General features: G+C 45.8%; 1 long non-coding RNA gene across 1 annotated transcript; it reads right to left on the minus strand.

Annotated features, from left to right (window-relative positions):
* Positions 1 to 5,194: 5,194 nt before the first annotated feature.
* Positions 5,195 to 93,498, minus strand: LOC115078897. Its single transcript, XR_003853165.1, has 5 exons — positions 93,393 to 93,498; positions 82,850 to 83,057; positions 12,175 to 12,561; positions 7,163 to 7,245; positions 5,195 to 5,444 (listed from the first exon to the last, which is right to left on the minus strand). It is a non-coding gene; the product is annotated as an uncharacterized LOC115078897 (long non-coding RNA).
* Between the last annotated feature and the right edge of the window lie 15,026 nt (positions 93,499 to 108,524).

The raw sequence follows: 108,524 nt of genomic DNA on the forward strand, positions 1-108,524 counted from the left end.
GAAGGGAGTGCGCGTGCGTATGGGGAGGGGGGTGTGCACAGGAAATGCCCTGCGAGCACAGACTTGGCACAAACACCTCGGCAGGACATCTGCCTGCTCCTCAAATGTGGCCCCTTAGGGCCAAACATCCCACAGCTCCTTCTGCCCGAGTGCTGTACACCCCCCCCCCCTCATTTGTGCCATGGGGGAAAAGGAATTAGGGGCCGTGAGAATCCTGCGTTCCCAGGAAGGACTTCTGCACCCCCCCCCCCCCCCCTCCTCTCCTCCCCATGCACACTTTCCCCATCACGGCTTTTGCACCAACCCCTCCGGTGAGCTCTTAACTCCAGTAATCCCAGAACAAGAGGTTGCTTGGCTTGTTTATGACACCCTGGAAAAGCTTTGGGGCGGGGGTCTATTCTTCTGCCTTGTCCTCCACAGCCAGCCACTGGCCTGAATGGGAGCCTCTTTTTGTGCCTGGCTAATTGAGCTGAAGGACTTACGTCTGGAACGGGCTGAAAGGGGCTTTTGTGGTGGGTTTGCCTTCCTCGGGCTCTGCGGTGAGCTCAGCTTTCTTAAGAACCAAAAGGTTTTACTCTCCAAGACTCAACCCTTGCTGTTGACTTCTAAGCACTCCTAGACGCATTCTCCTCCCTGCCTTTCTCTCCTCTCTCTGGAACTAAAAGAGCCACATTTAGGCTCAAGGTTGCAATAATACGAAGAAAATCCCGCTTTTGGCGCAGTTCTCCCCCCCCCTCCCCTCCATTCAGAAAGTCCCTTCCTTTCGATGAGAAATGGACCCTGTCTCCATAATTAGGGACTGAGAGATAACCGGAGGCCCAGGAATTCGCCCGTCCTCTCGATTGTCTACCGCTTCCCCTATGGGGCGAACCAGGAGAAGGCGGAAGGAATCCACTGTGCAATATTCTGCAGCCAATTCAGAGGCGGTGAAAAGATAAAAGTTCCTTCCCAACCCCCCAAATGACCAGCTTACGATCATCGGATCAGGGCTTTTTTCAGGGCTTGATTTAATGTTAAAAGTTCTAACGCTGCACCATTTGGAGTAAAGAAATTCCGTCCCTGTGAAGGCGGTGAAATCTGTAACCCCTTAATCACAGAGGGAGCTCCCCTTACTTGGCTTGTGAGAAGGATCCACTTGCGAGATCCCTCGAGAGTCATCTGAAATGGCTGTGTATCATCACTGAGTCTTTTCATTCCAATGTGAAAGCTGGACCATCTTTCCGGCTGCCTAAGCCCCTGTGTCCCCCATTATTAGCAGAGTGGCCCTTCGAGATCGTGTCTCCGCTCCGTCTCGGTGAGGGATTAAGGCCTCCACCCCGACGTCCTTCATCTGAGCTTGCCAAAGTTGGCAACTCTGTTTTTCATTATTATTTGCTGTCATCAGCCATCTTGGCCGCATTTGCGCCAACAGAGTTTTAGAATATTCAGAGCTGGTTTAGTTCTTTCTCCTGCTCTTTCTTTTAGCGAAACGGTGAGCGCTTTCTTCCTCCTGAGAAAATTATTTGACCTCCACCCTTCTCCCACCCCTCGCCAAATCAGTGCACTTCAGCAGATGATTAAAACATTTTGTCCTTTTCTCTCACCAAGGGCCTTATTCAAAAAGGATTATTCCTCATTCTGTCTTTATTGACGGAGGGCCTCAACCTCACCCTTAGGAGCTTTCAGTGATTTGGCCTGGATAAACACTTTTAAAGCCTCTCTTTGCTCGTTTGGTTCTGCGTTTCGTATTGAAAGTTGGAACTTAAAATGGCCGCCTCCTGAGCAGGCTGGTTCTGGACCTTGAGGACTGCAGCTTGAACACTTCCCTCCCCCCCCCCCCCACACACACAACACACTCCACACACGCACACTCACACTCACACACAAACCCCTCACCTCTGGGCTGCAGATTTCTCATCAGTCCTTGCATACCTGAGTCCATTGCAAGGAGGAGGCTGGGGTACAGGATGATAGGGGCTGGGGGAGCAGCTGCTGCCCGGAACATTCCAGGAGGCGAGTGGTTTGGGAACAGAGCTCTGGCCATTTTAGGTGATCAATTTTGGGGAGTCTTAAACAGAAAAATGGAAACATAGTTCTATCAGAAGGAAGATGATGAGATCAATGGTACATCCAGAAAACCACACTGGATTTTTTTTTTTTCCCCCTGAATCTAAGGCAATGAGTGGGCTCCCAAGTAATAAACCGTCAAGACTGAGGGAGGAGAAATCCAGGTAACACTTCCTTTCTCTCCGAATGACCTCGTGAAGGTCATGTCATCTCCCTGTCCCTCAGTTTCCCCAGCTGTAGGTGCACAACAATAGAAACATGCCAGGGCAAAATAATTGCAACAGAGGAATATTTTTTTTTTCTCAATATTATTTTGTTTTTTCTAGAAACAGGAAAAAAGGGGAGACCGATTGGGCCTTCTCTGCCAACGTTGTCCATGTTGCCAGGTTTCCCAAGGGCAAAGACGCCCGTGATGCCATTTTCTGGGGCGTGTCTTGTCCCCTTCCAGAAGGTGTGGTGTGGGAAACGAAAACCTCGGGCGAGGGGGCAGGAGATGCTCCGTTTGAAAATTGCGGACTTTCTTCTCTGATCCTAACTCCGGCCTCCTAAGGGTACCTCTTCATTTAGGGCTCTATGTAACGAAGTCGGGGGGGACGGGGGGGGACAGGCTGATTCGGTCCTGGTTTTACCCCTCTCCTCCACCACCACCCCCACACACGCTGCAAGCAGGAACTTAAGAAAATCAGAACTACCAGTTCCAGCATGCAATGGAGCAAAACCAGGACCGGATCTGCCTTTTCCTCAGGATGTGGAGCCAGGTTGCAACCCTTGGGACAGCATTAACAGATCTCAATTAGAATTTGTTAGTCTAAAGAAAATTACAAAACCTCCATGTCACTTAAATCCAATTTTAAGGGAACTCCCCCCTCCATCTTTCAAGCTTCTGAAGGAAAGAACCAGAGGCTCCAGATCATTAGGGCCAGTCTGAGCTGATCCTGGGTTTGCCCCCGGTGCATTCATGGATTTTTACTTCTGATTTTTTTTTTTTGAAGAATGTAGAAGAAAATCGTATCCCCCCCCCCGCCCCTAATATTATCAACTCCATGAACCTCTAAGCGTCGCACGCTCCAAGGACATTTTCCAGCAGCATATTCAGTCATTTCCAGTGTTGAATCTTTTGGCCAGATGAAGTAGTTTCCTGGCATAATCTTCCTTGTCTCTCTTCGCTCTTTCTCGATAGGATCTTTCTCTCCTTTTTATTACTCTCCTGTCCTCTTTCCTTCTGCTGTCTCTCCCCGTCATCCTGCTTCTCTTCTTCTCCCTCTCTCCACTTGTCAATCCATCTCTCCCTTTTCTTTTTCCTTCTATTGTCTCTTGCCCTGCCTGTATACCTCCTCGCTGCCTCTTTCTCCCTCTCCTGTCTCTCTTCCTGTTGATTCCTGCTATTGAGGGCCTCCACTCCATTCCCTAGTGTCTGGTAGATTTTTACTCAGTACCTCCCATTTTATATAGTTTTTCTGTAGGTCAGGAAGAAAACCCATCACTGTAGAAATCCAGTTGTTTTCTTTTGGTTTCTGTGGGTACCATCCTTTGCCTCCAGTTTTTTTTTTCCTTGTGGATATATATATATATATATATATATATATATATATTTGTTTATCCTCATCAAATGTTCTGACATAGTTTCAAAATCGAGATTAGAAAAATGGGGCCTACAAAAATTTAATCATCAAAATTCAAGAGCCTGAATTCTACGTCATGCCAAAGAAAATCCCTTGGGCAGGTGGAATAAGGATGAAGGCCTAGCTCTGCCTGTGCAGTTAATCATGCCTCAGTTCCTGCAGCATCCATGCTGTAGAATAGAATAGTGGATTTTTCTACCTATCCCATCCTAGGAGAAAGCCTCGCCATTTTAGACCATTCGACATGACATTTAGCTCAGTCAAGTTCATTCAGTGAGCTGCCTAAACGGCCAAATATCTGGAGATGTTCAGCCCACCGGCCATGTTCTCCCCCACAGGGGTGGGGAGAAAGTGGGTGCAAGGGCAATATTCATCCCTATTGTCCTTAGAGGTTTGCACCTGTGCGTGATTTTATTCACACCTCTGGATTTTGACGTACATACCGTACTGGGACAGCTATTTTGTGACTGCAAGAAACTATGGATTAGGTGAATCCTAGAAGGATGCACCATGACCTTCTGCTGCCCTAACTTAACAGCACTGCCTGCCCCCAGCTCCCTGGTAGATTTCCTGAAACCTGGGTGGGGGGGTTCTGGAGCTATCTGTGAATCTTTTCCACTTTCCAGTGCCAGGACGAGCCTGCATGGCCACCTGCTGTGTGGCTCTCTGGGGCTCCCGACCTGTGCCTGTATCGCCTGTTTTTTTTCCGCTTGTGTTGAAGATCCAGGGCGCGGGCAGAGGCAATCTCTAATGGTGGAACTTCTGCCAGGCCCATTGTTTGCTGTGGGTGGCAAAAGCAGGGGTGCTCTGATTACCTGGCACCAGTGGCCACCTAATTTTAATTTAAAGCGAGGGGGAAAGAATGTGGGATCATTCATTCCCGTAAGAGATGGGGGAGGGAGGCCATGACGGTGAATCCCTTTTTCACACGGACGGCATTGTCCAATGAACGGAAGGCGCTGCGGACGAAAGAGTTAATCCGTTAGAGACGCAGAGCCCCCCCTCTTCCGATAGTTAAACTTGATTTGCATGCATTTGCATAATGAATGTCATTTGCATTCTTGGAGGTTGACTACTTTCTGTGGGAGAAGTCAAGTGGGGAGGGGGTGAGGTGGTGGGCAAGGGGTTTGCAAAAGATTGGAAAAAAACAAAACCCTGATTAGTATTTTTCTCCCTAAAGAGAGAGATTCAAACACTGGGTCCTTTCATCTGCCTTCCGCCAGGGTTCAGAAGCAATAGCATTCACTGGCTTTTCCTGTCTGAAGTAAACAATTTTGTTGAGGTTTTTTTTTTTGTCTTGCATGGCTTCTTCTCCTCCTCCTCCCCCCCCCCCCCACAGATAATGGGATTCTTTGCCTCTCTTGGCTCCTGGAGGAAGGCTGCGTTCCCAGAGGGCAGGAGCTGGGGCTGCTTCCCACCATCTTGAGCGAGCTCACTCCCTGTCAAAATGCACCGACACGAAAGGTTAACCAAAAAAAAACCACACATGTATGTATCTCTGTCATAAGGTGGCACCTTTTTTTTTTTATTGGACTAACTGAACACATTTCCTATAAAATGCCCGACGACTCAAACAGGTAGTGAAGGATGTGCTTTGGATGCAATCTTCTTTCTGCTTTGCTTCCGCTTGCCAAGACCCAGGGAGGTCCCCCCAAACCCTGGAGGGCCCAGTATCTGAAAATGACGCTGGCTGTGGATATCCTGAACAGCTGAGGGGCTGGTGGCGGGCAGTCCCTGGGCCAGACAGGTTTGGAAATGTAACTCTGCTTTGAAGTGCTTGAAAGGCAAAAGAGAAATTAAATAACTAAACGTCCCTTTCACCTTGGAGGGGGTGCACGTGAACAGGAACAACCCCCCCCCCCCCCCCCGCCAATCAAATGCAAAATTTAATAAACCCTCAGACTAAGTGGCCTACATAGATAATTAAGGGGGGGGGGGGTGTGTGCTGGATCTAAAAGCATAAAAGGTAGAGAAAGCCGGTTTTGCTTTTCACAAGGGATGGATGAGGCAGCGCATCTATTTTTTTTTTTTTGTTAAAAGGCCTTGTTTCCGGCAGCTTCCAGAAAGGGGAAAGCTTTCCACAGGATAAAAGAAAAAAAAAAAAAAGCCCAAACGTGCAAGGAAAGCACCCAGCTTTGGTAAAAAAAAAAAAAAAGCCCAAAGGTCCTCCATTGAAGGAGAGGGACCAAAGTCCCAGAATGCTTTGCAGTCTTTTTTTTTTTTTTTAAATTTCCCTTCCATTAATTATTTTCCCCTCCCAGAAGTTGCAGGGAATGAAACCTCGCACCCTTTCAAAACTGTGCAAAGCGAACCAACTTGCCCTTATTTTAAGCCTCATGTTGCCTGACCCTTATTTTCTGTTCCAAATCTTTGCTGGGTTTTTTTTTTTTTTTGCCCTGATAAACAGAAAACCAGGTTTACCCCCTTCCCCTCAAACAAGCCTTAAGCAGTCCTCAGGGCTTGGAGAAACATTTAATCCAGTCTTGCCTCTAGAGCAAACTCCTTCCTGACAATCCCTTGATTTTGTTCCTCTGAGATACATTCTTAAGCTGCATTTGTTATAGCTGTCAAACTCTGTTATACCAAAGCCCTCTTTATAGGAAAAGAAGTACATGGGTATCTTTATTTTTAGCCTGTTAAACGCCCCCTCTTCTCATCCCAAAAAGGAGATATTTTAACAAGTCCAATGCCCGATTGTGTTATGCATATTAACCTTTTATTGGACGACGTCCAGAATTTTATGGAATTATGAATTAAAAAAAACAAACCAGAGGACCAGTCAAAGTTACCAGAAAGTAAAGCGCCCGTCATTACCTTGACGTTAATTTTGCTTTGTAAAAAAAGGAAACTGTTTAAAACATGTCTTCCTAGCCTGAGAATAAAGAGAATCCACATTCTGTTCAAGTGGCTTTGATTTTCCTATACAAAGACACTAGTAAGAGTATGGTTTGTTATTGGGGAGGGGTGTGTGTGTGTGTGTGTGTGTGTGTGTGTGTGTTAAAATTCAGCATAGATGTGGCTTTGCTTAGTTCACTGGCCATGCCCTGTGTTTAGTGGCCAGCTTTTTCACGCTCTAGAAAAAGTGGAGGAATAACCTAGTGAGACATCAGCTTTAATTGTTAAATTTGTATCTGAGCCTGAATCAGGAATGGGTTATGAAACTGTTTGTTCATTATAAAGATTCTTTGTTTTTGAATTCTAAAATTCGCCTTTTTTTTCTAGATGTGGCTAGGGCCATGAAGAAGCTTCTTCTTTCACGCCCACCTTGGAGCAAGGTTTAGGTTGAATTATTTATTTTATTTGTTTATTCAAAATACTTTTTTTTTTCACCTATATAAACAATGTTATGCTAAGCAAATTAAAACTTTTCATATAAAATACAATTATGAACATAAAACAACATTACAAATAAATACAACTCATTTTGCTTTACAAATTATCCTTGTAAATGTGCGATTAGATATCAAAGTGTAAGATATATTTTGCTTACGAACCCTCCTAGTAAATTCTGTTTTCATGTGGAAAGGTTTTCTTGTTATGTCGGTCAAGGAGGTTCCTTTGAAACCCAATGATGCATCTGAAAAAAGATGAGAGTCCTAAGGAGAAATCAAACAGTGTCCATACAGTAAGCAATGCAAGGCATTCAAGTGGACCTCAGAACCCCGTCTGATCATCTTAAGTTGGATTTTTTTTTCGCAGGGAGGTTAAATTTCAAACAAATGCATGCACCAGCATAAATACGTGTATATGGCTCCATACAGTTTTACCATAGTATTGTATAGCCCACACTTATGACATACGCGCATTTTATAAAATATGTGTATCTTTACCCTTCAACACATACATGCAATGCATTGAAATGCATTGCATGTATGTGTTGAAGGGTAAATGCATTGAGCGCATGTACTTTTCCTACCTATTTTAAAAATATAGGCACACATATTTTACAAATGAAAATAAAGTAGGACTTACATGTCTCGAGATTTACGAGCACAAGTTGGGCCGATTTTAAAACACGGGCACATCAAGGGAATGACCAGTTTTACCAATTAGTCCATCAATCCAAGGTCATTGAGATCCTCCTGGTTTTCTAGCCTGAACTTCATCCAGTTCACTCAGACATCCCACCTGGTCAAAATTCCCTGAGTGTCTTTTAAAATAGTAACTTGCACGCCTAAGTGTCAGCCCCGCCTTTGGAGCGCATATGCTCGTATATGTGCATGGATGTGAAGATGCATGCATTATTTTCTACTTTTATAAAATACAGAATACACAAGCAGAGGCTACTTATGTATAGACTGATTTTTACGCATGCCAATTTTTGAAAATTCGCCTGATTATGGCTTTTTTTTCTTCCCTGTGCCAGATGTTGTTTGATTGGCTGTGGAAAAGCCGGTCCTTCAATTATATGAGACATCCGACTCTTTTTTTAATTTTTTTATTTTGATGGGCTTTTACAGATAGATAAGAAAAGATACTTTCGATTAACTCGATGTAGATTTTAATCCAGCACAGTGCAGAGCTTATTAAAAAAAATATTGCTGTCATTAATAACAGGAAATTGGGTTTAAGATATCCCGAAAATTCCAACACAACAGTAGCTCTCTGCATGGATTATCAATGCAACGAGTAATTCAACAATATCATCTTGCAATGGGGAAGAAGGAAGAAAAAGCTTTTGGCATTCCTTTCATAAATTAGGATATTTTGGATTTTTTCCCTTTTGACTTTTAGGACAAAGCTCTTGGTGGGTCCAGTGAAGATGCATTCCCTCTTCTGACTTATCTCAAATAATGCCAGAATTTGGATGTTGGAGTTCTGCAAGGACCATTCTTTGGTAAGTAAACTTCCTCAGTGAACCCAACCCAAGAGTCTAGTAGCTGTCCCTGCAGTCTTAAGAGTGTTTGTACCTCTGCCTGGAGCGCTTTGTTAAGAAAGTACCACTGCATGCTCTACGCTGGCATTTACTAATGTTTTATAAGCATTCATTTCCAAGAAATTAATTTGCCAGAGATGCGTAAAACTGATCGCCTTCGTTTTTGGAAAATCAGAATTAAGGAGGCCCGCCAGGTCTGAACTTTCTCATGCTTTCCTTTCATGACTATGTCTTAGGCAGAGGTAGATGGCTACCTTGGCCTCCCCCAATTTGTACCCCCCACTGGATGTTCAGAATACAATGTGCAAGGCTGTCTGTTTGCCGCATGCTCAGAGCGGGGTTTATAGGTGCCGAAAGGGGATTTTTTTTTTTTTTTTTTAATTTCAAAACTTAGGTTGTTCCTAAGAGGATAAGCCTAGTGTGGAGGTATCTGGTAGCCCAGCTCCAAACTGCAATACATTACTGTGCTCCAGGACCATTCTCCTGTCCCTTTTATACTTGCAAGCCCTAACTCTTCCCAGCCGAACACAAAGTGAGTGTGTGTTGGTGCAGGGTTCAAAGGGACTGGGATAGAGAAAACGAGGAGCTGGGAGGCAGGGAAAGAGAGCGAAGGGAGGGAGGGGGGGACGGGAAATGATTTAATCTCGCCCCGCTCAATGCTTTTATTAACGAGGTCCAGCTGAGAGAGATTTCGACAGTGGTCTGGCGGATTCACAAGCTGAATTGTTGGGCTTCTGCTAGCCTTTTCCCTTCTATTTCTCTTCCACGCACAAAGATTCCTTTGTGCTGGCGTGGTGTTTGCATGGGCAAAAAAAAATGAGGGGTGGGGAGGAAGAGAGGGGAATAGAAAACAAGTGAAAAAGATTTAAACCAGCTAAGTCCAAACACCAATTCTAAAAAAAAAACAAAACAATTTCACACACAAGAAAGTTAGGTCTCACATTCAGTCCAAGAAAAAAAAGAAGCGATTAAATAAATCTATTTAACATTGTTTTTTCTGCAATCAGCCACTCTTCCTTTCACGAAACGAATCTGTAAATACTGTGGGGATGAGCAAGGCTTGAGCCCTGCGGGCTTCTGGGTTTCGTGAGCTGCGCTCTGTCTTTTGGCCTCTTGGGCTACCTTGGTGTGGGGTCTTGGAAGGAGAAGCCCACTTCGCAACAAGCTTTTGACGTGACTCTAACTGGGTTCGGACATTCATGAGATGGAAACATAAAATCAGAACAGAGACTCTGACAGCCGATGAGCACCGAAACGGAGGGGGGGGGGGGGGGGGGGCCGTCTTGCGTCTGCCCAGTTTTGGTCCTGGTGCAGTGCCGTAGGCCTCGGTTGGCCGCTGGCTTCCTTCCTGCCCTCACCATCGCTTCTTCAAAGAGAGGGCACCCTCCGTGCCTGTCCCAGACTTCCTATAATTCTGACACTGTTTCTGCCTCTGCCATCTCACCTGGGACTGGGAGGCCATTCCAAGCATCCACCACTCTTTCTGTGAAGGAATATCATCCGGTGTTTATCCCCCCCGCCCGAGTTCACCCCTTAGGAGCCTCATGTACAAACCTTTTGATCTGGAACTCCCTGTCCACTGAAAAAAAAAAAAAAAAGGTTTGCTTTCTTTGCATCATTTACATTTTATACCTTTAAATGCTGATGTCATCTCCAAAAGCAACCCATCTCTTCCCTTCTTACAAGGGTGGCAAACTTGGATTATGCTAACAGGACAGAAAGTTAAGATTTGGCCTTTTCACTGCATAAAGGTCCATAGAAAACCTGGTGAATCCTTTTTGAATACGGACTTTTGCAACCCCGTAAAGGTTCCCATAAAACCAGATGCAAACCCAAAGTGAACTTGGGCTCTTTCCAGGCCAAGATGAATCTTCGTGAGCCAGGGGCGAGAAGATAATGCTCAGATTCAATCCAAATTAACATCTTCGTTCCCAATGGATGGTGATTAAGTGTAATAAATCTACAGTTACTATGAACGCAGTTATGGTTCTAGGGTGACCGCTGAACAGACTGCTGAGTTAGTCATGGGCTTAGATAGCATCTGTAGAAACTCTGTAATGGCCCAAGAAAAAATTCTGTCCTACAGAGAAGAGAGAAAGGGTCTATGAAAGGTAGACCGCCATCATCATCATTTATTTATGACACACTCTTCCATAGAGCATCCAAAGTGAGTTACCACTAGTTAACTAACAATCCGGTACATCAGATCAGGAGGTAAGAAAATGAACCTAGCCAGTCCATGTCCCAGAGGCAGGAGGAGATTCTGTTCACTCAGGTAGAGAAGGGCAATTCTAACAGTCCAGAGAGGAACAGATGTCAGGGGTCTCAGCGAAGTTTTTAGAGGCTTGAGAAAAGTGATTTACAGATGTTAATGGCTCATGCCCAAATCTGCCTCAGAGAGTCACATTTTTAATGGTTTTCTGAAAGATAGGTCAGGGGGCCGGCCAGATGAGGCAAAGTGTTGCAAAGGAGGGGGGCGGGGGGGGGGGGGAGAGCCTGCAAAGATTCTATTCCTGGCACTGGCGAGGTGCAGGGTTCTCAGGGGTGGGGCTATGAGGCGACAATGACCGTAGTGGGCAGGAGCTGCTGAGGTAGGGTGGGGGGGGGGGGGGTAAGTCTCTGAGGAATTTATAGCTCAGATCTTGATGTTGGGTGCGGTAAAGCGTTGGTAGCCAAGTGTAAGCTTTTTCAGGGCTAGGGTAAGGTGGTATAATGGATATTGTACCTTCATTATCAAGTGGGCCACGGTGTTGTTCTGCATAATTTGTAGACGGTAGTGTTCGCGAGCTGTAGACGGCAGTTTCGCGAGCTGTATTACAGTAGTCTGGGCGAGAGATGACAGTAGCACGAATAGCTGTTGTGAAGGTGGCACTGTCCAGCAATGGTCAGAACTGGTGAAGGCGGGGAAAAACGCAGCTTTAGTTACTGCAGGATCTTGGCTGGGACTCCAGTATGAATCCAAGACACTGACAATAAGAATTATTTCTCCAAGGACCACTTTCAAGAGGACAGGGTCTTTCTTCTCCAATCCAGAGCATCTCTATCTTTTGGGGGGTTGAGACTTAAGTTTATTTTGGTGTAACCAACTGATGATTTTCTCTAAGGAGCCATTGAGGTGAATAATAATTTGATCCCGATTAGTACCCAAAGAGCATTCTAGATCATAAATGAAATATCTAGATATTCGAGTGCTCTCTCTGAGGTGACTGATTTATAGGAAAAAAAAGTGTCTTAAGAAGATTAACCCAGAATGATTTTAAATTTAAAGCACCCTCGCTCTGTTAAGGTATGTAAAGTAGTCACGAAGTGAAGGCACCAAATCATCTTAAGGACTAAGCCTCGTTAACTTCAGTGGCAGCCCCTTCTCTGATCCTGCATTGGGTTTTGGATGAACTTATTCATCAATGAGGTAGTTAACTTGGCAGAAAAGCCCATGTTTTCATACCTATCTCTAGATTCATTTATCAGCCACTCAGAAACATAGCCTTTGATGGTAGATAAAGACTTCAAGGACCATCCAGCCCACCCATTGTCCCTTTGCAATACTGCAGACAGACCGTACTCGAGCTACCAATGTTTCCCCTCACTTGCCCAACAACTGAGGATCCCCTGTGCTTGCCATCCGAGTACCTGAATTCCATCACCTCCACTGGGAAGTCGTTCCACGCCTCCACCATGCTTTCCATGAAGAAGTATTTTCTTGTGTTACCCTGGAGTCAATTATTTGAACCTCAAATCAACCTTCTGTTGTAGAGTTGTTCCCCTTCTTGTGCCTTATTTAAAGCCTTTTGATAGTTCAGCGTCTCCAGTGTATTCCACCTCTCTCCTCTTTTCTCTAGGGTAAATGCATTCAGGCTCTTAAGTCTCACTTCATGAGGCTTATAGGGCAGACTCTGTTCCACTTTAGTGGTTCTCCTCTGGACTGTCTTGGCTCTCTCAGTGTTGTGCAGTTGGATACAACAGGGCAGAAGGAAGGATCTGCTGGAATGTGGAGCTCTCCCACTGTCTGTAGTCGGTCTACGATTTAACATAGAAAAACGAAATGTTATTGCTTCTTGCTATCGTGATTTGTATAGCAGTGCTGTACAGGCACACATAATGGACAGTCAGTCCTTGCCCCTTGGAGCTTACAATCTAGTCATGGACAGGCAAAACAGACAGAAGAAAGCAACAAGGCCAGGACTGAGAAGCCACGAATGGGATTAAACTGAGGGTACTGAGTATCATGAAATAGGACGTTGGAAATCTGCCAGTATTTAAAAGAAAACTCTAGTGATGTATGTTGTTCCTCAAATCTTGTTTCTTATTTAGTGTAAATTGGCCTCGAATATCTTCCCTAGTTCTATGTAAAAAAAAAAACCACAAAAAAACCAACCTGAGAAAAGGCATTCCAGTCTAGAGCCCAGATTTAATGACTGTTGCATGAGCAGGAATAATTAAGGTTAAATTATTAAACACATAAGAAGCATTATATTATAATAACAGTGATGCCATGATTGGCAGGAGCCAAGTCAGGTGGGTTAGATGTCACTAGGTTCAATGTTGATTATCTGGTAGAGCCAGGGGGAACATTTAAAGCAGTCCGAAAAGGTGTGTCTTACAGATGGTTTATGTTATGTTATTTATTTACGAACGTATGATATTCCGCTTTGTGCCAGGGATGGTCCCAAAGCAGATTTCAAACAGTTACAGTTATCAAATACAACAGCTAGCACGGAGCACTATTATAATGGCATAAGTCCAGGGGTAGGGAAGGTATCTTCTCCGTTAATGATCAATCTGAGAGAAAGCCTGGTTGAACAGCACATGCTTTGCTTTTTTTTTTTTTCTGGAGGGTGAGATAGCAAAGGTTTCAGGTGGAGGGGTAGTGGACGTTTGTCCTTCCTTATCTTGGGGGCACATAGGAGCTGTAGGCCCTTAGTCCAGTGCAGTTTAACTTGGCAGAAGTTAGGGGTGGAAAGGAGAGAGATGCATTTTGTGAAGACTGGAGTTCTCTAGCAGGGATTTTAAAAGCAAGGAAACAAGAAAGATTCTCCGGGGGCCAGTCTGTTCATACATTTGTAGACAAAGCAGAGGGTCTTGAGTGTAATCCTAGTATCAAGCAGTAGCCACTGCAGTTTGTATAGGATGGGCCTTATGTATAGGATGTTTCTGATACTTTGGCTCCTACTAGGATTCTGGCTGCTGGGTTTTTGCACAAGTTGGTAGCCATTTCAGGCAAGTCAGAAGAGAGTTACAGTAATCTAGTCAACAGGTGATAAGAGCATAAATATTTGATGCGAGGTTATTGTGATTGAGGTAATTGTGTAATCTGGCGGAAGTACATAAAGGGGGCTTTCACTGTCTTACGGGCCGATTCAGTAAAGTCCACGGGAGAACGGGCGAACGCCCGCTCTCCCGGCGCGTGCACAGGCCACTCGCCTGTGCGCGTGATTCAGTATTTGAGACCCGGTGGTAGAACCGGGCCAAAAGGAGGCGCTAGGGACACTAGCGCGTCCCTAGCGCCTCCTTTTGGACCGGAGCGGCGGCTGTCAGCGGGTTTGACAGCCGATGCTCAATTTTGCCAGCGTCGGTTCTCAAGCCCGCTGACAGCCACGGGCTTGGAAACTGGACGCCGGCAAAATTGAGCGTCCGGTTTTCGACCCGGCAGCTGCTGGCCCATTTAAAAAAAATTTTTCTTTTCTTTTTTTTACTTTTTTTACCCTTCGGGACCTCCGACTTAATATCACCATGATATTAAGTCGGAGGGTGCACAGAAAAGCAGTTTTCTGTGCACCTTTGGGTAGGCGCTAATTTCTGAAAGTAAAATGTGTGGCTTGGCTGCACATTTTACTTACTGAATCGCGCGGGAATACCTAATAGGGCCATCAACATGCATTTGCATGTTGAGGGCGCTATTAGGTGCCATGGGCTGGACGCACATTTTCGGCCCCTTACTAAATAAGGGGTAAGGGAAAACGCGCGTCCAATGGCAGGAGCGCACTGTACTGTTTCGGCCCATTAGAGATGTGAGATTCAATCAGGAGATTAGGGTCACGATGAACCCCCAGGCTTCATCCAGTTTCTTTGGGCTGGGGGGAGGGGCATCTGGCTAGGAGGTGTAGGGACCGCAAGGGTTGCCCTTGGCGGTTTAGCCAGAGGAGTTCATAGGGTTAAGTTTAAGCTGTGATTCGTGAGCCATTGAGCTACTGGAGACAGACAGTTGTTAAGACTGGTGATGTGAAAAGCTTGGTCGGATCCCATTTTGATGCTAAGTTGGACATCATCTGGTAACAGATGACAAGCACAGTTGAAAGACCGAATCGGGTCACAGATAGGATGGATGTAGATATTGAAGATAATAGGGGAAAGGATGGGACCCTGGAGTACTCCACATATGAGGTTTTTTTTTGAGTGGACTGCTGACTAGCCCACAAGACAGATTGATTTCTATTGGATAGAAAAAATGATAACCATTTAAGGGCAGTTCCTTCAATGCCGATACTCCCTAGGCAACTGAATCAGAAGGCTGTGATTAATTGTGCTACAGAAAGATCCAGAATGACTAGTATGGAGTCACCCTCTTGACCTGAATTTAGATCAGTACGATTGGTGATGTCCAACAGGACAGATTTGGTTCCTTGGTCTTTTATGAAGCTGAACTAGTGAAGGTGGAGAATATTTCCTTCTTTGAGGAAGGCAAGGAATTGGAAGTAGAGAACATTTTCTACTAGTTTGGATAAGAATGGGAGGCTAGACATTGGATGATAGTCATCAATTATTTTGGGGTCAGTGCCTTATTTATTCAGGATAGGTTTGATTACACTTTGTTTTAAAGAGTATCTGGCAGGAAGCCTTGAAATAAGATGCCAATGATTATGTTGGAAAGCCATGGTGCTAGATCTTTTCTTTAGAGTGCGGATGAACCTTGGAGGAATTGGGTCTAATGGGTAAGGATTGGCCAATTCTTTGTAGAATGCCTTTCCCCTTTCGGGGGATGATTGTTCTAAAGTCTGACAATGTGATATTGTCTGGAGAGAGTTGGAGGTTTCTGTGGAATAAGATCATTAAGGGACTGTGTGGAGGGAGGAGAGGCGTCAAAGGAAAGCAACATATTGCCAGGATCTTATCTATGTAAGAACTTTGGCAAAATCCTCAAACTATGTGATCCCCTGTATAGTAGAGGTGATTGAAGATAAAGACGAGCTTCTGTTCAAATAGTTTGGCTCACATGGTTTATAGAGGGATCCATTTGTTTAGAAATTTTAGTTCTTTTTTGCCCTGGCGAATAGCTGCTTTGTATTTTTTTTAAATGCTCCTTGAAATTATGAAGGTTGGTGTCTGATGTTTCTTCCAAGCTCGTTTCAAGTTGGAGAGATTGCTGTTTCAGGAGAAGACCCCTCATGGAACTATGGAGAATTTCTGGAGCATCTAGCAGGGTTCGATTAAGTGGTGCTAGGAAGTTTATTTTTTGAGGTGAATTCATTGTTCCAATGTTGGGACTAAGGCTTCTGGTGGGTTTGGGGATTTAGAGATTCTGGTGTGTTGAGAATTTGTTTATGTTTTCAGTTGTGAGGGAGGAAAGGTTCCTGGAGGGTGTTTTGGATGGAGGGGCAAGATAGGTTTGCCTTGGGATAGGAATGGTGGCTCAAACTAGGTGGTGGTCTGACCATGAGATTCGGTCTACTGTTATCAAATTGGGATCAAGATTAATGTTTGCAAAATGAAAAATTAAGTCTAGGGAGTGGCCATGCTTGTAAGTGGGAACCCTGATTCACCAAGTCCAAGATCATCCATGCTACACTGAAAAGTGGCGGCATTGCCATTGGGAAGATTCTCAGGTGATTTATTCATTTATTCATTCTCATAGAAGGTGATTAGTGAGCTGGGTAGACAAGTGGGTGGCCTGTAAAGGGTATTTACAATAAGATTATCAGCATGACAGCTGAAGTCACCTACGAGTCTGTGAGGCAAAGTGTCGATGCCACAGAGGAATTCAGAAAGTTTGAGAAAGGAGTCAGGGTGAGTGTACAATAGATGGTAGATCAGGACAAGTTTAGGTCCTTCGTTGCCTTGGAATTTTGTGACCGAGCAGTCCGATGTGACTATTTGTTGGGAGGCTGCTATGCTTGTCAGTTGCAGACGGCTGTGACCTCGAGTACTCACTGCCTGCAATGTGTTCCTGCTCTCCCTGGGTCTGCTTGTTGCACAGGCCTGCCTGTATCGCAGTGTTCCTCGGGTCTCCTCGCGGCAACATGGATGCCGCTACTTCCTGCATCGATGTCAGGCCTTCCTAGGCGCACGCGCATCACCGGCCCCGCCTTTGAAGCTTCTTCGGCAGGAACCTCAGGGGCATCCCTAGTTGATGATGTCATCAAACTCCTGTACTTAAGCTCCACCTTCGCTCCCAGCAAGCAGACTTGGCAACAAGTCCCGTATGAGTCCTCAACTCTTGCCTCGTGTTCCTGAGATGCTGCCGTGACTTGCCATGCCCTCGGACCCTGTCTGGCACCTGCTCCTCGGGGGTCAGTGTGCGCTCCTAAGGGGACTCGCTCCCCTGGCCTACCCTGCTCCTCGGGCTGGCCCTGCGCCTCTTGGGTTCTACTCTGCTGCCGGCTTCTACCATCCGGGTCTCCCTTGGAACACCACGACAACCTGTGAGTTCCTCGACTAGCCTTCCCCGCTCCTTGAGGTTCGCTTGTGTTCTACAAAACTGGCTGTGCTCCCCCGCTCCTCGGGGTCGTGCTTGCAATCTTCAAAGACTGGCCAATCTCCCCCCCTCCTCGGGGTTACGCCTGTGTTCTACAAGACTGGCCGTGCTCTCCCGCTCATTGGGTCGCGCTCATCATTCAAGTGACTATCTTGAGCCTCCCCGCTCCATGGGGTTTGCCTTGGGGTACTGGATTACTGTAAGCTGCCCCGCTCCTTGGGCTAGCCTTTCTATCAATCTACCGGTTCACCTTCGATTTCTGGGATGTTGTCTCCTTAAGCAGCTGAGACTTTGCCCGGGCTTCCTGGCCTCGTGGGATGGCCTGTACCTTCTAGTCTACGCCTACTACGCAGTAGCTCCGCCTCCCAGGGCTGTCTTCCCAAAGAACCTACGGTTTGGCTATTCCAGCATCCACCGCTCCATGGTCTGTCTGACACTTTCCTCTCTAAAGGGTCTCACTCCTAGTACTGTCTGCCTCTCACCCTACGAGGGTCGCCTCCTGGTCCCAGGGGATCTCCCCACTACTGTGCCTGGAGCTCCCTGCAGCGTTAATACCTTGCCTCCTGACGGTGTGGACCTGTGGGGCTCTGCCTCACAGGCTGTAACAACTCGCACCTCAGGCCAAGGGTCCACATACCCACAAACCATAACAGAGGCAACTGGATAAGTTCTTGGATGAGAAATCCATTAATGGCTATTAATCAGGTTTACTTAGGAAATTGCCACTGCTATTGATTGCATCAGTGGCATGGGATCTTCTTAGTGTTTGAATGATTGCCAGGTACTTGTGACCTGGTTTGGCCTCTGATGGAAACAGAATGCTGGGCTTGATGGACCCTTGGTCTGACCCAGCATGGCAATTTCTTATGTTCTTACGTTCTTAACCAGCAAGTGCCTGAAGATAATTGTGACACCTCTTCTATAGCCCATGGGATGGGGTATGTGTTATATAAGATAGCCAGATAGGCATAGTTGATTGAGGCTGAAAGTAGCATCCTTTTCTATCCAGGTCTCTGTAAAGCAGAAGATGTGGAGACTGAATTGTTCAGTGAGGTCAGGGATGTGGTAAGATTTTCTGTTTGCTGAGTGGACATTGAGAAGCTCAAGTTGCAGTGAGGTGGGAGAGCTTTGAGAATCCTTGGGTTTGTCGAAGGGCTGTAAAGTCACTGGGATGAGATGGCTTGTGCACCTTTGTTTGAGTGGCTGTGTGGGAAGAGAGATACTGTTGTGATACATTCTGGTGGCATGTGGTGGTTTTGGGGGAAGTCTTATAGGCTTTCAGACCTCTTAAATTAATCCTAGCCTGTGTATTGATGAGGGATAGGTAATTTTGGGGTAAGTTAAAAAAAAAAATGGCACCATCTTTCTTCTCTTGACTAGACCAATGAGTGGGATTCTATTTTGGGTTGTATGAAGGCTGCCAGACTGGAAATACTGCCTAGCATAAGTAGAAGGAGCCTTCAACTGAGAAGATCTTGGTTGGTTGGGAAGGACAAATGGACCTCCTATAGTCATTCCATTAATGGTTGGTTACTCACTGTTGGCTGTTGTAATAGGTTTAGAGGATAGACGACTGTTTCTCTGAATGCTACTGATCCCTGCTAACGTTGCTCACGAAGGGACATACCCTTTAGCACAGCCCTTCATGATGAGGGCCCATCTGTATCGGTCTCTTCCCCAGGACTCCCCCCCCCCACCTTCATCCTCCTGCAGGGGGGGGGGGGCAGAAGCAGGAGGATGAAGGTGGGGGGGGGGGAGTCCTGGGGAAGAGCTATCCTGGTAGTCCTGTCCCAAAGAATCAATAGTGGTAGGAGGAGGGGAGGGAGCCCTGGGTGGCAGTGGTGGGGTCTCCCTCCCTCACCTCCTGAAGACTCTGCCTCCTGTTTCTTTGAGGTGCCGGCTTTACCAAAGGTGCAAGAAGCAGCCAATCCAGGAAAGAAAATCAGGAACTGGGTAGGGTGGAAGGGAGGGAACTAAGACTCACAGATTAATTTTTCAAACAAGTGACTCTCCTTCCCTTCTTCTTGCCCACTCATGTGCATATTCCAGACGCTAACATGGCTTTGATTCTTCCTCATCACTCAGCCCTTTTGCCCTCTCATCCCCACCGCTGTGGTTTTGTAAGCATTTAGGTGACGGCAAGTCTCATCTCCACACTACCGTTTGTGTCTGGAGGGGACACGGCAACTTGTTTTTATTTTTCTATCATCACATGTGACTTCTGTATTTCACTATGAGGGAGAGGGCAGTGGCAAAATGATGTTCTTTTTTTGGGGGACGGGGGACAGACTGCGAGTTACAAGCTCATGGTGCATTTGTGAGGAGTTGGGGGTGGACAGAGGGTCCTCTTTGCTCAGCTAGGTCTTAAACCACAGCGAAGGACCGAGTACAGGCAGCCAGCCAGCATGGGGAAAACGTAGCCCAAGATTTAGTGGCGGTTTTCTGTCTGGGAAGCAGACTGTTGGGGGGCTGGGTATGGAACTGGGGCGGGGGGTGGCGGGGGGGACTGGTTCTCTTTAAAATACTCATGCCACCGATATCCATAGCCCGAGTGTTTTCAATAGTTGGGGGGCGGAAGACGAGGACGGTGCCAACCAGAAGTACTGAATACCTAATAGGAGCCCTTTGTAGTTGCCAAGTAAATTTATGATATGAGAAGCAGGATTGTCTGCTCCATCCTGGTTTGTTTTGTTTTTTTTTTCCCAGACCCATGCTGGGCTTCTGGTACTGTACCGTTGCTATGTGACATGCTCGGCGTGCTGTCACTCTCTTGGGGGGGGGGGGGGGGGGGCGGGGGGGGTGGCGGTTGAGTCCAAGAAAACTGTGGCTGGGCCCATCTGGAGCCTCAGAACTCAGACCTGAGGCCTGTCCCGGGAGACTGAGGTTGAACTCGGGCCCCTTGCGATGCAGGCAGGGCCTGGGAATGGGCCTCCGAGCCTGCTCAGGTTCACGGCCACCGGAGATATTCAGCTAACAAGGGGGGAGGGGGGCTAGGGTGTTTTTACTCAATTCTCCGTCCTACTCAGGCATTCAGATCTGTCACCACTGTCCCTGCATACTGATCTCCTCTCCATTCTCCTCCTGCCATGTGCGCACATAAATAAATCCCCCCACCGTGTGGCTGCGGAACAATGTGTCCCTTAAACTCCATTCATACCCAGACAGGCCTCATTATTCCCTTCTGCGCCCCCCCCCCCCCCCCCCTCAATCCCAATCACTATTAAAGCCGCCGGGGTCGGTTTGCAAAGGGATACTGTTGCTCTAGAAAACTGTAAATAGGACATAAAAAAAAAGAGAGAGTGAGAAAGAATCTAGTCTAATACCCACTGCTACGGAAACCGAATGGGTGCCTAATGACGGCTGTGTACAAACTGGAGATAATGAGAGCTGGGGGGAGGGGGCTAACGAAGCAAGGCTGCCAACATTGTGACTGAAAAATAAGAGATGTTGTCAGGGCTCAGTGCAAACCGGCAGGCGATGTCTTTGTTTTTCAAATCAAAATACAGGACGTCCCTTTCGGAGGACTGGTGTGATGGACAGACGCGCCTGCTCGTCCCTCCCTTACCCCCAGCCCGTTTTCATCTGTCTGCCTGAGGAGGAGTTTCTGAACCAGAACTCATCGGGTTATCGGGCTGAACGGTGTCTCGGGCAGTGTCAAGGAGGAGCCGTGATCCAGTTCTGTCGCCCCCAGCCCGCCCTCGTGGTTCCACTGGTGTCTAAACCGTAGTCGCCGTTCGTATGAGCGGCCCTGGAGGCATTCCCGGAGCGGGGAGACGACTTGAGCAGGCTAGTGTTGATTTTCCGCGCTAGTCTGGACATCCAAAACTAAGGCGCCACAATGGCAGTGCCTAAATCTAGCCGTTCATATTTTGGCCAGTTAGATTTAAGCTCATTCCCAGTCGTAATGCTGGCCAGCTAGGTTTGATTAAAAGGTTGCTTACCTTTGCCAGCCAAAATCTAGTGTTTCCTTGTCACCCCCCCCCCAAGCTGTTTTTCCCCATAGATACAGAATGGGAGATATGTCTTAGAGATCCAGGGCCAAAGTGAGAAAACCTTTTAGTATACCCGATCCCACGTTTTTTGTCGTGTTAGGCAAGGCAGCAGCTACCCAAACCTGCCATCAATCCGAAACGTGATTTAATTGGCAGGATTTTAATGTAAGACTTTGATCAGTATGCCGGGAGACGGTGAGAGACACATCTGATACCCATTCCTATCAGCTCAGCCTTCAAAACAAATGTCAGAATATAACATAACGTCTACCAGCGCCTGTCACGTGTTTATGGTTCAAAGGAGAACCCTTGGCAAGAGGGTGAAATGGTGTTGGGGAGGGGGCGAGGGAAAGGGCTACCAGGTGATTGCATGGACAGTCTGGTCTGGTCCTGGTTTAAACTCCCCTGCACACGCAGAGGCACAGCCACCATCCCTTTGTTTTGCAAATGGAAATCAGAAGCACAACTCCAGGCAGAAAACAAGGATGGCGCTGGCTTGTCTTTGCCGATATGGTCACCTGATAACTCTAGGAAAGCGGGCTCTTAATCGAAGACAGATATAGCGGCCAATAATGCACCACAGTGGGTTAACGCTGTTGCAGCCATTAATGCACAGTAGTCAGGCCGATACAGTACAGTGCGCTCCGGCGAAAACGCGCGTCCAACCCCCCTGAAACTAATAGCGCCCGCAACATGCAAATGCATGTTGATGGCCCTATTAGATATTCCCGCGCGATTCAGAAAGCAAAATGTGCAGCCAAGCCACACATTTTACTTCCAGAAATTAGCGCCTACCCAAAGGTAGGCGTTAATTTCTCTCGGCACCGGTAAGGTGTACAGAAAAGCAGTAAAAACTGCTTTTCTGTGCACCCTCCGACTTAATATCATGGCGATATTAAGTCGGAGGTCCCAAAAGTTACAAATAGTTAAAAATTTTAAAAAAAAATTTTTTAAATGGGCCCGCGGCATGAAAACCGGACGCTCAATTTTGCTGGCGTCCGGTTTCCGAACCCGTGGCTGTCAGCGGGTTTGAGAACAGACGCCGGCAAAATTGAGCGTCGGCTGTCAAACCCGCTGACAGCCGCCGCTCCTGTCCAAAAAGAGGCGCTCGCCCGCTCTCCCGCGATTTTTACTGTATCGGCCCAACTGAAAGTGCTGTTAGCGCCTGCAAGCTGGTTTTACCATAGTTTTAACATGAAATCTATGCTAATGAAATAATGAGATGCAACGTTCTGCAAAACAGCTAATCACCTATTAGCACAGTGAAAAAGTACTCGCTCAAACTACTTTGCAGATGTATCAAAGCATAAAACTTACCTACTCCTCAGGAAGGCAGTTAAGATTTTGCAATCCCATCCATATGGCACGCGTGCGTAATTTACTGTCTGCCTCATTAATGTCAGCTGTTAGGTTAACAGCTGACGTTAGCTCACTTTAGTCAGTGATTTGGCCCTGTGGTGTCTGTTATTGCAGTCAGGCCCATCAACCAATACATAGATTTGGGCTGGTACTGTAGCCTTGAGAGCACTGGACTGCACGTGGGATCCTCCGTTCCAACGCTCCCCGCACGACCCTTGGGCGCATGGCGTCTTTTCCCTCCCCCATATTCAAATATGGCTCACCAGCTCTGCACAGGGATGGGATACAGTGCAGTTGGTCGAATGACCTCCTACAGCACCGTAATCCCTGCGGGAATGATTTCGTCATCAACTGAAAACTACATAAATGCAAGTTACATTCAAGCTAAGATAACCCGCTTCCAAAAATTCCTGTGCTGCCAAGGTTCATCTCTGGAGATGGGCAAAGGGAGGAGGAATCTGGGATACAACTCTTAAAAAAAAAAAAAAAAAAAGGTATCATCTATAACTTTATTGTTGATGTTGACCCTTATTTCTACATAATTAAGTGGACTAAGAAGGCAACTGAAATACTTAACTCTACAACAGCAATGCATTCTGGGCTCAGGCAGGCTAACTGGTAGCACATCAAGAGGCCATATCGGAGAAGGCGTGTCAGGTAGCTACAGCCATAACAATTGCATTTCTTGTTGGTGGGAGCCAGGGCGATAATTAAGTGTTACTAGTTTCTGATGACTTCAAGCTGAGATGACTGGCAGGAAACCAAGTCCTCGTCCTCCCCCCACCTCACACATTTTTGACAAGTAGTGGGATTTCCTCTCCATCGGTGTGATTTGGGCTTCTAATCTCATCACATGCTTTCGCTTTGCGGCCTCAGCTTGTTGGTACCAACCTCTCCCATCTTCCCTCCCCCTTCTGCTAAGACCTCACCAAAGAAGATTTTAGCAAGATCTGACTTGCAGGGAAGTTTAGGATTTTCTTTTTTTTTTTTTTGGGGTAAATAGGCATAATCAACTGGATTGTCAGAATGCCATTACCCCTTTCCCTCTTCTGAACACAGAGGTCTAAGAGTGCATTGATTTTAGGGAAATCTGGAATCTTTGCGGGCTGTCTGACCTTCCATTGGACCAGTGCCGGATCGCTATAAGCAGATCCCGTCCGAAGAAGGGACTTGCATGATCTCAGTCCAGGAAAATGTATCACATACTGCAGATTCCGGCATTGGTTTTAGGAGATGGTCCACTATCTTGGTACTTACCCTGGTTTGTAAGGCACAGGACGGCCTTCAACCGGTGCCCCCCTGGGCTCTGGGTTAACGTTTCCAGAGAGCTATTGGCCCTCCTGAGGAAGGCTGCACAGCCTGGTTATTGTTATCTGTGCATCTGTAGTGTTTTCCTGGGTCTATCAAAACCCAGTAGCGGATATAGCCTAGATTGGCCCAGCAGGGGCCAGCCCTAGTCAGGGGGCTGGGTTCTCTGCTGGTTCATTGATTAGTGGCGATTTCCTATTCCATGGTTGTTCTGCCTGTCTCCTGAATTCCTGGGGCTCTGCATTAGACCTCGTTTGCCATAACCCCATACCTTGTTTCTTGGACCTTGTGATTCTTTTTGGACTCTGTGATTTGTTTTACCAGTTGCCTGCTTTGTTTTTATCTTGGATTGTTCATCATACGGATTCAGCAAAGTATAAACTCAACCTTGTTCAGTTGGTTGGCTGGCTCCTAGTCTGTCTGTGGCGGGTGTACAGCTGTAGGTGAGCCTCAGAGATGCCTTTCCATAGTGGAAAGGGCTCATTTTTGATACCTTTTGGCCCTTGCTGACCCCTGCCTTGCTAAACCACCTCTTCAAACTGACACGAAAAGGAAGCAAATTCTCTGAACGGGGCCCTGAACCTTAGATAATGGGTGAAAGGTTCAAAACTGCTCACATTGCCTCCAGGTCTGTAGGCACTTTTACCTCTGGGCTTCGCACCCATTTTGAAAGTCCGAACAATCCTCCCCCTTTGAAAACTGCCCCAGGAAAAAAAGAACTGGCAGAGATTTCCATCAGCTTTGACCGGGAGGGGGGTGCTTTCTTCCCGAGGGAATAACTCGTGCTGATTTGAAAATGTCAATTTACACATTACTTCCTCTGATTTACACGCACTGCCAGGAAAGGCCAACTGTGAACGTAGGCAAAAGTGCAGGTGCTGCCGATCCCCACACACGTACTCCTGCCATGGTAAGGGCTGGCAAATTTTCAAACCCAGGAACAGAGTAAATGACGGCAGATCAAGACCAAAATGGCCACCCCCATCCAGTCTGCCCAGCAAGGTGTTTATTAGGGGTGTAACTGCCCCTCTGTACAGGACATCAAATTTTCCCAGGCAAATGGCTTTTGAAAACGTCTCTCCGCATGCTCAGTTCTGGAGGTGGTTAGTCTGAACAGATAAGATAGCCGTGCTGCGGTCCAGTGAGAAGCTATCAAGATTTCCTTTCCTTTCATTCATTAAAATGTTTTTATTTATTTATCGAGTTTTATATATCGTCATTCGGTTTCATCATAATAACGCCTTCATAACGGTTTACAAAAATACAAGGTTACAAGGTTAAGGGGGATAAACAGGGTTTCAAAAAGGTTGAAACTGTTGTTAAACATAGGGGTATCATATGCAAGTTAGTTACTGTTCAGTTTTACGTTTCACTTCTTATTTATAATCTATAGTTGTGATAAGTTTCATTTATTCTTCCGGTTGGAGTGGAGGGGGGATGTTGTTGTGTTGTTCATTGGGTGAGTTGGTATGCTTTGTTGAACAGCCATGTTTTTAGATCTTTTTTGAAGGTTTTTAGGTTTTCTTGCGTTCTGAGTTCAGTTGGGAGGGAGTTCCAGAGTTTTGGGCTACCTAGGGAGATTGCTCTCTTTTGGGTTGAGGTGAGTTGATTGGAACGGGTAGGTGGTGTTTTTAGAAGTCCCTTATTTGCTGATCTCAGGTTTCTGTTTGAGGTATGCAGTTTTATAGAGGGGCTTAGCCAATTTTCTTGCTTTTCATATATAATTTTATATATAAATTTTTATCGCTTTTCACTTGAGGCCTAAGCGACATACAAAATAAAACACTTGCATGTTAACTACGAAGAAATACATACAAATTTACAATCATAAACAATACACAATATAGAAAACAAATAAAAAATTAGCTATGGTTTTAACAGCTTCTCAATAGTGCCAAACTCATTAGTAGACTGCACTCACTCAGGATTCTACAGCTTCTTAAGAAAAAGGGAGATTCATTGGAAGATATAACCTGCTGAGCATGGCCAGCAGTGCTGTATGCCTGATGATTCGCCTGCTTAAACAGGAACATCTGAATACAATCACTTATCCTTACTTCCACTGGTAGAGAGAGGTCCAGAAAATGGGAGCTGCACTGGAAAAGGCAGACTCTCTTGCAGTGGTGAGACGAGCGGCCTTGACAGATGGGACGTCAAGCATAGCCCACTGCGAGGATCTTAACTGGCGGCAAGACAGGTAAAGTTTAAGAAGGGCATTGGACCTTTTGTCCAGAGTTTGTCCAGGGTCTGCGCCAAGTGCTATGAATATGAGACGTTAAGGACCTAACTTTGTATGTCCTCGATGCAAGGACTCCTAGGATTCCTGGCTGAATGCCGTATCCCTTTCGACCAGAGACAGTTTATAAAGAGAATGTAGGACTGGCGCAATCCATTTGTAAGAGTGCCCCCATGGGAACTGTGCTAAGAACAATGAAGATCCCCCCCCCCCCCCCCCCCAGAATGCTCCAAAGATTTCAGTGGTAGAAAAGGAAAGGACAGGAAGCAGTTTTTCTCTCTCCCCTTGCCATTTGCTGCTGGGAGAGCTCTGTGATGTGTCCCGGGAGTGGCCACATGCCCAAAGGAAGGGAGCTTTCTCCCTACTTTTCAGAGACCAAGGAGGAGAAAGCACAACTGAAGCTTCCTCATCTTATTTTTCTCTGTCTGAGATCGTGGAAGGAGTGGAGAGGGTCTCCACTCTCTGGGAAGGTAGTTTTCACTCTCAGGATTTTACCCAAAGGTGGAAAACAAATCCTCCTTTTTCTCTGGTTTTCCCTGCTGTAGTTTTGGTGCAGAAAAGGAGTTTTCACTTGCTGTCCCTGCTCCTGCACATGATACCCATCTGGTACTGCAACAAGTCAGAAAGGAGTGTATCCACCTCACATTTAACCCAAGGACACAGTACAGTGTAGCAGAGCATTTGAAAACAGGTAAAAGAAGCCCTAGACTACTTTTCAACACAATAGGAGCTCCTGCCAACGAGGAGCAAGGGAATCCCAAGAGTGAGTGGCTGGCAAATACAAAATGGAGGACACACAGATTCATCCTTGGGGTAAATGTACTTTGTGTCAAATTATTTCTACTGAAGAACTTGATTGAATAAAGTTATTATTGAAACTCCATTTGAGAGCAGAGAGCGATGAAACCCCCAACGACTTTGGAGTATATCTTCCTCCACTTGAGAATGGACCCATAGCTGTTAGAAAACTCCTCCAGCCTAGATCCCCTGATCGGTGAAGACCGAGGAGAGAAGCTGTATAGAGGGGAGAGGAGAGAGGGAGATAGGGGATATGATAGAGACATTCAAATGCCTCAAAGGTATAAATAATAAACAAACAAACCTTTTTTTTTTTTGCTCTAGAACAAAAGATCACACTGTAAGGCTCCAGGGAGGTAGGCTCAGGAGCAATATCAGAAAATCTTTCCATTCTGGGGATCACTGCTTCCCTCTCAGTCTGACCCGCCTTGACGTTTCTTGTCCTACTCAAGCAACGGAACTCAAGGGCCAGCTTTCATTAGGATGAAGGATGGAACCAGGACTGGTCCAAACATTTCCAAGTCTCTTTTAACAACTGCTTTTTTTTTTTTTTAATATATTTCAGGCATCCGGAAAGAAGTTGCCAAGGTGGTCCTTGAGAAACCCCCAAAATGATGAGACAAGGGCAGAAAACAAATAATGGGGAAACCCCTTGAAATCTATAGATCTTGCCTGGGGAAACAATGCTACAAAACCTCTAAACCATGAAGAGTAACATAATAATTTCACCAGATGGTTCTCTGTTCTAAACGTTTTGACCATGGTATTGCATTCACTATAAACCCTGTGGAAAATGGAAAACCTTGTGCTTACAGGGACATATAGTACTCATACAGGCATGGGTGCTACACTTGCCCGTTGCATGATATACTAATTAGATGCAGAAACTTAGTTCTAATGACGGTTTAAAAAAATCACTTTACTAGGATGGCTTGTAGTCTGTCTCTCTGATGATCAAGGTCTGGTTTGTCTCTGGCTCACTTACTGTGTTTTATGACTGTATTTTTATGTTGTGCAAACAAAAGTAGAAATAAAGCCCTAAAAACCTGACACTCTGGTGCAATTTTTTTCATTTGCAATTCTTCAAGTTGATTAATGGAGCATGGGGATGATCAGCTATAAAAAAAATGCAAGCTGGGATCCGATTCAAGAAACCTGAGTGCAGAGCTGGGCTCCAAGAGGTGTTATTTACTGTAATATTGTTTTTCAGTTTTTTGGTTTTTTTTTTTGCTATTTTTAACAAGCTTTCTTTCATTGTTAACTATAGCTTGTCTGAGTACTTTGCTACATTCCACTTTTTGCTTAGGGTTACTGTGACATTCCAGATTTGCTGAAGTGATGGGAGCCTGAAAATCCCAGGACCCTGCTGCATGTTGCCCATGCACAGCTTGGAATCAGTCAGGTGGGTTTTTGACTGGGGGGGGGGGGGGGGGGGAGGGAGAAGAGGGTGAGCCCTCATCCCAGTTCTGGGGACATCTCAGATAGGTGGGCCAGCAGCAGTTTCCTTCAATTGCTGTTTCAAATTTCTTTCAAAGCTCCCAGATTACTTTAAAACCAGAGCTGGAAAAACTAGAACCCTGCCCAGCCATTCCTTATAATCTGGATAAGGAAGGGAGCTTTTCTGCACGTCACACGGATTAGGATACAAGCATAGTTTAAAATGTTTGCTAGGTCACAGTACCAGGCACAGGAAGCTGTTACCCTGCCATGACCCCCCCCCCACTAAATCTAACTGTTAGACTGGTGTGAGTCAGCACTCGCCCCCATGTAACACTAAGAACCCAGGGTCTGCACTTTGCTGTGTGAGCAGAGAATGAGAAGGCTGCTGACAGAAAAAGAGGATAAAACAAAGGGAAAAAAAGTAGTAAAAAAATGAGGTGGGAGGAGGATGGCTATAGTTTTCTTGAAAGGGATTCCAGTCTTTCTATTATATTCACTTCATCTGCTTGGCTCTGCCTCCCAACTCAACTCCATATACTTTAAAATAAGTTCCCCCATGAACCTGTAACTTTTAGCACTCTTCATAGTATAACTTCTTAGGCTCTACTTCCTTGTACCTTCATATTCTAACACTAGAGATGTGCTCCCCAGTCCCTGTAACCTAAACTCTACTCCTCTCTTATCCTATAACTAGAGATGTCCCCTGTCCCTGTAACTTCTTGGGCTCTGCTCGCCGTCATCCCTCTACTGAGACACTAGAGGAGTTCCTTTATGTTCTGTGTCTCTTTGGGTAATCAGAACTACAAGTTCAAGCAGGCAAAGCGACAATACCAGGCCTGGATCAGCGAGGTGACCTTGGAGGGACTTCAAGTCAAAATACCCAGAGAGGTATTACACTTATATCGTTCCCTTCTTTCTTAGTATCCGCCTTGCTCCAGAGTCGCTGTCTGTATGCTCTTCAGACCTGACTCGGGGTTTGTCACTGCTCCACCACCCCTTCGCTTTTAGAAAATGAAAGCTTATTTATTTTATTTATTTATAACTTTTTTTATACCGAAGTTCAGGTAACAGAATTACTTATCACTCCGGTTTACATTATAACAAGTAGAAAACAATGACAACATATGTCTTACAATGAACAAGGGAGTGAACAACTTGGATAATATAACATAACATAACTAGGAACAGTAGCAGTATGCACTATTAGAGCGAAACTAGCGCATGGGGAGGGAGGTTTGCTAATGGGGGGGGGGAGGGGGAAGGAAGGTTAGACTAAGGGCCTGATTTTAAAAGGGTTACGCGCCTAAGTTAAGCGCGTAACCCTTTAAACCCCCCCCTGCGCGCGCCGAGCCTATTTTGCATAGGCTCGGCGGCGCATGCAAGCCCCGGGATGCGCGGAAGTCCCGGGGCTTTGCTAGGGCGGCGTGTCGGGGGGCGGCACGACGTTCGGGGCGTTCCGGGGGGGCGCGTTTACTTGGCCATTAAAGGCTTGCAAAGATAAAATGGTTTCCTGGGTATTGGGTAATACTCTCCAGTGATAAACGTGTAAAGAGATCAATGTTTAAAGGGTTGTGTAAGACTTAAGTATCCCTTTCAAAACCGACTAGGACTGAATGCCTAAATGTAGGACCCGAAAAGATGGGCGACTATAGAAGTGATCGGGCAAAGGAGGAAAAAAATTAGGCCTTCACGACCGATTGTCAGCACTAGGTATTTTACTCAACACCCCAATCTAGGCAAATGAATTGAAGAACTAACTTTGGGGAAAATTTCAGACCCTAACTTAGGGAACCAAATGAAATGCTGTGCATTTATTTGAAAAACTTGAGCCCCTAATCACTGTTTTTTACAAGCGGAGGACCCCACAAGGCCCTGTACTTTATAGTTCCTCCGTTCGAGGCGGGAGACTGCACTGAACTTAAAATTCTTGTGCCTAGAGAAGCCCGACTTCAGACCCACACTCAGCAGTCGGCGCTTCATTATTATCGTTTGCGCTCCTCTCCTTTTTTATTTCATGCTGGCCCTCAGACATCTTCCCTCCTCTCTGGCCAGGAGGCTAGGCCTGGTTTTCCCGCAAACCCACCCGCGGGAGAGAACGCCACCTCTAAGGAGGCAGGAACAGCAGCAAAACCCAAGCACTCTCAAGGACCGCGCAGTGCCACAGAGAAACCCATGCGCATTTCCGGTTTCAAAGCGGAAGTGCGCAGGTGTGCACGCGCGCAGCTGGGAGGAAGAGAAGAAGGTCGGGCCCACCTGCGGGACCGAAAGCATCGCGCATGCTCCTCGTCTCCGCGAGAGCGAGCGAGCGAGCGAGCGAGCTGGGAGCAGTGCGCATGCTCTGGAGTCCCCTGGCTACGCGGGATGAGGAGGAGAGTGGATGGAAAGCAGGGATGGAGAGAGGGGGAAGAAAGAGATGAGAGTGAGGAGAAATGTGAGAAAAGATTGATGGGAATGAATGAGAGGGGAAGGAATAGAGGAAAGCAATGGAAAGGAGGTAGTGATTAGTAGAAGGCGAGGGCAAGAGAAAGATGGGTGAAGAGGGGAAGAAGAGACAGAGGGGAAAGTGTGAAAAGGAAGGGGAAAAGGTGGAAGGGGCACAGGAAAGGAAGGAGGGGAAACATGATGAGAGTGAGGGGGAAAGAGATGAGAGGAATGGGGGGTGATGGTTGCAATGGTGTGGAGAAGGAGGAAGGACAAGAGAGTAAAGGGAATGGTGAATAAAACAGAAAATGTCATAATGCCTCTGTATCGCTCCATGGTGAGACCGCACCTTGAATACTGTGTACAGTTCTGGTCGCTGCATCTCAAAAAAGATATAATTGCACTGGAGAAGGTACAGAGAGAGGCAACCAAAATGATAAAGGGGGTGGAACAACTCCCCTATGAGGAAAGGCTGAAGAGGTTAGGGCTGTTCAGCTTGGAGAAGAGACGGCTGAGGGGGGATATGATAGAGGTGTTTAAGATCATGAGAGGTCTTGAACGAATAGATGTGAATCGGTTATTTACTCTTTTGGATAATAGAAGGACTAGGGGGCACTCCATGAAGTTAGCAAGCAGCACATTTAAAATTAATCGGAGAAAACTCTTTTTCACTCAACGCACAATTAAGCTCTGGAATTTGTTGTCAGGGGATGTGGTTAGTGCAGTTAGTGTAGCTGGGTTTAAGAAAAGTTTGGATAAGTTCTTGGAGGAGAAGTCCATTAACTGCTATTAATCAAGTTTAGCTAGGGAATAGCCACTGCTATTAATTGCATCAGTAACATGGGATCTTCTTAGTGTTTGGGTAATTGCCAGGTTCTTGTGGCCTGGTTTGGCCTCTGTTAGAAACAGGATGCTGGGCTTGATGGACCCTTGGTCTGACCCAGCATGGCAATTTCTTATGTTCTTATGTGAGAGAGATGAGAATTGAACAGTACAGGATAAACTAGGGATAGGAAGCAGTGGATGGGATGAGGCATAATTTGCTTACTTCTCGGACTCTGAGATGGGGTAAACTGGAATTCTTCACTTGAACAATAATGTAAAGCTCAAATAGCCGTACCGGGCCTACCTGGAGAAAACCAGAGTTTGTGTAGATTTTGATAGATCTTTCTGTGGATATTATAAAAGGAAGCACCGCTTAAGCAAGGCTGTGAGAGGTAGGAGAGGGGAGCAGGTATCAGTTGCTTTGAAAAGTTGGCTGTGGTGCAGAAAAGGTGAAAGCATGGGGTGGGGAGAAGGGTGGTGAAAGCCATAACTGATAGGGGGTGGGCATTTGGTTTGGTTTATTATGTGCATATATTTTGTATGGGCATAAAATTGTATTTACGTGTGTAAGTAATGAAATGCCAAAAAATGCAGCAAAAACAGAAAATTAATACAATTCTTCCAGTGCATACCCCTAATAACTGGTGCAGTATTGAGGGACCCTGCATTTCATTATTGCACCAGGCCCCACTTCTGCTCTGCCAGGGACCAATAAAACACTGTGCAGATGTGCTGGTTTGGGGAATTTTGCAGACTTTAATCAATCCAGTCATTACTGAGACACCATGAGGCTGAGGTCAGTAAAAGGGGATGGGGGTGGTGGCCCAAAATATAAACTCGCAGCTGGACCTGCAGCTGGTCTGGCAGCAGGTAGCCTAGCTTAATTCTGGTCTTGTTTTGCTACTGCTCCAGGGAGACTCGGCCCGCATTTCCGCGCACCAAGCGTGCGCCACTAGAACTCGTGAAGTCAGTACGTATTGCTCCGCGCAGTCCAGTGGCTTGGGGGCTGGCCGTGTCCGAGCACAGGGGCGCTCTCAGTCTTGAGCGATCTCTGGGGCTGGAAGGTTTAAATGGAAAGCGATTAACAAGTGAGCTGGAAATGCAGCCGGGCCGCCGCCCCATGGATTGCTTTATATGATACACCTAAAACCTTCGGTGAAGGGCTACCAGAAGGAACGACAGACAGATAAACTAGTGGGGCTGATGTGGGAGTAAAGGCATTCCTTTGAAGGAAAAGGCTCATCTGGACCAAAACGGATACTGCCTGCTGGCTTCCTTGCAGCAGACAGGCGGGTACCAGGCTTGTCAGAAAAGCAACGTGGCCTAGCATTCCCACGCCTGGGATTTTCAGCTTTCAGAGCTCCTCTCGCCGGCAGGCCAGACCGATTTACAGCCTGCGAGCAGAACGCCAGGCAACTGCAAAAGCAGCGCATGCGGGCGGGCTGCACGACACAGATGCCGCATCCTTGCGTTGCTGCAGACGATATAGGAGGGAGATGTTTGCCAGATTAGGCCACATGACAGATGGCTGAAGGCCCGCTGTCAGTTTTTTTTAAATTCATTAAAATTTACCACTTCCCCTCCCCCCCCCTCACTGGGAGATTGAAAGAAGGGCATGACACCCTCTCGGGAACACTTCAGGAGCATATATGATATGCTTTATCAGTTAAACATTTTATCAGTTCTTTTTTTTTTTTTTAAACATTTCCTTTCATTTTAAGGAGATCCCCCATCTGCTTTCCTGAGCCCGTAGAAGGGTTCGTGTTTCGAAGCATCATAAAGGACCTCAGATGGAACAGGATCTGCTTGGCTTCCACAGTAAGAGACTGCGTGATGTCATCTGCCGTGTCATGGCCAGTAAAATTGTGTGAAGCTGATTTGTGACTCTCGGCGGGTCGAAAAAAGACAGGGGGATGCAAGGGGGGAATGCCCCAGGAGGGGTGCAAATAAGGGCTTGGGGTGCCAAACGCTGGAACCCCAGAAGGAACAGAAGCTACCTAATGCAAGTAGGCCTCGGCGATGTGACCTTCCTGCCCCGTGCCACTGGACAGATCTCTGAAGATACTCAGCTCAGCTCAGAGCCCCCTTTTGAAAACATTTATAGAAAGTTATTGAAAACGCATTTGTGTAGTAAAGCTGTTAATCAAATTTGGTCGTAGTAATGGTCATTTGCAGTTTTCAGTCCGGCAGGATGGCGATACACATTTTTGTAAATCTATGTGATTAAGAAGATAGAGCATTTTTGTAGTTTCATCATGTTTGTGGTTTTATGTCTATTGTATTTATGAATGTCAGTTGTAAACTGCTTAGAGTAATTGATAATGCAACATACACATTTTTAAATAAATAAGTATTAAAGCAGTAGTATTTTTCATGGAGCAAAAAAAAAAAGATATTTGTCCTAGCTGGTGAAATTCATGATCATTTTAGTACAGAGGGTGGATGGGAAACTTTGTGACTGATATTTAAGTCATTTCCAGTTGACAACCAATCAGTGAAGGGACTGCAGCGTTTGCTCTCAAAACTACTTTTCTCCCCTGCTGCAGACACATTCTCTCTTAAATGGATAATGAGGTTGAGATCAGCGTGGCAGGGAAACTTCTCACCCAAATTACCGACCTGTTAAAAATAAGGACCTTCACATGGGGGGGAGGAGGAAGAATTTGCATTGCAAAAAAGGTTTTAACGAGCGCTATTAGAGTATTGAAAGAATCCACCCATTTGTTGCCATTCAGTTTTCTTTAAATTTGCAGGTTGCATTGGGGTCCGACTAAGTCATCTCGGCTCTCTTTATGTCCAACAGGGAAATCCATTTTCTCATGGAACTGAGAGAATGGTTGGAAAGTGGGGGTGCCGGGGAAGGAAAGTGTGAGTATGTGTGTGTGTTGGGGGGGGGGGGGGGGGGGGGGTTGGAAGCGCTGTTTCTGTCTTTATTCCCATCAAAGCACTTGACTCGGGTGGGCGTTTGGTGTGTGCCTGGGAGATGTGGGGAAGGGAGGAAGAGGTTTGTCTGCCTCCAGTTGAGCTAAATGGTTAATTAAAACAATGGCATGATATGAACCGACCAAGGCCCGCGAATGAATGGGAGTCTAGACTCCACAGTTCAAGTGAGGTTTCTCTGTCGGAATTTTTAACAGGGTCCGCCGTCTGCTCCTCATTCCCCTACCCACCCCCCATCCCACTCCCTCTCAAATAACATCCCCCCCCCCCCTTTTTCCCAGCTCACTTCCATAAGTTCTTTCCACTTTTGTTTTGGGTTTTGTCCTTAAGCAATCCATCTGGGCTGGATTGACAGCTCCGCCTGTCCCGGGCCTTGTGCTAAGCATAAAGCCACCTTCCCAGAGCCCAATGCATGGTCTGCCCTGCTGCGGCAAAGAAAGGGGCTTTATTGTTGAGTGTTTTTTCTTCTAATGCTATAGAGAGAGAGAGAGAGAGAGAGGAAAAAAAAATAACAAGTCTTTTATTTTTTTTAATTTTAAACCTATGCTAGGGCTTATTTCCCTGAAATGTACCCTTCAGTCAGTCTTTCACTGCCCAGGTAGGAATACATAGACAGACAGCTAGGTAAATATTGGAGAATAATTTGGAAAGTTAGAAGCAGTAGAACAGATACAAAAGAGAGAAAAGAATGAATTAACACTTTGCTACAACATCGGTTGGCTTATAAAGATATCGTGATACACTTGTGATGTTGTTTTTTCCGTCGATAAGTAGGACAGAATTAGCCATTGCATGTGGATGATGTCATTCAGCGGCACCGAATGGTCTTGTCTCGCCTAGCTAACAGAGCTTTGCTCTATTGAGTATGTGCGGGAGTTCCTGTGCCGGCGTTACCTCGAGATCTTCTTCAATCATTTTTTTGTCTCAGCACGGCGCGGATGTCCCTCCAGATTTTTTTTTTTCAAAATCCTTTAAAATTTTTGTTTCGTTTTCATTATTTTCTTCAGTTTTCCTGAAGCTCCAACAACAACACTTTTCAGTGCTACAAACCTCCCCCAAAAAACATTTGCTATTCAAAATGGCCGGCAAGAAGAAAAAAATCAGCAGAACCAGGGGTCACGATTTAAAACTCCAGGGAGGAAGACTCAGAACCAATGTCAGGAAATATTTCTTCATGGAGAGGATGGTGGATGCCTGGAACGCCCTTCCGGAGGAAGTGGTGAAGACCAAAATTGTGAAGAATTTCAAAGGGGCATGGGATAAACACTGTGGATCCATAAAGTCTTGAGGATGTGAATGAAGAGAAGAGGCAAGGGGTGGCTTGCGGGAATGACGGCTAATACCTGGTGATTAATACCCTTATTCAATAGACATACACACGGTTAATGTGACTCCAACATTGCTCTCTGCTTCAACGGCAAGAGGAAATGTGAGAAAAAGGATTTGCATTAACAAATAAGCGTGGGAGTAGCTTGCTTGTTGCGGCGGTTACTACCCCAAACCAAATAAGCCTGATACTTCACTTTCAATGCATATCCAACGTAGCTCTCTGCTTCAATGGCAAGGGGGAATGAAGAAAAGATGATTTATATCCAGAGAACAACCAACAAGGACTAAATTGCACAGGCTGGGTAAACAAATAAACGTGGGAGTAGCTTGCTTATTGCGGCGGTTACTACCCCTAAGCAATTAAGCTAGATACTTCACTTTGATGCAGCTCCAGCACTGCTCTCTACATCATTGGCAGGAGGGGGGGGGGGAAGGAAATTAGAACCAAAAAGTTACCAATAAGGGCCCTGACCTTAGCGGTCAGAGTAAAAGATAAGTATGAGAAAAATAAGTGTGAAAGCTTGCTGGGCAGACTGGATGGGCCGTTTGGTCTTCTTCTGCCGTCATTTCTATGTTTCTATGTATGCATCGACAAAAACATCCTCGCTTTACACTCCATCGAAGCATTGAGCCCCAAACCAGAATCATCAAGTTGCATTACCAACTGTATGTAAGCCACTGTAGGCCTGTTGCTGAAGGGGTCATCTTACCTCTGCCCACTCCAACTACCACAGCCCTCATTCCTTCTGATAGCAGAGGGCTTCTGATTAAAGACTCCAGCTCCAGTATGCTTTATAGTGTCACATCCAAAAAAAAAGAAAAAAAGAGAAAGAAATCCCCTATTGAGGTGCTGGAGCCTATTCTTGTCCCCAGGGAGGATGTTCCACCGCCTACACCAGGTCAAAGGACACATCAGTTGCTCAACTAGATAGCAGGTCTAGTGAGAAATTTCTTTACCTCTTTATCTAAAGAGATAGAAGGAATAATCCAGCCGCTTCTTTCCGGTATTGCTTCAGGGATACAGTATTGCCCATGGGAGTGAACACATCATTGGAACTCTAGATGCAGGGGTCTTCATCTTCCTGCTCAATCAGAAGACTTATGAGGAGAGGCAGAAGGACCTAAATGTGCATACCCTGGAGGAGAGGAGGTGCAAGGGAGATATGATACAGACCTTCAGATACCTGAGTGGTTTTAATGATGCACAATCAACAGCAAACCTTTTCCGTTGGAAAGAAATCAGTAGAACCAGGGGTCACAAAATGAAACTCCAGGGGGGACGACTCAGAACCAACATCAGGAAATATTTCTTCATGGAGAGGGTGGTGAATGCCTGGAAGGCCCTTCTGGAGGAGGTGATGAGGACCAAAACAGTAAACAAATTTAAAAAAGGCATGGGATAAGCACTGTGGATCCCTAAAGGCTATAGCATAGAAATGAAGAAAAAGGTGCATGGGATAACTTGCATAGAGCGGTAGTTACTACCCTTAACCAATTAGCTTTCATGGTTTTGATGCAGTTGCAAGATTGCCTCCACTTCAATGGTGGGGAAGTGGATTCAGATGGCAGCCAACACTGGGCCCTGACCTTTGTGGTCTGGGGCACTGATACACAGACATTAGGGGAAAAGCACAGGACGGCTTCTACAGCCAAGTCCAAAAGCAAAGCACTTTCAAGCAGCGCTGTCTAAATTCTCAAGAAGGCTGCTCACCCTGTAAAAATGTTGCTAGCAGTAGTTTTGTTATGGGTTTGGCAGTTGCTTGTTTTCATTGTAAATATTAGTACCTTTAACATAAGGCTTGGGGGTAACCTACACTGAGCGGCAGTTACTACCATAAGAAACTTGCTGGGCAGACTGCATGGACCATTTGGTCTTTAACTGCTGTCATTACTAGGTCACTATGTTACTATGTCTTTAGCCTTTCCCTAAGAGGAAAGGCTGAAGAGGTTAGGACTGTTCAGCTTGGAAAAGAGACGGCTGAGGGAGGGTGTGATAGAGGTCTATAAAATCATGAGAGGTCTAGAACAGGAAAATATGAATCGGGTAGTTACTCTTTTGGATAATAGAAGGACTAGGGGGCACTCCATGAAGTTAGCAAGTAGCACATTTAAAATTAATAGGAGAAAATTATTTTTCACTCAACGCACAATTAAGCTCTGGAATTTGTTGCCAGAGGATGTGGTTAGTGCAGTTAGTGTAGCTGGGTTCAAAAAAGGTTTGGATAAGTTCTTGGAGGAGAAGTCCATTATCTGCTATTAATCAAGTTGACTTAGGGAATGGCCTCTGCTATTACTGCCATCAGTAGCATGGGATCTTCTTAGTGTTTGGGTAATTGCCAGGTTCAGCCTCTATTGGAATCAGGATGCTGGCCTTGATGGACCCTTGGTCTGACTCAGTGTGGCATGTTCTTATGTTCTAATGGCAATGGAGTCAAGTTGCTCAGGGCTTTTCCCCTCTGAGGCAACTGGAAAAGCCCCCAGGTACACCTTCATTGTTATTAGGGTCCTGGGTTAGTAAACCCTCACATTCAAAGGAGGGGGTCTACAGGTATAACGGTGAATTTTAAAAGCCCGACGCGCATCAATTAGGGGATGCGAGAATGTCGGGCTGGTGCGTGCCAAGCAGATTTTAAAAGCCGCCTGAATAGGCGCATAAACGCTGCTGCGTGCACATCTCGCAACTTCTCAAAAAGGGGCGGAGATGTGACCCAGAAATTTGCACATAAACACTTGCGCAATCTGACGTGCGCCGAGCTTCCCTGCCGCATAACTTTACTTCTGCCGAGGATGGCGTGTAAGTAAAAAAAACAAAAAACCAACAACAACAATGAGCCATTTCGGAGGGGGTGTAAAGGGTCTGGAGTAACTGGGTGGTGTGCAGGCTATCAAATCAGGGGGGTTTGGAGGACCTAGCTGGTAACTGGGAGGACTGGGGGAGGAATTGGTAAAACGGCCATGGCATCGGTGCACGTCCCTTTCAAAATGTCCTCATGCGGTAGAAGCACTTAAAATTGGGCCCACTTCTGCGTGCGGCCAGGCTATTCTGCACGCGTGTATGTTATAAAACAACTGCGTCCCTGGGCATGGGCTGATGAACGGGCGCACCTGGACGCCTGCTCACCGGTTTATAATAACCGTTTTTATTAAGATTTTCAATATAAACAACAAATAACACTTCAATACAATATTTCCAAGACAAATGATACATATACATACCCCTCTCTGCCAAACCCTCCTACCCTTTTCCTTATTCCCCCTTTACAGCATACGGCAATTCTGTGTATAACATTTATATTAGTTATAATTATTATCACAGTTATAACATTTGAATTTATAACAGTGATACTGGTAATAGCAGAAATAGTAGTAATAATAAGTAGAAATAAGTAGAGCATTGTGGTATATCTTGTCTAAGAGGTATACCAAAAATTGCAAAATAATAGAAGTAAATACCAAACTTGAAAACCTGAAAAGCCTTAGGTAGGACCCTCATCCTCCCAAGCAAACAGAGAAGTCACAGGTTATATATTGAGTTCTTGACATCTGGGGCCAAAGTCTTGAGAAAATCCGACCATATTTCCAGCAACAAAATCTAATTTTTTTTCTCCGACAAGTTCTTTGCCGTCATGTATGCGAATGTTAATTATTTCAGCATTTTAGATTTGCTCACGCTCAGGTATGGTCTTCGCTGTATCCAGCCAAAAAAGTAAAATTGTCTTTTCAGATATTAAACAAACCTTGTCCAAAAAAAACCAGCCTTCTTCCTGATTTATGGAATCCTGGAATTGACCATAAATCCCAAACAACCATATCCGAGGTTCCAGCGGAACTGGAACCAGCTCTATGTCGGCGATGTATTCCTGAATTTCAGTCCAAAATTTCTGGATCCATTCGCAAGCCCAGAATCCATGGATATAATCCCCTACATTTAGTACAAACCTCAGTGCTGCATATACCTGCTTTAAAAGCCCACTCTCCTGAGACATGGATGGAGAAGTTTAAACTGCATATCATGTAAATTCACGATTTCTGTAATCTTTATTGATGTAACCAAAGCATTCCTTTAGCTCTGACACCTCTACTTCTGTAACCTTGAAATCGGTGCCATTCACTTGCACGTTTTTCAAACTCTTCATTCCCCCTCCCCGTACCTTTCAGTATTTTATTAAGACCAGCACATGTAATTTTCCTCTTCCCGGGTTTAAATAAGAAACCGTCTTTGAATTCATTATTCCCAAGTTCAGATTTCCGTTCTGACTGTTCTGTCACTTAGTGTCTGTGCTGTAGATAAGCATAAAAAACTTCACGAGGGTTTTGAAAACTGTTGCTGTAATTCCTGAAAACTATATAGTATTTTCGTCCCCCCAATTATAATCTGTTGAACACTACTAAGTCTTTTATCCTTTCAAGTTTTGAAGACAGGGTCTTCAGTCCCTGGTATAAATTGAGGGTTCCCTTGAATAGATAAGGAAGACGTACTTTTGTGTGTTGTACTGTTGTAAATCTGGGCACCCAAGTCGTGTGTCCCCCCCCCCCCCCCCCCCCCACCGTGGTGTAGGCATGGTTATGGTTGTTAGAAACAACCTAGCCCTCTTACCCACCCAAATAAAGCCCCATGTTACCTATTGATATATTTTATGTCTTTTGTAAACAGCCATACAGGGAGCATTTGGAATACATAAAGCCATTCAGGAACCCCCATCATCTTCAGCAGCTGTTAGGGGGTAGATTTTTCCATGCTGATAGAATCTCTTTTTTTTTTTTTTTTTTTGTAGTGGTTTCACATTAGCTTCATACACTTTCCCATCCTCAGGTATTCCAATTCCCAAGTATTTCAGCTCCTTTGCCACCCATTTCAGAGGGAATGAGTCCCCCTCTACACAATCTAAAATATCCAATGCTTCCGATTTGTCATGATTGATTTTCAATCCCGCAAACTCCCCAGGACACTGTTGAAGTTGCAGAACTTCCTCTAATGATTTGACGGGATTTGTCAAGAAGACTAACACATCGGCAGCGGATGCAGCTATTTTAAAAGATTGATTTCTAATGCATATGCCCGAAATAGCCTCTTCCGCATACATTTTCCTAATGAGTGGTTCAAAAAGCAATAGGTACAGAATCAGTACATCCTTGCTGGACACCCCTCCCCCACCATTTTATATTGATTTCAGAGGAGACACATCCATTTGCCTCCACTATATTAGACATGGGGGATTTATAAAGCAATGAGATATACCGCAATATAACTCCCTCCAGCCCAAACTTTCTCAAGGCCGAAAACAAATATGGTCATGAAACCCTGTCAAAGGCTTTTTCTGAATCAAATCCTATAGCCATTACAGGGGTATTTCTATCCTTACAAATTTCCATGGCCATGATCAATTTTATGACATGGGTTCCTGCCACTCTACCTTTCACAAAGCCTACTTGGTTTTCAGATATAATAGATGGGAGAACTGTACTCAGACGGTCTGCCAAAATTTTAGCAAGTATCTTCAAATCACAGTTCAGCAAGAATATAGGCCTATATGAAGCAGGCAATATTGGGTCTTTGCCTGCTTTTGCCAAGACTGTGAAATAGGCTCTGTTAAAACCTCCCGTGAAAGCCCCTTTAAAAATTCATCCTCAAAGCAGGCTTTCATCGGATTGGCAATTCGGGAGCCTAATATCTTATAGTAATTCAGATTAAAACCATCTGGACCAGGAGTCTTGTGTGGCTTGCCTGCCCGATGGGAAACGGTTACTGATATTGGGCAAGAAGAGGCGGTAGGCGGAACTGCTGAAAAGGCTGGAATTGATGCCTGTGAAAGTATGACCATTTGCAAGTGTAGAATGTGCTCGGAGAGTCTCAAGAGAGTTAGACCGCTACATTCTGGTCCTTAATTTGTTACGAAGACCAGGTTGTGGACATCATCTCAGATGTTTCTCGCCCTGAGCCATATCATACACCAAGCTCCAACTGAAGCTGAGGAGGTGTGTGACATGGAGTCAAAAAATTAGTAGACCGAACGAAGAAAGTGACGAATGCACTCCTCCACCTTCAAAGGTGGTTGTGAGAAATAAGACTGTCCTTCCGCAGGTGGTAAAAAAGCCTTCAGATTTAGAATACAGTTGTGAGGATATTGCACCATATAGAACTGATGCGAAGAGATGCAGGCAGAATGCATGGAGCTTTGGAATACTTTCTTGTCAAAATTGTCTAGCAGCCTTTTTCAGGGTGGATTCAAAGATGACGAACTGATGCAGCAGTTGGACAGCTCCAAACGCGGGAGATTTTTGGACTCTGTATTTGAGATCCAGTTTCCTAGCCATAGAAATGCCAGAGATAGGTGTTTCCCACCTTCTCATCTGCAACCAGTTTAGAATGTTATGGATTGAGAGAGTCGCTAGATCTGATGGGGTGTCCAAGAGTTGGAGGTGCCCAAAGACTTCTAAATGGGGGATCTTTGGTGCTAAGAATTGTCCCCATCGTTCCCACAGACTTTGAATTTGATGTGTTCCAGAGTGATGTATGGTCAGGCGTATCCGGAAAAAGTGGATAACTTTTAAACAGGCGTGTATAGGGGGGGTCACGTGATGTGGTGAGCCTGGGAAGACGTTTCTCTCAGTTGTCCGGGTGCCATCCCCCCTCATCAAGGTTTATCCACATTTAATAACCTGCTTCAAAACATTAATTTGCACTGTTTTCCATAGATAGTAGGATGAATTAGCCATGGAATACCCGTCCGCCTCCCTGGAGTCAACTACCTAGCTGGATTTATGATATAGATTAAGGAGGATCATGATGTAATGCCCACACAGGAACTCCCCGCACATGCTCAGTAAAGCTCAAAGCTGTACAAGCTTGGAGTGACAAGTCTGGTACCGCTGAATGATGTCACCCATATGTACTGGCTAATTCATCCTACTATCTACAGAAAACACCATATACAATGAGCAGACTTGCTTTTTAAGTAGTTCTTTTATTGAGCTTCAAAGTGGAAATAGCAAAAGCATCCTGCTACAAAGGTGCAAACACAAAGCATTACATCAGATATAGACCCAAGTAACTAATAATTGCATACAAATCCTATTAAAAAAAAAACTCAAGGAGCTGTGTGAACCTTATATGACACCTTTATTCCTTCTTTGGTCCAGAAATTTGCAAGTGGTTATGACAGTGTTCATTATGGGAGTGAATTTTAAAAGCCCAGCGTGCACCAAAACTGGGCGATACGTGAGTATGTCTGGCCAGTGCGCATCGAGTGGATTTTAAAAGCTTCCCGGTGCGTGCACAAATAAGATCTTGCAAAAAAGGGACGGGGTGTGGGCGTGGTCTGGGCGGGACATGGGCATTCTGGGACTTTAACATGAAATGTGTACACAAGTGCACGCCGGCATCCCCTGCCACGTACATTTACTACTGCTATGGCTGGCATATAAGTAATAAAAAAAAATCTAGCCTGGTCAGCAGGTTTTTAAGGGTTGGTGCTAACGGGGCAAAAGGGAGACTATTTAACTAGGAGGTTAGGAAGTCCTGTCCCTTCCCTGGGCGAACTGGGAACAAACTGGGGATACTGGTAATTGTGTCGGTGCGCATGCCTACTCAAATTCCCCCACTTACGCGGTAGAGGCAGCATTGGCACGCACATGCGTGCGTCCATCTAAAATTGTGCGACATGTATACGCGTACAGCCTATTTTATACCATGTACGCATATATGCGTGTTTGTTATGAAATGGCCGCTTCCTTTGGCATGAGCAGGCAATACACGCATACATGTGCGCACATGCCAGTATCAAAGTTACCGTCTATGTGAATATACTCTGTTCAACAAATATTAGCGATGGTCTTCTCCCCGTATAGAAAAAGAGGCAATATATGCAGTCAGCTGATGACCACAGGCACTAAACCAATGGCAGGGCAGCTTTAAAAATGCTCCATGACATCACAGTGTGCTGTGATTTCATTGAGATTTCAACCGTTCTGAGCTAAATTTCCCCGTAGGAATGAGAACATAGATTCTAAGGGTGTTTGGGGTGGGGGGGGGTAAGCGAGGGCATATGAAAATTTTGAACAAGAGCTCGCCAGACGCTCTACTATCTGTGGCAAAAATTGGGTGAGCCGTTCAAAAATGATTAGGAGGGGATCCAGCCATACGGACACGGCGACCTTTATAAGGCTGGATTAAAAGGCGAGAAGATTTTGAGCTTCTTAAGCCTCTTTCTGTAAGGGAGGGTTTGTACTGTAGCATTTTGGCCGCCCTCTTCTGAGCCGCTTCCTTCCTCCCAGTGTCCACACAAAGGTACGGCCACCAGAACCGAACACGAGCCTCACTTGTGACCTGTTCAAGGGCAATGTGCCCTCTCTGCCTACCCTCCTCCTGGCTGGTATTCAGAGTCACCCGGACCCGCTCTCCTGTACATACACAGGGTAAACAAGTTCAGAAAAAGGATCGCACATGGGTTTATTGTTAACGATGTGCGACAAGATGTAGAGCAAAAGCCAAAGAGGCACTGAGGAAAAAATAGTTCAACTGTTCACCTTTCTGGAAAAATGAGCCATGAAATTTAATGGGAACCTTTTTTTTTTTAATGAAAAAGGCATTAAATGGCGATATTTGTCCATTTCATTGCATTTGAAAGCCCCTGTTTTAAAAATTCTTTAGGAAAATAAAAGAAAAATGAACCCTCGGCTTTGACGTTCTTACCGAGCCGGTATGGGGAGGCCAAAGCGAAATAAAAACCCGGGAAACTTGTTGGGGGGGGGGGGGGAGAAGAGGGGTGGCAACATCTCACTTTAATAATAAAAGCAGAGGGGAGGAGATTATTTTGTCAGCCTCCCTCCCTGCCCCCCCCCCACCCCCCACCTTCTTGTTCGCTCTTCTGCTGTACGCCGTCTGAGGAAACCTCGGGCCTACCCATGTGTTGCCATAGCAACGGTAGCCAGCGGTACCCTGCATGAAGGATGGCACTGACTGGCGTGAGTGTGTGTGAACATGCACGCCAATCTCGTAGAGCTGTGTTCTCTAACAGTCCCATCCCCCCCCCCACACACACTTCCACCCCTGGAGAAATCGCAAGCCTGCCGTACCCTTTCATCGCACCGACACAAGAATTCCATGCCGTCTGTGAGCATTCCTGGCCACATAGGGACCGGCTCTGGATGCCGGCTCCCGTGATAGTTCTCTGAAGTGCCGGACTCCCTGCTTCAAGCCATCTTTTTTTCTTTTTTGGCCTAGCAAATGCCCCAGGGTTCAGACCTGCCCAAATTGCTGGGGGTCCCTAATGTGTTGGCGAAGGGGTGGTGGTGGTGGTGGAGTTTATGATTTTAATCAGATTAAAAGAATGAAAAGCCTGACTTTTACTAGCGTTACGTTCCTCTAAGGTACAGAATGGGAGATGAGCCTGCAGTATCCAGACTGCCCGCTGATTGTTGACAAGAGACTCGGCCGAGGATGCACAGGGCTGCCAGCTCACCCCAGCAGAGCACCCCAAGCAGCCTGACCCAATCAGGAATTTGCCCATTGCATTCATGGAACTGTAGTTCCTGCTTAGGGGACATCAGAAGTACAAATCCAATGTGTGCAGCAGGATTTGTACCAGGACTGGATAGGCCTCATCATGTTGACCTGGGTGAGCTGGCCACCCTAAGGACGTACATGAATTTCTAGCAGTGCCATACTGACACATGAAAACACCTGTGCCTATTAGGGATGCACATGGAAAAAAAAAATTCATTTTCCCTTTATTCTGTTTATTTTGTTTCATTTGCTTGTTTCGTTTTTAGTACACACTTACGTATGACACTCATTTTTGTGAATACCACATAATAAAACGCTTTAGCGCAGGCTAAAATGACAAGGCAAAATATATTTCCTTGGTTTCTGGTGTCTTCTCAGGTGGGAAACAGCACAAACGATATCGCTGATACCATTGATGTTTTTGTGTCCTTTTAAAACAGCAGGTGCGTCCCTAGTGCCTCTCTGCTACAGCACTCCAGAACAAGATCCAACATTGCACAGGCCCATGCTCTCTGAAAGGACGGCATGGGCACTGTTTACAGTGCTTAATAACAAATAATAATGCACGTTGTCATTGATAAACAGTAGATGGCTCCATTATTTTTCTGCACAGGCTGATCCAGTTTTAGCTTTACCCCCACTGTAGACAAGGACATGTAGGTGTTTTAGTAGGGGGAAAAGCCAGGACTGGATCAGCCTATCTGGAAGGGGAAAAATCGGAGCCAGCTGGTCACCTTAATTCCTAATCACTGTTAATGTCTTTATGTAGAATACAATTCTAGGATAAGAGAGGGCATCCAGTGCAAATGGCCCAAGCCCTTGCAACATGAGGTCAGCACCTGATCTGATGCTGAGGTGAAGCCTGGAGGTCCCAGATCCTCGCTGCATTCCCCCACAGTAAGAAAAGATGGCCCTGTGTGTCTACATCAGTGGATTTAATCTGACACGGAAAACTAGCCTTCCCCCCCCCCCCCCCCCCCCCCCGAGTGTTTGCACTGTCATAATTACTAATTCCTTTCTCTAATTTCCGTTTATCGTCATGGAAACTCTGCAGAAATCTACTCCTCCGGCTCCTCGTGTAGCTCAGAGGCTGCTGTTGTAGTCAGGAGCCTTCCACATCAGCTTCACGTTTCCCCTGCCCTAATGGGTGGTGAAGGGCATTACCCTGGTCTCACAGAATGCCAAACAGAGGGATACAGTATCAGAGGTGGTGAGGACTGTTTTCCCAAGGGGATTCTGCACCCACATAAGTTAAAGCAGAAGGTGCCGATGCGCACACACCAGTCAGAACTTGTTACCCAGTAACGATCAATCCCAGCAAATTAATTAAGATCCATTCAGTTTAAAATTAAGGGAAATGTTTGTCATGACAATGGTGATGGGGCTCCGGACTCATCCGCCTATCGTCATCACACAGGATTTTTAAGTAAGTGGCACCAGGACCTCTGTATATGTTTACAGCATACACGGCAGCTGGTAATATGCCTCATGGACTGCTTTACAAGATCGTTATTTTAAGTTGCTTTTTGCAATGCTTGTGTTTATTAAATTAATAAATCACCTATGCACCAGACCCAAGGCGATGAACAAATGTAAACGTACTCAATTCAATGAACCGCTGAGGAGCAGAAGAAAAAAAACAAAAATCTTATCGGTTGCCTTCCACGTGACTGCAGGTAGTCACCGCGAAATCAACAGTGAGCTAATGGGTGAATTTTAAAAGCCCTGTGCGTGCCAAAGCTGGGAGATTCGAGAGTATCTCGGGGCAGCGCACGCTGCACGGGTTTTAAGAAGCATCCGGGTATGCGCACAAATGGGAAAAGCAAAAAAAAAAAGGAGGGAGGAGTATGGGCAGGACACGGGTGGTCCGGGTCCGCAACATGAAATGTGCGCGTTAAGTATTTATGCGCACAAGCGCTCGCCGGGGTCCCCTACCGCGTAAGTTAATTACTTTTGCTATGGATGGCGTGTAAGTAATGAAAAAAAAAAATGAAGCTAGTTAGCGGGGTTTTAAGGATTGGAACTAAAAGGGTAACAGGGAGGCATATTAACTAGTGGGGTTCGGAAGTCCTCTCCTTTACATGGGCGAACTGGGAACGGACTGGGGAAACTGGTAATTGCGTCCTCGCGTGCATCTAATAAAATCCCCCCCACTTACGCGGTAGAGCCGGCATTTGCATGCACCCGCGTCCATATAAAATTGCACAGTACATGTACGTGCGTACAGCCGATTTTATATCATGCGTGCATATATGCGCGTATGTTATAAAATGGCCGTGTCCACTGGTGCGAGCCGGCATATGCGAGTACACGTGTGCCCGCGCGGCAGTTTGAAAATTACAATCTTTGTGAACATTTCTTGATGCTGTGTTTCCTTCTTTAGTACTTCAATTTGCACATGGCTATGGCGACATTCATCGTGTGACTTTCTGTGCAATCAGTGCATCATTAAAACATTGGAGGGTTTTTCCTTATAGGAAGCGAGGCAAGCAATGAAGTTAGCTGGTGAGCAAAAGCATTAACCAGTGGCAGGGCAGCTTTAAAAATGCTCATTGACATCACAATGTGCTGGGACCTCCCCAAGATTTCAGCTAGGGATGAGTTCTCATTTTAAAACAATAAGGAAGGAAAGAAAGCTGTAGAATTAGGGGTCATAATATGAATCTCCAAGAGGGTAGATTCAGAAACAACGTCAGGAAATATTTCTTCACGGAAAGGGTTGTGGCTGCATGGAATGCCCTCCTGGAAGAGATAGTAAAGACGAGAATGATAAAGGAATTCAAAAAAGTTGGGACAAACTCAGAGGATCCCTAGTGGCTAAAGGATGGAAATTAAGATAATAAGTATTCCTTATTGTCCATGAGACCAGTGTAGACCACCTGGGTTTTGCCCTCCTGCCAGCAGATGGAGACAGAGAACGACAGTTTTGTCGATACCACCCTATATAGGGCATTGTGAAGCCTGTAGCACTTCATTATTTCTCTGTCTCCAGCAGATAAAGGAGGTGTAAAGCCTGCAGCTTAGTCATGTGGTGAATTTGGCTCCTAGGAGGTTTGCTGCGGCAGCTCCCTTGTTGACTGAGGATGAGCAATCGGGGTCAGTGGCCCTTTCTGGCTTTGTCCCTTTGGAGGTGCTGGGTTTGAAGTCAGAGGAGTCTGGTTCCCTCTTCCCCTCCTGCTATCCCCATTTCTTCTGCTTCTCGAGTCCTGGACATGATGGAGGGTGAGGAGTGGAGCGCCCCAGTGCTTCTAGTCAAAGCAGTTCTTGTCTTCCTTTTTTGTCTCCTTCTCTGCTTCCCTAAAAGAGCTATTTTGTTTGGGGTTATAAAGCTTAAAAAAATAAAACGCAAGCAATTTTCTCCTTCTCTGGCTCCTGCATTGGCTCGGCTTATCAGATGCAGTCTGGAAGTAGTTTTTTGATTATGTATTGTTTTATTTGCTTGTCTTTGAAGCTTGTGGTGCAGGAGACATTTTGTGGGCCTCATAGCATCTCCTTCAGAGCATGGGAAATGCTGTCCCTCATGTGGAGGCCAGGGTGGCAGTTCTGCTACAAGAATCTGGAGGAAGTGCCCGGGGAGATGTAACTGTAGGTCTGGCATAGCAGTGGAGGAACCCCCTTCATGGAAGGTATAACTGGTGCCTGAGGATAGACCCAAGGGTTCTTTGAAGGTTGGCCCTAGTAGGCCAAAGTTCAGAGAGGTGAGATGTTACCAGCCAGAGAAGGCCATCTCTTTGCAGAAGGGCTGCCTTGAAGGTAAATCTCATTTCTTTTGGGGTGAAAAGTCTTTAAGGATGGAGGCGCAACCAGTATTGGTGGTTCCAAAGGGTCCCAATTAGATGCAAAGGGATTACTCCCCAGTTTTTCATGTTTTGAAGGTTCTTGATTGTCCTTAGCCTGTATAGGAATCAAGCTCCATTAAAAGGTTCATTTTCAATTCCCTTGCTCATGGGGGAGTAAAGTTTAAAATACTCTTTGCTTTGGTACAGAAATACTGAAGTGCTGCAATTGTCATAGTCCTCTCTATAGGGTGGTTCAGCAAAATAATTGTTCTCTGTCTCCATCTTCTGGCAGAAGTGCAAAACCCAGTTTTTCTAGACTGGTCTGGTAGGACTCAAGGAAAGAAAATTAGCAGGTAAGAAAGCAAATTTTTCTACCTGCATGGGTGTAACTTGCACAGACCGGCAATTGCTACCCTTAACAGAAGGCTTGGGGGTAAACCGCACAGAGTAGCAGTTACTATCCATAAAAAAAAAAAAAAAATAACCTTGCTGGGCAAACTGGATGGACCACTTAGGTCTTTTTCTGTTGTCACTTACTGTGTTAATATGACATTTGTTCTTTTGTGTCAAACAACAAAATGCTCATGAAATGAAAGATTTTTCCATGTCCACCCCTAACGTCAACTAAACTGAATTAAATTAAACAGATTTGTTTCCCTGTAGAACATAAAACAGAAGGATTTTCTGCTTTGGATGATTTGGGCCACCCATGATAAAGGTGAGCTGGGAGATTCTAGTGTGCTTGACTATCCATGGCACAGAGAAGGGCAACCAAAATGATAAAGGGGATGGAACAGCTCCCCTATGAGGAAAGGCTGAACAGGTTAGGACTGTTCAGCTTGGAGAAGAGACGGCTGAGGGGGGATATGATAGAGGTCTTTAAGATCATGAGAGGTCTGACTCGGTTATTTACACTTTTGGATAATAGATGGACTAGGGGGCATTACATGAAGTTAGCAAGTAGCACATTTAAGACTAATCATAGAAAATTCTTTTTCACTCAATGCACAATTAAGCTCTGGAATTTGTTGCCAGAGGATGTGGTTAGTGCAGTTAGTGTAGCTGGGTTCAAAATAGGTTTGGATAAGTTCTTGGAGAAGTCCATTACCTGCTATTAATCAAGTTTACTTAGGGAATAGCCACTGCTATTAATTACATCATTAGCATGGGATCTTCTTAGTGTTTGGGTACTTGCCAGATACTTGTGGCCTGGATTGGCTACTGTTGGAAACAGGATTCTGGGCTTGATGGACCCTTCATCTGACCCAGCATGGCAATTTATTATGTTCTTAAATCTGAATGTATAGTTCAAAGGCTGCTGCGGAGGCACAGACAGACATGATGATATCATAAGACCGGTTTTCCTAAGGGAAAATAGGATAAAAAGAAGATATATATGTATATATAGCATGGAAAAAGAATATAAACTAGAAATAATAAAACATTACAAGAAATATGAATATTTCTGTTTGTAATCATTTTCTCTCTATGGGTTATCTGAGTATTGTGATTGGAGCTGTCAACTGAGCTTTGATTTCTCCCACTATCAGTCCATTTACGACCTTGGAAAAGCCACTTTATATCTCCATACCTCAAAGAACAAGAACATTATCAGCTTTTAAAAATCCTTTTTTCAGGCAGAAATAGAAACTTAGAATATGATAGCAAATAAGGACCTTAAGGCCCATCTAGTCTCTGCTTAATTCCTGGTGCAATGCCATCGACCCCCAAATGATCTCTGGCTTTTCCCGTGCTTCTCTGCCATTAGAGAACCTTCTGTGCTTGTCCCGAGCTTTCTTGAGTTCTGTTACGGATTTTGTCTCCACTACTTCCCCAGAGAGGCCTTCCCCGATGCACCCCACCACCCTTTCCGAAAAGGCCGTGAAGCCGGGGAGCCCAGCGAGTTCCCGAGCGTGGCGCAGTATGGCAACGTTGGTCCTCAGCGTGTTCTAGAATCCACGGGACCTCCAACTCTTTGGTGGCTTGCCATTGGTTTCCCCAAGCTGCTGAGCAGAGGGAGGGTTGTTACCAAAATCACTGCAAGTCACACACAGAAAGGGACATTACAATTTAAGTGGGCTTGGTTGCACCAGCACCTTGGACAGGTACAACTGGAAAACCGAATTTAGTGATGATGATAGAGGGGGGGGGGGGGAGTTACTGGGGAGTGTTGCCCTGATTTGTCGTATTAACAAAGGCCTCTTACACAGATATAAAGTGTTTAGAAAGCTCTTAACCCCATACAGTAATATCTCTTATTCAAACGACAGCATTTGGACAATTGGTTTGCTGGATTGACTAATCATTGCCAAGTGCTTTAGCAATTAAACAGTCGGTCCCAGAATCTTCTGTTGGGCTTCCACCATAATAATGAATGTGCAGTCGTCATTCCTGGAGACAGTGATTGTCTGCCTCAACATGGAATAGGAAGGCTCATATCGGGGAAGACCGATGGGCCTATTTCGTTTCATGAATATGCTTTATCAGCAGTAAAAAAAAAAAAAAAAAGAAAGAAATGATTTCATTGTAATTGATGGGCTTTAAATGGCAAAGTTGAAGCTTTGGGCACACTTCTAAGCTAATTAGCATTGGATGGGATTTGTCAAAATCAGTAGAAAAGGCAACCTATCAGAGGAGGAGAAGGGAAGAGGAAGATAAGCAGGCGATGACAGGAGCAGGGAAAGATGAAGTGAAAGATATTCTGCGTGAACCGCAGTGACATTGAGTATAGGGTGAGATGGAGAGAGAGGTGAGCAGCCCTGGCACGGAGCTGGGCACGTGAAAGCATAGCAAACTTTTCCCTGGCACCCAGGGACTTAAAACTGAATGGGAAACTAGGAGATCAGGCATAAGAAGGAGAGCAGAAATGATTTTTTCATTTGCATAATAGAAAGAGTGGATTGTAAAAGACCAGGCCAAGCTCTGGCTATGAGATAAGAAGGGTTTCCCAGCTAAGAGAGCTGGAGGTTCGCTTTTCGTAGAGAAGACGCAACTTCCCTTGTCTGAGTGCTTGGAGAAAGCTGGTGGCAGGAGTCTGCGGGAATAAAGAAAATACAAAAAAAAACAGAGCAGAGGGAAACGAGAGCAGCCATTGGGGGTGGGGGAGACGGAAAGAGGTGCTGGGAAAGTGGGGCAGAGGTGGAAGGAGCGAAATCTTCGGCACTTGGTTTCGGGGGGATTGAGAGTTTATTCACGCACTAATCAAAGTGACATGATGGCTGGTTCTTGACTGCAGCCCATTCACCACCCAAACTAAGAAGGGCATAAGGTCGCCCCAGTTCACAGGCACTGTAGCCTTTGTCATGCAAATGGTAGAAACTAGTCAAGACTGTTTGCAGAGGGTGGTGATGGACGAATAAGGGCGCCCAGAGCCAAAAAATATATATAATTTAAAGAGAGACCAAACCAAAATTGGCCTGCCTCCTCTTCCCCTTGCTCTGCAAGAAGCGAGCGCCAACGAGCGATGGCGCAGACAGGAAGAATGGCAGGGGTTGCACCTTTGATTTAATGGACTTGATGGTTCTTCACGTGTTGTGCCTTGTCCTTGAGGGTAGATTGTGGGGGTCTGGCACAGAGTCACAGTCTGCCATGGCGGGGAGAGGGAAGGGGGAAGATGGGTCAGTGCCGATGGGCAAGACAGACATGGCACGGTGCCCACAGCAGCCATTTTTCCAATCTTGTGAAGACGGCCTCTGCTGCTAAATCTCTCTCTTCTCTCACCAGGGCTCCCCCCCCCCACCTCTTTTATTGTCAGCTTGCATGGGTATAGGTGGCCAGGGTAACCATGGTAACCAAAGCAGCCTACCAAACTTTGATTCCTGCCACTTCATTCAAGTTGGAGGGAGACGGTGGAAAGGGGGGAGGGGAGGGCGGGATAATGGTGTTTTAGGTAAACAAGACTGCAGTCCTTCCATTTAACAAATCTATTCAGTCCCTCACTCCAGAGGTTTCACCCCTGTGCTATTTTGATTAATATTCAGGGCTACATCTTAAGACTTAGGGGTGTGCAGGCCAAAAAACGGCGTTTCATTTTATAGGGGGAGGCTGTCATCCAAATTCCATTTTGTTGGGGGATTTTTTTTGGAGGGGGAAATATAGTGCACTATTTCTGAATTATATCATTGACATTGCCTGTGTGGTATCGAACAAAAACGCATTCCTACTTGTTTCCACACATCCCTCAATAAAGGTGGTATCTGCACACATGGCCCGCCTTCCCTCTGCTTTGCATTCACACTAGCAGGAGAGTGAAGAACGTGCTTCCTGAAGTAATTCCCCTTCCCACCCCTCCAGCCTATAAAAAAGTATTCGTTTCTCTCTGGGAAACTATGTTAAAAGGATCTAGTTGGAGTTTTGAGGTCCACTCCAGGACTACGTCTGACCCCCACCCCCCCATACCGGAACGAATCCACATTTGATCCCGGAGTAGTTTCCTCCATGTGAACAGACCCCCCCCCCGGTTCATTTCATCTAATTTCCTTGCTCGAAATTGAGAGAGAATTTATTTCTTCTGGACATTATGTGAATGGAGTTTGGTGAAACTTCTGGTCGGATTCTGGCTTCCTATATAATTGCAGTAAGGCGCGCACTCAGACCCTGGCGCCCGTATTGAGCGCCTGTCGACCTGATGTGTGCGCGACCACATCCCCTGGGCGCTCGACGCAGTATTTGAATGAGAGGGAAGTCGGAGCAGCGTAAAAAAATAAATAAAGGCGCGCTAAGGGAGAATTGCACGTCTGTAGCGCTCAAAAGTAGTTTATTGCATTGGGCGCCCAACGCACACGTGCAACGGGCGCTCAATACGAGCATCCGTTTTGATCCGGCTTCTTTTCTATTTTGCTGAGGTTGCTGGTGTATTACATTAGGCGCCCATTGTTTGGGGTGTCTAAGTTATCTGGCTATAAGAAAAGTGGATCGAGTCAATGTAATATTTATTTTTCTCCACCGCAAGCAGTAAATTCAAGAGCCACAGTGACACTAAGGGGGAGGACACATTTATCGCAACACAGAGGACCATATTTTCTGATGTTTCTCATGAGCCCTTGACTGCGAGTTAACTTTACTCCACCGCCGGGGGCTGGAGTTAAATTCCCGGCATTGAAAAGTTGCGTTGGGCGCCGTGCCTCATTGGGCGGTAACAGCTGATAGCCTCAGCGACATGGAATTTAAATGCGGAAGGTGCTAGTCGGGGCGCATTTGTTAGGATGCGCCAATCCCCTTATTGCATCAGCCGCTAGTCTAGAACGCCCAAGACGCGCGTTCAACCGCGAGTAAACCTCCTTGCTAGGCTGGGCGCACTTTATTGCATTGGCCCCCGAATGGGGGAAATGACTTTCCGAGTGAGGAATGTACATTTTGTGCGATCTTGTTTTTCTGAAAGTTAGTGGCTCCAGGGGACGCAGGGGTGAGGTCCGTGTTGAATTCATTTGAAAGTTGCCTGGAGTGGACAAGATTTCATAGTGGCTGCAGTGGTCTGTGGAGCCGAGTTCTGTATTCTCTTTCTGCGCTGCAGTCATGAGGTGGGTAGTGAAAAGAAAAGAAAAGCTTCAACCCATGAATTGATTGTATCTGAGCCGGATGCTATAGAGCAGCCTCAGGTTTAAGGCATAAGGTTTGTGGCTGACTCCATCATGTCATCTGGGAGAGACTGAGCCTGTCTTGGGTTTAACTCCAAATAGATCGATGGGCTTGTAGCTTTACTCTCCCTCTATGGGAGATTCTCTCCACCCCACCCCCATCAGTACTAGAGCTAATAAGTGACCCAGTTCCCAGGGGGGGATTTCATGCCAGCCATGGATTTCCGACAAAACTCCATCCTGACGCATTCTGTTACCGATAGTGGCTGATTTCAAATAGGGTAGAAGCAAGGACTACAGATCCCACAATGCACTGAAGGAGTGCAAGTTTAAAAATGTCCATTTTTAGAGCTAGGTCTTGGACCTTTCTCTCATAGAAAAAGGCTTTTCACTCTCTCTGTCCTTAAAATGCTGTCTTTCTCTGTCTCGCAGTCTTTTTTCTCTCTCCCTCCATCAAGACTTATCCGTACCCAGTTACAAGTACCTCACATGATTTTGCAAGGAGAGATTATCTTGAAAAAGATCTTTAAAAAAAACAGTTCTTATTACATAGGCCTGTGGGGGGGGAGGCTGAATCAAGGTGTGTGTGTGGGGGGGGGATAGGGGAGGGCTAATTCTGAAGTTCAGAAGTAAAGATGTAATGCGTGGTTTCTGGGTGATTACATTTTCTCTCCAGTCTGAGCCCTCTTTGAATTGCTTTGGCCTCCTCATGTGCTGAGACCTTGCTCAGACGCTGCTTGGCACCAGTGGGCTACGAAAAGTGATTTTTGTCCTCCAAGGACGGGGCTTCTGGGAACGAGGAGAGCACATCATTTTACGAGCCGCTAATCTTCTGTTAAACCTCCCTACACGTTCTCTCTCCTTTGCCCCCTAACATGCAGGGATCCTTCTCCTTACCCCTTCACATTCAGGTCTCATCAGGCCTCTTCCACTCTGGGCCTTTCTCCTGATCATCTCCCATTCTGTCTTTTGATTTTTTTTTTCTCACACGCATTCACAGAAGGAGTGAGAGCAAGAAAGAGGGAATCTTTCAGGCCACACACTGGGTGCACGTCTATATTATAAAAGCCTTGCAGGGCCTGCTTCCCCGATAGAGAGACATGGTGACAGGCCATGAAATCTAAGTGAATGGGTCGTAAGCAGCCAAGAGAAGGTGGAAGTGCCTGAGAAATAACTAAATTAGGTCCCCAGCTCTCTTACGCTAGGCCACCGATTGAGTGGCCGAGGTAGCAGGTGAAAAGAAGAGAGGGTGATTTAGAAAGGAGCTCTGGCACACTTGTGAGGAGGTGCAAACAGGGACCTGACCTGGACATTTTCCAGCTGTTAATAAGGTTGCCCACTGGTCCCATTTCTGCTGGTCAGGCTGATCCAGTGCTGCTTTTACTCTGCGGCATGCTTGAATCTGTAGATCGTATTTCCCTAAGAAAAGCAGGAAGGCCAAGTCCATGCATGCCATGGGGATAGAGCCAGGACTGGTTTAGCTTGATCAGTAGAAATGGAGCCAACTGGCAGTCCTATACTCAACAAGCTTCAACTATGAGACACTTCCTCCGTACGTTTCAGGCTTTCTCCCCCACCCCCCCGGCACGTTTTCCACTCTAATTACTATCAGGCTGATTCAGTAAAAGTCGCGGGAGAGCGGGCAAGTGCCCGCTCTCCTGTGCGCGCGATTCAGTATTTAAATGAGGGTCCGCGGTAAAAAGAGGCGCTAGGGACACTAGCGCGTCCCTAGCGCCTCTTTTTTGACAGGAGCGGCGGCTGTCAGCGAGTTTGACAGCCGATGCTCAATTTTGCCGCCGTCGGTTCTCAAACCCGCTGACAGCCATGGGTTCGGAAACCGGACGCCGGCAAAATTGAGCGCCCGGTTTTCAACCCACGAGCCGCGGGCTGATTTAAAATTTTTTTTTTAATTATTTAAAATTATTTTTTACTTTTAGGACCTCCAACTTAATATCGCTATAATATTAAGTCGGAGGGTGCACTTTCCCGGTGCTGAGAGAAACTAACGCCTACCTTTGCGTAGGTGCTAGTAATTTCTGAAAGTAAAATGTGCGGCTTGGCTGCACATTTTACTTAGTGAATCGTGCGGGAATACCTAATAGGGTCATCAACATGCATTTGCATGTTGCGGGCGCTATTAGTTTCGGGGGGGGGGGAAGTTGGACACGCGTTTTTGACGCGCTAATACCCCTTACTGAATAAGGGGTAAAGCTAGCACATCGAAAACGCGCGCCCAAACGCGAGTTTGGGTGCGCGTATCAGCCTGTCCGTGATTGTACGAGAGAGGGGTGCCACTCCACCGAAGTCAACCCATACGCCCCCATTGGAGGTGTAGCAACATAGTAGCAGTAAATGATGACAGGAAAAGACAAACTTGCCCCATTCAGTCTGCCCAGGTGAGATTGTTCCTCTTGGGCTAGGTGAGCCTATAAATTCATATATTCGACCCAACACGAAATCCTAACCCCCTCTCTCCACCCATCTGTCTTGTCTTTTCCCCGACTTCTCAAACCTTTTCCCATCACCACCCTCCGTATCTGTCGCGGGCATGCTCGGAATATGTTAAAAGTACTGGCCTTCATTCGTAGGCCTTGTCAGTTCCATCTGTAAGACCAACACTAAACCCAGCACCCAGGAACCCAATCATATCTTACTGTCAAGCTTCCCAAAACAAGCCACTGTCCAAAACATTTGAATATTGAATTGTGGATTTAAACCATACTTACTCTATGCAGGTTTCCACAGTTGCCTCCTTGGAAGCCCGGAGCAGTCATACTACTGCTGGTAGTGATGTAATTGTCACTCCATGCAAGTTACCCCAATGCCTTGGAAGCGCAATGCAGCCATGCTACTGATGTTAGGATCATGATTGCCACTCCATGCTGGTTACCCCAGTGCCTTCTTAGAAATCCAGTGCAGCTATACTACTGTTGTTAGGGTTGTAAATTGCCACTCCGTGGTACCAGTACCTTTTTGGAAATCCAGTGCAGCCGTTTAGGGTCGTACCCGTCACTCTGTGCTGGTTTCTCCGGTTCCTTCTTGGAAACTTGCAGTCCTACCACTGATATTTTCCATTAATAAGCAGGGCTGAATTAGTCATGACATATAGAGTGATGTCATCCAGCAGCACTGAACGGATCCTACTCTCCTAACCAGTAGAGATTTTGCTCTACTGAGCATGTGTGGGAATTCCCGTGTGGACACTGCCTCGTGAACACCCTTCATTCTTTTTTCACCTGTGCACAACACGGATGTGTACCTTCTTTTCTCTCACTTTTTTTCTGTGTTACTTAAAAAAAAAAATGTTGCCTCGTTGCCTTAGCAGGCACCTAACAACACTTTTCAATGCTATTAAAAATATATATATATATATACAGAACAGAAAAGAAGAGACCTTATTTCTTCTCAACACGTCCAGCAAAAAAGAATGCCAGCATCAGCGGCTTCAAGAATTGCATCTGTGGCAAGGTAATGTCCACTATTGACAGACATGAGCTCTGCTAGCGATGCCTGGGTCCGGATCATGACCTGGCTAACTGCTATAACTGGTGGACGGATGACCCAACGTACTCAAGGCGCGAGGGACCATAAAATGGAGGAACTGCATAATTCTCTCAGAAGCCTCATTGCAGAATCATTTGCCTCACCAGGAAGATAATTGAGCAGGAGATCCTCAAAAAACTCCCGTCAGCATAACAGGCCGAGACCTTGGGCCAAGCCATCAAAGCCGCCCTGCCTTGAAGAAGAAGCGATGACACTGCTCCGAAGCGCCGGACAAACCAGCAAAAAAAAAAGGCACCTCATCCACTCCGATGTACAGAACGCGCAGTGTTCCATCGACGCACAGTGCGTGCACATTTCGGCCCACAATTCTCCAGCGCCATCAGCACGCGGTGCAGGAGCACTGCTGTCACATGGGCCCATCGGCGCCGTCAGAGCTTGAAGCAGCGGCACGGTGCACGGTTCATTGGCACGGTCGGCGCACACTCACTCTCGCCTCCCCCTCCTCACAACAGACGAGCATGGCGGAGGAGGTGGAAAATGGGGAGTGCAGTGGGGGGGGGGGAGAGAGAAAGAGAATGTGGCACACATTTTGGCACAGGGGAAGAGAGGGAGGGAGAATGGACAGAAATGGAGGTAGGGTCCTTCCTCCAACTCACACACACACACACACACATACGCTCCACTCACCTTCCTATACCACTCACCCATCCCCCCCCCCCCCCCCCCCACACACACACACATACACACCATTCCCAGACGTGAGGAGAATGGTAGGGGGAGAATAGGAAAAGTGCACACACACCGCTCACACCCCCACACCAACCCAGCAACACACACCACCTACACCACCGCATACGTACACCCCTCCCCATCACCATATACCCTGGCACACACCCTCTGCAAGCCCTCTGACACAGCCTTACCCATGCCTTCCTCTCGGAACGATCCCCATACGGACACCTTCTCACTCAGCAGAGCAAGAACAAGGCACCGATAATGTCCACACATCCACTCTTTGACCTTGCAATGCAATTATCACTTTCTCTTTTTTTGGGGGGGTTCTCTTAACATCCACGCACACTCAGGCAAGGCCGGCGGGGGGGGGGGGGAGAACATTCCCTAGCTCTCTCCTCGCCTTTCCTGTCATTCGAGCCACTCGTCCTTCCTGGCCATTCCTTGCGTTTTCCAGCCAGGCACGAAGACGGAATCTAGAGCTGGGGGAGCCCACCGGCAGGGTTGGCGGGCAGAAACCCTTTCATTTGCTAACCACGTCATCGATAACATGTTTGATCATTTCAGTCCAAAGCCTGCAGTGTTTCATTCTGACGCAGTCTCTTTTCATTACGACTAATACGCAGCAGGCAGCACCTGCGGTTAAGAAGGCGGGATGACTCCCTCGCCGCGCACCCTACCCCGTGTACATTACCAGGGTTCGCACAAATGAAATGACCTTCCTTAGGGGTTCCGTCATGTCCAATCAAATCACGTCAAATGAACAATTCTTTTTTTATTTTTAAATACTAGCATTTACAGCAGAATAAGAGAGGAACATGAAGGAACTTACAAAAGCAATAAATATGATTTAACCCTCCCTCCCCCTTCCATGAACAGATCTGAATAACGGGGGATATCTTCAATCTAAGAGGCCAGATTGGAAAGTAGACTTCATTTTTTTCAAGATGGATTTATCGAAAGCGGCCTTTCCATGAAATGCTGGCTTTTATGCCCCAAGATGGCAATAAACATTCTGTCTTGTGAACATGGCTCACATCATTTCTTAGAGCCAAAAGGTCTCTCAACGTTCAGATTTAGGGAACTTTGTTGGGCCTGATGATTTGTACTTGGAGGTCATTTTCAAAGATCTCTGCGCGGCCCCCATATGTGCGGGTGTATGGGACATAAGAACATAAGAAGAACATAAGAAAATGCCATACTGGGTCAGACCAAGGGTCCATCAAGCCCAGCATCCTGTTTCCAACAGTGGCCAATCCAGGCCATAAGAACCTGGCAAGTACCCAAAAACTAAGTCTATTCCATGTAACCATTGCTAATGGCAGTGGCTATTCTCTAAGTGAACTTAATAGCAGGTAATGGACTTCTCCTCCAAGAACATATCCAATCCTTTTTTAAACACAGCTATACTAACTGCACGAACCACATTCTCTGGCAACAAATTCCAGAGTTTAATTGTGCGTTGAGTAAAAAAGAACTTTCTCCGATTAGTTTTAAATGTGCCCCATGCTAACTTCATGGAGTGTCCCCTAGTCTTTCTACTATCCGAAAGAGTAAATAACCGATTCACATCTACCCGTTCTAGACCTCTCATGATTTTAAACCCCCTCAGTCGTCTCTTCTCCAAGCTGAAAAGTCCTAACCTCTTTAGTCTTTCCTCATAGGGGAGTTGTTCCATTCCCCTTATCATTTTGGTAGCCCTTCTCTGTACCTTCTCCATCGCAATTATATCTTTTTTGAGATGCGGCGACCAGAATTGTACACAGTATTCAAGGTGCGGTCTCACCATGGAGCGATACAGAGGCATTATGACATTTTCCGTTTTATTCATCATTCCTTTTCTAATAATTCCCAACATTCTGTTTGCTTTTTTGACTGCCGCTGCACACTGAACCGACGATTTCAATGTGTTATCCACTATGACACCTAGATCTCTTTCTTGGGTTGTAGCACCTAATGTGGAACCCAACATCGTGTAATTATAGCATGGGTTATTTTTCCCTATATGCATCACCTTGCACTTATCCACATTAAATTTCATCTGCCATTTGGATGCCCAATTTTCCAGTCTCACAAGGTCTTCCTGCAATTTATCACAATCTGCTTGTGATTTAACTACTCTGAACAATTTTGTGTCATCTGCAAATTTGATTATCTCACTCGTCTTATTTCTTTCCAGATCACTTATAAATATATTGAACAGTAAGGACGCGCAGAGATCTCCCACAGTATTTTATAGCCTGCGTCTATCAGGTACATGCAAATTATAAAATACGCGTTATGTCTACCCCCCAACATGTGCATAGGTTTGATTATGCGCGAATACCTGCAATGCACTGAAAGTGCAAACCTTTCCTCACCTGTTTTACAAATGTACACGCACATATTTTACGTGTGACAAAAAAATATAAGCCCATCACGTAAAATCCCTGGTTTATAGGCGGAAGTCGGTATATTTTAAAAGGCGCGGGCGTATTTGAACTCACCAGTTTGCCAATCCCTCCACCAGCTCGCCTGGTCTGTCTCCAGTTCACCAAGACCCTCCTGGTTCTTCTCCCTGAACTCCCCCCGCCCCCCCCCCCAGTTCGCCCGGACCTCCCACCCAACAGTGGCAGACGGCAGAAGCGTCCGATGGCTTTTGCGCGAGATTCGTAGCAGCTGTAAACTTGGGCGAAAAAAATTGTTCAGCATATTTTGTGTAAGTCTCTTATAAAATAGCAATTTACGCGCGTCTCTCCTGGTCCTGCCCTGCAACACCCTTAGACCGCTGCCTTTTCCGCGCAGGCAAATGTGTGCGCAAAACCGAAAACACACATGGATTTTTTGATGTTTCTAAAATAGCAGGCAGCCGAATACAAAATACATACACGTATAGCTGCTAATTTTACGTGCATTGACGCCTTTGAAAATTCACCCCAGGGAGTCTAACTTTCAAAACCTATCTGCGGTTACAGCATTTGTGTGTGTAAGTGGATCTGTAGAAATATATACTAGCATTTTGTAAACTGTGTGGCAGGAAATGCAGTTTATAAAATACCACATAGTCCGGCTTCAGAAACACACGCCTAATTTCAGTGCACGCAAAGATTTCCAGTGCAAGGAAATGCATACTTTCTCTACCTATTGTAGAAACAAAGGTGCAGCTATTTTAGGGGTGTAGAAAAGTACAGCATGCATGTGTAATAACCCCGACTCACACATGAAGGCAGGCATTTTTTAAAGTATGCCTGTATACCGTTTTGAAAACACTTGCCCCTGCACTTTAAATCACCAGGCCACAATTTATCTTGTACAAAATAGAATTTACCGTGCATGCTCCTAGCCAGTCCGTGGTAACCATCCTCGGGCTCTCAACGCTTATAAAATAGCATCTACATGCGTACATGCTACTTACGCACGCCTGTGCTATTTTTATGCATGAAACTCCTTTGAAAATTTGCTCCGGTATGGTGAAAAATTAAAAAAAAAAAAAAACGAAAATAGCAGTAAAATAAAATTACCCAAGGACAGCTCCGGGATTCTGCTGTTCAGTTTTGTCTCCGGTCAGGATTACGTTTCCGGCCTTCTTTCTGACTTGAAACATATCCTAGGAAGCTGTGGGGAACGGTGGGGAGGCGGGGGGGGGGGGGGGGGGGAGAACAAAACATCCCTGTCATTTTCCAGGTAAATATAATTTTTTGTTCTTGTTGTAATAAACACCTACAGATTCCCAGGAAAAATATAATGAAAACTGAAAACAAAAGTCCCTCGTTTTATCTGCCCCGTATTTGCTGGCCTTGGAGATGTTGAGATCAGGGTGGGGCTATTTCCCCCCCCCCCCCCCCCAAGCTCCGAGTTTAATTGATCTTGCTAATCCACACCCGTCTGGATGGGGAACGCAGGACAGCCTTGTTCTCACCTCTGCTCCCCTTCCCAAATTGCCAGATTCGGTCCAAGATACATACAATTTTTTTCTCTCTGTTCATTGTTCCCTTAAGCCTTATTTCCCAATAAAACATTCTTTTCCTTTCGCGTTATTTCTCCTCCTGCAGCTCTGCCACGAAATTGGGAGGCATCCATGCAACATGTGTGCAGGTGAATATGTTATAACGGCAGCATAATTGGAATACGATGTCAAAGCAGATTGTCTATGGAAATTTACTACTGCAGGCGTACATTGCATACGGCGCTTGGTACCCTATCGAAGCATGGGATTTCTGAATGTATAACCTCAGTTTATTAAATAAATTAATATTACTTTTAGGCTGTTATATAATTTCATTAGCATTCTGTTGAAAATAAAAAAAAGGGCAATTCATTAATCCAATTAATATCATTTTTATTACATCTCCTATAGACATCTAAAAGCCCATGCTGAAAACACAAAGACAAAAGATTTTGCTGTTTCAAATCCTGCAGTGCAGAACGTTCTTGCAAAGTCAGGTCTGTGCAAAGGAAATAGCACTCATCTTCTCAGCTAGAGGTTAAATTATTGGCATATATGACTTCAAATACAGTCATGCAGTGGCCCTGTAAGTCCACCGGGGTACTAGAAATAAAGATCAACAAGCAAGTTATAAGTGAGATGTTTTTACTGGATGTTTAACATAATACATGTGTGATGAGTTTTTAAAAGCTCTGCTCCCTTCATCAGGTCAGCACAGAAAGGCATATAACCGGAACCTGACATTGGAAATTTGTTTTTTATTTTAATGTTCCATTTTTTTTCTCTTTATTGAAAGCATAAAGAAAGGATGTATATTTTCCTTCTGGGAAGATCCCAGTATTTCAAGAAACTGAATAAAAATTGCACCTAAAATTATGTTAACATCACAGCCGATCTCTAGGATGCTTTCAGTGCTGTGGTAACATTTTCACTTTATTACTGAATTTGTCAAAATAACTGGGATGTAAGAACCGGTGGGGGCACCTTTGTGTATTTTGAAAACTGATAGTAGTGCCCCCTTAAAATCTGTAAATTGGAATTACATTCTGACATTTATCCAGCTCCCATTTTAAGTAGTGACAAAAGGCTACCTAAAGACAGCTTGAACTGGAGAAAAAGAGGGAGAAATCTTTTTAACTGACCAGTACGCTCTTTTAAAGCTCGGGTGGCGAATTTCTCCACCTTTACTAATTCTGAATAAAACTGCACCAATGCACATGCCTGCACACACCTCCAACACTTGCAGAACAGCGTTATCCTTCTGAAGTGAGGGCTGCTTTAAAAAAAAGAACCCCCTCTGACATATTCATTGTCCTTCTGCCCAGATCTTAGTCGGGGTATATTTGCTAAATTGCACTTCCTCCAGTTTTACCTCCTTTCTCCCTAAAACCTTTTCTTTTCAGACTCAGCAAGGTCTGGAACGGTGTCTAGCTTGTCAAAGCAATTTAATTAATCTGATGTTTCATTAGAAAAATACAAGTGCACTATTTATGTGTAGTAGGTTGTGGTAGTATATTGGGGTTTTAGAAAAACAAAATCCCTCAGACCTGCTTCTGAGTGTTATGTTTTTTAATTGCTTATAAACTGGCATAGCATTTCAGATCATAAACAAGAGTTACCCGCAAACCCAGCAGAAATAAAATTGTATTTGAAAAAACTGTAGTTTTATGCCACAGAATAAGCAACAGAATATAGAAAGCGCAACAGGCAGAGATGAAACGGAGGGTGAGGAAGGGGTGTGCAATTGGATTTCTTTATTTTAAATCTGCAATTTAAGAAAATAAAATGAAAAACTGATATATATATATATATATATATTTATTTATTTATTTTTTTTTTTAAATATTTAAAAAATGACTATTTCACACACATCTGCAGAGCTAGCGTGACAACCTGAGTTCTTCTGGCTGAGATTTCATTTAGCTTCATGTGTTACTGGGGACTCACAAAATTATTTAGTTTGCTGACTTATAGTACTGGCTTTCTCTGTATGCCACATACGATTGTTGGTCAGTTGTTGTCCTGTGGAATTTTCGAAACGACAAAAAAACAAGAAACCTGTGTTTTCCCATAAAATTAACAGCAGTATTAATGCTGTTCTTACTGACTCATAATTGTTTTGCTAGCTTAGGAGGCAATTTTTAAAAGGAGTTACACGTGTAAATGTAGCATACTAACATGGCAATTTTAAAAAGGCATTTAGGCACGGAAATTACACTTAACACATGAATATCCTAGGGAGAATTCGATGGCAGATATTGTAGCAATCTTCAAAAGCTCACTTGCACGGGTAAAGCACATTTACACGTGCAAAACCCAGTTTTAAGTGTGCAAATGATCTTAAAAACCAGGCCCTTTGTACTTCTGTCTATTTTAGGTACGTTTTCGGGATCAGGTGGCATGCCTGACTGACATCCTGCTCACTTGAACGGTGTCGAAACTTTGCTGCCGGTGAATACGGCTACCAGGACTGGGTGGCTGAAGGGGCCGCTGCGGTTTTCGGCTTCGCTTCAGCTGGCTCTGTCCCCCTCCCTGGCCCATACTGATTAGGTCACGTTTCTCCCTATCTCACCACCATGGATCGGAAAGGCACCAATATCCCTGATCCTTCCCCCTCCGAGGGCAGCTGTTCCATTCTCTGCCCTGCCTCAGGGCCTCTGTTTCCTTTCCTCTCCGGCATCTCTGCTCACCTCCCAATAAAAGGATTGTCTTGGATGGCAGTTAGCAAACAGAAAGCAGGTTAAGGCCTAACCATTTGATCTTCGGTCAAGTACTTCCGGCCTATCCTCCGAATGCATAGCGACTGACCTTCGGCAAGCGAGATTGTTTTGTACAACTTCTATAACCTTTTCTGGTTATTGTATATTTTCAGACAAAAAAAAAAGAAAATTCAAAGTATACTGTATCCGTCTCTCTCTATTTATAAATACGAATTAATTGCTAGAACATTTTTCCGTTCTCCTAAGTGCTTTGGTTCTCTCCTGGCTACAGAGACAACAGTTTGATTTGTGAAATCATGCACCACAGTAAGAAGAACCAAAACTGGAACTAAGGGCCTTTATTAAATAGAGAATTTTGGTTTTCCATAGGCACAGATTGGGGGGAAAATCCTTTCTGAGTTAGGGCCTACCTGCACAGAAAGTGTAAGAACGAAAACACGTGTTTCTCATGAGAAGGGCAGAGGGAGCAACATGAATACATATTCAACGCTGGCTGGTTTTACGGATTCTCTTCGTGTTCACAATAGCCTGGGGTCTGTCCCTCTGTTCTGGGCGGACAGTGAGGGGAGCGTGGTTTGCTTGTGTTTTGTAAAGCATTCCTGTCGTTGTTAAGCAGCATATTAGTTCGCCGACGGGATAAACCTCTCCTAATCCCCTCCCATCCACTGTGTCCAAATTCTTACGCCGTTCAGGATTTTTGCTTTCCAGTCGTGTATTTCAGTGATTAAAAAAAAAAAAACCCAAACTAAAGTGAGACAACTAAATCAAAACAAACAAAAAAAAAAAATCAGAAGCACAATTATTTTGTAAATCCAAGAACTACTCCCTGTTCCTACTGCTTGAAAATTTCTGTAGGGCTACTAGGCGTACACAGCACTGTACAGATGATGGACAGTACCTACTCCCTGGAGCTTACAGTTTACTCAAGAAACATAGGACAGATAAGAGACTTGGAGAAAATGATTTATTATAGGAAAATGTTTGATCACAAATATTTTCTTTCTGAAGTTGCTATCTGATTAATAATTTAAATCAGCTTTTTGACTTGGAATCTAAATCCAAAAGGATTCCTCCGTCGTCTCGCAGAATCAGCGGTAAGAGCCATTTTTGTGTGTGTTTTCCTGTTCCATAATAGATTTTGAATTAATTGATCAGCGCTAAACTCTGGTGGCATGGGCAGAGCTTTCAAATTGCAGAAAAGGGCCCCCTGTCTGCTCTGGGGCAGCTTACGTTTGCAACTGACTGGTGTTTTCCCAGACGTATCCACGATCCAAAGCTATCGGACTGTCCTATGAGGCCAGAACGACTCACGCCAACCCCGGTAAAATTAAGAGCTCAGTTTCGTAAACTGCACAAGGCCAATGGAAGCAGCTATAATGACCGCCTAAGTTTCACTTAAAAACAATCAGTAATCACTGAAACCCTCTGGGAACCTGGGCATGTCACTTAATCTCCCCTTGCCTCAGGTACCCACTTAAAAGATAACTTTCAAAAGGCTCGGCGCACAAGGAGATCTACAATAACATTTTATAATCTGGGTGGCTCTGGTCCGCGCTGATTATAAAACACGCATATATTCACCTCCAAAACATACGTGCGTAAGTCTCAGCATGCGTGAATATTTGCAACGCACTGGAAGCCCGTACTTTCCTCTAGCTATTTTATAAACATGTGCGTGCATTCACGTAAAATCCTGATTCGGTATATTTCAAAAGATCTGCACGTGCCTGAAATCACCTGTTTGCCGATACCTCCACCGGTTCACCCAGTCCCAGTCCCGTTCATCGAGACCCTCCTAGCATTTCACCCTGAACTCCCCTCCCCCCCCAAGTTCACCCGGACCTCCCACCCAAAATACCGCAGGCTGCAGAGGAGTCTGATATCAATAGTGCGAGATAATTAGCAGGAGTAAAAAATTGCCTGAAGTAGTTGCCAAACGTATTTGGGCAAATCTCATATAAAATAGCAACTTCTGCGCGTACCTCATGGCTCCAGAATACCCTAACCACCATTTTCTTTTTTTTTTTGCGCAGTTTATGTGAAGGCAAAACAAAAAATATGCATGTACTTTTGATGATTGTAAAATAGCATGTACATGACTACAAGCTACTTACGTGCGTATATGCTAAGTTTCAGTGCGTAAAATTGACTCATTAGATTGGAAGCTCTTTGGGACAGGGATTGATACCTGAATATTTACCTACATTGTGCAGTGTTGTGTACATCCAGTAGCACTATACAAATATGTCTTATTACGAGTAGTAGTAGCATATTCCAGTGGAAAAATAATTTGAACAAGCCATTGATGCAACTAATCTGCATCTCGAGCATCAGGGATTGACGTCAGATGTGTCCATGGTAATGCAGAAGGACAGGTATTTAATAGTAATTCCTTCAAACCATGCAATATATGTTCCTGTATCGTTTGAGGCATTCAGTCTGCAAAAAAGATGTTGAACATTTATGAAGCAACTTGACTTTCCAACCACCGAAGTCCCCTGGAATAAGACAGAACCAGGACAACTCTGTAATAATAATAATTATCATATTATTGTTACGACTCTGTTATGTCAATTAACCAACACTAAGAAAGTTCCATTATATTTTGCAACTTGTCATTTAGTTTACATTTTTTTTTGCAATGCCCATGTTTAATACCAAATTTTAATGAAGTATATGATAAACCTTTTCACCAAACAGCGCAAAAAGGCAAAAAAAAAAAAAAAAAGCCACACACATTTGCTCTACACAGTCTGTAAGGAAGTATAATAGAATCTGTTTAAAAAAAACAAAAAACTAATTATAGAAATTTGAAAAAAAAAGCCTTTCTATAGAAAGATATTTGAAAGGGAGTGTTTTATATATATGTTTGTTCTTTTGGATTTTTTTTTTTTTTACAATGAAGGGTTAGAGAGCATGACAAAAAGAGAGCAGGACATGGGATAGAGAGTTGACCATGAAAGATGTCCAAAAATATCCAAACCCAACAGCCTTCCTGATTGGCCAAGGAGAACAGGACCTCATTGTACGAGGCTGCTCGAACAGGCCAGCTTCTGTATCCATCTCAACTTCCTCTGCAAAGCCAAGGAGACAGCTGGGTCGGGTTTCGACAACAACCCAAAGAAAAATCCCAGGACACTGGGGGAAAAGATCGTAGTTTAAGAGTAAGCACGACCCTTTGTGTGCGAGAAGGACACAGCTTTCCTTGTTCCCAGTAGTGTTTGATTATCATTACATTAGATACTATAGACATGCACACCTCTGGACTGCTCATAAGTTGTTCTGTCATCTGCATTCATGGTGAAGAGACTTTCTCTAGCCTCATTCAAAGGCCCAGCCCTCGTCTCACATTTGGCTTGTTCCGTGCCAACTTGGACTGGACTCAAGTCAACATGGAAAACTTTGGCGTTTTGATCTGCCAGGTTTGGTTTTGCATAGACGAACGTCTCATGTGTCCAGGCGAGTCACCCGTGGGAGAAGGAAATCGTCAGAAAGACCTGGGAACCTGAGCAGCTTCCACCACCTCACTTACAGCTTTCAACAAGCTATGAAGCGAGCGATGCGAGTATCCAGACTGCAAGGCACTTGGCTGAATTTCATCTTTCAGGTCAGGGGCTGGCTCTCATTTTTGTGGCGAGCTTGGATTTACACGCAGTCACCTCGGGCCGGAAGGCAGGTAACTGGGATAGTCTCCAGTCCTGATGGTCACCGACTTCCCATGGCCCCAGTGATACTCTTTGGCACCCAGGCGACCTGAAGGGCCAGCATGAGATCCATCAGAAGATGCTTAACACAGCGCTGTGTATTATAATCTACCTCTGAAGCACAGATCTAACGTTGGATATTTTTTTTTTCCAATAAAATCTTCGGACCTTGTGGGAAAAAAAAAACACCCCTTGGAGGGGTTACCCGGCGTTTTTGCAACTGGACTGAATTCGGCATGGAGAGCGTTTAGCCAGAAGCATGGCGAGGCTAGGGAGACCCAGCAGCAGCCTGGCAGACAGCGTCCAGAGTGGAGACTGCCGCCATACTGTTCGAGCCAACAGGCTTACGCAGCAGGGTGGATGGTGGGCAGGGGGGGGGGGCATGCATTTTAGAAGGAGGGCTCGCCCCCATCCCTTCAAACTCCATACTCGATACAGTTGCCAGTTCTGGTACAAAAGAGAAGACTTTATATTTCTTTTTTTCTTTTTTTAATTATCCCTTTCACCCTCCCCCTCCCCTCGCCTACAAGAGGGTGGTCCATTCAGGAACGAGGGGGCGAGCTGCATTAATAAAGCATTGGGGGGGGGGGGAAGAGGGCAGACGGTAAAAGTGCCCTACCGGACTATGAATGAAGGCCTCAGGCTCCCAAAGCCTTAACTAAAAACCCTCAACTTAAAACAAAGCTGGCCAGCTCTTCTGTGCGCCTCCCCCTCCTTGTCCACCCCCCCCCCCAAACCAAGATTGGGCAAGGGAAGAAAACCTCCTGCACCGGGGACAGAGCATCCCCTTCCAGTTCAGGCCCATCCCCTTGGCCCATTCATGAAGACCTCATTTAAAGGGACGTTGGGTAGCTTGGGCCCTCTCGACTTTGTTTCTCCTCCCCCCCCCCAACGCCTTTCTCCTTTGCAAGAAACTGGCACCGAATCGTGGGAAATGCACCAGCAGCTGTCCATCATAATACCGTCTGATACCTCTGCCCGCTCCCACCCCCTCCCAGGCGCCCTCCCCCCCCCCACCATCCCTTTCTTTTTCAGCGCTACCCACCCAAATGCCAAGCTATGCCGGGCAGCTGGAAGAGCCTGGGACGGGCCGCGCCCCCCCCCCCCTTTAGACAAAAAAACCCAAAACAAAACCAAACCGAAGAAAAGAATAAAAAAAAACAAAACAAAAAACCATCGTTAGCACTAATTATTAGGCACAGGGACTGACAATTAATTTGCAAGTCAATTAGTCTCAGATAGGTTTGCGTTCCCTGTTCTCATCCACTGAGGGGGAAAAACAGAGCCAGGGTTTATTTTGCGATGCTCTGGGAAGATTTTGTCTCTGGCCGCATCCTTGTCAGCGATGGGGGGGGGGAATGAGCTTATGAGTGGGACCATGAATCAATGGGAAAAGGTTGGCGTGGCGAGGTGGGGGCTCTCCCCATACCTTCTCCCGTCCACTTTCCGCACACACACAGCATTCCCGAAGGAGCCGTCAGATCCCGGTGGCGACCCCTGATGTCAACCTCCCTCCTTCGCCCGTTACAGCAGTCTGGCTTCTAATAATCATTTATTGCTCATGCATGTGCACACTGCCCCCTCCCTCCCCTCCACCGCCAGGCTGCGTGGGATGAGATTTTCTGGAGGGGGGGGGTGTGTGTGCGTGTGGTGGGGAGGGGGGGGGCCTAGTGGTAATGCCATCGTGGTACCACGTCTGGAAGTTTCACGGTAAAAGGTGGTGGATGCATGGAACAGACTCACGGGGGGGGGGTGGGAGAGGCCACTGGAATTTAAGAAAGCACGAAAGGATACTTGGTGATAGGAGGGGTAAAGCCAGAGATCAAATAGGACACCGTAGACCTAAGCTGTGCTCAGTAAGCGGAGATGCCTTTTTACAACAGAGATGGTTTTTCCCATCAATAAATAGGAAAACGCCCTCTTTGAATAAGCTGGTCTGGGAGCAGTTTTCGGGCTCGCCATGATAAGCTGGCAGCAGATGCACTGTTGTGCATCACAAAAACAGTGGCGCAGCTAGGGCAGGGCGAGCAAGGGCAGTTGCCCCGGTTGGCAGCCCAAAAGAGGGGTCAGCAACGCAGCGCTCGCAGACAGAGGCAGTAATGCTTTAGCAAGAGCAGTGCCCCGAGCTAGCGCGCGCTCACAGGTCCACCCTCTCCCTCGTGCACGGGTCATCTTTCCAGTAAGGGGAGCCGTGCACGAGGGAGTGGCGGCAGCCGGTTCGGGCCCCACACCAAACCGGCTGCCGCCACCACTGGGCCCTGGACCGGCCCTGACAGCTTCTCCCACTTCCAGCGCTACGAGGTGAGGGGAGCTAGCGAGCAGGAGGAAGGGAGGAGAGTCTGAAGGCACATGGGGAGTGGGGGGGGGAGGGATATGGAGGGAGGAGAGAAAGGATGCAAACCCATGGGAGGGGTAGGGAGCGAGTGAGCGGGGTCCTGGGTGCAAAAACATCATTATGCCTCCAGTTGGAGACCCAGGATATTGCAATGCCCGGCGGGCATAGTCATTGTGGATATCCTGAAGACCAAACGAGTGACGATCCAGGAACGGAGCTGGGGAATCATCTGTAAGTGGGCCTGCAATCATCCCATCGCATGGGGGAAGCTCAAAGAAGCAGATTAATCGTGATTTTTATCAGGGCACCGAGTTGTAATAGAAAAGTCAGAGCTCTGCTTACCAGCCCATCCTCCCAGGTTCACTGACCCATGATTAATAACGTGCAATTTTTATGAATTGTGTTCGCATTTAATAGCTGCCGCTGTGAAGTCCATTATAAGCCCTAAACATCTCCCACTGTTCACATAAACCACCCATCCACTTTTGGAGCGGCGGGTGGCCCTCGCCTGCTCACAACCTTCTCCGGCATCTTCATTAGTGTTTAATAACATTATTGTTATCTTCGCTATGATTGTCATTAATATATATTTTTAAGGCAGGCGCAGCAAATGGCTTGGTGAGACAAAACGCATGTGGTGAATGATTTCCACCTCTTTCCCAGTATCACGGCTGAGGAAAATGCAATATATGAAGCGATCTCAAATCTGGAGTTGGATTTTGGTGACGGGGAAGGACCATAACAAGACCAGTACTGGCTTTGCCTGTTCATTATGACATGGAGCCCTCTGGTTGCCTTCATTTAAAGGGGATCTCTTATAACAGGTCTGCCGTCATCACCCTCATTCCTGTCCAGTGCAGCGTTCCCACCTCTTCGCCTTTAGGATGGGCTCTTTTGTGGTCAAAACGCCACCACTTTTTTCACCACCTGCTTCCTAAAGTTCCCCCCCCACCCCGGGGCTCTCACACATGGCAGCAGGAGATTAAGATGTCTTCTTTTAGACTGTGGGATGTATTGCCAGTCCTGAAACAGTTTTGCCTTGTACCTGGCCCCCCTGTGCTTCGTCCGCAGCATTTGTTTTCCTGTAGGCGTTTCGTGAGTTTGGCTCCCCACTGTCCGCTGAGGCCTGGCAATGGAGGGAAGATGGTGGCAGCCGCTGTGGTAGCTCCTGTCAATCGACAAGTCACATGATGTTGGAGGAGGTGCCACGGCAACCTTCAGACCATCAAGGTTTGCTCGAGTCTCTCGGGCACGCTCTCTGGGGGTGGGGTCGAGGGAGGGCTGCAAAGGCCACTGAGAGAGGAAAAAAGGGGGAAGAGGGAGGGAGCAATCATTTTAAGGGGGAGAGAAGGGTCCAGGAGAACGTTTTTACCAGGGTTTGTGATGCTTGGTTCACTAAAGAAGGAATCCATGGCACTGTCCAATACGATCCCCCGCTTGAAAGAGAGTTTGGTTTAACATCCTGTTCAGAGAGACTAACAAGAAAGAGGGTCTTGATTGCAGAAGAATGCAGGTTAAGAGGAACGGTGGGTAACTTTGTGGAGGTAATGAAGGCTTTATAAAAGATTAGTGTGAAGATAATGCAGTGCAAATGGAAGTGGTTGAAACATGGGGCCAAGGTGAAATTAATCAAGGGCAAATTTGCTTCAGAATCAAGAGAAACATATTTTGCAGTGCAAGCGATAAATGTCTCTGGAATAATCTACTGTAGGGATTTAATTAAGGTAGTTAAAAATACGTTGACCATAGCTTTGAAAGCTAATGGCATATATGGGTGGAGGGATCTCTGAAGAACAGCATCAACAAGAAAAGAACTGTATGACCATATATTGACATCCAAAGATTATGTAAGAATAAAATGTGTTACAAGAGATAAAAAAAAGGAATTTCATTCCATTTCAGGAATCAGGAGGAACTTCAATCTGCATTCCAACAGGAAGGGTCAAGGTTAATAACATCACAGTAGAATGGCTTTCTTGAAATGATGCTATTATGGTGGAAGGGAGAGAAATCCTTTCAAATGTCGAACCCTCTATGTGGTAGTGGTGGTCTTTGGTGTCCCACCTAAGAAGTAGGACCTAACCTTCCAGATGTCTTCGGAACACTAATGATGCCTCAGCAAGGCTTAGAAGTCGCTCTTGTAGACTTTCTGACAACACCTACATTTACAAACCCGCAGGGAAGTTCTTGCAGAGGTTCAGTGGATCTCCCACGTAACCTACGGCTTTCAGCAATGACCTAACGGATTAGATATCACATGGGTCTCCACCTCAGGATTAATCCTTCTCCCGGCTCAATGAGAGGGCATGAGAATGGGCACCAGAGCCCAGCTGGCCATTATTTGATTCTGACAAGTTAAAACCAAATGTCATAAACACTAGAATGCTTGGAAAATATTTGGGGATTATTTAAAAAACCTAGGTGGAGAGATGGAAAAACCTAAAAGGTTAAAAGCTTTTGATATCTTGCTTGAGTGAAAGAGCATGAATGAACATGTGATACTTGGAAATGTATTTGGATAAGGATGCATAAATTTGTTTAAATTAATGCAAAGTTGATCTGTGTATTTTTCATTGAGATTTCTGCACAAACTGACATACTGTAACATTTGTATGGTGGCCATCTTTATCTTTATTACTCCTCTATGAACTATGGAATATGCAGAATATAAAAGTTTTTAATAAATCAAATAAATAAATATTAAATACATTAGGATTTTTTAATTGCTTACCCCATATGGGATTCAGCGAGTTACAGCATAAAACATATATATCCATATATACATGTCTCTTTGCAAATATTAAAAGGTGCTTTAAAAAAAGAAAATTTAGAAAACCATCAGGTGCCAGAATCAGGAATAGATTGAAAAAATTTCCACATTGCTGTTATAAATTTAGCTAATAGTTCACTGTTTATTGTAAAGCCTGTTGCTACATTCTGTTTTAATGTAAACCGATTAGATGTTCACAACGATGGTCGGTATATACAAGACTTAAATAAATAAATAAAATAAATAAAAAATATGAACTCCCAACAGGGATCCGGTTTATATTAATGCTGGTCCAGTTGCCTCTAAATCACTTCAGCTTCTTTTTCTTGTGCCCTGCAACCATGTTTAGACGGTTTTCCAGAACAGGCCACATAAGATGCCAGCAATCTCTTCCATGATGCATGCTTTATCAGCAGATCAGCAGCACACAACCTGATCTGGGTTTCAATACATTCATGTGTGCCTGGCTCACTGGCATATATCATCACCACTGCAATATGTCTTAACAATACGTCTTAACGGGGAATTGTCATTTTTAAATGACTTGAAAACATCAGCAATATGGTAACATAGTAATGACTGCAGAAAAAGATCAAAAGGTCCAACCAGTCTGCCCAGCAAGCTTCTTATGGCAGTATCTGCCGTGCCGTGCAGGTTATATCATTTTGTGCTGTTTCCTGTCCACAACAAAAGTAAAAACAAACAAAATCATGTTTCATGTCATTTCAGCACACGCTAAAGCTTTTTAACGCGTGCAAGTAGTAAAGTACTTGGGCTGCAAAAATATAGTATGGGCTAAAAGTAAACAAGCAAACAAAAACGAGAAACACAGGAAAACGAAATAATAGAAACAAATCTGAAACAACATAATGGCACCAAACAAAAATGTTTTCCAGGCATAACCCTAGATAAGAACATGCGGCTAAACACTTCCAGGAAATGTGTACACACGGCCTTGCAATTCATCTGCAGGGCAAAGCTAATGCTGAAATCTTGTAAGCTAACGTGCCCTCTGGAAAATCAACGTCAAAAACCCCTCAATTTCGTTTTGCAAGGAGATTGATAAGCATCATCAGTGCTTAGCTTAAGAGACTAGATGTTGGCTGAAGATTAAATGTGAACCATTATGGTTGCTCCCCCCTCCTTATGATTAACGCCAACCATTCTTACTTATCACTGATTACCGACATACAAATCGGAGCTCCTCGTGTTCTCTTTTCTATTCATTGGTGGTGGAAAACAAAAAATAAGGATGCAGAGTTTTAGCCTTTCCTGGATTCAGGTTGACATGTCCAGCTTAGCAGTCAGTTACATTCTATTTGCTAAAGTCCTTGTCGAGTTGGTTTTAATGCCTGCTCCTGCCCATGCTTGGGAGCAGTTCATAAGACAAGCTCATGAACTGCTATCTGTTTAGTCTGACCGGAGTTAATTGGGCATGGAACCCCAGGGCTCGGCAAACAGGCCCTTTGTCTAGGAAAGAATCACTTGACCTCTGGCAACTTGTGGTCACGACCTCTTTGCCCTTGAGTCATGCTTCTGACAAGGCAAGCGTGTCAGTGCAGTCCTATTGCCTCCCATCACGACAGTGGGGATTTTCAACTTGAGATGGCTGTTAGGTTGAGCAGGGCCCAGAGAGGAAGTTACAACTTGTTAGAGGCTTTCGGACTAGGATCAAGAGCTCGACAAATGAGTAATAAAATCATTACCAGCCTTCCAGGATGGTAATGAACATACAACATAAGAACATAAGATGTGTCCTGCCGGGTCAGATCCAAAGGTCCATCAAGCCCAGCATCCTTACAGTGACCAGTCTGGGTGACAAGTGCCCGGTAGATCCTATAGAGTAGGGTCCAATTCCTCACCACTCATTCCTAGTAATAAGCTCCGGTTTTCCCCAAGTCCTCAAGGCTAGCAGTTGCTTATGGTCTTTTCCTCCAGGAACTTGTCCAATTGCCTTTCAAGCCTTACTATGTTAGATCCCGGGACGATATTCTCTGGCAACAAATTCCACAGCTTAATTGTGCAGTGAGTGAAAAAAATTCCTTTCTCCAATTTGTTTTAAATCTGGTACCTGCTGGTTTCATGGAATGCCCCCTAGTCCTAGTACTATTTGAAAGGATAAATAACCGTTCCCTATTTGCCTGTTCCACCCCACTCATGATTTTATAAACCTCTAGCATATCCCCTCTCAGCCATCTGTTCTCCAAGCTGAAGAGCCCTAACCTCTTTAACCTTTCTTCGTAAGGAAGCCGTTCCATCCCCTTTACCATTTTGTACCTCCTCTAGTTCTGTTGTGTATCTTTCTCGAGAAGAGGTGACCAGAACTGCACACGATACTCAAGGTGCAGTTGCATTATCTATACAGGGGCATTATGATATTCACAGTTTTATTTTCCATTCCTTTCCAAATAATTCCTAATGCTTGCTTTTTATTTTATTTTTTTGACCACTGTCACACACTGAGCCGAGGATTCCAACATATTGTCCACAATGATTCCAAGATCCTTTTCCTGGGAGGTGATGCCTAACACAGAACTCAGCACTGTGTACCTACAGTTAAGATTAGTTTTCCCTAAGTGCATCACTTTGCACTTGTCTACATTACATTTCATCTGGCCCAGTTCCCTAGTCTCGCAAGGTCCTTCTGCAGTTCCTCAGTCTACTTTGTGTTTTAACTATTTTGAATATTTTTGTGCAAATATGATCACTCATTACACCCTTTTCTAGGTTGTTAATGAATATGTTAAAAAAAAAACCAAAACCCAACACACCAGTCCCTGTACAGACCCCTGGGGCACTCAACGTTTTCCTTTTCTCCATTGTGAAACCTAACCATGTCATCATCCGCTTGCTATCTTTTAACCAGTTACTAATCCACAATAATCTATCGCCTCTTATCCCAGGATGTTAAGTTTTCCGAGGATTCTCTCCTGAGGCGCTTTCTGAAATTCCAAATGCACCATGTCGATCCGAAGGTAGCAAAGCAGGGTTTCAAGGCCCAAAGGATTCTGGGCTGCACAGAGAGAAGCATAACCTGCAAGAAAAAGGAGGTGATAATGCCCCTGTGCAGCTCACTGCTGACGCCTCACCTGGAGTACCTGCCTTAGACTCTGAAGGACGCATCTCAGAAAAGATAGAGATGGGAATCGCTAGGGGCAATTTATCAAAATCTGTAAAGTGATTACCAAATAGTTTTTTTTTTTAAATAAAATAAATAAACAAATAGAAGCAGTCCAGAGAAAGGCAACCAAAATGGTGTGGGATCTGCATCAAGAGACCTATGAGATGAGACTTGAGAACTTAAATGTGCATACACTAGACAGGGGATTTGATACAGACTTTTAACTTCCTGAATGGTATTAAAAATGCACAACAAGCAAACTTTCTCCGGTGGAAAAAAAGCTGTAGAGCTAGAGGTCATAACATGAAGCTCAGAGGGTAGACCAGAGGCAGAATGTCAAAACTCGTATTTCATGGTTAGGGTGGTGGATACACGGAATGCCCTCCCGGAGGAGGTGATGAAAACAGGAACAGGAATGGGATTCAAAATGGCATGAGATGAACACAGAGGAAAGGAAGCCTTTTGGGTAATCTGTGTTACTTTTTCTCTACAGGCAAGAGAAATCTGCATGGAGCGGCCGTTCCAATCTTAAAAAGAAGGTGAGAGGGTAATCTGAACAAAGTGGCAACTAGAATCCTAAACACCTTGCCGGGCAGACTGGATGAGCCATTTTGGTCTTTATCTGTCATTATTTACTATTTTACTATGCATGGCTCACCTTTATCCACATGCTTATTCACACCTTAAAATAATTGTAATAGGTTAGTAAGGCAAGATCTCCCTTTGCTAAATCCATGCTGGCTGTTTTCCATTAAGCCTTGTTTATCCATGTGACCAGTAATTGTGTTCTTAATGATAGCTTCCATCATTTTACTTGGCTCACAAGTCAGAAGCTCTTATTGAAAATTGGCGTTATATTTGCTACCCTCCACTCTTCATGAATAAAGGCAGATTTGAATGAGAGGTTACAGATTACCAGTAGCAGGTCTGAAATTTCATATTTGAGACCCTTTAGAACTCTGAGGTAAATACCATCAGGTCCCTGTGATTTGCTACTATTTGGTTTGTCACTTTAGCACCTCTTCAAAATTCACACTGATTTGATTCAGTTCCTCTGAAACATCACCCACAAAAATAGTTCAGGCATGGAAAACTCCACAACACGCTGTTCAGTAAAGACCGAAGCAAAGAATGCATTTAGTTTTCCTGCTATGGTGTTATCCTCCTTGTTCTTTTGTACCCTAATCATCTAATAGCCCAACTGACTCCCCTGGCAGGTTTCTTGTTTTTAATGTGCTTGAAAAAGTTGTTATTAGCTTTTGCCTGTTTGGCAAGTCTCTCCTCAAATTCTCTCTTAGCTTGGTTTATTAATGTTTTACATCTACTGTGGCAGTGGTTATGTGCCTTCCTATTTTCCTCATTAGGTCCTCTTTTCCATTTTTTAAAAGATAATTTTTTGGCTTTCTATGCCTCTTTTGCAGCATCATTTAGCTATGATAGTAGATGCTTCTTCTTCATTTGACCTTTTATAATTTATGGAATACATTTTATCTGGGCTTCCAAGATGGTGTTTTAAAACAGGGTCCATGCCTCCTGAAGACTTTTAACCTTTGCCTCTGAAGCGGTAGTGCCCAGATTGCACCCCCATAAAGCCAGCCTTGCCCTTACTTCTTCACAATAGAAGTCACTCCTGAAGGTCACTGGACAATGCTTGGCCCCTATTTTTTTGGCCAAATAAATTCCAGGGTGGTACTTACAACTACTGATCCAGCTGCTCTGTTTGTTGGTTCTTAAACCAGTGATTAAGGATGACTGTCAAGGCCAAGGGTAGTAAAATATTATGGGGCCAATTTTCACTTTCCCACTTAAGTGGAAGCTCAGCCCTTCTATACCTCCATACTTTCTAGCTAATTTTCAAAAGGAAATAACCTACTTGCTTCTACAATATCTGCGGAGCAAGTACATGCAGGAAAATATGAATCGGTGTGTATTTTGCCTCCCATCCATCACAACTCCACTTTCTCTGGATACCCCATTTATTTGCTTAGCTGCAACTGGAGGAAGAGCCTAGTGTTTAGAGAGACAGGCTGAGAGCTAGGAAAGCCAGACCCTGAGCAAGTCACATCCACCCTCCATTGCTTCAGGTACAAACCTAAGGGCTCGTTCACTAAGCCGTGATACTTTCCCCTCAGCTCATTGAAATATTCACAGTACTGGGGCTAAAAGAGCAGGAGGTATTTTAAATGCATTGCGTTATCCCCCCCTGTGTTAGGCCGATTATCCTGCTGTAAATGGCCTAACGCGGCTTAGTGAATGAGCCCCTTGGACTGATATCCCTTTGGGGGACAAGGAGATACCTGTAGTATTTATTTGTTGATTTTTATATACCAACATTCATCGGAAGATCATGCCGGTTTACATTGTAACAAAATAACAAGAGAGAGAAATACAATAAACAGGGAAGGGAAGGGGGAGCAGTAATGAAAGAGGAGAGAGGACAGCAGTAGGAAGGATAGGGAAAGAGAGAAATCTGATAGGAACATTTGAAGAAAATAAAATTAACAATAGACACTATGTACAGGTGGGCTGTAGGTACCAGACCAGTGATGGCAGTGACAGGGAGAGGTGGGGGGAATGGTAGGGTAGGCTTAAAGGAGGGTGAGGGGAAACTAATAACAGAATTTATTTTTTGTATTGAGTTTGTATTTGAAAAGGCGAGTAATTGAATCTAAATGCAATCCCATTTTCCCCACCACAGATCTAACCAAATATCTCCTTAGTTACTCAGCTAGATCCCTTCGAAGATTGTCTCTCCCCCCCCCCCCCCCCCCCCCCCAATCAGTTTCTTACCGAACACAGGAATATCCTCCTCACCCATGCTTTTTATATTTATCCAACCCGAATAAGAAAAGAAAATTCCAGGACATTCGTTCAATTGTATTACTCAAAGAGTCAATCATTTTCCTGTGGCTAAAGTAATGATCTCCTTTCACACCCCCCCCCCACCAAGTTTAAAGAAGAATAATCTGGAAAACTTCCTGTGCCTGGAGCAGCTGAGAGATGTGCTGTATTTTTATAAGGCAGCAGCCATGACAGTGTTGGTCAGAGGCGCTCTTTTTATTAACGGAGGGGAGGGAGGGAGGACACTGCCCCCAATATAACGAGGCTCGGTCCTACTCAGACTTTGTCTGGCTGACAGGCAGGGGCAGTATTTTCAGCCCCATTTTAAAAAACAACTCACACCAGTTGACTTTGAAGGGTCGGGGGAGAGGGGGAGTCGCCAAGGGGCAAACCGTTGCACATGTAACTTTACCCATGGCCAGAGAGGGTGCAGGGTTCTGCGTATAATTAACAGGCTGCTTACGCTTGTAACTTTAGGAAAATACTTTTTTAAGGGTAGAAATATTTACCATGCTCCTGCTCCCCCCCCCCATCCAAACACCCCCCTTTTTTTTTTTGTGCAGGGTAAACGTATGCTTGTAATAAATTTACATGCGTGATATAAAGCAGCCGGAAGTCCGGAGTGCACAGGTACAGCTGGCTTACGAGCGCAGCACCTCAGCCTTCACTTGAAAGCTGCAGCTTAAGCTTTTAAAAATGTTCCCTGATGCCTTAAGAACATAAGAACATGCCATACTGGGTCAGACCAAGGGTCCATCAAGCCCAGCATCCTGTTTCCAACAGTGGCCAATCCAGGCCATAAGAACCTGGCAATTACCCAAAAACTAAGTCTATCCCATGCTACTGATGCTAGTAATAGCAGTGGTTATTTTCTAAGCCAACTTAATTAATAGCAGGTAATGGACTTCTCCTCCAAGAACTTATCCAAACCTTTTTTAAACCCAGCTACACTAACTGCACTAACCACATCCTCTGGCAACAAATTCCAGAGTTTAATTGTGCGTTGAGTGAAAAAGAACTTTCTCCGATTAGTTTTAAATGTGCCCCATGCTAACTTCATGGAGTGCCCCCTAGTCTTTCTATTATCCGAAAGAGTAAATAACTGATTCACATTAACCCATTCTAGACCTCTTAAATTCTTAAATGCAATACTAAGGTCTTCGAACCACATATCCTATCATGGACTCCGCAAATTCTCTTAGCACACAATTCTGCCCTGCAGGAAACTGAGTTCTTTGCAGGTTGTGATACATCTTACAGATGGCTGAAGAAGGGATCTCTATGGTCTCGAAAGCTCATCTTTGGTTTAATTCTCACGTTAGTCTAATAAATGGTGTCGCAGCGTCAGGGATAAAAGGACCACTGTCTTCTTCCGTTATGTCCATGTGCCATTTCAAAGATGGATTAGGATATGTTTCTCTTTCCATTTGCCCGGGTCTCCTGCACTCTCCCAGCAGCAAAGACCGAGGGTCTCCCCCCACCCAAGCACCCCCACCCCGGGCTACAGCGCCATCTCCCGTCAGAAGAGTTTCTCACTCACGCCGGTCTGCGCCCTGCCACTGCGCTGCATTCTGGGAGTCATCCGGCACACTCTCTTCCGCAGCACCGGGCCACCCCTCCCTCCGAGACCAGCCACGCAGGCAATAACATGCCGGCATTGTCCCCCCTTTTGGCCTCCCCCCCAAAAAATTCCACAGCCTGGCGTCCCCCACCCAGAAGATGAGAATGTAATCCGCTTTGAAATGTCTGAATGGCAGAAAATAAATCAAATAAATAAATAGAAATAAAATACAGACAGAGGAGACTGGTGGTGTTGGAGGAAGGGAGGGAGGGATGGAAGGGGGGAGTTTGGGGTTTTTTTTTCCCTTGATAACATTTCATCAGATTCCCAAGTAGACAGCCTTAAACAAAGGCGTTCTCTCAGCGGTGCCTATACAAGATGAGGGCCTTACAGTTTCATCTCATCCATATGCAAAATGCAAGCCCGGAGCCCACTATGGCAACCGAGGTGCAGGGAGAGACAGGGGGGATTCTCAGGGGCTGGGGCGATGGGAAATGTCTCCATACCGTGGGCTCATTTGCATAATGCAACTTTCCTTAATCCAGACACTGAGGTGCATTGTTTAAAGAGACCAGGGGGAAGAGTCTAGGAGAGGTGGGAGGGCGGGGGAGGGGGGGCTTCAGAGTATGGGATGGGTGTCCACATGCCACAGAGGAATGCATACATTAAAAGTGTTGACAAGCAATGGGAATGATAAACTGCAAACTTCTGAGAAATTAATACGTGCTTTGCACCTACAAATCTCTTGCACTCCCCACAAGTGTAGAATTTGGCTAAGTAAAACTAATTTTAAACTGTTCAATTTTTGTACAAAGCGGTCACCAGTGCAGTCTTGTAGATCACTAATCAGGTTTCCCTGTGTGTTATTTGTAAAGTAATACCATTCATAACCTACCTTTGGCTGGCTTTCGTTAAACGCTGCCTTAAGGGTCAAGCTTCTTTTCTTTCTTCATTCCACTGGCACTTTCCTTCTGTTCCTTTGGCGGCTTCCAGCTCACCCTGGGTCAATCAAATATTCCTGATCTAGTCCTGTTTTTCGCCTGCTGTGCATGCAGAGAGCTGTAGTTGGTGCATCCTGCCCCATCTCTGGCTGTATTCAAGTCCTGCTTAAAAACACATCATTCTGAGACAGTCTTCCTCTCCCTGACCATAGCCTTGCTGATTTTAATCATGTTCTCTCCAATAAATACATTTTCCAAAGCCTCTTATTGTCTTGTCTTTGAATCATGGCTAGATGGTAGCTCCAGGGATTGTTAGTTATGTGTGGACTCTGTACATCACAGCATACCTCTGGTCTATAGAAAGGATTAAGTAGGCGTTATAGTTTGATTTTTCTAAGAGAAATCAATGGGAAGATCAGAACTACAGGTCCATGCAAGCAACGGGGCAACAACCAGGACTGCATTAGCCTGGATGGTTGACCTGGGATGAGGAGGCAACCCTAGTAGACACTCTGCCCAGACATGCAAGTTAGAAAATCAAGTTCGAGATGGGTCACCAACCGTTCTACTGTGTCAGGACAGGCTGGGCCTGACTTTACTACTACTGCTACTACTGTTTACCATTTCTAAAGCGCTACTAGACATACGCAGTGCTGTAGATACATACAAGAGACAGTCCCTGATCCATGGAGCTTACACAGTAATCAAGACAAATATGCAAATAAGCAAGAGGCTACATTTAGGATTTATGAGCAGATTCAGAAGGTGAGCTTTCAGACTGGCGAGTGAGCGAGCATGATGCATTAACTCAGGGAATCTATTCCATGCGTACGGGACAGCAAGGAGTCTGGAGTTGGTGATGAAAGAGAAGAGCACAGAAAAGAGCAACTTGCCGGATGAACGGCATTCACGAGGAAGGTTGTAGGGAGAGAGAAGAGAAGGAACAAAAAATAAACGCATTTGCATGTGAGTAAGAGAAACCTGGAGTGGAGAATGGAGTGGGGAGCCAATGTAGTAACTTCACCCAGGCCTGATTTTGCCCCCATTGCGTCTCTGGACTTGTAGTTGTAGGATAAGCAGAAAGCAAGCCCAGTGAGGCATTGGGAGAACCAGGATTGTCTAATCCTAAGCAATTATTGGAAAGTCAATTAAAATCATCATATGCATATCTCACTCTATTTAGTTGTGATTTATAAAAGTGGGGGAGGATTCTCTACCAATTTATTAAGTTTTGGGGAATACCTGAGAGTAACGCCTTCTCTCTTTTACACCTGAGAGCAGTGTCCACGCACAGGCCCAGCCTTGCTTCCTGAAATTTTGAGGCTCCATGGCAGGAAGCGACAAGGCAATCATCCGAGCGAGACTGCCGGCAGAAGGACGGATGGATGGACATACACAAGGTTTTGTTCTCGTGATCAACAGACCTTTTTTTTTTTTTCAGAAGACACATCAGAATCAGGAGGGCAATTCCATAGCAATCAGACAACTCCAGATCGTCAGGGAAGGTCAAGCATGGCTTCCTGAGATGTTGTAGTTCTCACAGGCGTTGAGTTGGAACTACAAGTCCATGGTTCGGGAGTGGGGGGGGGGGGGGGGAAGAGGAGAGGAGCAAAAACCGGGACCAGTTCCTGACATTCTAATGCATTCTGGGATGCGGGATACCCGGGACTGTGAATTCTTTTTTACTTCCGGAAAGTTGAGGAATGGAGTTTGGGAAACCTAGTGCTAGATGCCAAGGTCAACCCTGCTCTGAAGGTAAGGTTGCCAACAAAATCCGGGCCATCAAGGACCGGATTTGGCCTCCGTTCCAGGCATGGAAATGTAGCCTCCCACGTTTCCTAAGGGACATTAGAACTACATCTCCCTGCCTGCGATGGGGATGCAAAAGCAAGACTGGATCAGCCTGCTCTGAATTAATTTTATTTGATTTGGATTTAACTTACATTCTGCTTTCCAGACACTTCAAAGTGGGTAACAGTCAGGCCCTGTAGCAATTTTCCTGTCCCCAGAGAGCTTTCACAGTCTACGTTTGCGCCTGAGGCAATGGACGGTGAAGCAACCTGCCCAAGGTCACAAGGAGCAGGGGTGGGATTTGAGCCCTGGCTTCCCTGCTCCCAGCCCGCCACCTCTTGTACCCCTCTTTGATAGTCTCTCTCAGTTCTTACTGAAGCTTAAGATAAATATTGAGCAGGTCACCAACCACGAGGAGAGATCCCAACCGCAAAGCACCAAAAAAAAAAAAAAAAAGTATTCCGTGGAAACCTTTTTTTTTCTCCCAATCCCTCTCAGATCATTTTTTGTTCGGTGCATCCTCTCATCCAGGAACCCTTACATGCAGGATGCCCTGTCAGGGCCACCCCAGCCCGGTTCACTCTGACTCTGAACTCCTTCCACGCAGAAATAGGATCTCGCCATTGGTGGATGCGGCTGGCGAGTTGGAAAATAAGGAAAGCAATGTGGGCCGACTGCTGGGGATAAATGGCCGATAGCTGGCCCGGGGCAGAAATCCTTGAGTGAGCCTGCGAGTGCCCTGAGAGCAAGGGAGAGAAGCAGAGAGAGTCTGCCGCAAGGACAGACAGATTAATATCTATAGACAAATATTGCAGTTATGAAGACGTCACGCCCAGACACGCGGAACAGTCATTGTGACACGGTTACTTTAAAACTATTATACGTTTTTGGAGCCTTGTTCACATAAGTGAATCAGTTCTCGGCCACCTGGGGTTTACATTACTCTCCCCTGCCCGGTCGCTGCCGCCACCAGCACCGCCACCATGTGGATTTTAAGGACTTTGTTATGCTTGCTGCCTTGCTTCGCCCGGGATAATGCAACAGCACCGTGCGTCTCCTGCAGAGGGCTATGTCGGGGGTGTGGGGGGTGTGGGGGGGTGATGCTCTTGGCCAGAGAGCTCTGGACGGGCGTGAAGGCGCAAAAATGGGAATTTATTACCTTCCCCCGCCGCACTGCACGGTTCCGCCAATTTGTCAGCAGTCCACGGCTTAAATGCAAGAACAAAGCCAAGGCTGGGGGGGAGGTCAAACTGCGCAAACACTCCAACAACACAGAGGTCAATAGCCCGATGGCACTCCCCTCAGGCCATTGATTCAGGGCCCTCCACCCCTCCTCCCGTTGCCCTGGATGACCCCCTAAAGACAACTGCTTTGTCCTGGAGGTCTCTTAAGAACCAGCTTTATCAATAAAATTGACCTCCAGGCTTGTTTAAGAGACTTTTGCATTCATTCACTTGCGTGTTAACAATCCCCAGCCAGCAATTCAGTCCAGGAGTTCCCAAGAGCAATGAAAGGCATTGAGAAGCTTACCTCGGAAGGAGCGGAGGGCGTGGGGGTGGGGGATATTGCATAATGGGTATGTGTGTTCTCTAAAGTCTTGGTGCTCTCTTCAGTTGGGGTTAACATCTGACCTATTAACCAGCGTCTCTAGAGTCACTTCCTCATGGCTGTGTTGGTTGGGTTTGATTGAAGGGGTGAGAAGAAGGAGTGAACTTGAGTAACTCTGCAGGTTAGAGGGGAGGTAAAAGATAACTGCTGTCTCACCCTTGTACGGTACTTTCCATTTATCTCTTAGTGATACTGGAGGCAGAACATCTGCAGGGTTTCCCAAAGCATTGTCGACACGCACTTATTTAATTTACGAAGCGCCACCGGTGTGTATACAGCACCGTAGGGTCACAAAGTGACGATCGCTTGGGGGTAGAAGGCGTAGGATCGGGCCATGGTCAGTGAGTCATTTATAAAGCGAGGTTCTTCCAGAGCAGTTTGAGGTCTGGAAAAAAAAAATACTGCAGAAGGAATTATGTTGGGAGATAAGAATCCAATATGCTGTAATCACCAAGATTTGCTACAAAGAGGTGGATATCATGGTGTTTCTTTGTAGAAGAATCCTGTTGTGCACCACAATAATTCCTCCCTTTCTAAATGTCCATCAAAGTGCCTTCTGCCACCCAGCAAGGCTGTGAATCCCAGAATCCTAAGTTTTCCACCTGGCTCTCCTCCCCCCCCCCTCCCCCCAAACAGGATCCACAGTTTCCCTGGGGAACCATTAGGCTGGGAGTTCCGAAAGTGAACAGGAGAGATTTAATGTCAGCAGCGTGTTGCCATCTGTCAGTACATTAGTGTAACACGTTAAACCCTGATCTCAACTCTTCTGTAGTTGTTTATACGAGCCCACTGCCTTCTGCAAGACAGCTGGCGTACCATGAACGCCTGGCAGGTGGTAGCCCGCCGTGCTTATCGGCCTCGCCCTGGTGTCTCACCTGGCAGGTCTGGGGTTTCTGGAGACCTGGTGCTGATGTACCACCAGAGATATCTGCAGGCACCGAGCTTCCAGTGTAGCCCTACCAGGTTCACATGAATTTAAGCTTCAGCGATTCAGAGCTATGAGAGCCAATGGGGAAACACTTCACCTGGCCTTCTCACAGTCCCACAAACTGCGCTCATCTCACAGGTGATGGCTGTTCCCAAGGACTTTGCTTCAAGCTGAGGTGCAATTTGTAGTAAACAGTTACAACAAACAGTCTGTTAACTTTCAAATCCTCCCTCTCAAGATTTGGAGGGCAGATTGTCCACGTTTTTCAGTGTTGACATGGCAGGGCAGGCACTAATTAAATAATAAAGTTGCTCCCCCTTTCCAAACATTCTCTCCAACGATAGACAGACCATGTAGTCGGATGAACATTTATTTGTGTGTTTAATAATACTTATATCCCGCCTATTGCGAAACAATCGTACTAGGCAGGTTACAGCATCATAAATTCTGGCAATCACAAAATACAGCAAATGATTAAAATTCATATAGTGAAGATCTACAACAAACTTTGTTTCATGCCAGCTATCAACGAGAGCTCAACTTACCCCAAGTTCAAAGCCTGCTTAAATAAATAAGCTTTTAAATGTTCTCTAAAAACACAAATATCATCAATTGCACGCAGATTCTCCGGCAAAAGGGGTCCAGAGCTTGTGCCCCATCACAGAAAAAACCTCATCTTCCCGCCACTGAAAAACTCTGGGATTGTCCCCTCCAGCCCACAAGAGTAGAAAAATAGGTTCACTTGGAATATTACCCTGGACCTGTCTCAAGAGTCTGTTGAGCTCCAACCACAAATTAGTCTTAAGTTAGCAATGGGGAGAACTCTACTCCCCACTGGAACATTACTCAGCAAAGAGGGATGTATGGGATTATACCATTATCTGCTTTTGGGAACAGGATTAAATAAAGCCTAGGGTCACACCAGTATAGCTCTCATTCATATTCACCATGGGTGGGCATCGTAAAACCTGGGCCTACCAGGTAAGGCTTCAGGACTGGCTCTGGTCAATGCTGTCCTATGAAATCAGATTGCTGATTCTGCTGCTTTCTGCAGACCCAGACTATAAACTGCGCAGCATCCGAGAAATTAGATCATCGCAAAGCAAGGTGCTGAAAGTAAAAGGTTTGCATATGGCGGAAAATGGGGAGAGGGAAGGCTTACGGCCTGTAGCTAGCTTGTGGCTAAGGCGAACCGGCAGGGATGAATTAAACTGGCGCTGGAATTAGCCTTCCAGTCCACTTCATACATGGATTCCACTTGACATTTCAAAAGTCCCTTGCATGAAATCAGATAAAACCAAGATGGACTCAGCATATGGCTGTAGACCTACAATCGCCTGGTAGCCCTAAACGTTAGTCATGGTAGCACTTTTGCACTGAATCTGCACCTAACGTGGGAAGGCGGAAGGGCAAGATGCTGGTAGGGGGTCTTGTCCTCGGAACCTCATCCTAAGCTCTGATAGTCCTGAAGCTCCCAGGCGGAACCCAGGAGCAGAGAAAAAATGACCCACCCCCCTCCCCGCAGAGGTCCGCCTTCTTTAGAAGCGCAAACATTTTTTTAAACCCCTTCTAGGCCAATATGGCGACAGCTGCTGGTGGGGGAGGGGAGGAGGGGAACTGGTGCCCTGGTGGAGGCCATGCGAGGGAAAACCCTTCCATCCCCTTGCTTTATGCTAATCACAGCCAATTGACTGTAGGTGTACAAGAGGTGTCACAAATGCCCCTTTCTTGTGTGACCCCTAAGCCGTGCCCAAGCAGTTAGGGCAATTAGTGAATCGACAACATCTTCAATACAGGAGTCATTATAGGCTCCCCCATTATGCAGTAGCCTCTTTGTTCAAGGAGTCTTTCATTTCACATTCATTCGTTTTATAAATAAACTTGGCGTTTCAGGCTTTCAGACCCTTTTCTTCATAAAGAACTGCTGACCTTGGCTGTCTTATTCTATCCAGAAAGTTCTATAAAGCAGGACGGTGAAGGCCGGGAAGGAAGCACGGTACTGCAACACTAATTATTTTAATTACTTTTTTTTTTTTATTGAAATTTGTTTAGGCGACAGGAAAAGAAAACCATATTGTGTCAGAGGTCAATAGAGAGAACTGGGACAGAAAACCTTGTAATTAGCACTGTCCAAGGTCAGAGAAGCAAGTGTGCTCTTTCAATGGCCAGGAGAGGACTGCAAACCTTTCCACGGCTCCTCTCTAGGCAAAGAAGTTAAAGGATCTGTTTTATGTTATTCATTTGCCTTTTCTTGTTATTGATAACATCTGAAATGCCCAGTTCAGCCTCTGTGTGAGGTTTCCAGCCCTTCTCCTGCTGTGTGGCACAAAGGGACCTTAGCTGTCTTGGGGCTCAGCTGATCTTCACTAAGGAAGTAGATTTGGCTTTGTGTTGGCCAGATTCCCTAGGGTTTTGTTTTTTTAATGTAATTTTTGCTTTTCCCTTGAATTCCAAAATGGCGGACTCCTTTGAGTGCGTACTCTGTGCTGTAAGTGTGCAACCAGCAACTAATGGAATTAAAAAAGTAACGAGACCTAGTTGGTCAGAGCTCAACCAGTTGTCCCATCCCATGGACACCAGTCTTGCAGCGAGCTTCTCAACCATGATAATATGTTTTTAGGCTGCCTCTCTTTCTCCTTGGCATACTTAAGTTTCTTATTGGCAGGTGGTGGAATCTCCTGATCTAGAGAATTTTATAGAACAGGTTAGACAAACAGCAATCTGGGATGGGTCAGGAACCACTGGTCCTACCTGAAGACAGGGGATGGACTAGACAACCTCTTGAGGACCTTTTCTCATATAATGTCTCTTATTTTTCTGTTGGTGAATATTGACTCTCAAATCAGCTCTTCCCTGTTGAGTGCTTTCATGAATTTTCCCTTCCTCTAGGAATGTATAAGCTTTAATTTACTTCCTGCCACCCTTCAAATATAAAAAGAAGAAAGGGAATCCATACAGAGTTGTCAGAAGGGATCATGTCCGTTTACGCATGGCAAAATAAGCTTCCCATATTAAGTTAAGCACTATGGGAGTAAGATTCAAAAACATTTATGGGTGTAAATGTGCTTTTTCAAAAGCACCCCAGGATTTGCACATGTAAAATTACACACAGAAGTGATTTCATGCTTCCTGCAAAGCAGCATTGCCGGGGGGTAGAGTTGAGGGCAGGGAACTAATTTACGCATATCCTTCCAGTTTTGAAAGTATGCGTGGCAGTATTTGCATGGGACATCTGCACCTGCTCTCTACTTATTGCCTTCAGCTCTTTGGATGTACAGTCTTGCCATACCCTGGCTCTTAGAGGTTACCTGGTAGGAATGCTTTCTTGTTTTTACATCCAATTCTTCTAGATATTTATGGGGCCAGTCTACCATTCCAAAACTGCATGATAGTGCAGGAATCGCAAGCTGGTTGATGAGTTGTATCTTATTCCGCGCTGTTAAGGCACTTTTCAATATCAGCTTCACTCTTTACTGATCTTTTCTCTCAATACTTTATGCCAAATTTTTCCACCTTCCTCTGCTCCTAGATATTTATATACACCTTCCTGCTCCAGTTCTTTCATTTTGCAATCTTCTGTCTGGGAGACGGTTTCAGTTTTGCTTCATTTTGCTTATTGAAAACCAGACATATCTGCTTATGGATATTCTTCCAGGTTTCAGTCGATAGGGGGGAGATGCAAAAGGGGGGTCGAACTGGCACAAGTTCTGAACTTGCACGCAGTGGAGCCAGTTGTCAAGGCGTCAACCCTGGCTGCTTCCCATTTACGCATCCTTCATATACACTCATAATTCAGTCATCTTAAATAAAAAATCTTTCTGAAGCGGAGAGTATGTCTTACATTTACTTACCCCGTGCTCAGATCAGAAATGGCTGAGCATTTAGGCTCTTAAGGAGATCCCTTGGACCATTTAAATATCAATAGGCGAACAGGTTTGTAGTCAATATGGGGGAGGAGGGGAGGGGGTAGCATTTACCCTAAAGCATCCTTCTAGCTCCCGTGATGTCACCCTTGTGGTGAGGTATTGCCATGATTTTTCCTTTCCCTACTATCATGTTCATCAGATGCTTTGATTATGATTGCTGGTTCTCTCTTGACCGTTTTCATCGCTTGTGTGACCGTCTTTCAAAGAAATAAAAACAAAAAACAAAAAAAAACGTATGAAGAAAGTTTGCCGGTGTCATCGGGTCGACTGTCGCCTGCTAAGGAGCCGTGAAGAGCTCTTAAGATTTTCCTTGGGTGACGTTTCCTTCTCTGTGAAAACGTTTTCCATAGGACATAGTGCACCGTGAACAGTAAAAAAAAATAAAATAAAAAAAAAAAAAATATATATATATATATATATAAAAAAGGGTGTTGGCTAGGCAAGATGCAGGAACTGAGAATGGCGGCCAATTGTAAGCCCCCTCCCACCTCAAAAAAAAAGTGAAATCAATTGACTATTGCTAGCTTGCTTATATGAGTTTGGAGCAAACACTTCAGGACTTTTCACTTTTTTTCACTGCAATAAATGATCTAGCTATATACGTATTTCTGTAGGCTGTAAATCTGCACCTCTCTCTACTGACCGGTCAACAGCTGGGTTTATCTGTGGTCATGCGATTTTGTTAATGCCAGAGAGGGGGAAAAAAATGCACAAGTGTCAGCTAAATAGATGGATTGGATAGCAACACATAGAGAGCGGTCATGGCCCCCCTGCTCCTCACAGGTCTCCCATTTCTCTCTAATGTTTCCAAAATTCAGCTGCACGGCTTATCTTTCACCAGCATTGCTAGGTACCCCATATAACCCTCTCCCCCGTTCTCAAGTCCACTACAGTGGATCCCTGTCCATTTCTGCATATATTTCAAGTCCTCTTACCCACAGGGACTTTTTTTTCTCTGCAGCTCCCTATAACCTCTCGTCTCTCTGTGCCCGTTTCTTCCACCGCTGACTCCGCACGTTCCACCTTGCATTGGTGCATCAGGCTCTCTCGCGGGTCTTACGTGATTCATATTCCGCCTTTCGTTTAGTTCAAGGTTGATTACAGTCAGGTACGGCAGGTATTTTCCCTGTCCCCAGAGGGCTCATCCTCTAAGTTTGCACCTGAGGCAACAGAGTGACGTGACCTGCCCGAGGTCACGAGAAGCAGCAGTGGGATTTGAACCCTGGCTTCCCTGATTCACAGTCCGCTGCTCGGACCACCAGGGTAATCACTTTTCTGGGGCTGCTTTTAAATATTAAGCCCTTGATTATCTTGCTCACAGGCTTATTGGTTTTAAACATAGTCTTAATAATTGAAATTCTCAGGCCGGTGGAGTGCACTGTTAACCCACGTTTGGACGTGCATTTTCGACGCGTTAGCTTTACCCCTTATTCAGTAATAGAGCGTCGAAAACGCGAGTCCAACCCCCCTGAAACTAACAGCGCCCGCAACATGCAAATGCATGTTGCGGGCGCTGTTAGTCATTCCCGCACGATAAAGAAAACAAAATGTGCAGCAAAGCCACACATTTTACTTTCAGAAATTAGCACCTACCCAAAGGCTGGCGTTAATTTCTGCCGGCGCCAGGGAAGTGTACAGAAAAGCAGTAAAAACTGCTTTTCTATGCACCCTCCGATTTAAGTCGGAGGTCCCAAAAGTTAAAAATAATTAAAAAAAAAAAATTGTAAATCGGCCCGCGGCTTGTGAACTGGACGTTCAATTTTGCCGGCGTCCGGTTTCCGAATCCGTGGCTGTCAGCGGGTTTGAGAACCGACGCCGGCAAAATTGAGCCTCAGCCTGAAAGTCTCTTTTGCCAGGTATGGTTGTCTGGATTAGATTGCAAGCCCTACTGCGCAAGGATTGGCTGTTATGCATCTTTTGTACCGTGCTACGTACATCGAGTAGCGCTATAGAAGCGATGTGTAGTAGCACTAGGACCCCACACATTTTACACTTATATGCCAGATTTCCAAGCTTGGGAATATATTCTGTATATGAGAAATATTTCATGATACAGCAAGCACAGCACATAAGACGCACACACATAATCCTGTGCTTCTGGTAATAAGCCTAGAATGGAAATAACAGTCTCTTTGTTCATAATTAATCTCCTACCTCTCCCGCCCTCTTTTGGTGGCACCCTGTGCCGTGCTGCTCTCCCATATGGTTCGCCACTATTATCACATCTCACAGGGCTCCCCTTACCAGAAGCAGTGCAGGTGTCGCCAGAATGTGATTCACACTCCCCGAGGAGGTGGGAAAGCCGCTTATTACGGAGTTTCTACCGAGGAGACCCAGGGGACCGGCTGGATCCCGGGGGAAGGGGGGGGGAGCAGGGGCCAGAGGTTTCTCCTCACCCCCCCCCCCCCCCCCCCGGACGACATGATGGAAAAAGTAACACTGAAGCCTGGCAGGGAAGCCCAACTCGGCTCCCCTCCGAGGCCTGGATCGCGTCACTGAAACGAGAAACATTCTCGCTGCCAGCCTATGCTATTTTCACTATGTGGCTTTGTCCGGTCTCGGCGCGTTCCAAGAGCGTCACGCGCTTCCTCCGGAAAAAAAAACACAACCCAACGGCTTTGTCCTCGGGCGAGAGCGGTTGGGTTGCCGCGAGCTGCCCCTGGGGGGGTGGGGGGCAATCCAGTACATGCGGCGCGAGTCCCCAGGGGCTCGCGCTGTAAATTAGATACTCAATGGGCAAAGTGGGGACATTCGCGGAGCCGCCAGCAGCGCCTCTTAGCGCCGTCCAACATGTTCCCAGCCGGAGATCGTAGCTCGGTTAAGCCAGAGGTGGCTATTAGTAATTAAATCCAGGGGAAGGATTGAGCTGCTGCTGCTGCTGCTGGATACCCTGGGGGAAAAAAAACCAAAACAAAACAAGCTGCCGTGGCTCAGGAGAGCACCAAGGGCTAGGTCTGGCCGCCAGGTAGCAGAAGCAGACAGGAGTTTGGCCACTGCTTCCATCCTTCTCTTCCACTCTCAGCTCCACCTCGGCTCCCAGTCCCGTGTCCCCCCCCAAATACTCTTCTCTAATCTCCCCCTCTGCATTAGCTCGGATGCATTTTTCTGATAAAGGTAGCTATTTATAGGAAGACAATTTAATCGGCTACCAATATAAGAAATAAGTCAGTTATTCCTCAAAAAAATGCATATTGCCAAACTAAGGTTTTAGTTGGCAGGAATGTCTCTTGAATTGTGATCATATGCTCAGACCACACAACCTTCAGTCATGGTTTAGCATGTGGTTAGTGTCTGCTGTAGGTTAGATTACATACCAGGGATAATTCCCTTTTATTTGGAATTTAAGGAGACAGAGAACCACACCTGGGACCTTTAAAAGTTGCAAAGGCAGCTTGGAAATCTCAGGCCTCCCTTTTGGATCTTGCTGCAAGGAGGTGATGGAAGCTCCAGCTAAGGCAAAGGAAGGAAGGAGATTCTTGGTTTGCTCCCAGCATTGACATGCAATGAATTGGTAGCAGATGTAGAACAAATCTGAGAAAGTTTGTCGCCACAGGATGTGACTGAGGGTGGCACAATAGCCCAGTTTAAAAACCAGGTGCGGCCAGGGTTCCTGGGGGAACAGGGCCCGTCAACAATTATTAGCCAGGTTGACTTAGGGATCGTCCTCTCTTATTACTGGGAGTGAGCAGCAGGGAAGGCATTCTCCCCATTAGGATCTGCCGGGTCCTTCTCGGCGACCTGGGTTGGCCACTGTCGGTGACAGGATCCAGGGCTCAATGGACCAGGGGTCTGACCCAGCAGGGCACTTCTTATGTTCACTTAGCAAACCACGGTCACCTACAATTTTTTAGTTGGACCCGTAGGTAAATGTGTGATAGTTATATAAGAAGTACCTTGAAGTCCGAAAACAACTTTAGAACTCTGCCTTATATTTAATCATCGAGTGATTTACCGGTGATTAATGTAAGGTGGAGTTCTAAGGTTGTTTTCAAGACTATACAATGAAGCCTATTATGAGGGTCAAACTAACTTTCGTTCGTTGAGTTCCTCTTACGTTCAGCCAGATCGAGGCAGGCAGGAATGGCAGAACCAAGCTCTAACTGCAGGTTTGACTAGGCCTGGAGGTGCAGCTGGAAGGGAAGTCCAACATTTTGGGGCAATGGTTGGGAGGCGGTTACAGCTTCGTTTCCTAACACTTGACAAAGCCTTCTCTAGTGGGGTTCGAACCATGCTGCTTTGGCACAGCAGCTGCATTCATTTTGGGAAAACTGGATTTTTTTGTTTGAAGGTTTGAGCTAACATAAAAATAATTAGAAGTGATTTCAAGTACTTGAGTTTTCAAGACCAGGTTAAGTCCCATCTTGGATGATTTGGGAGTATTTTGCATTGTCTGTCTGTGTCTGTGAGATGGAGGTGCAGCTCAGAAGGTTTGAGGCCTAAGTGCGCCGCGGCAAACAATTCCGAGCAACCAGCAGGGCCGCCAGCAAGGCTGGCAGGGATAACAAGCCAACTCCACAAGGACCGGGGCCTTGTAAACTGGAAGTGAACACTGCCCGTATCTGTGGTGGAATGGCTTGCGGGGGGGTTACTCGCTCAGCTGTACCCTCTCTGTTCGCCAACCACGAGCTTTGTGCTTCGCTCTGGGAAAGGCAAGTCAGGCATCCCTACGGAGAGGCAATTTGTTCACCGGTTTAAACCTTTCAGCCTTCTTGCCGTGTCCTCCTCGCCCCCACCCCTCCTCTAAATCCACTACAATTTCCAGGTTACTGAGTCACTTTAAATCAGTTTTCTTTGTGTGTTGTTTTTTTTTTTTGTGGAGTGGGGGAGTGGTCTTCAAACCAGTAAGGTTAATAAAATGGGAGAAGGGGTCTCACTAATCCCATTACAAAAGATAACAGCTATTATTGGGCTGGGGGCATTTGTGAGGTGCAGAGAGGGGGGGGGAGAAGGGTTGGTTAACTTTCACATAAGACCTGGGCTTCCAGAAACTTTGCAAATGATCTCAATAAGGGAGCCTTTCTCTCCCTCGCAGTAGGTTGCTTTTGAAATCCGCCGCCTGATGATTAAAAAAAAAAATTAAAAAAAAAAATAAAAAAAAAAAAAAATATATATATATATATATATATAGGGCATGTGGGAAGGCCACTAGCAGGAAAAGAGCTTAAAGGGAAATGGTATTGGATGCCGACAGATGGTGGAAGGGTCTCCCAGTGTTGTGTCCTGTTAGCTGGATGGGAGTTCATTTTGGTTTCCACGATTGCAGGAGCTTTGACCTCCCTTGTCATATTCTAAGAGCCTGGGCTTACCTGCTGCCTTTCTTCCAAACAGGCTTCCCTGAGCACTTTCCAAGGCCTTGGAGACCTACATTAAACAATCTCTTTGTGGTGTACGGCCTGTTCTGTGTGAGAACTTCCGAGGCTGGAAGGAAGAAAGCCCTTACTATTACTAGCGTTATCATTGAGTTAGAGCTGGGTAAACTCAAGGGCACAGGTGCAGAGGAATGTCTTGTGGCACAACAGAAACCCTTAGTAGGCACTTGCCAAAGGTAGAGACAAAACGTGAACTTGTGGCTCAAGAATATTCTGGACTTGTAGTTCAGGGCTCAAACGTGGTCACTGTGAATCCTACCAAACTGCTAAGCCCAGTAATATCGTATATTTGTGTATGCACTCATACAGGCAAAGAAAGTGGAAATGAAGTAGGAAAAATAAAATTAGCTAAGAGAGATAAGGCGATGATGAATGTTTTGAGTTGGAAGCTTCTGGAACTACCATGGTCCCCTCACTTTGTCCTAGACAGGGTCTCAATCCCGTCCTCCTCTGCATTCTCCCCATCCCCTTGCTCCTTGTGTCTTTCCGTCAGAAGATTCCACCACCGTACACCAGGAGGGAGAGGCTGCTCCCTTGGCTGTCTTTACTTCAAGCTTCTAAAGGTTGGCTGTCTTCCATTGGGCCTAGCCGATGCCCAGTTTCTCTTGTTTCTTGTTCGTCTCCTGCTCTTCGCCTTGCAACCTTGAGTTCCTGTCATGCATCCTTCACCATGGGCAGGACAGGAAATAAAGAAAGAATTCCAAACTAAAGGGTAGTCGCCGAAAAAAATCATAATTTCACACACACACACACACACACACACACATACGTTCTTCCAGCACAGGATACGTACTACCATGGTCAGCAGCAGAGTGGGCATCTCACAGACACAAACAGACAGTGCAAAATACTCCCAAATCTTCCAAGATGGGACTTAACCTGGTCTTGAAAACTCAAGTACTTGAAATCACTTCTAATTATTTTTATGTTAGCTCAATAAAAGGTCTCAGGACCTTCAAACAAAAAATCCAGTTTTCCCAAAATGAATGCAGCTGCTGCGCCAAACCAGCATGGTTTGAACCCCACTAGAGAAGGCTTTGTCAGGTGTTAGGAACGAAGCTGTAACAGCCTCCCAACCATTGCCCCAAAATGTCGGACTTCCCTTCCAGCGGTTGAAGCCTTCCGGGATGTGTCACCGTGGTGGGGGTATTTGTAATGGGTCAGCTTCATTTCTCCAACATTTGGTAAACTTCGCCTGGTCGTAGGAACATTCACAATAGTTTGCAGAAAAGACAGAAAAAGTGGGGGGGGGGGGGGGGGGGGGGGGGAGGGAGTTGAGGAGGGGGGGAAGAGAAGATCACAAAAGCTGGCAGAAATCTGTGCAGGTGGCCAATTTTCCCTGCCACCTTCTCACAAAACACCCCTCAACTTCCCATTTAAGTTCAGCATCAGAAAGATATTCAATAAACTCCAAAATATTTTTCTTTAGCAAGGCTAATCTGGATGTGAAGACCCCCTGAAGCAGAGAACAATCGAAACATGGCCATGTTGGGGTGATGTACGGACTGGACATTTAAGTTACCGTAGGTGTTTGATATTAAGATGCTCTCTTTCTTCGTGAAACAATAGGAGATAATCTATTTTGCCCCGGGGACTTTCATGACTTTTTAAGTAAATAGATAAAAATCTTCATTAAAAAAGTTGTTACTCCTAGTGAGTCTGGAAAATAAAAATAATAAAGTTGGACCAGAGATCTATACAGTTTGTGACTATTTGCAAACTAAGGTCATGAAGGTCCTACAAACTTTACCTATTTAAAGCAAAAAAATTTTCTACTGAGGTTAAGATTTGTGTGATCAGTCTCCTGGTGACCATTTTTACGTCTCGCCACCTAGAAACATGACGAATCGACCACGAAGGCTCATTCCAGGGGCTCTACAGGCATCCTAGGGATGCAGCCCCTGTGCTGAAACGAATTCTCGCCCTGCCTCTCCTGTTTGTCACCAGGCGGCACAGGCGCAGGGCGACGAGTCCCTAATCCTTGGCTAGCCCTCGTTCTAAGTTTTAATGAGGAAGGCTTCTGTGTGCGTGTGATCCTTGGCTTCAGAGGCTGGGCTGGGAGCTCTCTTTTTCATGTGCCTGAGCCCGCTCTAATGAACAGATCAGCTCATTATATCTGGCTATATATATTTTTTTTTTTAAGTAAAAAATGAACCCCTCCCATCCCCTTAATGCCCTGCAGCCATAGCACTGTTAACCAACAGATGTTATTATTAATTGTTTTGGAGAAGCGTTGCCAGATGCACTCGGCGCGCTACAGTCCCTGCTCCTTGGAGCTTACAATCTAGACAACAATACAGTGAGGCCGTAATTGTGTGGAATTAAAGAAAGGGAGTTATAGATGAGATTAATTGAAGGAAAGGCTTCAAGAACTGAGGCCTCTTAAGAGTTTATATTAGAAACATAGAAATGATGGCAGAAGAAGACCAAACGGCCCATCCAGTCTGCCCAGCAAACTTCACACTTTTTTTTCTTCTCATATTTATCTGTTTCTCTTGGCTCTTAGTAACCTTTTGGTTCTATTTCCCTTCCACCCACACCATTAATGTAGAGAGCAGTATTGGAACTGCATCTAAGTGAAATATCTAGCTTAATTAGTTAGGGGTAGTAACCGCCGCAATAAGCAAGCTACACCCATGCTTATTTGTTTACCCAGACTATGTAATTCAGTCCTTGTTGGTTGTTCTCTGTATGTAGATCCACTTTTCTTCATTCCCCCTGCCGTTGAATCAGAGAGCTATGCTGGATATGCGTGAAGTATCGGTCTTCCTCCCCTGCCATTGAATCAGAGAGCTATGCTGGATATGCGTGAAGTATCGGTCTTCCTCCCCTGCCGTTAAAGCAGAGAGCTATGCTGGATATGCTTGAAGTATCGGTCTTCCTCCCCTGCCGTTGAAGCAGAGAGCTATGCTGGATATGCGTGAAGTATCGGTCTTCCTCCCCTGCCGTTGAAGCAGAGAGCTATGCTGGATATGCGTGAAGTATCGGTCTTCCTCCCCTGCCGTTGAAGCAGAGAGCTATGCTGGATATGCGTGAAGTATCGGTCTTCCTCCCCTGCTGTTGAAGCAGAGAGCTATGCTGGATATGCGTGAAGTATCGGTCTTCCTCCCCTGCCGTTGAAGCAGAGAGCTATGCTGGATATGCATTGAAAGTGAAGTATCGGTCTTTCTCCCCTGCCGTTGAAGCAGAGAGCTATGCTGGATATAGTATCAGACTTATTTGGTTTGGGGTAGTAACCGCCGTAACAAGCAAGCTACTCCCCGCTTTTTTGTGAATGCAAATCCTTTTTTCCACATTTCCTCTTGCCGTTGAAGCTTAGAGCAATGTTGGAGTTGCATTAACCGTGTGTATGTTTATTGAATAAGGTTATTATCTCCAGGTAGTAGCCGTCATACCCGCGAGCCACCCACACTTCATTCACGTCCTCTAGACTTTATGGATCCACAGTTTTTATCCCATGCCCCTTTGAAGTCCTTCACAGTTCTGGTCTTCACCACTTCCTCCGGAAGGGCATTCCAGGCATCCACCACCCTCTCCGTGAAGAAATACTTCCTGACATTGGTTCTGAGTCTTCCTCCCTGGAGCTTCAAATCGTGACCTCTGGTTCTGTTGATTTTTTTCCGACGGAAAAGGTTTGTGGTTGTCTTTGGATCATTAAAACCTTTCAAGTATCTGAAAGTCTGTATCATATCACCTCTGCTCCTCCTTTCCTCCAGAGTGTACATATTTAGATTCTTCAGTCTTTCCTCATAAGTCATTCGATGAAGACCCTCCACCTTTTTGGTCGCCCTTCTCTGGACCGCCTCCATCTTGTCTCTGTCTCTTCGGAGATACGGTCTCCAGAACTGAGGCCTCACCAAGGACCTGTACAAGGGGATAATCACTTCCCTTTTCTTACTCGATATTCCTCTCTCTATGCAGCCCAGCATTCTTCTGGCTTTTGCTATCGCCTTGTCGCATTGTTTCGCAGACTTCATATCATTAGACACTATCACCCCAAGGTCCCTCTCCTGCTCCGTGCACATCAGCCTTTCCCCCCCCCATCGAATACAGTTCATTCGGATTTCCACTCCCCATATGCATGACTCTGCACTTCTTGGCACTGAATCTCAGCTGCCATATCTTCGACCACTCTTCCAGCTTCCTTAAATCCCGTCTCATTCTCTCCACTCCTTCCGGCGTGTCCACTCTGTTGCAGATCTTAGTGTCATCCGCAAAAAGACAAACCTTATCTTCTATCCTGTCCGCAATGTCACTCACAAAGATATTGAACAGGACCGGTCCCAACACAGAGAAACAGCCGACAGGGTGGGTGGGTGTGGAGTAGGGTGGGAGGGACTGAAGTAATTCTGTAAAAGTTTGAGCAAAGCCTTCGTCTTGGTTCTTTAGCTGTTCTGTTTACAATCTTCCCCTTTCCAAAGTGCAATGGTTTATTAAAACCAGCGAAATTAAGGGAGGAGTCCCGAGCTTTGACATTAGAATTATTTATCCTGTCTTTTCTGGCCTCACATACCCTATTGCCAACCTTTGGCTTGGATCTTTATAGGGTTAGAAACTAAAAAACTTGCTTTTTTTTTTTTTCCCTTCAGAGATCTAAATAGGTCTGATTTTCAAATTAAGCTGCATTCAAAGGAGATATTTCGACAGCATAAAAGATCAAATGGAGCCAGGTTGTCACACTTTCAGGTCAGGTTGAGCCAGTCTTGGTTAGCCCATTGCAGTTCTGTTTTGCTTATTCATTTCCAAAGGGAAAGCAAGAAAGAACTACAAGTTCATGGGTGCACTGGGGCAAAAATCAGGCTTGAATCTGCCTGGTTTGGAGTAACGGAGCCCGCTGGCAACCTGACATGGAAAAGCAGCTAGAGGGGGAGGGGGCGCTAACCTGCGTAGCCTGTGGGGAGATTTCCCCCCTTGCCCCGGTTCTGCACTTCCCATCCCTTTCCAAGGCACCCTGGGATACATTGTCCTAGGGGGTCTCATTCAGCACATGGAAATAAAGGTGAACGCCCAAGTTGTACGGGATACCTTTTCAGTGGCCACTCAGGACTGGTGTGCCGTCTTCTGTTTCTAGTTTTGAAAAATAACATTAAATAGGATTCATGGAGGCTCTGCAGTTTGACATCTTGCTAGTATGATTCTCTCAACCTCCATCCCCTGGAATGATCCTCCCCCCCCCCCCCCCTCACTTCCTTCTTCCAGTGGAGGGCTGGGGAGGCGGGGTGGGGAGAGAAAGGCTATCCTGCACCTAGGAAGGTATGAGATGTAACTGTGGCCCTGGTCCCGCCGCCGTACAAGTGCAGGCTCTCCTTTAGTGAGAGAGGCTCGTTCTCCCTCTCATTCAATGCCCCAGTGGGTGCCCAAGAGGTTAAGCAGGCGATGAAACGCCATTTCATGCCCACACGTTCTTTGCATGGAGGTAGACTTTCAGATGCTTGAAGAGCAAAATGACTGCAAGAATGCTCCTCTCTCTGCCCAGACCATTCCGGCTTGCTCTCTCCCAGCAGCCATTTCTCCAGGGACTGATGCGGACAACGAACCAATGGCTGCATTGGACGAGGAGTGCTGCAGAAAGACGCCCCTGCCCAATCAAATCCCAAAGGTTTCCATGCATGTCATGGAGGGGGGGTTCTTATTCTGCTTGGCAAGGAGCCCAAGCGGCGGGTTCAGTTCCTGTTTTGTAAGGCTTGGCATGATCCAGCACCCAGGGCCGCATAAGCCTTGTACTCTGATGTTTACGCCCCCGAGTACCTCTTATCGATTGTGTGCTGGATCCAGGTCACTAGCCCTAAAAGGATGCATTCTCAGAAGCTTAGAACAGGGTCAGGGAGAAGTTACGAGTGTGGATTGGCTGACACGGGTTTTCAGTTGCCTAAAATTATGCACATAAGTTCATAACGTACATATATTTGGCTCCATATCCTAAGGAACAGACTAATCCATCCCCGGCTACTCCCTATTGTGTACATGGAATTGAAAAGATCCACATTCAAAAGCATTTAACGGATAGTCAGAAGTTATACGGCTATAGAAAGATGTGGGCACTTAGCTGGCTACATTCTAGCTGGATTATAAATGATCCAATATTCAGTTAGCCTTTTAACTTGGCCGGCTAAGTCTTGTCAGTCCAAAGAGCTGCCCTGAAGTTAGCCGGCTAACTTTAAGAGAGCGCGGCTGTGCCACTGAATATACCTCCAGATTTGGCTGGATAAGTTTATCTGACTAAACCGGAGACACCGGAGACAGTGACTGAATATGGACCTCTAAATTCTTGCTTCATAGGTTGATCATCAGGATAATTAGAACTACCAGTACATTACACTCCATGGGGCTAGACCAAGGCTGGATTAGCTTGTGCCTTATGGCCTGGAGTCAGCTGGCAACTCTAATGATTACATTTTTTTTCTCCTCTTGAATATGGTAAGAGTAATTGCACTTCTTTTTCCTTTCGGCACTACCAGGACTGGATTAACCTGCCCTGAAAACCTGGAGCCAGTTGGCAACCCTGATGATGGCCCATCCAGCCTGCCAGGTCACACTCCCACTTAGCTTTACAATCTCTTCTTCTCCCTCCAAGATCTTTGGTGTTTGTCCCATGCTTTCTTGAACTATGACATTGTCCCTGTCACCATTGGGAGACGGTTCAATTCATCCACCACCCTCTCCATAAAGAAATACTTCCTTGTATACTCCTGATTTTACCCCCTTACGTCCTCTTTTCCATTGAAAGAGATCTGCCTCCTTGCAATGTATTTCTTGGAGTAACTTAAATTTCTCTATCATATCTCCCTTTCCTCCAGAGAATACATGCTTAGATCTTCCTGTCGGTCCCCATGTGCTTTGTGTTGAAGACCCCTGGACCGACACCATCTGGTTCATATCTTTGCAGTTTCCAGAAATGTACGTACACAGCACTCGGATCTAACCAGAGCCATATACAGAGGCAAACAACCTCCTTTTTCATGCTGACTATTCCTTTCCCCATGCACCAAGCATCCTTCTGGCTTTTACCATCATCTTAGCTCCCTGTTTGGCCTACTAAAGAGCATCAACGTGATCATCCCAAGATCCCAATCTTCGCCCTCTATGCTGTACCACGCCCTTGGGGTTTTACAGCCCAAATATATGACTTTGCAATTTTTAAAGCACTAAATCTTAGCTGCCAAACTCTAGACCATTACTTCTCATGTTTTCCACACATTTCTGGGTGTCTAGTCTGTTGCAGAGTTTGGTATCAAGTGCAAAAAAAAAACAACTTACTCAATAGCCCTTCCATAATATTGTCTATGAAAATGAACCAAAATGGACTGAGGCCCAATCCCTATGATACACCACTCGTAACCCCCTTTTCCTTGGCATGAACTCTGTTTACTGCTACCCTTTGGTGTCCTCGCTTAACCACTTTCTAACCCGGTAGTTAGTCCATCTCTGCTCCATACCACGGGCGCTCAGTTCATGTATAAGTCGCCTATGTGGAACCATGTGAAATCCTTGCTGAAATCCAAGCACCCTAGGTCTAAGCACTCTGCCTTGATCCAGCCATCGAATTTGATTAGATTAGTCTTACAAGACCTACCTCTGGGTAAAACCATACTGCCTTGGATCCTGTAATCCAATGGATTCCAGAAACTGCACTAACCTCTGTTTTAGCAGCAAGTCCATTCATTCATTCCCCACTGAAGTCAGATTTACTGCCTGCAGTTCCCAGGCTCCTCCTCACTTCCACTCCTGTGAAGGAGGCACCATATCTGCCTGTCTCCAAGGCCGGTGCTTCCATTAGGCAAACTAGGCTGTCGCCTTGAGATGCCAAAGTTTTGGAGGTGGCAAAATCCTGCCAGGAGGCCCAGAGGGGGCACCGTGCCAGAGCTACTGCCACCAAAGGCAAGAAGCACTGCTCTGGAGCCAGTTCTGGCAGCACGAGGGAACGCTGAGCCAGAGATAAGCTGGGGGGAGAGGCGTGCATGCCCGAAAGTTTACCTAGGGCGCTAAATACTCCTGCACCAGCCCTGCCTGTCTCCGGTGCTTTGGAACCACTTCCCACTCTAAAAATCATTGAAAGGGCCAGATAGCGGAGCTGCCAGAATGTCCCGAGGTTCCCTGACGACTGTCGGATGTCTGGCATCCAGCTCCATTGCTTTATCCACTTTTAGCGTTAGCTGCTCGCAAGCATCGTCTTCTGAAAGTGATTCGAGGTCTATCTCACTTCCATTTCTATTTGTGGCAGCTTTCCGTCATCCTAAGCCAAGCCCTTCCTTGGTGAGCACCAAAGAGAAATATCGATTAAGCAAGTTTGCTTTCTCCTTGTCAGGCTCTCCAAATTCTTTCCATTCACCTCGGTCAAACCCATTTCCGCCTTTCACTAACATCTAAAAAAAGAAAAAAAAAAGCCTTGTCCCACTCTTTTACATTTTGTTTGGACAGGCTGACCAAGTCAGTAGCCCTCTGTCCAGCCACACCTTGTAAAATACTCCTTTGCTCCATAATTCCCTTCCCCTCACAAGGTCACAGAAGGAGTTCGCAAATGACCCGTGTATTTCATGTTATACTTTCCAAGATTTCATCATCGTTCTCACTTTCTGCTTCTTCTTCCCTCCTGGATGTTAAATTTTGCTTTTTTTTTCCTACGTGGGCATTTTAGTCAGATTTTGAGGGCCTTACCTGCGAAACATTTGATTGGAAATCCGAAGACGAACATTTGGTGAAAGATGCTGACATCCCCACACTGCACGGCGTCACCGGCAGAGTGAGTAATAGCTCTTTTTCCTGGCCTTCGTCACGAGAGCCCGCCTCGATGGGACGCTGTTTGAAAGCGCTGCGTGCTTCCCAAAGCACGTTGAGAAAGCAGCCAGGTAAAACGCAGAACAGAATACGGTGCTGGAAGATGCGAGGCAGACCCTGGATGGGGGGGGGCCAGAAGTCCCTCTCTGCCAGTAACCAGTCATCGCCTTCCCAGTGGGCCCAAACCAAGGGCTTTTTTTTCACATTTGCAAGCTCCATCCTTCCACAGTAATTTATAACCAAGCACATGGGGGTCTGGCTGATAGCGGATGCCTTATCCCTTGTCTCATGATGCCTTCTGGCACAGATGGAGGTCATGGCTGGGTGGGGGCTTGAGAGGGGAAGATCCTCCAAGCTGTTTGACTTCTTCCATACCTCCAGCAGACGAGGCGTTCGCCTTCATGGAATGGTACCATTGCGAACACGTTAGGGTAGATGTCACAGAGCGATAGGTTTGCCAACAAGCTCAGTGCCCACCAGGGATTCACTGAGCCTGACCTGTTTTTTCTCATAGTTCTGCCTTTCTTAGAGAACCGCAAGTTCTTAGGTGTGAGATGGTAAAACCAGGTAGGGCTCAGCTCGCCGCCATCATGACCTGGAAGTTATTGGCAACCCTGCTGAGTGGCATACCAAGATATGGAGAGGAAATAAATTGAGATCCTCTTTCATTTCATCTATGGAGGCAGCCCCCTAGGAGAGCTTAGATTCCTTGGCTTGGAGCCACTCTCCCACCCATAATAAAAACAGCAGGAAAATGAGGCCATACTGGAGGCTGAAGAGCACGGTCGGCATATCTTCCTCACTTACGGGCCGATACAGTAAAATAAAGCCCGCTCTCCCTGCGCGCGATTCAGTATGCAAATTAGGTCCGGCGGTAGAAACAGGCGCTAGGGACACTAGCGCATCCCTAGCGCCTCTTTAGGGACAGGAGCGGCGGCTGTCAGCGGGTTTGACAGCCAACGCTCAATTTTGCCGGCGTCGGTTCTCGAGCCCGCTGACAGCCACGGATTCGGAAACCGGACGCTGGCAAAATTGAGCGTCCGGTTTTCAACCCGCGAGCCATGGGCCTACTTCAAATTTTTTTTTCTTTGTTTTTTTACTTTTTTTAACCTTCAGGACCTCCGACTTAATATCGCCATGATATTAAGTCGGAGGGTGCACAGAAAAGCAGTCTTTACTGCTTTTCTGTGCACTTTCCTGGTGCCCGAAGAAATTAGCACCTACCTTTGGGTAGGCGCTAATTTCTTAAAGTAAAATGTGTGGCTTGGCTGCACATTTTACTTACTGAATCGCGCGGGAATACCTAATAGCGCCCTCAACATGCATTTGCATGTTGAGGGCGCTATTAGGTTCGGGGGGGTTGGACGCGCGTTTTCGACCCCTTACTGAATAAGGGGTAACGCTAGCGCGTCGAAAACGCGCGTCCAATGGCGGGTCCAATGTATCGGCCTGTGTGGGGGCAGGGGAACCTGCGCACACTCCTGACTCGTGTTGGCAAGAGACAAATGTGCCCAGCAGCAGACAGAAGGTAAGTCGAGGTAGCCCAGGGCCTGCCTGAATTTTTCATATCACATCCTTTGGTCTATGCCACCTTAAGTTCTGATTTAAAGCATTCCTCCTCTAGTATTTAAAAGTCATCTCCCTGGGTTAGGTTCTTATCATGAAGTATAGATATGTTAGGTCACTCTGCAAAGTGGGTTCCCCCCCCCCCCCCACATTCGGATAAGAAGACTGGAGAAAGCCCCCACCTCTTGCCTAATTAGTGGCACCGACGATGTGATGGTGAAGGCATTGCTGCTGTCGTCGTTGCCCTCGGCGTCTCTTCGTCGCTGTCTGGGGGAGGGGGAGGAGGAGGAGGTGGGGGGGGGGGTAAGAGATGGGAGGCAGACTTGGCCAGCTGCTCCACTTCTGCAGTAATACACGGCTGGACGGGGACAAATAATCGCAGGCGGGTAAGATGTGTTCATCCTTAAATACCCTTCTGCTGACATCACCGTAGGATTAGCCATGGATATAATGCAGGCCCAGTTCTACACACAGTGCTAGGACTCTCCCCAGGTTTTAGCCCGACAATTTAAGTTCACAGAATCCACAATAACGTTGGCTGGGGGAGAGGGGAAGCGGCATGCAGGAGGGGATGGGTTGGGGGGAGAACTTCTTTTCTTGTGGGGTTTTTTTGTTTTTTTTGTGAGGAAGATCATAGCAATCAGCCCTAGGCCCTGTTTTCAGGCTCCTGCTGTGGACAGCCCTGATATATAATAACGGCACAAAAGGCCTGAGCCCGGGCCTATTAATCTCAGGGCCTGTTTCTCACCTGTCAGCTCCCTTTTCTCTCCAAGTTTATCCCTTCTCTTATTAACCAATAGAATATAATTACTGCTTGCTTTGTGGCCCGGGGAGAGGGAGGTTGTTTTTTGGGGGGGGAGGCCCAGCCAGATTGGGTTTCCAGCGGGAAGGCTTGGTGGCGTATTGCAAAGGACCTCAACTCAGACTGTAATCAGTAAAGTGATCTTTCCCCCCTTGTCTGCCCCCTTCCACCTCCTGGTGTTTAATTGGCAGAAAATAAGATCAGCTTGAGGTGATATAATTAATACCTTCAAACCCCCAATCTGTCAAGGGATTTATTTTATTTTTTTTTTTAATAGGTCCTCTCCGGTTTCTTCATGTATATCATCCGTTAAAGACACAGAACAAATATACCGCCAGCACCCCTCCCCAATTCTCCTGGCACATCGATAAGCTTAAGAGAGGCCATGAGCGATGATCGTGTTCTCCTAACGATATCCCGGGTGCTTTCCAACTGCCCTTCGCTTCACATGCACCATTTTGGCCCTACCATCCACTCACAAAAGGCCTTTCTCGACTGCTGGACACAATAAAAGCTTGCTGGGAAGGCCATTTTGGACCTGCTGTCATTTACTATGTTATGTGGATGGTGGACTACACGACATCTCAAGGTGAGAGAGAAAACGCTCCACTGGCACAGTCTGTAACGTTTTAAATTGCATGGAAACCCGGGGCCCGGCTGGACTCACCAATTCCTTGCCCACAGCTTCGGGGCGCCGCTGCGAAGAACTTACATAATTCAGATGCAAAAAAAATTTAGGACTTTTGGGTTCTCTCTTGGGAACGCAGATGGGAAAGAAGGAAACAGCTTCATAGCTCCAGAGTATCAGTCTAGCTCTGGGATTCCTTGTCAGCTGCAGTGCATCCTCACTGTAGCAAATATGAG

The sequence above is a fragment of the Rhinatrema bivittatum genome, chromosome 16, assembly GCF_901001135.1.
Source record: "Rhinatrema bivittatum chromosome 16, aRhiBiv1.1, whole genome shotgun sequence".
NCBI lineage: Eukaryota > Metazoa > Chordata > Amphibia > Gymnophiona > Rhinatrematidae > Rhinatrema > Rhinatrema bivittatum.